The sequence below is a fragment of the Dipodomys ordii genome, unplaced genomic scaffold (assembly GCF_000151885.1).
Source record: "Dipodomys ordii isolate 6190 unplaced genomic scaffold, Dord_2.0 Scaffold109, whole genome shotgun sequence".
Taxonomy (NCBI): domain Eukaryota; kingdom Metazoa; phylum Chordata; class Mammalia; order Rodentia; family Heteromyidae; genus Dipodomys; species Dipodomys ordii.
Window position 1 is genome coordinate 7,363,746 of NW_012267325.1, and position 143,133 is coordinate 7,506,878.

General features: G+C 34.2%; 1 protein-coding gene across 3 annotated transcripts; it reads left to right on the forward strand.

Annotated features, from left to right (window-relative positions):
- Positions 1 to 41,765: 41,765 nt before the first annotated feature.
- Positions 41,766 to 121,147, forward strand: Pkia (protein kinase (cAMP-dependent, catalytic) inhibitor alpha). 3 transcript variants are annotated; one of them, XM_013028413.1, is made up of 4 exons: positions 41,766 to 41,902; positions 42,361 to 42,429; positions 114,058 to 114,235; positions 118,535 to 121,147. In XM_013028413.1, exons 3-4 carry the CDS (start codon positions 114,085 to 114,087, stop codon positions 118,612 to 118,614), a joined length of 231 nt encoding a protein of 76 aa, XP_012883867.1. In that variant the 5' UTR covers positions 41,766 to 41,902; positions 42,361 to 42,429; positions 114,058 to 114,084; the 3' UTR covers positions 118,615 to 121,147. The 3 variants fall into 3 exon arrangements, with proteins under 3 accessions (XP_012883867.1, XP_012883866.1, XP_012883868.1); XM_013028412.1 differs by lacking the exon at positions 42,361 to 42,429; XM_013028414.1 differs by lacking the exons at positions 41,766 to 41,902; positions 42,361 to 42,429 and adding an exon at positions 108,508 to 108,553.
- The last annotated feature ends 21,986 nt before the right edge of the window (positions 121,148 to 143,133 follow it).

Here is a 143,133-nt window from a genome sequence, read left to right on the forward strand (position 1 = left end):
CACTTTATTTGGGGACTTTTTATATGATGCATGTAATGTTTAAACAGTGAAAGTGTTCTATGATTTTGATGGTAATCTATCATAAAATATAAATTAAAAAAACAGAAACCTGACTTCTAGACTATAAATTCACTAAAATAGAATGCCCTATTTCCTTTTGTCTATCTAAATTGCTTCTTCACCTAAGAATAATGAAGAAAGCCATATGTGTGTTGTTCTGATGCTAATGAGGACAGTCAGCATTTTTTTACCAATAAGAAGCAAATTATATTCTATAACCTCAATATATAGCAACAAGGCAACTTTTTTAGTGATTATTATTTGCTTACTCTAAGCAGTATTTCATAGAACTCTTTCATTGTTACTGCTCAACATCTTTTTTTATTGCCCCAAATTTAGTAAAAATGTAAGCTTAAGTAAACCACTGGTTCCCCAGTCCTTAGAAAATAAAGTGTAATCTCATTAAAATAACCTACAATGTTCCTCACGATCTGGTCCTCTCTGTCTCATCTCTCACTGTTCCTCCTTTCCCACTTTTATTGCTACATTAAATAACACATGGTGCTTAAAATATAATGTGTTAATTATTTTGAACATGTTGTTCAAACACAAAGAAATAACTTTGAAAATAAACCCTCAAGTAATTAAATAAGAAAAACAAAACTCAGTGGAAACTTATCCAAATGACTAGATGAAGTATAAAAAAAGAGAAAACCAGGAACTGTGGATAAGGTAGGGGGTTATTTTCAGAGAAAACATATAAAAAATAAGCAATTAAGACCACAATTGAAGAACTTTAAGACATAATTAAGAATCTATTAGATAGCAGAGGAAGCTGAATAGAAAATAAAGACATGCATGCCTTTGTATGCATTCATGCAATAAAACTATAACAAATTTCTCAAATCTACAGAAATGTGCAGGCCTTCCAAATATAACTATAAATAGTTATAACCAGTAAATAATATTTTCATGCTACATTGTACCTTAAATGCCAACAGCACAAACAATACATAAGAATAATGAATATTGAATACAAGAGCTAACTACTTACAGAAGAAACTCATCACAATTACACCATACCTCTCACCAAAGACTTTACAAGCTAGGAATGTATATCATGATATATTTTATACATAAGAGTAAATAATTGTCAAACAAGATTGCTATAACCAATAATGTTATCTTTTTAAACCAGTAGTGAAATAAAGCTCTCCCAAGGCAAACTATAACAAATTATGACCACTAAATTCAGCATTATAGAAGATACTTAAAGAAATACCTACAACCGTCTGAGAAATAAAAATTGCACAAATCATGTAAAGATTACATGTAAATGATAAATTTCATGACAGGAATAAATAAAGGAGAATGAAAAACATGGAGCTTGGACAGTGACTTACTGGTACATGGCTTTCTTTGTATGCATGAGGCCCTGAGTTTGATTCCTCAGTACCACATAAGCAGAAAAAGCCGGAAGTAGCGCTGTGGCTCAAGTTGAATTCTAGCCTTGAGCTGTATAGGTCGAAGACAGCACCCAGGCCCAGAGTTCAGGCCCCACAACTGACAAAAAAAAAAAAAATATATATATATATATATATATATCAAATTTTCAACCTAGTAAACTAACTCCTAATATGCACATGAAATAAAACAGCAAACAATTAACCACAGAGTAAAGGAACAAAATAGAATACCACATATACTCAACTAGAACCTTAAATGTAAATAGTCTTAAATTAAGAGTTTTAAGATACAGACTAGCTGGTTTTATTAAAAATCAAGATCTAGCCGGGCACTGGCGGCTCACATCTGTAATCCTAGCTACTCAGGAGGCTGAGATCTGGGGATCACAATTCAAAGTCAGCCCAGGAGGAAAGTCTGTGAGACTCTTATCTCCAATAAACCACTAGAAAACCGGAGCTGGCACTGTGGCTCAAGTGGTAGAGTGCTAGCCTTGAGCTGAAGAGCTCAGGGACAGCACCCAGGCCCAGAGTTCAAGCCCCACAACTGACAAAAAAAAAATCAAGAAATAAAAATCCACGAGTTATCTATGATAAATATACCTTACTCACAAAGACAGGTAGAGAAAATAGAAAAATATGATGTACCACGCAAATGCAATCCAAAACCTAGATGCAATAGTTATTCCCAAATTTGATGAAGTAGAGTTCAACCCAAAATTTCAAGAGATAAAAAGAGCACTACACAATAATAAAGAAGTATCTATTAAAAACATATAGCAATTGTAAGTATATATGCACTAGATGACAGTAGAGCAAATATATATCCCCTCACAAAAAAAGGAGAAAAAAAAACCACACTACTGGAAATAAAAGAACAGATAGGTCCTGACACAAAAAATGCAATACAGAACTTGATGGTTTCAATGCCAACTATTATAAACAGACCATATAAATCAAAAATTAACAATGAAACCTTAACGTTACCTACACCACAATGAGTTATTATATACCTATAGAATATTCCATTCAACAATTTCAGCATGTCACATTTTATGTCATGCAAGCCTTAAAATGTAAAAATATTGAAATAATTTATTGTATCTTTTAGTTCGTGATAGAATAAAATTCAAAATCAAACAGCAAAAGAAACTATGGTAACTTATGCAAGTGTATAGAGATTGCTCAATCTACCTTTGAATGATCTATAAGTCATTGAAAAATTCAGAGATGAAATTAAATAACTTCCTAGAATCAAATGAAAACAATTACTATGAGGACTTATAACTGCCTCTATATTTTTAATTCAGAAACCATTAATTAAATAAACTGATGATGAACCTCAAGATATTAGAATAAAAGGAGTAAGCCAAATTTAAATTAATAGAAGTAAAGAAAGAATAATACTAAGTATTATTAGATGAAATGCTAACTAAAATTCCAATGACTATCACAAAACTAGAAGACTCAATCTTAAAATTCAAATGAAAACAAAGAAGGACACAAATACTCAAAGTAAATATTACAAAAATGCTAGAAACATCACGATGCCCAGTTCCAAACAATACTTTAGAGCCAGAGTGACAAAAATGGCACGGTACTAACATAGTACCAATTTAAAAAATTTTCCTTGTATGTTATTATAGATAAGTAGCATAGAATAAAATATCCATAAAATTGGTGCTGATCAAATACATTGGAACAAAACCAGCCTCTTTAACAATTAGTACTGAGAAAATTGTGCATCCACATGTGTAAGACTGGGACTAGATTCTCACAACAGTTATATCAAAATGAATCAAAGATTTATTATAGGAAATATGGGAAAACCCCTTCAAATATAGGAACACAAATTCAGTTTTAAAATAGTACTCCATTAAGTCAGAAAACAAAATTTTGATAAACTGGACTGGGTTAAATTCTAGAGCTTGTGTGCAGAAAATATAACTATTCACAAGTGAAAAAGCTTGTCGAATGGAAGAAAATTCTTGTCAGCTATTCATTTTACAGAGGATACTAGGATATAAAAACAACTCAAAAAGCTTAAGTACTTACAAATAGTTCATTCAATAAATGAAAAAGATGAACAGATACTTATTAAATGAAGACTTAGAAGTGGTCAACAAACACACAAAACAATATTTAACTCCTTGGCCCTCAGGAAAATGCAAATAAGAACAGTTTGATTCTATCTTACCCCATTCTAAAATACCATCAAGAAAATAAAAACAACAACAAATTCTAACAAAGATATGAGCACAAAGAAACCCTCATACACAGTTAGTAGAAATTCAAATTAGCCTATACACCATGGAAATCTGTATAAAAGATCCTCAAAACTTTAACAATAGAACTATTATATGATCCAGCTATTTATTATTTCTCAGTGGTTAGCCACAGACATCAAAGTCAGCTTACGATGGACAATTGCATATCCATGTTTACCCTACATTACTTTGAGTAAATCATGGTGGCTTTATAAGAAGAGTGAAATAACAGTGTTGGTGCCCATCAATGGATAAACAATGAAATATGAAATATATTTATACAATAGAGTTTTAATTAACCCATAAGGAATAATGAAATGATGTCATTTGCAGGATAATAGATGGAAATGAAGATCATCTTGTTAAATGAAAAAAGCAAATCTTACAAAGACATTTAGGTCAGGGAAGAGATCAGAAATATGAATGAAGAAAAAAGAGAGAAGAGAAATAAGATTAACAGAAGTCATGAATATTGTCAAAATAAATTATATACATGTATTAGAATATCTTAATCATTTTTTCTACAATTCATGTATGCTAATAAAATATACATATACACATATACAATTTTATTTTTCTCAAAATTTAAATATTTTGTTTTATTTTGTAAACAACATACCATTTTTTTAATTGGTTAAGGAACATTATCCCAGCTCTATGATATAATGTTGAGTAAAATGTTGAATACATTTATTATTTTCATCCTATTTGTATCTTTATATATACTTTATTTTGAGAAAACTGAAATTAAATCGCATTTTACATTATTATTTTTTGAAGATTATACTAAACATTAAATATACAATGTTCACTACTCAAATGATTAAAATCCTTAAATTTTCATATTCTTTAATGCATTCTGCACTTTATAGAGATGCAGCCAATTTTTAATTAAGCTCATAACAGTGGATATTTGCCTATATATATATATATATATACATATATACCTGTAAATTATATTGTTTAAAACAATGGTTATGCGTTTTTTTCAGATCTCTCATTCAATAGGTAATTTGAGCTTCATGAACAGCTCTGCAAATAATTTTGATAACCTGATAGTGAAACAAATGTGGAGTTGACTGGTGTATTCCAGCTTTGTTCCAAATATCTTTCATTTTTCCTCTAGAATCAGAGTGCTAATCTTTTAATATTCTTCCTGTGGACTTAGTTTATCTATGTGTCTACCTTAATCTTTTGTTCATTCATTCCTCTTCTCTTGCTTTTCCTCTACTGCTGTTCCTCTCCTGCTGTTGGCTCCCATTTTTCCTCTTCTTCCTTTTCTCTCTCCTTCTTATCCTTTCCCTCCTCTTCTTTTTTTCATTTTCATTTTTTACCTTTATTGTCTTTAAGTAGCTGTATGAAGGAGGTGCCATTTAACAAAGCAGTTTATAAATACAGTGCATCTTGATCAGTTTCACCCCTTTCAAGATTCTTACCATCCCTTACATCTTCACTTTTCTTAATTTTGTAGGACATGCGTTGAATTCTTGACTGCATTCTCCCCTTCTTCTCATCACTCATTTGCCCCTCTCTATATGACCCGCCCCACCCCTTTTTTACCCTGAAGTACTGTGATAGTCTCTGTATGCATATATAACGTTGATAACCACTAGAGGTCAGTAAGAAGCTTAAAGTAAATGGGACTTTTCCATCCCAAATTCTCAATTTAGGATTGAAAGAAGTTACCTATATCTAAACTGTGTATTTAAACTACCATCCATTTATTTACATGCTGTATAAAGTTTTATACAAGTTTCTAGAGTCTATGCTTTATCTAGTCTTTTCTTGATATAATGTAATTTTATTTGGTTACCTTGCCTTACTTAAGACAATACACACACAATCCTATAGGTACACATGCCCAGTATCTTTAATATTGTTCAGATAAATATTTACCAGATAATTTGGGCATGATTATATGTAAAAATTGTTTATAGTGAAGAAGAAATTGACATTGATATAACTATTTTAGAAAAGTAAAGCTAACCGCAATGGAAAGTAAATTAGGAAGAGGAATGGAAACAGCTTTTACTGGAAACAGCATAATCACTTTTATAAATAGATTCTTAACTGCTAATGGGACTCCATGAAGATAGAGATCAAATAGCTTCTTTTTTTTATTCTGGGAAAACAGGAACTCACAGATACAGCTTATAAAACGCAAAGCTAGACTTCACTTAAATGTAGCTTTCCATCCTTATTGTCACCAAATCACTATAAAAGCTTGTGACATAGTAGAGTAGATGAAAAGACTCACGACTATGACACTGGTAGCACAGTGTACAAGGAGTAATAGGGAATTAGAAAAGTACTTGATAAACTGGGCACCGGTGGCTCAGGCCTTTAATCCTAGCTGCTCAGGAGGCTGAGATCAGAGGATCGCGATTCTAAGTCAGTCCGGAGAGGAAAAGCCAAGAGACTCTTATCTCCCATAAACCACTCAGAAAACCGGAAGTGACACTGTGGCTCTAGAGGTAGAGCACTAGCCTTAAGCTGAAGAGCTGAGCGATAGCTCCCACCCCCAGAGTTCCAGCCCGAAAGAAAAGAAAGGAGAGAGAGAGAGAAGAAGAAGAAAAGAAGAGAGAGAAAGGCAGAGAGAAGAGAGAAAGAGATAGAAAGAAAAGTACTTGATAAATAGAATGTTGTCAGTGATAGAAAGATGACTTGATTTTAAATTCTATATTAACTCAGATTTTGATCTTAAAATTTGAACATCTATCATTATGTTTTATAAAGACTTAAATAAAAGGAGTAGGTTTGGAAAGGTGGAAATTAATCATTTGAGCTTTGTGTGGATTTTTATTATTTTGAGTTTCTATAAAAACATAGATTTAACAATTAGTTACTGAGTGATTACATGCCAGACATTCTAACACTTAACATGTATCATCTAACAAAAGCAGTAAAAGTAATCCATCTATCTAAAGCTTGCATTTTGTGTGTGGGGGGGGAGGTTGGTAGTGGGGCTTGAACTTTGGGCATGGGTGCTGTCCCTTAACTCTTCAGCTTAAGGCTAGAGTTCTACTACTTGAGCCACAGCGCCACTTCCAGTTTTCTTGTGGCTACCAGCACAATTATGTTCATTGCAGCATTATTTACTATAGGAAAGATATGGAACCAACTCAGATGCCCCTCAGTAGATGAATGGATCAAGAAAATGTGGTATATATACACAACGGAATTCTATGCCTCCATCAGAAAGAATGACACCGCCCCATTTGTTAGGAAATTGAAAGACTTGGAAAAAATTCTATGAAGTGAAGTAAGCCAGGCCCAAAGAAACAGGTCCCATGGGTTTCCCTTATTTGCAATAACTAGTATATGTCTGAGTCAAGCAGAAACAGTCAGATAAGTTGATGTTAGGTGAAATGAACCCCAAGATAAGGACTCAAATGGTTTTTCTTTCTTGCTACTGTTTCTAACATACTTATAAGACTTTTTTTCGTTGCTTTGTCCCTCCCCCACAGTATAGCCCCTGTTTTCACTGTATTTGATGTTGATATAATTTGTGAAGGGGAAGGGAAAAAACAAATTGTTTAAATAGGGATACAGGTGGAACCATTGCAACAACGAGATGTACAAGACTGTATGTTGAAAAAGAACTTTACAAGTTTTCAACTTTGGCAGGGGGGGGGCGAAGGAGGGGCAAGATGGGAAGGGATGGCAAGGGGAAACTAAGGGGAAACAAAGGAGGAGGCAACAATGCTTGATAAGAAATGTACTCATTACCTTGCTCATGTAATTGTAACCCCTCTGTATGGTGTTTTCACAATAAAAAAGAAAACTTTATTAATTAAAAAAAAAGTCTCACAAACTTTCCTGCTTGGGCTGGCTTTGAACTGTGATCCTCAGATCTCAGCCTCCTAAATAGCTAGGAATACAGTCGTGAGCACCCAGCTTATAGCTTGCATTTTCTAAAAAGACAGTATATCTGAAAATGGTCTTCATTCCTTATTACACTCATAGCTTTCATTTCCTCACAAAGCTCCAAGACACAGTAGCCTACCACTGTGGCCGTGTCTCTGAACTGATGAAAAGAGGTACCGGGGGACCCACCCAACAGACGCACAGTGATGTGACTCACTGCCAGGGAATTTTTAGACATATGGAGTGTGGGAGGGAAGATGCCTGGGCGTTTAATTCAGAATCCTACTTATGTGCATTACAATTTGAAGGACTATAATTTATATAAACTTGGTTGTTTATAGATGATATCCCAGGAGCTTCTTTACAGTCACTAACATGACAAATTAGTAAATATTGAACTGCCACTTTAAAAAGAAATTATATTGATAAATAACTAAATTTTATTTAATAGAAGGTAACAAAATTTTATATATCATCCTGCACCAGAATCAAATGCAAATGGATCAAAGACCTCAAACTAAAAGCAGACAACCTGAAAACATTACAGAAAGGAATAAGAGAAACTCTAGGGCTCCTTGGCACAAGCCAAAATTTTCTTTTTTGAACGAAAAACCTTTACTTCTGATCTATACATAAAATTCATATTTATATCATGGTTAAATGTAGTACAAACTATAAAAATGTTAACACTGAAGTTTTCAACAGAAATCTATTTAAGATCCCTTAGAAAAGTTATTTAAAGAAACACCACCAAATCATTTACTGCTGTGAGGTTAACACATAGAGAGAAAACATTCACACATTTTATTGAAATTTTCAGTAAATAATTTCAGCCATAATACTTATCACAAAATTAATACTTCCAACAGTGTGTGTGGCTCTCTAGCAGCCATAGTTCGCAATGAAAACACTCTGCCAGATCTGATGTATTCAGAATGCTCTTGAGTTTTAAAACAGGACTGGTCAAAAGAAAAAAGTCAATTGCCAATGCCACAAAGAACTGCATCTCAGCAGTAGGCAAAATGATGAAGTTCAAGCCCAACTGTGTAAACGTTGAAGAAGTCCTGCCACACTGGTTGTCTTGGCTGCCTCTACATGAAGATAAGGAAGAAGCTGTTCAGACTTGCAATTACCTGTGCGACTTGATTGAAAGCCACCACCCTATCGTTCTTGGCCCAAACAATTCCAATCTGCCCAAAATATTCAGCGTAATCGACGAAGTCGAGAAATGCACGAGGCCATTAAACACGAAGACCCTGTGCCAAACGTCTGGCCAATGTTGTTCGCCAAAATTTTCTTAATAACAACCCAGAAACACACCAAATCAAAGAAAGGTTGGAAAAATGGGATTGCATGAAACTATAGAGCTTCTGCGTGGCAAAGGACATAGCTAGCAAGATCAATAGAAAGCCCACAGATTGGGAGAAGATCTTCACTAGCCATGCAATGGAGAAGGATCTCATATCTAAAAATATATTTAGAACTCAAAAAATTAAATCCCCTAAAAACAAATCCTCAAAGAAACAACTGCCCAATAAATAAGTGGGCTAAAGACCTAAAGAGAGACTTGTCTGAAGAGGAAATAAGAATGGCCAATAGACACATAAAGAAATGTTCAACTTCTCTAGCCATAAAAGAAATGCAAACCAAAACAACATGAAGATTCCACCTTACCCCAGTTAGAATGGCTATAATCAAGAACTCTAATAACAACAGATGCTGGAGGACATGTGGCCAAAAGGGAACCTTTCTGCATTGTTGGTGGGAATGTAAACTTGTTCAACCACTTTGGAAAGCAGTACGGAGATTCCTCAAAAGAATAGACATATAAGTCCCCTATGACCCAGCAACCCCACTTTTGGGCATTTACACAAATGATCACAAACAAGGCTATATACTAAAGCTACCAGTGCAACTATGTTTATTTCAGCATTATTTACCATAGCTAAGATTTGGAGCCAACCCAAATGCCCCTCAGTAGATGAATGGATCAAGAAAATGTGATATATATGTGTATATATACATAAATATGTACATATATGAGCAAGGTAAGGAATGGAATTCTATGCCTCTATCAGAAAGAATGACATTGTCCCATTTGTTAGGAAATGGAAAGACTTGGAAAAATTATATTAAGTGAAGTTAGCCAGGTCCAAAGAAACATAGGTCCCATGGTTTTCCTTATTTGCAATAACTAGTATAAGTCTAGGACAAACAGAAAAGGTCAAAATCTATGTACATATAACCATGAAAGATGATGTTAAGTGAAATGAACCCAAGATGGGAACACAAGTGGTTTTTCTTTCTTGCTATTGTTTTTAATGTATTTAAAATGTACTGTTATCTTTTGTTCCTCTTGTATGTTCTTCCCCCACAATATAAACCCTGTTTTCATTGCATTTGATGTCGGTGCCCTGCGTCTTGTATATGCATTCTTCTAAGTTGGGGAGGGGAAGGGAAATAACAAAATGTTGAAAATGGATACAAGTGATCCATTGTAACAATGAGATGTACAAGACACTATGTTGAAAAGGAACTTTACAACTTGGGGAGGGGGGGCAGGAAAGAGTTGAGGGGATGGCAGAGAAGGGATGGTAGGGGAAAAACAAAGGAGGAGTTAACAATGTTGGATAGAAAATGTACTCATTACGTATGTAACTGTAACCTCTCTGTACAGCATTTTTACAATTAAAAAATATATAAAGGATATAGGATGGCCCATTATAACAATAAGATGTACAAGACACTATGCTGAAAACCAACTTTACAATTTTGGGGAGAGGGGCTGGGGGAAGGAACGAGTTGGGTAGGTGGGGAGGAAAGGGATGGTAGAGGAAAAGCAAAGGAGGGTATAACAATTCTCCAGAGGAAATGGACTCATTATCTTGCTCATGTAACTGTAACTCCTCTGTACAGTATCTTTACAACAAAAAATATGTTAAAAATGATAAAGCTAATCAATAAGTTTCAAATTATGCATTACACATATAATATATGAAATAGCATCTTCAGTACAAACAAGCAGCTTAAGTGGTAGAGCACTGGTCTTTAGCTGAAGAGCTGAGTGACAGCGCCCAGGTCCAGAGTTCAAGACTCACAACCAACCAAAAAAAATAATATACATATTGTGTTTTATTTAACTCAGTACAATAAAAATATCATCATTTCACTATGAAGCCAATACAAGAACATGTATTTGATATCTTTTCCTTTATCAAGTCTTTAAAACACAGTGAGCATTTTAAAATAGCTTTTCAAAGATTTCTCAGCTCTTACATCAGAAATATCCCAGCACTTATGCCTCCCTGAGACTTCTGACCACTTCTTCAAACTTGAATTTTGAATAAGTAGCCCCATGTAAGGTAGTCTTCTAACTACATTACCATCAGTATCAAATCCCTTGAGATACACAGTTCAATCCCTGTTCCTCTCATGAGTCCTTGAATTCCTTTGATGTTACAATTGAGATATGGAGAGTACCCCAAAGGTCCATGTGTTTGAGCCTACTCCCAAGCCCATGCCATCTTTAGGAGTTGGTGGAAATTTCATGAAGTGGAGCCTAGTACAGGAATTTGGTCACTGAGGTTATACCCACAGAAAGAATTATGAAGTTCCAGTTGTTTCCTCTGTTGGCTTCCCAGATGATGTGATGTAAGCAAGATCTTCTATCCTGATTTACTGCCTTACTACAAGCCCCAATACAATGGGACCAAGCTACTTTGGACTGAAATCTCCAAAATATACTTTATTTATAGTCACTCATGTGAAATTTAGACCTATAATAAATAATAATGAATGAATGATGATGATGATGATGATGATGATGATAGTGGACATAAGTATAAACAGGAAACTTGCCTGAGCTAGATGTTGTGACTCACACAACCATTGCTGGTTGAACATGGAAAGCATTCCTTCAGTGGTTACTGTGAAGTTTTGGGTATTGAAACAAGTGTTCTTTCTCTTCCACATGTTCCCACCATAAGGTATCATCCTCACCAGACACTCAGAGTTAAGGGAGCCATCTCATCTTGAACCAGAACTTCCAGGACTCCAGGACTCTGAGCAAAATAACTTTTTCCTGTTTATAAGGTGATTGCTTCAGGTATCTCATCATAGTAATGCAAAGCTAACTATGTAATCGGCAATTAATGGTAACTCAAGTTGTAACTACCTAAACAAGCAATAGCATTCAATGTTTGTTTGTTTGTTTTTCCTGAACATCTGGGAAAGTGTCATTTTGGATCTACTCATTTCCACACAAAAAAATTCTTTGAAAGTGGGAAGCAAAACAAAATTCCAATCTAGATTATCTTCTATCTGAACGGAATCAATTTCAGACCATAATCAATTTTAATTATCCTGGACCATTAATACAGATGGGTTACTACTCAAGTTACCATTTTTGGATTAATATGAAAATGGGACATTCCAGTGTTACTAGTGGACTGGATTTTCAAAAACATGCTACTAAAAGTTGCTTAAATAAAATATTTCACCAGTGAGCATATGGTTTTATTTACTACTACTCTTTCATCCCAAAATAATTATATTCCAATATTCATTTTTAAATTGGTATGAAGCCATGACAAAGAGGCCTAAGAATTTGGCAGTGTAAAGCCACACAATTTATCAATATTTGGTAAAGCAGAAACAAAATTTATAAAGACCAGATGGTCTTTGAGTGTTGAATTTTAAGTAATGGATAGTATTCATATATGAAATAGAATAAGAAATGAGATTATAAACAATTATTTAATTTTAAAAACAATTATTTAAAACTTTTTGTTTTGTTTTCCAATATATTCTGTTTAACAAAGACAGCAAACCATTGCTTGAAGTGTGCTACAAACATACTTTTAAAAATTAAAATTGTAGAAAATATTTTAGAAAGAAAAGAATATAGGAAAGGTATGGTTCTTTTATTCTGATCCTCAGTTAACATGAGATCCTAACTAATCTGCAGTTGTCTTTATAGAAATACCCAAAAATATATCACAAAAATTACTTCAAAGGAGTAAATAATAAGTTATAATAGGCATTGAGACTTTCTTTTTTATTTTATTGTAAAGATGCTGTAGAGAAGGGTTACAGTTACATGAGTAAGGTAATGAGTCCATTGCTTGTCACTGAGATTTTCTTAACTCCCAGGTTTACAGATTATGAAGTTTAGGTTCTGAAAATGTAAATGTCTGAAATACCCAATTGCAGGACTGTGAATTCTAAGACATTGTGCATCTTCTTCAGCTAGAATATCACAGGATAGAAAATTATTGATATTCACTAAGTAGTGACAATTGATTACATTTGAAGGACATATATACCACTGTCTATAACCATGGCTTAGAAGAAAATAAGGGAAAAAAATGAAGACATGGAAACAAAGAAATAAGTAAAATAGAAGAGTCTACCATTTGAACAGGAGAGAGGACATAAAAGGTGACAACAGAATAATGTCTTTTTTACTGAAGTCCATTACACTGATGGTCTGAAAACACACAAAGCTCTTAGAAGTAGATCTAATAAATTACCTGCCTAGAAGTCAGAGTTGAGGTTATTAATGGCAATAATCTAAACTTTTGACATGTGAACACACTAAAATATTTGGTATAATACCAATAAATATATGTCTTTACCTGAAATCACAAGATAACTTTTATCTAGGTTATGGAACATTAAGGCAACTTAGACAATTCTGAAAAAAAAGAAAATACTGAGCATAATTTATCTAAAGAATATTTATAATCTCATTTCTAAAAAAATATAAGACTTCTTTCAACCAGCAAAACAATTTTTAATTGTGAAAATACTGTACAGAGGAGTTACAATTACATGGGCAAGATAATGAGTACATTTCTTATCAAGCATTGTAGCCTCCTCCTTTGTTTACCCTTCCCTTCCCTTCCCATCCTCCCCCTGCCCCGGCACCCAATCCTCCTCATCCTCTCCCACCCCTGCATGAAAGTTGTAAAATTCGTTTTCGACATAACAACTTGTACATCTCATTGTTGCAATGGGTCCACCTGTATCCCTATTTAAACAATTTGTTTTTCCCCTTCCCTCCACAAATTGTAGCGACATCAAATACAGTGAAAGCAGGGATTATACTGTGGGGAGGGACATACAAAGCAACAAAGAAATAATCTTATAAATGTGTTAGAAACAATCGCATGAAAGAAAAAAACATTTGAATACATATCTTAGGGTTCATTTCCTAACATCACCTTATCTGACTTTTTCTGCTTGACTCATACATATACTAGATATTGCAAATAAGGGAAACCATGGGACCTATGTTTCTTTGGGCCTGGCTTACTTCACTTAATATAATTTTTTCCAAGCCTTTCCATTTCCTAACAAATGGGACAATGTCATTCTTTCTGATGGAGGCATAGAATTCCATTGTGTATATGTACCACATTTTCTTGATCTATTCATCTACTGAGGGGCATCTGGGTTGGTTCCATATCTTTCCTATAGTAAATAATGCTGCAATAAACATAGTTGTGCTGGTAGCTTTAGTGTGGTCTTGTTTGTAAACATTTGGGTAAATGCCCAAAAGTGGGATTGCTGGGTCATAGGGGAGCTCTATGTGGAGTCTTTTGAGGAACCTCCATACTACTTTCCAAAGTGGTTGAGCAAGTTTACACTCCCATCAACAATGCAGTAAGGTTCCCTTCTGTCCACATCCCCTCCAGCATCTGTTGTTATTAGATTTCCTGATTTTAGCCATTCTAACTGGGGTGAGGTGGTACCTCAATGTTGTTTTGATTTGTATTTCTTTTATGGCTAGGGAGGTTGAGCATTTCTTCATGTGTCTATTGGCCATCCTTCCTTTCTCTTCAGAGAAGTTTCTCTTTAAGTCTTTAGCCCACTTATTTATTGGTCAGTTGTTTCTTTGAGGATTTGTTGTTGGGGGATTTAATTTTTTGAGTTCCAAATATATTTTAGATATGAGACCCTTGTCCATTGTATGGCTAGTGAAGATCTTCTCCCAATCCATGGGCTTTCTATTGATCTTGCTAGCTATGTCCTTTGCCATGCAGAAGTTGAAAACTTTAGCAGAGAAACAGGGTATAAAATTAACCCTCAAAAATCAATGGCTTTTCTGTATGTCAACAATGAGAAAAGTGTGGCTGAAATTAGGAAAGCAGCTCCATTCATAATAGCCCCACAAAAATAAAATCCCTAGGAATTAACTTAACCAAAGAAGTGAAGGACCTCTATGATGAAAACTTTAAAAACTTGAAAAAGGAAATTAAAACAGAACTTAGAAAGTGGCAAAAACTCCCCTGCTCCTGGATTGGAAAAATCAACATCATGAAAATGGCAATACTTCCCAAGGCTATCTACAAATTCAATGAGATACCTATCAAAATTCCAACCTCATTCTTCAAGGAAATAGAAGAGGCAATACAAAAATTCATATGGAACAATAAAAGACCCCGAATAGCAAAAACGATCCTCAACAGAAAGAACACTGCTGGAGGAATATCAATACCAAATTTCAAACTCTACTATAAAGCCATAGTAATCAAAACAGCTTGGTACTGCCACAAGAACACACCTCAGGACAAATGGGATAGAATTGAAAACCCAGAAATGAACCTACAGACCTATAGCCATCTAATCTTTGATAAGGGAGCTAAAAATATAGAATAGAAGACAGTCTCTTCAGTAAATGATGCTGGCAAAATTGGTTAACTACTTGTAGACAACTAAAGCTAGAATCAACTCCAAATGGATCAAAGACCTCGGAGTCAAAGCAGACACTCTGAAAACATTAAAGGATGGAATAGGAGAAACCGTAGGTCTCCTTGGCGCAGGCCGAAATTTTCTTAATAGAGACCTGGAAACACAACAAATCAAAGAAAGGTTGGACAAATGGAATTGCATGAAGTATCAAAACAATTTTGACTTGAAGTCTTCAGAAAAAAATTTAAGCTTTACATAAACGTCTTAAAACATGACTGAATACAATACAAGGCAAAACTTTCATTGAAATCAGTAGTATCAGTGTGATACACAAATATTTATTCATTTGCATATCCAAAATCTAATGAAGATTAACTAACTCTAACTCTAAAGCTGAGGTATTGGTTAATACAATGATAGTAAAAATATAAAGTTCTTAGGTAAATCAGACTAAACACAAAGATAATATACTTCATATTGCCCCAGATAAATACACAAAAATATTTGTGTGCTCCCTCATTAATAAAATAATTATTGAAATATTGAGAGACCTCCACACAAAAATGTCTAAGAAAAGGTGATTTTATTAACTTGTTTCAACTAAAAGTAAAATAGATAGGAAATTTCTTTTTTATTTTTTATTTTTTTTTGGTCTGTTGAACTCTGGGCTTGGGCGCTATCCCTGCACTCTTCAGCTCAAGAGAGGGCTGTACCACTTGAACCACAGCACCATTTCCTGTTTTCTGGTTGTTAATTGGAGATAAGAGTCTCAGGGACTTTTCTGCCTTGGCTGGCATTGAACTGTGGTCCTCAGATCTCAGCCTCCTCAGTAGCTAGGATTACAGGCGTGAGCCACCAGCGCCTGGCTGGACAGGAAATTTCTTTTAGTAAATGAAATTAAAAGAAGAAATCTTGTACCATAACCAATAACAGCTGCGAAATACAGCTCATTCCAAATCAAGAAAGAAAGAAAAATGGCAAGAACTTATGCAAATGTCTACAGAATTTACTCAAAGGTCAGACTTGTCTGAAATTGAAAAATCACAGATGTAAAAGTACTACCTTTAATTACTTTAACCACCATTTGAACAGAAGATAATAGGGAAAGTGTCAGCTCAATTACTTTTTAAGTCTTTTGTACCCCAATTGGACACCTCTGGATATTACTTGAAACTATGATTTGTATTGACTTATAGAGGAAATTCTGGTGATATGAAAAACTGTTTTCTGAAATGTGTTTTGCAAAACCAAATGACAGAGCTAAGAGACATTGAAGGTAAGACAAGGAAGGAAAAAAGAGAAGGAAGGGAAAGCAGATGTGTCATCATGACAAGAAATCTAGAATCTTCAATAACTCAGGTCATCCATAGTTTATTCATGTCTGATGAATAGAAGAAAAACATAGATCATCTATTCCCAAAATATAGTGAATACAGAATAAAAGTAAATATGAAAGAAAAGCAAAATTGTCCTCTACAAGACAGAAAGGCAATGTATCTGAATGTCATTTATCATAGCCAAGTTATATAACTTTTCAAGCATTTTACTCATCTTTAACCAAATGAGTTCAATATATCAGAAATGATACAACTATATTAAAAACAAAGTAAGTTGATTCTCATGAATTCTTAGAAAATTAACATCAGAACTCTGAGGTAAGCATTAAGACCTCAGTTGGAGAGTATACTCTGATTTTCAGAGAATCAAAGAAGAGGTTTAACTGGTGCCTTATTTTAATACATAGGTCTAGAGGTAAAATGTTATAAACCTTCCAAATTCTTTGTTTAAAAGTTCCTTTTATTAGTTTTTCATCTGCATTTCTATATGTATCTGAGGATTGGATGATCAATTTCTAGAAATAAATGCCTACTGGGATTCTGATTCAAGTTGAGTTACATTTCTAGATTAATTGGGGTAGAACTAGCAAATGGACTATTTCATTTCTTCCTATCTATTACCCTAATATACCTATCCTTTATTTATTGCAACAATATTTTGTAGTTTTTCAATTGTTATTACATTGCCTTTATCACACATCATTTGTCAGATATATCCCCAATTTTTTAAATTTTATCATTCTATGCCAAGTGATATCATAGTTAAGAATTGTAATATTGATTTAGTCATTTCTCCATATTATTTTTTCTATTTTGAATCTGTACAAAACTCATTGTTCAACATTTTATTTTACAAGTTAAAGTCAATGTCCAAGTAGAACCTCTGAAGAAATGCAAAATGATTACCATGCATGCATTGTAACAGCCTGCCTGCTGTGTACTGACAATACATGGATTGCCAGAAAATTATTTTAAAAAATGGTTTCTTTCCAAAATCTTTTGTTAACAAAATACAAAGGGAAACATACTTTCCCAAGGGTACTGAAACTATGATGGAGTGAATCATATGAAGATTATGTTCAATGGCTCTTTCCAAACTATGATAGCTATTGATACTTTTCAAGAAACTTAACAAAATAACTTGTACATTGATTGGACACTACTAAGGTCTGATAGGCAAATTAGAATCAATATCAGGAATGACCACCTTGTAAAATCTACCTTCAATATTAATTTATTTAATTTCTTTGTGTCAATTAAAGATCAACGGTTGCAAATTTAGAGGAAAAGAAATGCAGGAAAGAGAACAGAGTTTAGAGGTAGACTGTCATTTCTCTACATTTATCTATATATAATCTATACTTGTATATTTTACATACATATGTGTACCTATATATTTAAAATAATACTAAAAGGAAAAAAGTTGGTCAGGGAAGGGTACAATACAGATAATCAGAGAGACATAAAAAATGGACAATGAAAGTTGAGCACGGACTAATTTAATTGTTTGGATTGAGAAGTTGAGCAAGATCAAAAGTTGGCAGAATATTTTACCTGAAGCAAAAACTGTCCTAGAATGATATACATAATATTTTACTTATTGTCTACTGAGTTTGGTTCAAAAGACAATCCTGCTTAATAAGAAGTTAATCTATCTTCCAATTATTTCTTAAGAACAAAATACAAAGTAATATTGTATTTGGGCTTTACTAGAAGACATTTATATATACATATATATGATGCAAATAGATGTAGAGATAGCTAGGTAAAATATATAAGTAAATATAGATAATATAGGAAAAGAACAGTGCAAAAGGGAAAAAGAACAGTAGGAAAAGGACAGTGCCTACCCCTAAATATGTAGTTGATAGAAAATAGAAGATAAATGTTCAAATCCAGCTTTGTCAGACACTTGTAACGCTGGAGTCTACCTGAGTGAGGATTTTCTTAAGTCTATAGTCTTTTGAGTCCCATCAAATATCTCTATAGTGAAGTCCTTGATGTTACCAGTTAGCTAGCCTTAAATGCCATCCTCACTTTAAGAAGAGTCTAAAGATCATAACAATATATACCACGACAATATAAAATTATTTCTTCTGACTGCCCTCCCCAGCAAAGAATTATCAGGAATCTATTTAATTTAATATGACTTCTTAAAAATATGTTTCAAAGAAACATTAATTTTCAATCTGATGCAAAATGTTACTAAATAAATGTCTGGTGCAATTATTATTTATATTTCTATATATTCATACAAATTTATTAGAAGAAATAAAGATAATTTCATATTCCTAAGGAAAATAGAGGTATCCAGCCATAAGGCTGGGATTAATTCATTAGATTAAGAGAAACAAGATAGATGGTGTAGAAATCACCTGTAATTGCAGCACTTCCAAGACTAAGGAATCAGGATGGTGAATTCCAGGTCAAACTTTGTTACATACAGACACCCTGTTGGGGGAGGGATGGCAGACATTTGATTTTGGTTTTGTTATTTTGGTTGTTTTGTTGTATTCTCAAAACTAAGTCCTCCATGTAGTAAGAATAAGCATGATTTCAAACACATTTCATCTGATATCATCACCCAGCCCCAGGCCTCTAAACACTGACTATTTGCAAAAATTTTGTTCACTATTCAAGCCTTCATTGGTTTACCCGATGAACTGCATAAGAAATGAAATGGAACAGGAAGTTTGTGGTGGGTGCTACTTTGGGGATGAATAGGACAATGAGCATGATAGAAGTAGTGGACTTGAACAAAAAGGAGGAGGCTGCAATGCTTGATAAGAAATGTACTCATTATCTTGTCCATGTAATTGTAACTAACCCCTCTGTATAGTATGTTCACAAAAAATTAAAATTAAAAAAAAAGAAGTAGTGGACTTGATTGGAGCACAATATGCAAGTATTTGTGGAGTTGTAACAATAAAATTCCCCTTTGTAAAGCTAACATGACTCATTTTTCTAAAAAGAAATGAAATGGAAGAGTAGTTTGGAATATTGTTGTTTTTGTTTATCTGGGCCACTGTCACAATATACAATTGACTGGATGGCTTACATAATATAAGTACATTTTCTAGAATCTAGAGACTGGAACTCTAAGATCCTGTGGCACACAAACTTTAGTCTCATTAATTATTGTTAGTGTTAATTATATTGATTATTAGTATTAGTACTGTTATGTAACTAGCAAAAGCAAAGACTTCAATTTAACTGAGCCTAAGTTTCCAATTCTGAAGATGTTGTTTTAGAGATCTGTGAATTGAGATGATTCACATTTATCTATTTTCTTATTTATGAGAAGAGGATGATAATACGAATGTCATCAAGACTAGCAAGAAGACTTTTGTAGTTTGCAAATGTTTATTGCACATTGACACTTTTCACAATATGTTTATAAGTATTATTTAATTCTCAGAAAACCCTTATAGATCCTATTACTCTACTTAAATATATTAGAACACTGAAACAGAAAGATAATAAATTACTTCACTTTTTCAATATAAATATTAAATAAATTTGTAAATGATCCAATATGTTCTATTTCCATAGGATGTGTCATGGAATTCAGAATACAAAAAAATTCTATCACCCTAGAAGTAAGTTATGACTGATTCACTTTCCCAAATCAAAGTACTATCCTCTAAATACCAAGTTGTCCTTAGTCTTAAACTGCATACATGAACTTACTGTACAACCTTATAAAACAGCAGTAAGAGAGACTTAAGGTTGTCTTTCATTTCATATGATCTTAAATTTAAAACCTCAAAATGTCAGTCCTTTTGACAGTATTTCTATTTAATGGTACTTGCCTACAGATATATTTGGTTTCAATATTAAAATATTCAGGTGTACATTTAAATTTCTTTTTATTATTCAGAAACCAAATACCCTTTGACTTCCAGTCTAAGAAATTTCTTATCTCAAATTCTTTTCTTTATTATTACAATATTTCCTTATATATTCAGGTAGGCTTCTTAAATGTGTTAGTAGGCTTTCCACTCCAAATTGAATTAGAAATTCTTAGTTATATTTGGGCATTAGGATTTCTGTAGAACTTTCAAAAACCCCCATATTAAAACTTTTGCTCTAAATAACTTGTCTGAGATGGAATCTGCATATAAGAATTTTATAAAAGTCTTTCAGATGATTTTTACATGCAGTGATATTTAAAATCAACAACACTCACAGCATTAACATTCATGAAAAAGCTTTGCTTGGAATATGCATACCCTTTATTTATAGTCTTAGCTTAAGTAATAGGTATCAAAAAATGTAGCTTCAACTGATTTTCTGTAATTAAATCAGAATCTTAATAGGAATATAGTATATCCAGAACATCTAATATGGTAAAAACTAGGTAAACTTGCCTGACAATCTTGAGTCTTAAATTCCCTTTAAATTCCTAGAATACTTTCCCACTTGCTAAAGGAAAACAGTCTCCTTCTCCCTAAACAATATGTCATGTCTTACTGAATTGCTTGTTTAAAAGCTTAAGTAAAAGCTTCAGCTCTCTTACCTTCAGATCTATCAGACAGTACTAAAGATTGGAGCATAGCCTCAGCTGAGAAAATTGCTCAGTTATACAAACACAGTCAACAAATGACTACTGTTTATGTGTTTATGCGTGTGTGTGTGAGTGAGAGAGAGAGACATGGTAAAACATGGAATGGTAGTAGTGGTGCAGGTAGGGGTGGGAGTGGGGGTGTTTATATGTGTGCATGCCTGACAAAAAAAGTTGAAGTAAAAAAAAATCATAGAACTGAATAGTGAAGAGTTCATACTTGTAGGTATACTATTAAATATCTGAGAATTTAACCCTCAATGAATCCCAATTAAGTGTGGAAAATTATTCTTGAAGCTTGAATACGATGGTAGTACATAGTGTATGGATTAATAATGAATTTTTTCACAGAGAACTGAGGAACGATGAAAGACTGAAGATGATGACTCTGATCGATATCCCAATGTTCATTCCCTTCGCTAAGATGAAAGTGGCAGGGAAGGGGGAGGAGGGCCACTAAAAATCCAAATGCAGGTTTTCGTTCCATGCTACAGTTGACTATATATGATGCTATCATATTGCTGTGTTCTTCACATGAATAAGGATAAAAGATATTTTAGTTTGGATGCACTATAGGAACAGTTAATCATGAAAGACAATATAGATATAACAAAAACCAAAGACAGAGGCCAAATGTTTGGTCCAAAAGTTTTTTAGGAAAATATTTTCTCCTAAGATATTCTTTAATCAATCCTCTAATCAACTATTGTGTTTATAGCAAACTATAATTTATTGTGATTTACATGAAAACTCAAATTAAGAATTGGCAAGTAAGAGATTGATGTTCTCCAAACAAAATATTAAAATCATTCATCCAGGTCTAATTGGAGTACATTCTCATATTCAGTGACTATCAGTTAAAGAAGAGACTAGATCATCTGAAGAAAGGATTCAAGGGAAATCAGGGATCATGGCTATACTTCATTCTCTGCTCTTGTTCAATTGAATTGTGGAAAGAATTTCAGGATGGAAACACAAGCTTAGGTAGCCACAGTTGGAAACAAAAGCACAAGGTATTCCAGGGTTGATTTAAAAGCAAAATAGCTCAGGGACAGTGACCTGAGTTCAAGCCCCACCATTGGCTAAAAACACTATGAATTATTCTCTGGAAAGAGAATATAATCATTGCAACCATTTATAATTAACAGATCCTTATTCCTAGGACCAAGGAAAGGTTTGAAAGTAAGCACATGACCTACTATCAACTAAACAAAAAGAAACTACTATCCATGATCAGAAGGGATTGTTAGCATTCAACACTCACTTCCATTCTGCCATTTAATGAAGAACCCCTAGAATCTATCGTTCTATACTACTTTGGTTAAGCTATTTAACTGCCTCCTTTCCTTTGAAAGAGGAAACCAATTTTCATCCACAAGAATGACCTTCTGTATGGTTAACGTAATAATGGCATTTAAATGTCTCACACTTTTAAATAGGCTGCTTTCTGAAACCTAGGACACAGACTATTTTCTGATACATAACCGATTATCTTTGTTTCCAACTATGTGCACTACTCTCTTCAGAAAACATGGATGACCACAAAAAAGCAGCTAAAATGTTTGTACCTTTTTATGTAGAAGCACTAATTATTCTGTTTCCTTTGCCTGTTCATTGGTTATCCTACGGAATCTATCGCCCACCTTGTAGCACTCATACAATCTCTTTCTCTTTATTCCTTAATTTTTTCTTCTTTTATAATGTATTCTAGACACAATTTTGGGGTACTCTCAGAATATGAAAAATGAACTTGAATTTCTACCATCAAGCCATAGCAAACAGAATGGGGGGGTGGAGAAAAAAATCTCCGCAGTTGTGTCTTATTTATTAAGTTGGTGGTTTGTATGGACTCTGAAAGGAATTAGCTCTATACATATACTATGAATAATACTGACTTGTAAGTTCACTAGCCACTATAGCTGACTCCAGATAAACTGAATGAAAGGTGAACATCTTATGTATTGGGTTTTCAATCTGTAGTCTGCCCACATTCTATTTTCAGTATCACTTGCAACCAAATATAGTGTTAGCTTTCTTTCGTATCCTCTTGATTCAAAAGGAGCCTTTCTATTTTCAAAATAGAAAAGTTTTGAGCCTTTCCCTCTGCTTTGTGTGTATCTTCCTAATGCTAGGACAATGACATACCACTTGCCAAATTACATGTAACATAGAAAATTGCTGGATGTGCTTCATTTAAGTCCTCATATAGAAATAACACAAACTTAGCAAATTAGATCTTTTAAATGAAGTTATTTAAGAGTTAGTGTGATGGTTTTCCAGATTATACTTAATCCCTTTAAAAAATTAATCATTCATTAAAATTAAAACACTAATCTCTTAGAAGGCTGTGATCTATGTAGAATTTGTGGTCAAGGATGATTATAGTAGATAGTGAGCAAAGAGAGGGGGTCTTAATATGAGAGTCTAAAGGCAAGTTTTACAATTTTGCCTATTTCTATTGTTGTGCCTAGGTCGCAGGACCCCCACCAAGAAGACCACCGAGAGTCAGACTTTACAGCTGTTTTAAGGTTTTATTTAGACGGGCTGCAGCTCGGGCCTCATCCTATACTCTGACACAGCGGAACCTAGGAGGAGAGCCCCGAGCTAAGGATTTGCAGGGGTTATAAAGGCACAAAATCAACCAGGTGTTTGGATTACCACCACATGTTGCTCTGCTAGAAACAAGCAACAAGAGGTCACTGCCTCAAAACTTTAACCCTTCATTCCCCCCTTGACTTATGGTCCTGAGACACAATCTTGTGGCTCCAGCGCAAAACTAAACTTCAACAGCACTCGATCTTGACTAGTTCCTCTCTGACCTTAGCCATGTTGTCTTTTGCTATTCCTGAATGGTCAACGTAAAAACAACACTCTTCTCCTGGGGTAGCACAAAGTTCCCCTTGTACTGAGCGGCTCCCAGGAGTTCTGCAAATGATCAACAATACCAATAACAATCAGTCCTTTTTCCTTTTTTTTTTTTTTGAGGCGTGTGCAGAGTGGTTGGGTAGGATGCTTGGAGACTTCCCATGTTTCCCCACGGTTGTCCAGGGCAAAGGGTCAGCTGGTCTGGCTAGGGAACAGTGGATCCAAGCAGCAATGCCGTCCACCTTAAGGGCAGTGGGTGTAGCCAGTAGCACTATGTAAGGTCCCTTCCACAGTGGTTCCAGAGATCTCAAGTTGTGCCTTCGAACAAACACCCAGTCCCCTGGTTTAAACAAATGGGTGGTAGGAATAGAAGCAGAATCATATAATGCTCTAAGCTGGGGCCACATACTCTTACATACCAGCTGTAAATAGTCAGCTTACACAGAAATTCAGTGTCATCCAAATCAGCAAGCAATTCAGTCTGAAGGCTAGGGATAATGGGTGGAGGGTGTCCATACATTATTTCAAAAAGAGTAAAGCCAAGCTGATAGGGTGAATTTCTTACTCTAAACAGGGCAAAAGGAAGGAGCGATACCCAGTCTGCACCAGTCTCCAAGGTCAATTTAGTTAAGGTCTCTTTTAGAATCCTATTCATTCTTTCTACCTGCCCTGAACTCTGGGGACTATAAGCACAGTTCAATTTCCAATCTGTCCCCAGTGCCGCGGCTATTCCCTGACTTACTTCGGAGATGAAAGCTGGTCCATTGTACAACCTGATAGTGGATGGGAAGCCAACCTGGGTAGGATTTCTTCCAGGATCTTCTTAGCCACGATGTTCGCGGTCTCATGCTTTGTTGGGTAGGCTTCAACCCATCCTGAAAAAGTGTCTACAAAAACTAGCAAATATTTATATCCAAATTTTCCAGTTTTAATTTCTGTGAAGTCTACTTCCCAATACACACCTGGCATATCTCCATGGAGGCGAGCTCCTTTTGTAACTGGTTGATTGGAGGCATTGGTGAGCTGAAAGGCTTTACAATTTTTAACAAACTCAATGAGTTGATTTCCTTGCCTAATTTTTACTTCTGAGTGTCAGAGCAAGTCCTGCATTCTTCAGGTTCCCATGTGAGAGGCCTGATGGATTCTCTTAAGAATCCCCTTGCCCAATCTTTGTGGCAAGATAAGTTTCCCCTCACCAGTTTTCCACCAGTCTTTGTTTCCTTCTCTGTCCGAGGGTTTATAGGCCATGGGAATTTTCTTTATCCACTCCAAGTCTTGGGAGTACATAATATATTAGTGGGGGCTCGACAGGGATCCCCTCCAAAGACTCCTGAGACCTCAGACTCCAAAGGTAAAACTGAAAGACCCCAGACTCCTGGGATACTTTCGTCAACTGGAGGGCGCCCCAGAAACTCAGACTCCAGGCCGGGAGATGCAATAAGCAAGAGGAGTTTATTTGACGTTTGCGCAAACAGACTCTCTGCCCCAGTCAGTCAGAGAGCCCCGAGCAGCAGTTACAAGCCCTTTTTAAAAGGCAAAAACCACAAGATTAATGCATAACACAAAGCATCCCATGATTGGTCCATTTAAAGGTCACCATATACACCAACAATCACTTTGCCACGCAGGAAATTTTGTAACACTCTTTGTAAAATGATTGGCATGGGGGACTCAAGGGGGGTGGTTACTTTGGACAATAAGGGTTAGGGGAGTTCACATAGTTACAGACTTGTGATTGGTTGACATTTGGCTTATCTTGTGGTCTTGCCAGGTGGTGGTTATCTCAAGGTCCTGTCTGGGGAATTTCTAAATGGGAACTGAGGAACACGTACTTTTTTGTTTTTTTTTTTTTTATTTACGACCACTGACCTTGTCCTGGGGCCGGCATCTGGTCCCTGAAACTTCTTAACTCATTTCTGGGAAGGGAAGGGTCAATGCTAGCGTAAGCAAGTTTACAGAAACAGAATCAGCAGTTAGCAAATTGTAAAATGGATGCAGCCCTAATTTTTCTAATTCTTCAAAACAGCACTGTCTTTGTTAATTTGTCTTGTCCTGTCGTTTGTCTGTTTTACTTTTGTTTTCCCTTGTGAGGATGGCCGCTCTGATTCCTAAAGGGTTGTCATAGCGGATGCGCTTGCACAACAACCCTGGAGGAACTGGGAGACGTCCCAGATCCTCTTGTGGGGTGGGGGTAACCCTGACATGTGGAGCGGGGGTCCTTGGAACCTCACTGTGTGGAGCTGGGGGGAGTTCCTTGGAGCCCCGCCGTACGAATTGTGGGGCAGGGGTCAGTTCGGTGTTGGGCCGGAACTGACCAAGAGGGCCTCCTAACTGAGGCCCAACTCGCCCACTGTGGTTCTGCTCCTTCTGCTGTGGGGCTTGGGTGTGGAACTCCACCATGACAGGAGTCAACGGACTGTCAGGCCTGCGTGTATTTTGTTTGTGCTGTTTATGGTTGTTTGGACTGTATGACTGATGGGACTGGAAACCATGGGCACCACTCCATCTGGCCCCTAGACTTACAAAAAGAAACTGAGAAAGAGGAAAAGAAATTGTACCCCCCCCCCCGGTTTTTCAGGGAGATAACTTGGAAGAAGAAATGTTTCCTCCCCCATACTCCCCTTCCCAGGTTCCTTTTGCAGAACCTGAGAATGATCAAGAGGAGGAGGGAGCTATAGAACCCTCGGCACCTGCCCTTAAAGTTTCTGAGGGGCCAGTCACTCCACGAGCCGTGGGATCACCCCCCCTTCTAGTGCAGATGTTTTTTCCTTACCGCCGTAGGTTCTGTGAATGCATTTGGTTGACAGCAATTGGCCATTTTCTACCAGTGATCTATCTATACAATTGGCGTACCCAAAATGCCCCCTTTTCTGAGAAACCCCAGGATTTAATTCATTTGCTTGAAACTATTCTCTTTACTCATCAGCCCACTTGGGATGATTGCAGTCAGCTTTTAGGTCCTTTTTACCACCGAAGAGAGAGACCGTATCGGAGAGGCAGCCCGGAAACATATCCCTGGCCCCACAGGAGCCCCCATCATGGATCCTGCCCTGATCACTGCCTATTTTCCTGAGATCCAACCAACATGTGACTACAATATGGTTGAAGGCAGGGAGCAACTCCTCGTCTACTGCCAGGTTCTGTTGGCAGGTCTCAAGGCGGCGGCTCACCGACCTACTAATATGGCCAAGGTTTATGATGTAAGACAGGTAGGAAGTGAAAGCCCGGCAGCATATCTTGAGCGGCTCATGGAAGCTTTTAGTCAATATACCCCATATGATCTTGAGACCCAGGAGTCGGCTCAGATGATTATGTTTGCCTATATAAATCAAGCTGCACCAGACATAAAGTGAAAGTTGCAGGCTCTAGACAGACTTGGTGAAACGTCTATTAGGGATCTAGTAGCCGTGGCAGAAAAGGTTTACAATAAAAGAGAGATGGAGGAACAAAGACAGGAAAGGAAGGACAGAGAATGTGAAATTGAGCTTGAAAAGAGAGACTGGGCCAAGGAAAAGAGTTTGTCTAGAATTCTAGAGCAACAACAAGTATGATATAAGAAGGACCTCAGGGAAATCTTGACTTTCATGCAAACCAGAAGGTTTAATCGGTCTTCCTCTCCAAATAAGGAACAGAAACCTAGACTCCGATCGCAAGTGGGGAAAAGTCAGTGTGTCTATTGCAGAGAGGAGGGATATTGGGTCAAGAATTATTGCCCAAAGGTAGCCAAGAAAGAAGAGAGAGAACTAAAGGCAAGATCAAGAGTGTTGTCAGCCTTAGAATTGGCTGAGGACAGTGACTGAGGGAGTCGGGGCTCAAACCCCCTCTCTAGGGTAACTTTGAAAGTGGAGGGGAATCCAATCACATTCATGGTAGACACCGGAGCAGAAAATTCAGTATTACTAGCCCTGAGAGGGCCGATGTCCACTAACACAACATGGGTGCAAGATGCAACTGGCATCAATCCAAATAAATAGACTACCCGAAGAAGAGTGGACTTGGGAATGGGCCAGGTAACTCACTCATTTTTAGTAATCCTGGACGAGCCCCCACTAATATGTTGTGCCTAGGTTGCAGGACCCCCACCAAGAAGACCACCGAGAGTCAGACTTTACAGCTGTTTTAAGGTTTTATTCAGATGGGCTGCAGCTTGGGCCTCATCCTACACTCCGACACAGCGGAGCGTAGGAGGAAAGCCCTGAGCTAAGGATTTGCAGGGGTTATAAAAGCACACAATCAACCAGGTGTTTGGATTACCACCATGTATTGCTCTGATAATATACCCATTTTTCATCAGCCAATTAGCTATTCTAAAATATTTACTAATTCATTCCTATATGGTAGAAAGAGGCTCTGGTAATTAAACTGTAAACAAGACAGATATGGCCCCACCCTCACCAAACTTACTTTTTAAAGTATTAAACAAATTATTTCAGTGGAAGGGATAAACAAAATTTTATAGTTCTCTATGCACATATATAATTATAAAGTTTTATATTTAGATTAATAGACAGTCTAAGTTGAAGAAGTTCATGACTAAAAAAATTAATAACTATTTTCCAAACAAAAAGAGAACTGCCAGTTCATAGGAAAAAATGCTCATAAAATTATAAAAACATCTTCATTGGAGACTCATAATTGGCCATTTTATGGAAAGCAATTGCTATGTGACTGTCCATGATACTTATGAACATTTGTGGAAAAATGAGCAATATAATGATCATCACCTCTGAGGTTATTATATATAAAGTAGTAAAAAACAAAACAAAACAGATAAGCTAGATTATTCAAATTCCTAATTCAAAGACTACACAAAAGGAACTTCTGTATGTGACCAAAAGGGTAGCCAAATCTTTTGTAGCCATGGGGTAAATATTGCTAAAAAATCAAAAATATTGCTAAAAAATCAAATGCAGACAGATCCTCTTGGAAGTATTACAACAAAAGTCAAGATTGCAGCTTTATGGAATGTGTACTGTTGAAATGAATGGAAAATATTGTGAACATGTAAATTGGATGGGAATTTGCAAAAAGGTCCTTATGAAGGCAGAGACATAGCACAGCCTGGTGACTTTAATTAATGATGATGTATTACATTATTGAAAAATGCTAGAGCTGATTTTAAATGATTTCACCTCAAGTGATAACTATGAGGTGATACATTTGTTGGTTACAATTAATTGTTCCTTGATGTACATATACTTCAAAATATTGTGTCCTACCTGATAAAAACCCACAAATTCATATGTCAACTTTGAAAAAAAGTTTTTTTTCCTCTCAAAGAATATCCATAAATGCCATGGAAACTCTGTGAAGTTTCTGTGAACTGGGAGTTGAGGATTTATCTCAAAGGAAGGGCACTTGCCTGGCAAGGGAGAAACCCTGAGTTCAGTCCTCAGTTCGGGAAAAAAATAAAATAAAAGTGTGTGTGTGTGTGTGTGTGTGTGTGTGTGTGTGTGTGTGTGTGTGTGAAAGACAGACAGACAGACAGAAAAAGAGACAGAGAGAGAGAGAAAGAGAGTAGCTGGATATTGGTGGCTCAAGCTTATAATCCTAGCTACTCTGAAGCACTGCTTTCAAAACCGGTTTGTACAACTACTTAAAGACAATGTATTTTTTCTTAAGTAACTATCACTACTCCGTGTTTGTAAAGGGAAGAAACATGTAACTGTCACAGGAAACTTAATAAAATAACTGTGGATATGATTTCCTTTGAAATTATATGCACATATAGCTATCAAATATAGGTATATAATTTCAGGTATAATAAAAATTATGACATTCAATGGGACTTTCCAATGAGTTTGACTTAGGCTCTTAGAAAATCATCACTATTGCATGTAAGCAATGCATTTGATCACTTTACTCCTTTTATGTATAGGACAAACTCATTTTCCTAATGGGAGTTCTTATACTTTTTAGATATGGGCTGTTCATTAAAATTGATTTCATTGAACACCACACAAAAAAGTTTTGTTCAAAGCTATTTTCCTTCTTTCTCTAGATGATAATTTGGGTTCATTTTTCAAGTGGAAGATATACTCTGGATATTTAAATGTAGAGTATATCTTCCTTCCACATCTCAGAAAGACAGATATGCTTCATTTTCTATATGGAAACTCTGCAATCTTGCCTGCCTTGAAAAAGAAACAAATCTTTTTTTTTTCATCACCAAAAGTAGTTTGTCTTGTTCTAAAGCATAAAAAATTTATCCTTTAGGAAATAAATGGAAAACATTAATCTTTAATAACAAAAATAAAGTAACCATTGTATTAGTTCTCAAATAATATGAAATGTTGACCATTTGCTACATCATAAAACCTTAGCACTGAAGGTTGAAAGAAAAGTCATAATGTTTTGGTGACTTAGTTGGCAGATTTTCTAAAAGTTTTTATATATGACAGTGACTGTACATACTTATGCTAGGAAATTTAAAATAAATTATATTCCAACATATTATTAGTTGCATTGATAACGTTAGGCAATTTAAAACTTATCCATGAGATACTTTTACTCTATATCATTAGAAAACAAGAGAAATAAAATGTGCCTATGTTTGGACAAAATGTAATTATAGTCTCAACTACTGTTTATTGGTCACTTTCTTAAATGTCTGATACAATACTAAATATCTATAGGAAGTTTGTTCATTAGCCTTGATATTGTACTTTAAACATATCCATTTCATAAAAAAGAAATTGATACAAAGGTACATAAAGAGCCTGCCTGATATCAAAATGCTTATATAAAGCATTATATAAAATCAATTTAGACCTCTCTTTTAAACCCTTAGCAAATCTGACCAAAAACAAGAACAACAAAAAGAACAGGAATAAAATCAGAGATGGCAATGGGAACATTATGACAGAAATAAACAAGTGTCAGAGCATAATAAGGGAATGCTTTGCAAACCTTTATGCTAACAAATTTGAGAATCTGGGAAAAATGGAAGAATTTCTAGCAAGTATCAATAAACCCAAATGAAACCAAGAAGATTTAAACCAACGAAATAGACCTATATTAAGTATTGAAATAGAAATGGCAATAAAAGACCTCCCATCAACGAAAAACCCAGGACCAGACAAATTCACACCCAAATCCAATACTCCTCAAACTCTTCATTTGTAATTGAAATTGAAAGACCATTAACAAACTCATTCTCTGAGGTCAGCAAAACCCTCATCCCCAAACCAGATAGGGAATCCAACCAAGAAAGAAAACTATAGACCTATTTCTTTAATGAACATTGATGCAAAACTTCTCAATAAAACTTTCCCCAACTGACTTCAACAACTAACCAAAAAGTTCATACACTATGACCAACAGGATTCATTCCAGGGATGCAAATCTAATTTGCATACCTTCAGGCGGTATGTCATATTGCAGATGCTTATAGATAGAAATTGAATTTAAACGCTTAGATTTCAACATCCAATGACATCTCTGTGGCTTCATGTCCAAGGGAAAAACATCTGTTCTATACCATTATTTAGAATAATATGACTTTTAAAAAGGTTCTAGCGGGAGGGAATAATATTCACATTTATTTTGAAGAGGCATAGTTTAGTTTGAGTATATTTGCTAAGTTTCTAATGCTGGATAGGAAGGGAAACAGAAAATGAATAGGCCATCCCAGAAAAAGACAATTGTCAAGATGCTATGTCAATAGCATGGAGAGAGAGAGAGAGAGAGAGAGAGAGAGAGAGAGAGGGAGGGAGGGAGGGAGGGAGAGAGGGAGGGAGGGAGGGAGAGGAGAAAAGAGAGAGGAGAGAGGAGAGACAGAGAGACAATGAGTTCTACAGTTATGCCCCTATCATCCAAGTATGGGAAGTATGAAATAGAATGATCAATACCCAAGTTGATCTACTCAAAAAATGAGTCACAGTCTCAAAAATAGCCAGAGTAGCCAGGCTATTACAGGTTCATACCTGTAATCCTAGCTACTCAAGAAGCTGAGATCTGAGGATCGTGGTTCAAAGCCAGCCCTGGCAGGAAAGTCCGTGAGATTCTTATCTCTAGTTAACTACCAGAAAAACAGAAGTAGGACTGTGGTTCAAGTTGTAGAGCACTGGCCTGGGACAGAGCCTAGGTCCAGAGTTCATGACAGACCAAAAAAAAGCCAGAGAATAAAAGGCTAGAGGTATGGCTTTCACCTAGCAGGCATGAAGTAGTGACTTGAAATTACAGGACAAACACAACATTTTTTTAAGATTTTTATTCTCAGAATCTAAAGACAGTGACAAACACAAACAAGAGCTCAATAGACTTAACATAAAATAAATGAACCAGTGGATAAAAGAATGAATTGTTAATATTGATCCAATGAAGAACTACATCTTAAGCTAAACCTTATTTCCATGGTATACAAAACTGAAATGTCAATGATCTGTGTAGTCTTAGGAATATACTTTCTCAAGAATTTTATAATTCTACATATAACTCTAAGAAGTGAAAACCGGTCAATAGTAGATTTCTCTTTATTTATATTATATAATCTCAAACTATTTTTTATTTTATTGTGAAAATACCGTACAGAAGGGTTACAATTACATGGGCAAAATAAGTACATTTCTTATCAAGCATTGTTGCCTCCTCCTTTAAAAACCACTGGATCTTTCTCAGTCAAGTTGCAAATATTAGAAAGTTTCTAATATACATAATGGTGAAACTAGCTCCCTTAGAAATTGTGCTTTGTCTGAATACCACAGGGCTGATGAGGTTACTCTGTGTAAGAGAATTTATTGAGTCTATTTGAAGCCCTGCATTCTATTGCCAAAAATCACTATGCAAGACAAATAAATACAATTTAAAAATTTAAAATAACCATTTTGAGTTATCATTTCCCAAATTCAGTTACTGTGGTTCTTAAAATAGTCTCAAATTCATAAACTAATAGAAGGTAATATAAACTTCTTTTGTCAGTTTCAATATGTCTTTAAATCTAATTCTATTGACTGAACCATTTACACTTTCAACCTTTTCCTTTACCTCCTAAAAACAAGAATAAAATTGCTACTGACAGTTCTAGAATCAACCACAAGGGGGCAAACACGTCATTTGCACAATAGAGGAAAGATTAGTAAGAATAAACTAAGGCAGTTGGAAAAAATGCAAGTGGAATCAGTAAGGACAGCAAGCCTCTATAAGAAAAAAAATGCCAATTTGGCTCCTCAATGAGAAGATATCTGTTTAAATTTTACTTTTTGTATCTATTTTTTGGTGTTAGAGGAAAAGTACTTAAAAGTTAGAGTCAAATGTAATAAAGTCATGCATACCCGTTTCTACTATAAATGCAAATATAGCTTTGCATGTTATATACATTTAGGAAGTATAGTATAATATTGCAATGCAGAGCTATAATGTATAATGATCATACACTATATTTATTCTTATCAGAGCTTTATAAATGTACTCTTAAAGACTTTATCAAAAATACTTTTTAGTCAGGAGTAACAATATACACCTCTAATCAGGGCACCTGAGAGGCTAAGACAGGAAGATCAGGAGTTTGAAGCCACCATTGGCTACAGAGTGAAGCTTTATCTCAACAACCACACACACACACACACACACACACACACACACAGTGTTCCTCATCTAAAATAATGGTGAAAGAAGGATGTGAAACTCCTGTACAACAGCATGAACTATATGGATTCACATTGCTGCCTTTTAGCTTACTGTTAGATGTCAGTCTTCAGGCCTTGTGAACAAACATACAGTTAAAATCCAATGTAAGAGAAATGTCATAGTTATACAATCTTATCACTTGGCTTACTCAGAATTCCCACTCCATTCTGGAAACTCTGTTATAACATGAACACCCAATGTCCTTGGCCTTTACCCTCAATTTACTGCACTTGCAAAGAATCAAACTTGATGAAACAGATTTTTATGCTATCATATTACTTGTGTCAAACAGCTAAACAAGACTGCTGAAACCCCAGAAACCTTGCTGACTAGTCTCATTTAAATTCACAGACGCTAACTCCAAATGAACTCTTAGCAGAAAACTGAGTTCTACTCAATTCTCGTTCCTTCTGTCCTACACAAGTACTTAAGAATGTCCCTATACTCACATCCCCCCCATATTTCCACTCTCCAAATTCTCAGCTGCTACTTTTTTCACTGGGAATTCATGGAGGACGAGAAAAAATTTCCAAGAGCATCAAACAACATTTCTACCAGTTTTATAAGGAACTACAGGATGCCCCATGTTCCACATGCCTTCGTCTTTCAGGAAGAAATGCTTGTCTTCTTATCCAAGGGCAACTATTTTATGCTACAGTGTATTCTTCCTCTTTTGTCCACTTTACCCTCTCTATGTGTCTTCTGCCTGACATCCTCAGTCATTTACTTTGCATTAGATCTATCCACTCATATGAAAGTGATTATCACAAAGACAAAAAATCAATTTTCATAACTCCATTTTCTGCTCCTTTCCAGAGCAAAATTTCTCAAAAGATGCTTGCTTTCATATTTCTACTTCTCTTCCTCCCATTAATTTTACTTTGTGCTTTCCAGGCTCAGAAATTATTCTTATCAAATACATTAGTTATCGCTATGTTGCCACATCCTATACTAAATTATCTGTTCTTTTCTTATTGAATCTGTTAGAGATGTAGAAGCTGTAATTAGTCCCTCTTCCTTCTAACATATTGTCTCTTGGTTTCTGGGGCAAAAATTCTACCTGTCCCCAGACATATAGGCTTTTGTTTGATCATCTCTACATGTTCCTCTAGCCTACACCTCCTTCCAAAGTGATTGCAGCTAGTCTAAATGCCTTTAAAAATCTATAGTCATAATATCTACCCTCTGATTTTATACTAGTATATCCATCTGTCTGCTTCACATGTCCACTAAGAGCTCATCAGGATCGTAAATTTCACAAGTCCAAAATCAAACACCTAATTCCCCCCAAATTCATGACCTAAACAGCCCTAACTGATGCTTCACTTACCTAAGTCTAATCTTAACCCTTAATTCCTCTGATAATTGCACTACATGCTAACTCAGCAGTTTGGGAACACATAAAGTAGGTGCTGACCTTCTTGTAGATGTTTAACATTTAATGTGCTTAATATACCTTACTGTCATGTTTTTCAAAGCTCTGCTCAATTGTCTTTACCTACCTTATATAACTCCTCCCATGCCTCCTCTCTTACCCTTCTCCCTCATGGGCCATTTCCACCAACTAAAATGTCTTTTTTATCAGTCACCTCTTTCTCTAGAATACCAGAGCATGAAGAGATTCATTTATTCACTCCACTATCTTCAGTAAACAGAGTAACAGTACTACTTGCAAAGTGCTGCATAAATACCTGCTGAATGAATCAGTATCAACCCATCTCATGGCCAAACATGGTTCAATAATTCTTACTTTTAGTCAAGCTTACTTTACTTTTTAGTATCCTAAATTTGATTTAATGAAGAAGTATTTTTATGTATTCATGAAGAAATGAGGAATGATAAAGTCCTTTATAGACATAATTTAATGCTCCATTCATTGTATTGGAAAAGTCTTATTAAGGTGTACTTTACCCGAGAGGATGTTTTTGTTGATTTTTTAGAAATTATATTCTTAAAAATATAGAGCAGAAAAGTATAAAGAGTATTGTTTTATCTCATGACTTTGTAAAGTTGATAAAACAAGCTTGAGATTTACCTGTACCATACTGCAGAATAATATCATTTCTAAATATTTCACTTAAACAAACATATCAAATTAAATAATGAGTTTCAATTACAAAATAGTAGCTATATCGTACACATGTAGTATTACACATCAACTCCTGACTAGTAAAACAACCTGAATCCTTAGTAATGTCTATAGATACATCTCTGTTACAATTGTAGTCACTTTCCTTTTCTTTTTTAAAAAAAATATTTCTTTTTATTGTAAAGGTGCCTTACAGAGGGGTTACAATTACATAAGTGAGGTAATGAGCACATTTCCCTATGAACAATGTCACCTCTTCCCTGGTTATCTTAGGTTTTCCCTCCTGGCCCTCTCCCCCAAAAGCTGTAGAGCTCATTTTCAACAGTGTGTAGTGAATATCACTGCTGCTTTTGTTCACCCTTTGTCCTACCCTTTCTGTGTTACCCTTATACTTCCCAAAACAGATAACTTACATACAAGACAAAAGGTACAGAATTTTTTTTTTTCTGTCAGTAGTGGGACCTGAACTCTGGGCCTGAACTCTGTCCCTCAGCTCTTCAGCTCAAGGCTAGCGCTCTACCACTTGAGCCACAGTGCCACTTCCATTTTTTTCTGCTTACAAGGAATTAAACCAAGGCCTCATGAATACAAGGTAAGCACTCTACCACTGAGCCACCTTCCTAGCCTCAGAATTTTTTTTAAGTGGCAAAGGAAAGAAGGAAAAAACAAAACAAAACAAAAAAGCAGAAACCCTCTTATTTTCATTTCTTGGGGTTCATTTCAATAAACAGCATTCTAAGTGATCATATGCACATAGCTATTGAGCCTTTGTGATCCTTTCCTGAGACTATCTCCTTTGGTCTCACTTGTGTGAATGTTTAGAGACCTGTTTAATTTATCATGTTTAGTCACTTTCCTTTTCATTAAACTCTTCTTATATCTGCCAGTATTTTCCAATAGCTAATACTAATCTTCATATAAGGAGTTTTCCTGTTACCCAGTATCATTGTTCTTATATTAATATAAAAATACTTAACCTTTCTATAATTATGTGAATAAAACAGTTTTATCACTAGTTTTTATTATCTTTTTAGATGATTTTCATTAACTTCAGTAAGTGGATGCTTTTTCATGAAATTGTGAGATTTCTGTAGATTAATGAACTCAAGTATATTAGCCACCTCACATATAATAATAAAAAAAAGAAGCAGCACTACTGTTACAAAAACTCTCCACTTACTTTTCTTTTAACTCAGAATCCTAGTATTGATTGTCATAAGCAAAATACTCAACTGTTTTCTAGTCAACCAAGTTCAGATTTAGGCAAACCCCTATGGAGACAGGAGAGCAAGAGACCTGGCTGACAATGGAATGGCAGATGTTGGGGCCAAATCACCCTGACAACTCCTCTCAATAATAAATCTGAGAAGCTAATCTCTGCTAAATTGTTAATGGCTGTTAATGAGATACTCAGTTACCCTTTCTGATAGCATATTTGCATATAAATGAGCACCTTCTGGAAGGGCTCCCTTAACCCAAACAAGAGGTTCTGAATGCTGACTGGGTTTCTGGCTTTGGTTTCACATTGTTCCTTGCTGAGACTCATGACATCAGTAAACCATTTGATCTCTAATTTGAGAGCACCAAAAAGGATGTATCACCAGACTCAAAGTCAAGATCTGAAGTTAATTTTTTAAAAGATTATGCAATGAAAAAAAAGAGGAGGAGGAGGAGAAAAACAAATCACTTCCACCCTATCCTACACATTAAATTAAATTAATCTATATTCTAGAATGAATATCCCATAGGTTGACATCAAATATTTCCTATTTATTGTTCCTTTTCCTCCCATTTTCCTCATGTCACTTCCCATGCTATAATCTCAGAAGCATTTACATCTTGTCATTTAATGCTTAACTTTTGTCTTTTCCTAAGCACCATCAGCACACTGATTCCCTTCTACTTCATAGGGGAAAGAATCTATGTAATCGTGAGAAACTGTCTATTCCTCCAGTAACTCTGCTTCACACAATGAAATCTATACCAAGGAACAAGGGGAAAACATATGGAGCTGTTCCAAATCATTACTCTTAGATGCCACTTCCTTGAATAAAATGAATGAAAAGACAAAACATTTTTTACTCTTTGGGAAAACCTGTGCAACATTATTATTCATCTTCCTTTCAAATACAGGCAAAATCAGGTTATGTGTGTAAGAATCCAAGGCCAGGGCTGTTTAACTGTAAGAGCTCTAATGTTCAGAATTATGTCTCTGTAGCTCCCCTTGCTTAATTATTCTCTTACTTATTAGGTCTTTAATCTCCATCATTTCATAGCTAACAAATCTTTCACCTATATTATAAATTGTTAGGGGCTGAACATTTTCTGTTTTCCAAGGGGTTTAGAAGTATGATAGAAACCCACCCAAGAGGTAAAAAAGCATATTTGTTGTGTGTGATTGCCTTTTAAGTTCTGTAGCAAGGCAATTTTCTATCACCTAATCCCTGTGTTGTTCAAATAATCCTATTTTACTATTCTATTGTTTTTGTCTTTCTTTGTGAACCACTGACAATATTAGACAACTCAAAATAATGTATGTAGTAAATAAAATGTGGCATGAAAATTGCAAACATTACAAATTTTAAAATGTAGTAATCAAGGTATTTACAAAACAAATTCACAATGTAGAAATAAGGAACTTTAAACTCATTAACATATAGCAGTGGTTGTGTTTGTCAATATATTTTAAAATTGTAACATCTAGGGCCAGATGCTGGTAGCTAACATCTGTAATTTTCCCTACTCAGAAAACTCAGATCTGAGAATCCTGGTTCAAAATCAGCCTGGGCAGAAAAGTCCATGAGACTCTTAATACCAAAAAGCCAGAAGTAGAGCTGTGATTCATAGCAGAGTACTTGCCTTGAGCAATAAATAAATAAAGCTACAATACCTAGGCTATGAGGTCAAGTCCTAATACCAGCACACATACACAAAAATAACATCTGGGGAATTATTAATAAGATTGAATATTTATGCTGCTATAACTATAGACTAGAATTAAATGATTGAGTAAATTAAGAATGGATAGTAAGAATCACATATCTCACTGTTGGATTGGGGATTTACAGAAAAACCTAGAAAAGTAGAATGTATTTGTTGGAGGCATCATTGTGCACTCATAATTAATTTCAGATTAAGATACAGATGGATACATGAAGACACATTTGTAGATATGCATATAGACATGATTAATATTTGTTTTACTGGACAAGAAAACTTATTCAAAGCAACACCCTGTTACCAATAAATGAATACATCTGGAGCCCAGGTCTTGAGTTCTGGTATCATTTCCCAATAAATAGACCCAAGGATCATTTTAGGATAGAGCAGGAAACATACAAAATGAGCCTGGAAAACCTTGTAATTGTTGTGCACATAGGCATACATACACAATATTAAGTAATTGTTAACTATGCACGCACATCAAAGGAGTAGGACAAAGGAATGTAGACTCTAACTAAAAGAGGCCCCAATGGCCAAAGCTAGAGTAATTTGAGCAATTAAAAAACATTAAATTATTACTTAAAGTATTAATGTACATCCATGAATGCCATACTAATAAAAATAATTGAATAAAATGATATTTGAGGGAGAGTACACAATATACCATACAGAAGAATTCCACACATTTTTATACACTTTTTCTTCTTAGAGTTTGAGTAAAAGTCCTTAATCCTTAAATTTGAGCTTCACGTAGTGACTTGTGATCGCAGAGGATAGCCATTAACTTTATATTGGCAAAATCTGGCAAGCACTGTCTCAGCAAGTGAAAAAGATAAACATCAACTGTCATAAATCACATTGATAGCATTTAATCTTGCTTTGCTGGATGAAAGGGCACTTTACCTCTGTGGATATCTGCTCAATATCCCTCAACCCTGCTCTTTCACAAGAATAACAAGAGACACAGGGCAATAATAGCATGACATCCTATAAAATGCTTGACTGCTACTCATCAAAGCTGCCAATGTAAGGGAAAGATAGTGGGTAGAGGAGAGAGAGAGGAAAAAGAGGGAAGGGAGGAGGGAGGGGGGAGAGAGAGAGCAAGAAATGAAACTATCAGCCAAGAGAAATCTAAGAGGTTATGACAAATAAGTATAATGTAGTATCCTAATTATAGTATATATACTATATATGTATTATATACTACATATGATATGTATTATATTATTTTGAGATAGCTATATAAACTGTAACAAGGAATTAATTTCTACTGGTAACAAAAGTTACAAATGTATTTCATGTTTTGTGTTTTGTTTCCAGTATGTATATTTAAAGAGCATTTTTAATTTTTAATTTCAACAAGAGATCAGTAAAAGTAAAGACGCAATTGTCTCATCTATAGTCTGCAATACTAAAGTATATTCATGCATACTAGTTATTGATTTAGATTAAGAATCCCCAATCCCATGATAATATTTATGGTTAAATTTTATGAAACCGAGTATCAGAGAGATGAGCTACGTGTTCTAGCTCAGAACAGAGAAATTCTGAGTTTTGTTGGACCTCTCTTGGTTATTTCTTAATTTGGGAAATAATAAAGACTAATAGGAATTTTCCTTTAGTAAACTTTCTTCCTTGACCTTCTGCAATTGCACTCTACCCTGCTGAACAAATTCTTCTGGACCTAGTGTTATGTAGTTCCAACATCAAGAAAAATTAAATGAGGAAACTCTACCTTCATACAACCCTAGTGTCAAGGAGAATCCCTGCTTGGAAATAACTCTGGTGGGAAAGACCTGTGGGTCAACTGCAATGAATAATGCTAGGGCTTTCCCCCCTAAAACACTCAAATTCCAAACTATTGATATGATCGATAATTTGGATGAAGAAGCAAAGAGGCAACAAGAAGGGAGAGAGAACAACCTTGTTAATAGCTGGTACCAATTTAAAGATAGGTGGGAGGGGATTATATGCAAATATCACATTCCCAAAGCAAATTCTGCTAAATCCATTTGGGAAGAAAGTCACTGCAATCTGTATGTGTGCGTTCAATGTTTGGTTTCCAAATGTTATACCTGTCAGCAGTGCAATCTGCCTGTGAAGATGGGAGGAAGGGAAGAGAGTGGAGGAGAAGACAGAGTAGAGTAAGGTGGTAGAGGGAACATCTGTGCACCACAGCAAAAGATTAAAAAACAATAAGAATAAAAATGTAAAAAAAAAGGGGGGGCTGGGAAGGTGGCTCAGTGGTAGAGCACATGCCTTGCATTCCAGAGGCCTTGGGTTCGATTCCTCAGCACCACATAAGAAAAAAGAAAAAAACCGGAAGTGGCGCTGTGGCTCAAGTGGTAGAGCGCTAGCCTTGAGCTGAAGAACTGAGGGACAATGCCCAGGCTCAGAGTTCAGGCCCCATGACCGGACCCCCCAAAAAAATGTAAAAAAAAATCCTGGTGTTTCTTGAGTCCTTGCTCTGGTCATACCATTTCACCGTTCCTTTAGGACATTCCCATTCTATCAATTAGCAGAGAGATGCCAGCTTTCATGATTGCTAGCTTAGCTCTGTGTGTGTGTGTGTGTGTGTGTGTGTGTGTGTGTGTGTGTGTGTGTGTGTCTGAGGTGGAGTTTGTTCAAGAGGGGTTTAGACAGTTAATTCAAAATATTTTCAGAGTGTTTGTATGCATCAATCTCAAAAGAAAACCTTAGCTCTCCGTTTCAGCGAAATGAACAATACTGATAAGATGCAGAAGAGGGGAAACCCACAGTCAGATGGAGCTGTCCACGCAGCCAGACTGACAGGGGAGCGCTGCGAAGAAGGACGTTCTGCAGATCAAGTGTCCCGGCCTCTTCTCCTTTAGACCACAATCCATTGACGCTGCATTTGCAAAAACAGTTAATAGAAACTAAATCTACAATGCGCCGGGGAAGCGCGTTTCTGGCTGTCTTTTCCCCCAGGCCGGCAGAAGTGCGTCTCCCCCCGCGGGCCGCGCGGAATGTGGTGATCCGACGGGGGGGATGACTTCATACGGCCGGAGCTGGGCGGCGGGAGCGGCAGCTGCAGCTGGCAGGTGGGGTGGGGGCCCGGCAGGATCTGACCGAGCGCGCGGTGCGGGGCGGTGCGGCCGGGCGCGGTGGGACTGCAGCCTCGGGCAGCGGGAGCCCGGGACCAGCGCTGACTCGATCCTGGGAAGGTAAGCAGCTTGGCTATAATTAGCATTGGCCGAGGTGCTCGGTGCTTTCCACCCGGGGGGCGAAGGGGAGGGGGCGGGAATGGGGTTTGCAGCAGCGCGGGGAAGGAGAGGGACAGCCCTGCTGCATTCTGCACGGGGAATGGGAGTAATAACTGGGATTGAAATGTTAATCAGCCAAGTGCTCGAGATTGGAGGAGCTGTGTTACTGGGCAAACAAAGGCGCCTTTCAGGCATGTCTACTCTTCTTAAAGATGATAACCATTTCAATGCTGGATTTGCTTAGACTCTGAAGTGGATTGGAAATGTGAACATAATTTGAGTGCCTCTTTCATCTTTCTGCTTTCAATTGATTATTCGCTGGGTTTGGAGCCGCAGGTCGTTGGCTACAAGCTGGGGAAGTAATCAGAAATCTTGGTGCTCTTCATACCATCCTGAGTCCTCTCTCTTCTCATTTTCAGGCTGGGTCTATGTTCATCTCAATGTCGCAGCACCTACTTCAATTCTGAGCCTTTCCAAAGAGTCTCTTGGTAAGGGAGAAACTTCTTACATATTGTGGAGTTCAGCTTGGCTAGGGCAGCATTTGACATCTCCTTTCTTTCATTTTCAGTCGATTTTGTCAGTCCTTGCACTGATCTTTTGGGGGGAGGATGCCCAGTGTCCATTCCCAAGCCAACTCTTGTCAGCTCTTACCTAGACTCAGTGCCATGGACGACTGTCAAGGACCCAGACAGGAATCCCTGCTGGGCATTCTCTCTCTCTCTCTCTCTCTCTCTCTCTCTCTCTCTCAGTCTCTCTCTCTCTCATTAATTGCCAGTGTCTTTTTCCCAAATACATAGGAAGCAGCAGCCTGTTTTCACTTACATGCTAAGATGTTTTTCCATAACTTTCTTAATTGTTGTCACTATGGTTGGCTACTAGAAGGTTTGAGAGAACAAACAGAATGTAATGGCTTTGCAGACTGCATCCTAGATATAAATCTAAGTGGAAGTAAACTGAATGCTAAGCTCTCCAGTTTTTCTTGCACTGTTGATAGTTTCAAGACAAATAGCTGATAGAGTTTAGGGCAAATCCAAACAGTAGTGAATTTGCCATTGCCTTTCTAGGTAACCAAGAATGAATTTCCAAAGGTCATTTCCCCATAGGCAATGAGAAAGCTATGGAGCTGCCCAGTATAAGCCTCATTCTATTTTAGTATCCTTAGATTTCTCTGTCCATTTGCAGGTTCTCCCCACTTGTCCTAGGATGTCTTCTGTAGGCCCCTTGCTACTGAGCTCAATTCCTTATGCTTATTGCCATTTGAATAATTTGCTGTGAAATAGCTAAGATGGCTGTGAGGGGGGATTGCAAATGTGCTACTTCATCAATAGGACAGTTGCAATATGACAGATCTTGGTGTGTCTATGTGACAATATTGTATTTAGAAAGCGATCTATTACCTTTAAACTTGAAATTAGAGAGTCAATTTGGCTCAACAGCAATTCAAGTTTATTTTAGTAAATTAAAATAGATTATTGAAGAGAGTTTCTAGCTAAAAGTGCACCTTTGCTCACCTTCTTTTCCCAATACTGATGTTTATTTAGATAGATACTTGTTCTGAAATGTCATGGTAATTCTAGTATATATTAGTGTAATATATATATATATATATATATATATATATATATATATATATATATACTTCCTTCAGAAAGATTTGAATTTGTTTATTTGTCTCCAGGTTCAGGGAGTACAGGTGCCCAATAGAAATTAGCCTACCTCATGAACTGTCCTCTAGGATCTAAAAGATTTCAGGGCTATTTGTTTGTTTGTTTATCATTATTGTAATTACTATGTATTGAGCATTTTTCTTTGGATTTGAAAAACTATGCTTGTGAGAATGTTGAACCAGGTGTACCAACTAGAAGAGGTAACAAAGAAAAAGATCAAAATAAAAACTTTCTATTTTTATCACCATTCACTCCTACTTCTAAAATACTTAACTAATTAAAACATTGTTCTCAAGAATAACTAATGGCAAAAATAATTATTTTTAATAATTAGCTCAAAATATACTCAACATAAACTATTCAGTGATCTGCAGTGCTAAGATTATATTTTTTTTTCTGAGAGAAGACCATTGATTAAGAATATCTTAATAATGGTTAGGAGTTGAAAGTATCTATGATGGGGTTCCTGAATAAATTGAAATCTGTGGGTTGAAATAAGGCGAGTACCAAGGAATTGGTGCATCTCAAGTTGCCAGAATACCTGCCAGTGTATCACAGGTGAGACTTACAGGTGAGATTACTCCACTAAAGTTGGAGAAACCTCATTGAAAAATAAATAAAGCTATTAAATTCAATGGTCACGTTAGATAAACTGAGAAAGATAATTAAATTTAAGGGATGAATGAATTTAGAACTAGGTCTGTCTGAATAATATGGAGAAATGTCTCAAAATTTAAGTCTCTGTGCAGAAACGTCTGTATGATTTTGTGATTAGAATTGAATCGTGACATTTTTTCCTACCTTAATGTCTTTGAGAAAGGAAAGCTTAATTGGCTAGTGTTCAGAAAGGAAAGAAGAATGGAAAATGGGATGATATATGTATGATTAGATGCTAAATGGACTGTAGACATTTTGGTGGATTTGACAAGATACAATCAAAATCAATCAATCACTTCCCAGTTACACTGACAAACAACACATTTAGTCTGGAAGGCACTATTATCAGCAGCTTTTAGTACAAATTGAGAAGTCAAGTTGACTTCTTATAACAAAAAAATCACTTTCCATATTACTATGGAACTATAGTATTGTATTATTGACATTAGCTACAATTGAAATAGCCTTATCTTGAGATTTTGAAGAATGGAAAAGAATAAGGGCAGGACTAGGACTGAACAGAAAAACTATTCTATTTACTTAGTGCCTCCACTGAGAATGAGTGCAAATTAGTGCTCTTTTGAAGGATGCCAATGAGCATTTCATTGACAGAGATCTGTAATATTTCCTCTTGTTTAGTATGAGTAACACATAATATGTACCAGATGCTGTGTTTCACTTGATCCAGTTTCTTGGTAATCCTCTTAAAGTACCTCATGTCCAGCTTGAACCATGTGGTCTTTATTTCGAATGTGGGACTCCCAATACCATGCCTATATATATCCACCCTTTCTCTTAGGCGATTCTTCTAGGCAGGAAAGGTTTTCACTTCTGACACTGCACTTCCATGAATACTTCCCTCTCCCTACCTTCCTTCCCCCAATCTGCTGAGAATACTTTTCCCTTGTCTATATTCCTATCAAATTTCTATAGGAAATTTTGGTTTTTCTTTCATGTGAACATGATTTTTGTGCTTATCTAACATACCCTTAGTTAACAGGGACAAGAACTGAACTAAAACTCATGCTACAGTGCCTAGTTGGGAATATGTGTAGTCGGGGTTCAACAAATTTGAGTTTAATAAAAAATAAGTTATTCATATAAAGTTAAATATCTACCCATCTATTCTCCAGAACTACTAAGTTACAATAAAAAATCTTTATACAATAGCAAATACTAATAGCATCATGAAGAAGATATGTACCTGATCTTTGTGTGCTTGCTCTGAGTAGGGCCAGGTGCCTTCTACTATATAAGCACTTACCTTGTTTTGAGGCATTTTCATAAGTATTATATGATAATTTCACATTGAGAAAAATGTGGCCGGCCGAGGGATGTCACCTAAATGGCACAAATTCTTTCTTTGTTACCAGGCTGCTCTTTCAAGTGTAATGCAGTGAAAAGAAAGCATTTTAAAAACATAAGGTCAGAGCCTTCAGAGTAATTTTAAATTGTTTCCTGATTCATCTTTCTAGTGTTCCTTAAATGTGTGGGTGTTACCATCCCTTTAACAATTCAATGACTGATATGCATTCTTCCCACAAGTAAACACACACACACACACACACACACACACACACACACACACACACACTGTCCCTCCCCCCAGGCTTTTGATTTCACATACAGTTATACGCTTTTATGAGTCCAGTAAAGCCCTCTATGAAGGGTTAAAGACTGTCTACTTTGAGCTTAGTGACAAAATGTGCTTCTTTTGTTAGCTCAGACCTTTCCCACACTTACTGTGATTTCTCCTTCCTCTGTTCTTTCTGCCTTAGAAACTGGAATGAGAGTCCTCACACTAGTATTGCCATAGGCAGCTGAGATGTCTAGGAAGCAAATGCCAGTGATAAGAGTGATTCAGAAAATCTTGATTCATGGAAAAAGGCATCCTAGAAGGAGCTCTGAGTGTTGCACATTGCAGATGATTTATTTAGGGTTTTCCAATCAAAACCATTTTTACATGAAAGAGCCAGTTTTCTCAGATTAGAGTACTACACTGCCAAATATGTAGAAGAACATTGCCAGCAGTTGACTGGTATAGTCTACTTTGAAATATATTCACTTCACTTCAGATGGATTTATATCTGCCTCACAAACTATTTATTCCTGCCTTCAGTAATATATTTGCTTTTTCCAAATTAAGGAAAGAACAAGTTATGCTTGGCTCTCCTAAATCCTAAAACGACTGTCACCCTAAACAGCTGCAATCACCTTAGGTAAACAAAACTGCCTACATTCTTAGCTGATATTTAAAGGAGTTGAAAATAGCTAACAAATTCCAGTTGAATTTAGAACACAAAAAGATAGAGAAAGTATAACATTAATCTAGGGAAAAAGAAGAAGGACAGATGAAAGCACTCAAAAGAACTTTTGTGAATCCAAAATATGATAGTAATTGTACAAACTCATAAACGATATTAAAATATCACTTACATAACCTGCCAAGTATGAGGTAACTTTATGCCTTAATTTTATAGTATATTTTAATGTTTTAATTTTTTGCTGTGGTAGAATATACACCCATTAGGGGAATTAATTGCATGTAGATGGACACCAGTGGCTCACATCCGTAACTCTGGCTACTCAGGAGGCTGAGATCTGAGAATAATGACTCAAAGCCAGCCCAAGCAGGAAAGTACAAGAGACTCTTACCTCCCATTAGCCACCAAAAATCTAGAAAAAGAGCAGTAGTTCAAGTGGCAGAGCACTAGCCTTGAGTAAAGAAATCTCAGGGACAGTCCCCACGCCCTGAGTTCAAGCCCCAATGTAGACACACACACACACACACACTCAAATGTTTGTATACTTTAAATATAAATTGTATATGATAAGTTTTATATCACTAAAATTAATGGTAAATATATTTAAATTAATATATAAAATCTAACCATTTTAACTTTTCAGTATACAGTTCACTAGTAGTAAAATCATTTTCTACTAGTGATGGTTGTATATGTAAATATTGGACAATCATAACACTACCTACTTTCAGAAGTTTGTTGCCATTTCCAACTAAACTGTTAAATAATAACCTGTTATTATTTAGTCCTTAAGTGTCTTTAGCCCCAAAGCAACTCCATTCTGCTTTGTGTGCTTATGAATTTACCTATTTTAGGTATCACATAAAAATGGAGCCAACAAAATTTGTCTTATTGTATCTGCTTTACACCCTTAGCATATTTTCAAAGTTCATCTATATTGTGTCATAAATAAGAATTTACCCCACTTTATTTTACTATCTCATTTTGTATATGCCAGATTCTGTCATTTTTATTTTATAATTTATATTTTCAAAACACTTTATATTGCCTTAAAGATGCTTAGCATATAACACTCTCTAATTATTGCTATCAGAATGCTTTAATCAAAACATATTGATAAATATTTACTAAATTCAAAGTTATTTTGTGATTTTAAGATATGTGGTCATGCACAAAGTGGTATATATTTCTTTTTATGTTGATGCTTTTCACTTTTGATGGAAGAACTTCGGGAGTGCTGCACAATTGTATGGCATTATTGTGTTACAGATTATGCCCAGACATTTATAGTTGGATAAACATTTAAGCTATAAAAATGTTTTATCTGTTATTATACAAATAATACTTTATATGTTCTAGAATGATGTTAACTATCTTAGGATGAAAGCAAGCATTATAATGGAATCCATTTATCATAATATGAACAAGGAAATATTCTCATTTTTGTCATTTCCAGTTCATGGAGGAAAAATATTTTAAATAATTATTTCATATCTCTGCAACACATTCATCATTTATGAATATTGCAGAATATATAACAGAAGTCAATCACATATTATAAGAACAATTTATAATGGTAGAACTATTAATAGTTATTGTCTTTTGTGTTACTCTCTAGCAATGAGTCACTTTTTTCTAATCCTAATCTAACCTTTGCCCCATTTAAAAAATTATGTATGATAAGTTTTTGTTTTTTTCTTCTGTTCTCCCTCTGTATCCTTTTAAAATTTATCTTGAAACAGAATAAAACCCCAATGAGAATGTCTTACTTAAGTTGTATTACACAGTATTTGGAATCTGTGATGTATCAACATAATTAGCCAGATTTAACTACTCTCCTCATATACTTGTATTGAATGAATTGGGCAGGAGAGAAGAAACAGAAGTGTACTGGAGATAGCATCATGTTTTATTTGTCTTAGACCATGCTAAAAGAGCAAGTATGAAGCCATATGACTAATAGTGGATTTTTTGTATATATTTTTCATTGTAAAGATACTGTACAGAGGGGTTACAGTTACATGAGGAAGGTACTTAGTACATTTCCTATCAAGCATTGTTATCCCCTCTGTTGTTTTCCCCCTACCATCCCTTTTCACCCCACTTTTCCAGCTCCTCCTCCCCCACCCCCAAGTTGTAAAGTTCATTTTCAACATAGTGTCGTGTACATCTCCTTGTTACAAAGGGTCAACCTGTATCTTTATTTCAGCATTTTGTTCTTTCCCTTTCCCTCCCCAAATTAGAAAAAAACATATATACAAGATGCAGGGCACTGGAATCAAATGCAGTGAAAACAGGGGTTATACCATGGGGGAAGAACATACAAGAGAAACAAAAAAAATCACATAGTACATTATATATACATTAAAAACAACAGCAAGAAAGATAATACCCCTTGTGTCCCTATCTTGGGGTTCATTTCACTTAGTATCATCTTATATGGTCACATGTACATAGCTTTTGACCTTTTCTGCTTTTCCTAGACATACAATAGTTATTGCTAATAAGGGATTGTTATATTTAAGAAATATTTAGATCAAAGAAATTATAAAACTGTTTATAAATAGGTAAACATGTTGTGCAATGTACTGACTCTAGAAACATCAGAACAGTATAGTACACTTTTTCTTTAGTTGATAGAGTAGAGAGACTTATTGTTAAGCATTTCTCTCTTTTTTTGTATTTTATTATGATTTGGTTGGCCCTCTTTGAAAAGCAGAGTTAAATAAGCGTTGCAATCTCTGTCTGAAAAAGTAGCAACAAGGCTACACCTTAAACAATGCACTGCAATGCCCAAGAGACAAAAGAGCACAGCACTCATTTTGTGCCTATTGTAATAATAGTGCAGCACAATCTGCTGATTTCTTTCTGTTACACAATGCAGAATCTGATTTAAATCCAAGACTCAGTATGATTTTCAATGCTGTTTCTTATGCTATACTTTTATCCATGATCCTCCAGTAACTGAATTATATAGTAGAAAATAGCCAGATTTCAATATATTTATCCATTTACAAAAGTTAATGGTGCTAGGACTTGCAAAACACTGCCCAAGGTGAGCTGGTGAATATCTAGTGGAATCATCGAGAGAAATCTTTCCTTCTTACCCAATTCTAACTTCAGATTTAAAAACTGGCCGACCGTTAGAGAAGGAAGATTGATGTATGGTTTCCTAATTAAATAGTCTATTCACTAGAGATTAACACATTTTCAAGAAGGATTTATTCTGAAAAAAATTTGTTAGCAATATTCTGGAAAATAAATTGTGATAAGCCATTGTCATCTAAGCTAATCTCTCATCTTTCTTCCAAGAAAATGAGCTCCTGCTGCAACAACTGCCTTCATCAAATCCGTATTTTCCAATAACATGATGAAACCCAATGGTACAATCAATATAGACTCAATAACAAAAAATCAGGTGGGATTCAAGTGTATACAAATGTACTAATTGAAATGTTGCAGATTCAAGGGAAAACTAAAATAATGTAATCTTTTACAAAGGCAAAATCCATGTTCAACAAAATAAACACCAGGAAACAGGTACTTTAAAGGGGTGGGATGGGGTCATGAGGAAAAGAGTAGAAGTAAATGAATGAAGTGGAGAAGGGGGTGTGGATGGGTAGAAGGCAGTCAAAAATTCAGTGTATATACTACAAAATTAATTTTAAAAAGTGAGAGAAGTGGGGGTAGGGAGGGGTGGATAAGGATTTGTTGAAAGGGGTGATATAAATCATTATGCATTGTTTTTATAAACTGTTCCTTAATAGCAACCATTTTTTACAACTACTTAATTTTTTTTTAATGAGGAAAAAAAAAGAATGATAGGAAAAGCCAAGTGCCCATGGCTCATGCCTGTAATCCTAGCTACTCAGAAGGCTGAGATCTGAGGATCACAATTCTAAACCAACCTAGGAAAGAAAGTCTATAAGACTCTTATCTCAGAAAAAGCCAAAAAGAACACTGTGGTTCAAGTGGTAGAGCACTAGTCTTGAGCACAAAGAGGATCAGGTTCAGTGTCCAGGTCCTGAGTTCAAGCTACCAGACCAGGAAAACAAGAGTGATAAGAAAGCAGAACAAGCTCTACTGGGGGACAATTGGGACACATTTAAGAGGAAGGGGGAAGGAGACTTGAGAAGGTGAATGAGGCTGAATATCTTAAATATCTTCCTATACTTTATATGTGTGTGTGAAAGTAGAACTATAAAACTTGTTGAAATTGTTTTAAGAGGAACAAGGAATGATAGAGGTGGTATGTTTGACTGAGGTACCTTTTAAGCATATATGGAAATGTCCAAATGAAACAAACCCTCTTCTTGTACAACTAATGTGATAATTTAAAGTCTTAATTTTTAAAATGTGCTTTTCTAACTGAGATATACAGTGGAGCTAAAGTTCTTATTTTAATCACGTAGGAATACTTGTGTAATTGCCTAGTGATCAGTACTGAAAGGCGATGAGAAATTAAAAGGACACATTGAGAACCTCCATCAATAAAAGTTGGATAAGACATAGGTGGCAATCCTATAGTAGAGAAATATAAATGGCATTCTTTCATTTCTCCAGATTAGACAGCAACAGGATTACAAAGCAAGGCATGAAATAGAAGTGTTTGATATATTTTATAAATGTTACACTTTCTAGGTAGTTCATCAGTGTAAGGACTCTATAAATATAACTCATTATTTTTTATAATAGTAAACCATTAACAGCATAAAATTTTCTTTAGCTCATTGGTTATTCTGGCTTTTGTAAAGACATTCTTAAAATATTGGTGGAACTGGGTGAATAACATTTAATTTTTAAAATCCATTTTGAAATAAATTATTGGTACCCCATATAAAAGCATCATAATTTTTGTAAATGGAGTCACCAACTATGGATAAGAATACCTTCCCATTGTTTCTTTTCAAATCTATGCTTCTTTCTAAATTCATAAGATAGGAATTAAGGATAACATATATTAACATTTGAAATATATCTAGTGGGCAGTTCAAAATCACAGAAAACCTACAAGAGAGAACAAAGGACATTCATTCCCCTTGTTTCTTCAAGGAAAGCAGGTGTAGACTCAGAAAATTGCAAATTGAAGGTATTCTTTTTTATGTTAAAATATTTGCAGTTCATTTATTCTGTGTGTTTTTCAATCTCACTTATCTTGCAGTTTAAAATCATAGAGGAAGTGAATCACACTCGGTTGAAAATGTATCTCACTTGCATGAAAGTATGACCTAGTGGAGCTATAACCTCTTCATTGGCATTGTGAGATTACTATTTCAGCACAGCAATTAAATCTGATACTAGATGACCTGTTTGGTTATTTTTAAGATCCAACAACAAGTGCCGACAATGTCTTTAAAGTACAGTGATCTCTGACTGATTCTCTTTCTGTGTTTTTTCCTTCTTTCTTTCTTCCCTACTTCCTACTTCCTTTGTTGTTTCTGGAGCTTGAACTCTGAGGTGGGGTAATATCCCTGAGCTCTTCAGCTAAGGCGAACACTCAACCACTTGAGCCACAGTGCCACTTCTGGTTTCCTGATGGTTAATTGGAGATAAAAATCTCATGGACTTTCCTGCCCGGGCTGGCTTTGAACCATGATCCTCAGATCTCAGTCTCCTGAGTAGCTAGCATTACAGGTGTGAGCCATCAGTGCCAGGCTTCTTCCTTTCTTTCTTATAAAGGTGATGTAAAGAGGGTTACCCTTACATAAGTAATGCAATGAGTACATTTCTTGTCAAACATTGTTACCCCCTCCCTCACATTCTCCCACTTTCCCTCCCCCAGACTCCCCTCCCACATGTTGTATAGTTCATTTCAAACATAGTGTCTAGTGGATATCACTGTTAAATCGGTTCACCCTTTGTCCCACCATTTCTGTGACTCCCCTTCCCTTCCCAAATCAGATAAACTTATATATAAGACAAAAGGTACAAAAATAAAAAAGTGACAACAAGGAATAAACCAAAGGAGGGGGGTAGAACAGCAAACAGTACAATAAAAGAACTTATTGTTTCCATTTATTGGAGTTCATGTCAATAAGCATCATTTTATATGGTCATCTGCATATAGCTATTGAGTCATTGTGGTCTTTTCCTAAGAATATTCTCCTTTGTCCTCACTGTGAGATGCTTAGAGTGCTATTTAATTAATCATGTCCAAGTATAATTATTTGTCTTTTACTATCCATTGGATTAACTTGTAGATTTATAGACATAATCTAGTTATTACAAATGATGGAAAACATGTAGCCTATGTTACTTTGGTCTGGCTTAGTTTGCTTAATAAGTATAATGGTTAGCACTCTGGACTCTGTTTATTTTCATTGATAGAGTCCTGGTGACTACCTTTGTCCAGATATAGTCTTTTAGGAATTGGTTTTGTGCTTTGAATCTACTGTCTAGCTGGGTGACTTACAATAAGTTACTTATCCTCTGTGATTTGTTTCCTAATATTTAAAATGGAGAAACCCAAGGGTGGTTGTGAGATTTAAAGGTGACTTAATAAGCAAAGTATGGTGATGCATGCCTATATTCCCAGCCAGACCTTCTACCTAACAATAACCAAAATGATCATATGACATAGAAGAGAATTTACTGCAATTTCTAAAATAATTCATTGTAAGAGTAAACATTTTCACTCTTTGTAATTTTTCATTCTCATATACAATAACAAACTCATTATCACATATTTTTCCAAGTGTTTATGAACTTTATTCTATCTCTTTCCAATGTATCTTGTTTGGTATGTGTGAAGTACTGGAGTTTGGGCTTGAATTTAGAGTTTCATGCTCTCTGCCTAACTTTGTTGATTTTAGCTGAGCCAGTCGCTAGACTGGCATTTTGCTGCTTAACTGGAAATGGAGCCTCACCAACTTTTCTGCATAGGCTGGCTTCAGACTCTCTAGGACTCAGCTTGCTGAGTAGCTAGAATTACAAGTATTTGCCCGTAACTAATCTTTGAAATGACTATGACTCTCACTGGAAGTTTTAGTACAGATAAGTGCCAATGTCAGCAGAGGCTTTGAACAACATAAGGCCAGGTGAACAGGCCTGATTCTATAGTGGCTGTGGGAATTTGACTTCGATTTTACTTTTGGCTTTTCAAGTAGTTGATTAAATGATCTGCAAAAAGTCACTTGGCTAGTAAATCTGCATGTTATTGTCTTTCTGAGTCATTCCATATGTCTATTCACTCTTTTCACTGACTCATTAACAGAAATGACAGTCAGGAGGCTAAATAAGATTGTAGGTTTCAGAACTGATGTGCCACAGAAAATGGGAGTGATTCCTTACTGAAGAGCAAAACTTGGTATTCTCTTGTCAGTTTTATGGCCAGGAGGCTAAGGAAAGACAATCAGATTTATAGAACACTGTCAACATTCACATCTTCCTTTAGAAAGAAAGCTTTAGGAAAGTCTGCTGATTGAATTATAGTGACATAGTTTTAAAAAATGTGTATCCATTGGTGCAATTTTATAATTAATAAAGATAGTATAGAATTGTTCTAATGTGCAAACTAATGTGTAACTTCATGGCATATTATATAGAGAGAGCTCTTTAGAGTCAGTGACCTATTTCTATTATTTGAAACCCCCACCAAATATAGAAAGAACAGAAGGAAGATGAGTATTTAGGTATAATTCAGTGCTATTTGATTAATAGATATACCTCTAATCTGAAAAAAAATTAGATCCTAACAATATGTAAACTTTACTGCTGGAAACATGCTCCTATAAAGGCTTCACATTTTGTACACATAAAAACATTCATAGGATGGATGTTTGGAGAGAGGTTTTGAAAACACAAGGTTTTATGTTGTTTTTTTATTTTATTGTCAAAATGATGTATAGTTACATAAGTTAAAGTAGTGATTACATTTATTATCCAACTTGTTACCCCTAATGGTTTTGTTTTTTCTTATATGGATTACCATTATTGATGGAGGTCATTTGAGCTAAAGAGAACATGAACAAAAACTGCTTAGGTTATTTTTGTAAATTACTGTTCTCAAGTGAGAAGTGTGTGTTGATAAACAGCTCCAGCTACATTTGCAATCATTTATTGTGATTAGCAGCCTCTTTGTGTTTTCTGAAAATAATTTCAGACTTTCTACTAAAAAATACCACAAGTAACTAACATACATATGTTTTTCTTAATTTCCAAGACAATATTATTAATACACTTTATTCATTCAGTATTCATGAGAGACTTGAGGGTAGATTTGGGCATAGTCTCTTTATACAATGAGATATCATAAACAAAAAACCCCACCTGTTTTAACATATATGTGCTTATATACAAGTATAAACATCCATTTCATAGATATGTATTTTGTGCATTATAAACTAATTTTATTTATATGTGTAAATACAAATTTATACATATATATCATTATATATATTCATCACTACTTTCTTTCTACTTAAAATATTTGATTATATCAACATTGGATACATTTATAATTAAACATTTGAGTACTTGGAGAAATATTTGAAAAATTTGTTTTCACAAATTTTACAAAAAAATATTTTCAATGACAGTTTTTCATACTTCTAAGAATATTTTAAATATTTTGGTCATTGTTTGATGCATGAGTATAAATATGCAATTTTCTGTTAAACTTGATCTTGTTTACAACTACTGTCCAAATATGTGAGAAGGGTAACTTGAATATTGGCCTTTCAGATTGAAAGTGCACTTGTTTCCTTTGTTGTTGTTGTTTTTCATCCATTATACTTAATGGATGAAATATTCAGCCTCCCACTGGGTTTTCAACATTGAGTAATATATTGGCTAATAAATAAGAAATCCTCTTTGGAATCTGTGATTCATATCACAATTTTCCAATGTCTCCTAAAATCCTAATTTAGGAGGTTACTCTTTGGATCAAGTATTTTGTAATACAGGCTGTCCATTATGAATCTGTTTCATAGAGATCTCTCCCCATTTTATATTGGAGAATATATAGAGCAAGAAGGGAAGAAAACTGTTTGCACCATGGGCATTTCCAATTATTTCCCTACAGTCATAGAAGATCTTGAACTTGAGAATGGAAATTCCACAGCTCTAAGCTAAGCCTTAAGCTAAGACATAGAACAAATGTATTATTAGTTTTCAAGCAAAGTAAAACAATAACAAAAAAACAAATCTTGGGCTGTGAAGGTGGCTCAGTGGTAGAGTGCTTGCCTTGCATGCATGAGGCCCTGGGTTCGATTCCTCAGCACCAGATAAGCAGAAAAAAGCCAGAAGTGGTGCTGTGGCTCAAGTGGTAGAGTGCTAGTCTTGAGCTGAAGAGCTGAGGGACAGCACCCAGGCCCAGAGTTCAAGGCCCATGACTGGCCAAAAAAAAAACCAAACAAATCGTGTCTTAATTTTATTTCAATCATCCTCACCATCCATCCCAACTCAAAGAATATACTGTTAAATAGCTTTTTCAAAAATAACTGTTTGTGGGACTGGGAAGGTGGCTCAGTGGTAGAGCGTTTGCCTTGCCTGCATGAGGTTCTGGGTTCGATTCCTCAGCACCACATAAGCAGAAAGAAAAAAGCCAGAAGTGGGGCTGTGGCTCAAGTGGTAGAGTGCTAGCCTTGAGCTGAAGAGCTGAGGGACAGCGCCCAGGCCCAGAGTTCAGGCCCCATGACCGGGCTCCCCCCCACCAAATAACTACTTGTTATTTTAATGAACTTATTATGGGTTCTATTTCACAGTACTTTTATGTAGAGGCTACTTAGCATATACCATGAGTTGGATTCTTTGGCTTCCTTTTGCTTTATATAAGTCTTTACAATTTAAAGGCCAGATATGTCCATTGGAAGTTTTACAAGCACAATACAAATGTTTTAAAATTTTACTCCGAAATACATTTCTCTTGATGTTAAACATATATACTCTTAAGAGACACATGTGTATTTGAATGCTTTATAAAGAAATCACAGTCATGTACAATATTTAATCAATGAAAAACTGCCTTTGAGACAGTAGTCTCATAATATTGTATCATCTAGTGATGGTACCATCCCTGAAATATAAGTACACTCTGTGATATTTGAACAATAACTGAATCACCTATTAATGCATTTCCTAGAATGTACTCCCATTGTTTAATAATATATAACTATAATTTATTTAATTATGTATTAATTATTGCTACTAGAAATTCCTTCTAGGCCATTGTTAGAACACAAATATGTATAACATTTATTTACTGTTTTCATTCATATACTGAAGAGTTATATATAGAGATCTTTGACTTAAGAAATTCAACTTACGGTTTTTAAATTTCATAATGCTATAAAAGCAACTTTTTAGAAACCATAGTTTAATAGCACATTAATCATAAGTGCTGATACAAATATCAGGTACTCAGCATTTTATTACAAAATAGATTTGGGATGATTTTGTCCAATTGTAGGCATGGGACCCTGAATTTAAGCCCCAGTACACACACACGTACACACACACACACACACACACACACACACCAAAATGAAGAGCATTTGTGTGATCTCATTTTGTGTTACCAAATTCATTCAATATGTATACATTACTTTTAGAAATAACAAGCTTATATTTGGAGGTGTTTTTTAACATCCAAATATTACTAAAACTGTGGTTAGGCTGCCAAAACATGAATGTTTTAATACATTTTGAAAATACTGACTTTACTAGGAAAAGTCAAGATTTTTCTTAACCTGGAATAATAACAATTGTATTTCAAAAGTGTTATATAATTTGTAAAGCAATGCTACATCCATCCATTCTCTTAATTGGAGCATGCTGACTCTAAAGCTGATGGTACAAGAATTATCCTCATTTTATAGATGAATAGGGAAATAGAAGCCCATGAAGGTTAGTAATTTGCTCACTTTGTGTATACAATTTTACTAAGCAGCAGGGCCAGATTCAACCCCATCTAATGTCATGGCCAATCGAGTTCCTTTATCTCAGTTACAGGAACTAGACATATTTAAGAGTTAAGTGCAAGAAATGGAAATAGGCCTGATTATGCTATTGGTTTGATAATCCCCTACATACTTCAAAAAGACTCTGGATGACCTATTTTCATCTACCTAAAAATATGTGCAACTTTTTATTAAACTTTCTCCCCTCTTTACTATGTGCCACTTTATTTGCCTTTGTATATCAACTGCTTCTCTGTAATGTACCATGCATCTTACTTGCAGGTTGTGTTGCTTAATAAACATAATGTACTTCAGTTAAATAAGTTGTCAATCTAAGTTACACTACATAATGCTGGCATTCAGGACATTATATCAATTTGTTGATGCTCACACATTTATTAAATTTAAGTTGCATAATTTTCCATCCTAGAACATAATTTATATAACTTGCAACCCAACTGTGACATACAACTGCATAATCTATCACATTAAAAATATATAATCTGCCAGACGCTGGTGGCTCACGCCTGTAATCCTAACTACTCAGGAGGCTGAGATCCGAGGCACGGTTCAAAGCCAGCCTGGGCAGGAAGGCAGTGAGATTTTTAGCTCCAATAAACCAGAAAACCAGAAGTGGTGCTGTGGCTCAAGTAGTAGAGCCCTAGCCTTGAGCTGAAGAGCTTAGGGAAAGTGCCAGGCCGAGTTTAAGCCCCACGACAAATAATAATAATAATAATAAATCTGTATAATCTATAATCTACACAGTTTTAAAAACTGTATAAATCTATAGTTTTAAATTGCATTTTAAATTTAATCTATCATTACATTATACAACTATACAATATATCATTTAAAAGATACTGAAAATTACAGAGAATTCTCCCCTGTGTCACTGGATATTTTTAATGCATTTCTATTAACTTCTGTTAAGTACAGAATTATTTTAAAAGAACTCATTTATGAAATATGAGGATTTTTATGCTTCTGAAATACCACCACTATAACCTGTTTTTTAAAATAGTCTGACACCTACCTAGTAGTCTTTCACCTCCTACAAGAAAGCAAGAAAAGAAAGCATTTGTATTTTTAATGTTAGTGAAGTCTTTTTGACTTAAGAATTAGTCATTTGCCATTTTTTGAATTCCAAATATGCTCCAAGTACTTGAAGGCATTATTTCTCTATGGATTTTCTACAATTTTCACAAATATTATTAGTAACTTCATTTTTCACCAAGGCAAAAAATTTGATTCTACTATTTTTAATGCCTTCATTACAGTGTTCAGAACCTGCTATAAATCAGTGTTGTAATTTAGACTATTTATTAATAACATAATATCAATTGGTGATCCTAGCTGTTTAAAAATGAAATATGTATACTAAATGTTTTACATATTCAGAGAAGTAATAATAATAATACTTCCTATGGTTGTTTGGTGTTAAGTGCTGTTCCCAAACCAAATATATTTGGTGTTTTTTTTGTTTGTTTGTTTGTTTTATGTCGGTCGTGGGGCTTGAACTCTAAGCCTGAGTGCTGTCCCTCAGTTCTTCAGCTCAAAGCTAGCCTCTACCACTTGAGCCACAGCATCACTTCCTCAAACCAAATATATTTCCCCTTACAACAATCCTAAAAGATAGGTATTATTATTACTCACAGATGTTCCAAAGGAAGCATAGAGAAACTGAGTTAATTATCCATGGTCACAGAGTAAATAAAGTACTGACAAAGAATCTAAAATCAAGTAGTTTATTACTTCTAGAGCCTACATTCTCAATCCCTATAATTAATACTACATAAGAATTTGTGTCTACTGCTATTTGCTCTACTCTGTAGAAAAAGATGGAAGGACACAGAAGAGTTGTCAAAATCTAGCTGACGTAGATATTGCATATTATAATGAAGTTCAACTTCAACTTAACAGCTATTGAAAATTTTAATAATTATATTTTTAATCTTTTTCATTAATTTTAGTCAGTATTACAAATTGGACTCAGGGTTGCACAACAGGCAAGAACTGTCCTATTTCAGCCATGTTCCCAGTCATTTTACCTTTAGCTTTACTTTCTTCTTTCTTTTTACTTTTTTTAAGATAAGAGTCTTTCTTTAGACTTTGATCCTACTTTTGCCTCGTGAGTAGCTGGGATTATTGGCATGTAGCACCATGCCCATTATTTTAAAAAACTCAGTATAAGTTGTTTAAAGGGATTAGATTGTGATATTTATAACATACATATAGTATACTTTGATCAAATTCTTACCCTGTGTATTAGTCTTTCATAACACCTCCTCTATATCCCCATGGTGGATTTCACATGCTGTGTTTATATGATGTAGTCTTTTAATATTTAACCCATCACATTCCCCAATTCCTTTGTTCCCATTCAGTGGTTTCTCCTGTAAACATTTCCTATTTTACTATGGTAAGCTATTGATATGAAATCGCTGGTAAAATTATGACTTGGAGACATCAGCGAATTTCATCTCATAATAATCATAATTAAAATTCAAGAGTAGTCTGATATTTGGGACAAAAACATGTATAGTAAATTTCACACCAACCATTCCACCTTTCTTTAAATTATAACTTTCACCTTCAACTCTATTTAATTTTGTTCACCTATTTTTTTAAAAAGCTCATAAGCTGGGTACTAGTGGCTCATGCCTGTAATTCTAATTACACAGGAAGCTGAGATCTGAGGATCTTGTTTCAGAGCCAGTCCAGGCAGGAAAGTCCGTGAGACTTTTATCGCTAATTAAGTACCAAAAATTGTGGGAGTGAGCTGTGGCTCAAGCAGTAGAGCACTAATGTTGAGCAACAATGCTTGGGAACAGTACACAGGCCATGAGTTCAAGCCCTAGGACCAGCAGCAAAAAAAAAAAATGTTCACACATTTATTAAACTTACTTATGTTGCAGTTTGAGCTAGGGTCTGCCCATACAGCTCAAACTGGCCTCAAGCTTTTTATTTAGGCTAGATTGGACTCAAACTCTCAAGGGACTGTAGGCGTGCACCAGCATATCCCACTGTTTCATAAGATACAAAATTAGACTTAAACCACTAGGAAATTAAAGAAAAGTTAAACGTTCTTATTATGAGGGATGTAGTCTTGACCTACTCAAATCTACATCTTTCTGTTTCTCTCGACTACTCTACCAAGAAAGAATTATTCTGATAGAACATTCATTGAGTTGTGTTTCAGTATTACATAAAGTTGCTGTATGTTTAAAAGTACATACATACCCAGCAGAACAATGGAATCTTTCTTGTCTTTCACCTGCTGTTTCTATGTAGATGTGTCAAGGTGTATTTGGAGTGTAACAGATCTTCCATTTACTCTCTTCAATATCTCCCTTTTTATTTTACTCAGAAAATCACAGCATGCTCTATGTAAATCTTTACCATAGTTCTGAACTCAAAGTTATAAAATGTAATTCCAAATCACAGATATTTTTCATTTATTTGTCAACAGAAAATTGTACTTATGTGAACATTTACACTGGATTGGTCCCTTATTCTTTGCAATTTGAACCTATTTTTCTTCATAAGCTTAACAGTAGGAAGGTTTTCATTTTAATCAAGATAATTTAAGATTTAGCATGTGGTTATTATGTACCATACATTCATTCATCACAGTAAACTCCGAATAGAAGGTTAAACACAGTTCACATTATAATTTTCAAATAAGAAAATCAAGAGACTATGCTTAATATTAAAAGTCAAACAGGAAAAGGGTTCAGAAATCATATGCAAGAGAAATTTTAGTTTAATATGCATGTTTGGTATTTTTGAAGCAGAAGAAAAATATAACATAGGAAGCACACAACATTAATGATGCATGATCATGTCAGTTGAACTTTCTTGTATTTAAAACAAGGAACTTTTTATTTTTTTAAAAAAACTAAGCCCCAAACCCTCTGACAGTAATTATCCATATTTATACTCTCTTAGATGGATTTTTTAATATTACAAGGTGATAACATTAATGATTTGACAAATTAATCCAGTAATTTAGAAGCTGAGGTTTCTCACTGATATTATCTCCAATAAATTGTCTATCACTCTTATTTTATGATATACAAGTTAGTTGAAAACTTTCTGATATTAATTGAAAATTTGGGGTATTGTCTATTGTCTCTAGAGTTCCAAGTTTTATCATAAGGAAAGGTAGGTAAGAAGAATCCTTAGGACAAAAACATATCCAAATCTGAATTTTTATTCTGAAATGATTTTTCTGTTGGCTAGTAGATGTGTAGTAGCATATAATCTGCATTGACAGAGGAAATTGTAAAGTTTTTAATCAACATTCTTCAGGCCAGAAAACTTTGATAACTTTTTTTTAGCTTTGAAGTTACCTTTTATCCTCTAGCTCCATGAGAGATTGCCTCCAGCTCTAGAAGTGATACATCATGATATCAAGTAATGGTAATATATTATTCCAGGTAAGGTGTCAATAAGGAAGGATTCAAAGATGACTAAATCATTGACTTGATCCTCAGATAACTTCTAATATAGTGAGCTTTTGCTTCTGATATCACTCCTATGTAACCAGAAACAATAGGGAATTAAGCAATATCAGGCAAGCATAATTAAATATACATGGGGCCAGAAGATTTTTTAGAAAAAAAATCATATTGTATTAAAAAATGTAGTCATTGGTATTTTCTTTGATGAACATCATTAACTATCCATGAGATACAAAAATAAAAGTCGGTGAGTAGTTCATTAAATATAGTCCTATAGGAACCAAAATAAATGATATTTTTCTCCTCCAGTCATTGATTTTCTACATAGCAGTATTAACATAGCAGTTAAATTTTCTCTGCCAAGATATAACCAGTAAAAAGCAGCATGATATATGTGAGCTATTTACTGCCATGGGTTGAAAAAAACCTAGTGGTGACTTTTTGACTGACAAGCATTTTGACACTTTGGGCCAGAAAGTCTATTTAGATATAGAGAACATTTTGTTTTGATTTTCTATATTAATCATCCTCATGAGGAAATGAATTATTGTATAAAAGACCAGAGTATAGGAGAACTGCCATGATATGATTGATTTTGGCTAAAGAGACCTTGAAATCACCATGTGTTTCAATTTGTGGTTGTGTCCAGACAAACTGCTCATGGTAAATACCAAATAGAAAAAAACTTATCTGAATTTCCCTATCCACATACTCTCTTGATTATTTTCTTTTCCTTTTTTCTCACCTGCTTTCCTAAACCTGAAAGAGCAGAGGTTGAACTCCAGCTTTAGGATCAGTTAGAACTACCTTCAGAGCTTGTCAGAACAGGGACTCTGGGGTTCCAGTAACGAGTGACTGATGTTCTGGGGAGACCTTCAGACTTTCTTTCTAATAAATTTCCAGGAAATGTTTCATGCTGCCAAGCTGTGGCATGTATTTGGTTAACTGGGAGGATGCAAGAGTTAAAGAGAACTTATGCCAGTACTGATCTTGCTCATCTACCTGTCTAGTTGTGTTCTTTTTGTAACATAATCTCTGATGACTGGTGATGGAAAGTGAATGCTCCTCCCTTGGATGAGAGATCTTCTCAATAACAAGCCAGTCATTAACAATAACTTTCCAACCCTTAAATTCATATACAAAATTAAATTAGCCTCACTTCTGTCTAAACCTCAAAAAAGTAACGAACAGATTTCTGCTGTTATTTAAAAAAGCAAAACAAAGTAAAAACAAAAGCATACAAGCCAAACTTCATAGGGAATATTTTAATACCCAGCAAAACACACACTACATGCACACACACATGCACACACACACACACACACACAGAAAAAATTACACACATTAGCATTACATGTATTTACCCACAAATGTGTAGTGTATTATGCTACTGCAATAGAATTACAAATATATTACAAATTGATTTCTGAGAGAAAAATATGACTTTATTTAGTCTATAACTTATCTGAGTAGCTAGATCACACATAGAAATACAGACGTAATCCGTTCCAATCCTGATATTTTATATAAATACTAAATCTAATTGGTTATTTCAAATAATAGTTCAGGGCTTCTCATTTTACTTTCTTTTGCAATACATTTTCTAGACATATCAGGAGAGATTTTTAGACAGATCTTGAAAGAATTCAGGTTCTTGAAAATCTGTCATGCAAGAACAGGGAGACCACTTCCTTTTTAGGCTGACTTCCAGGCCAAATCTTCACAAATTTCACAAAATAGGCAGATTAAGTTTCTCACACATAGCCTCTGTATTTCATGGCATATAATAATGACATTTTTCTCTATGTAGGAAAAATTTTAGGCTAATCTATTTCTTACTCCTGTGTATTACATAAAAAAAAAAACAAAAACATTTGGCAAAATCTCTCTATGAAGCTTTTAAACTTTGAAGCTTCACTGTTTGGTTAGGATTATCAAGTGTTATGTTCTCTACTGGTGGGAGGCTAAACAATTTCCTAGCCCTATGAGTAGGGCAATCACAAGGGAATAAATGATTCCTTATAAAGAAGGTTCAAAAAGTCCTATCTTTTGTCTGTCTCCACTGTACCCGCTAGCATTCTGATATCATCCATTTCTACTGTTCTGCTCCCATAGCGAGAACACCAGCCTCATCACTGTTCTTTCAACATAGTCCGGGCTGTTTCTTTTCCCAAGACCTTGCAATTACAGTCACTTCTGTTGGGAATGTTCAAGAAAAGAAATCCACATGTACACAATAAATAGAATATTAAACAATACAGACTGCATTTTAATAAGTAGACAAACACTGCCTTTAGAACTCCAGTCAAATTTCACCTTATCAGTAAACCCCTGATCATACTGCAAAAATAAATTACTTCATTATATGCACTATCCCTTTCCTCCATCCTCAATATGTTATTCTCCATACATTTGCTCATATCTTAAAAATAAGATGGTTTCATAGTAATTTATTTTTTATTTCCTTTGTAAAAAAATATAAATTTTGTTAAGGCAGGATCTTAGTTTCTTGTTAATTTTTTTATTGCCAAGACCACCTCAAAAGAACCATTAGCATAAAGGAGTCACTCAAATACTGTTAGAATGAAAGAAAGGAAGGAAATGTTCTTACTAGATCAGACAGTATAGATTTTTGTTGGTACCTATTATGCCTCTTTTGTATTCTCAAAAGAGTATCCCAGGTTCCAATGTATTTTAAACTGCAATCACACTTCCATATTACCAGTTCTTTCAGACTTCTATTGCTTTTCAATGCCTTCTTTTGCTTTAAATCATGCTGTTGCTTCTGCCCAGGAAAATTTACTTCTGAAGCTTTCTGATGTCTTTCACAATCCTAAATTTTCTTCAAAACATGAATCCGAGGCCCCATTCTTCTTTAGCACTTCAATACAAACTTACTTCTTGTCCTTGTGTCTTGTGCATCCACGTAACCCATTCTTCATACTATTTCATCTAGTTGGTTGATATCCCCAGTTTTACTGTGGACTTGAAGGTAGGGAATATTTCTATTTCTATTATCAAAGCTTAATGCCTAAATGTGTTACACATGACAAGTGTTCATAAATACTGAATAAATGAACACCAATCCACCATAATGAGCTATTTGCTACTACTTTAAACTTCTAAAATTACTTTGGGAGATAAAGTAATGAGTGTTCCTGGAAGTCAAGAGTATGAACCCTTACGACAACATCTAACATAAAGAATAAACAAATCCAAAGTTTCAGAACTAACAATGATTCTCAGCTAAGAAAGAAGAGAGAAACATTTAAGTTTATTGTATTATACTAAAAGTGATTCTTATATCTCTGCTGCCATAAGGAAAAACATTGCTATATTAAACTTCTCTTACCAATGAAATGTCAGATTACTTCAGGAATATATGCTATTAGATCACTATGAAACTTTTTACAAAATTTCTTTCTGCATATCACCACCTTTGGCATCGCAGTTGTAATATTGAGATATTAAGTTTCCCCTGGAAGAGAAAGACTGTTAAAGGTCATACCTTACTCTGACCCTTATAGCTTCAGAGACAGAATTTGTAGATTTTTGTATAATACATATGGCTTACTTTGGCACATGTTCAACATAGCATTCCTAAATACAACTGAGCATCCAGATTGAGAGTGATTGACTGGCAGAAAGTCAGTAGGTCTGTTTCTCCCATATATCGGAGTGCATTATGCATGCTTTTATAGGAAAACACTTAAATATGAACTTCAAGAAAAAAATTTCCCAAAAAGTGACAATTCTAACAAAATCAAAATTTCTAAACATTGAATAAAAAGGCTATGGTATGCTTATGTATAAAATACCAAGATAATGCTTTTGCTCATGATCTCTTTTGGATTTCCACTTTATTTTTTATTGTTTTCTTCTGGTTTTGGCCAGTACTTGGTTTTGAACTCAGGGTCTCACTTACGTTCAACTTGCTTTTTTCCATCTATTAAAATCTTATTGAAGATGCACACTTTTGGGCTATCCAGTCGGGGATAGTCATATGTTGTCTTTCCTGGATCTCAGTAAACTTTCATCCTCAGTGATGGGGTCTCTGGTCCAGAAATTGAGTGAAGATATAACATAGAATTCAAATAAGGCAATGTTATAAACAATATTTTTCTTTTTTGGAAAAAATCTACACATACATAGCCATTTATACAAAAAATTCAATATGATTTTGGAGGAGTCCTCAAAAACATATGAATCTTGAACAGTGTGATAAGAACTGTTGTTCCAGATTTTCTAAAATTTACTCTTGAAAAATACAGCCTAGGGAACTGTGTACATGAGTCAAATTGTTGAGACAATATTGTTCCTTCTGGATTGCCCCATCTTTTGCCTTTGTTTCATATTAACAGAGACTTGTAAAAGTTTATATTAGCAGAGATTATTGACTTCCCTTTGTAAATGATGTATCTTTGATATACAGCCTTAGTAGTGCACACAGTATTCTAGTTATTGTTTCACAGGGCAAACAGACACTTAAGAGTCCCACCTAGTGATCCAGAAACTCCTGGCTAGCAATGTTCTACAAATAACAAGCTAGTCTTTTTTTAAAAAAAATAAGTTTTTTATTGTGAAAATACTGTACAGAGGGGTTACAATCACATGTGCAAGGTTAATGAGTACATTTCTTATCAAGTTAGTCTTTATAACTAGATAATATGTAAAGTTTCAACATACTAGTCACAACATTTTCTAGTCTTCCTTGTTTTATAAGTTATTTGGATATTTTGACTGATCATCTGTACTGAAGTGAAAACAAAACATATTTGTTTTTTCTACACCTAGACTCAGATGTTAGTGTGGGTGCCTACAGGCTGAAATGGTGGCATGTGAGAGAATCAAAATGAGAGAATGTCTAAAAGGCTGTGTTTCCCCTACCATCTAACTGGAAATGTTTGCAAGTGCTTAAGCTAATATATTCTGAATATTGTTTTCTGTTTAACATAATTAATGTTCTCGTGCATTATGTATTTGGTTCTGTTAAAAATTACTGTAAAAGCCCATTGATTGTGGAGTTATTTCTACTGTTGGTAGAGCTGCTCTTCTGCTATCATAGGCCTGTGTTAGCATCAAATGGTCAAGTTCCTGGGAAGATTTCTGTGCTACTGACTTCCAGAAGCTGGATTTTCTCAGCTAGAATGAGTATTAGACCACTTTGCTATTATATACTTTTACAGCTAACAAATTAGATAAAATATACCTATGATTCTATGAAGTGCATACATAAGGATTCTATTCACCTTTACAGGGAGAAGACTCTAAATCTTCATAATTAAAATTTCTTGAGTGCACTTGTACTTAAGCTTCCAAAGCCACTGTATATGGTGCTTTCTTTGTAGTTCTCTCCTTCTTCCATACTCCAGAGGAGGGAGTCTGCCACTTCTTACATATGTAAGGTTGGAGATAGCTGGTTTGATAGATAGATAGATAGATAGATAGATAGATAGATAGATAGATAGATAGATAGATAGAGCACATAAAATATAGAAAGCACTCAAATGAAGGATGCTGATGCAACTACTTTGGAAGTTTTACATGGTAATATTTATTGGAATTTTATCTTAAAGAGTAACTTTGACCTGGAATTAACTCCCAATCCTGGAGTCAAAAGCTCAAATGTTTTCAGGGGACAGGTAGGCAAGATAAATGTTAAGTGTAGCATAAGAAAAGGCAAGTAGAAGACAACTTATTACATGTTTATCACCTAAACAATCTTACATCTTTATAAATACTGCCTAAAGCAAGCAAACCATGTTTCATTCTTATTAAAACATTCTTACAAAATAATTCATTAAAAGCAAAGATACATTAAATTTTACTTGTGAATGTATCTATAATAAGAAAAAATAAATTCAAATTAAATATTAGCAAGGACCTGATTAAAGTAAATCATACCCACCATGTCATATATTCCTTAATAGCAAATAATCTTCCAAAGTGCAATATGTAAAGAATACTTTCAATATTTGTAAAAGTAGGGGAAAAAACAACTTGTTTGCTACAATGTAGCAGTGAAAAAGCATGCATCCTTATCTTAAAAAGGATAAGATTATGGCCAGGAACTGGTGGCTCACACCTATAATCTGAGCTACTCAGAAGTCTGAGATCTAATGATCTCAGTTCAAAGCCAGTCTATGAGAAAAGTCCGTGAGACTATTACCTCCAATGAAGCACCAAAAAAGCTGGGAGTGGAGGAGCTGTGGCTCAAATGTTAGAGCACTAGCCTTGAGTCAAAAGAGCTCAGGGACAACACTAATACCTGAATTCAAGTCCTGGAGAGCAGTACACCCACACATGCAAACACACTCACACACACACACACACACACACACAAAGATAAGGTTCTGTAAGATGAAAATAGCAATATTAGGATACTCACAATAAAAATTATTTTTCTCATTCAATATTTAGTTATGAATGGTATTGTTTTTATAATCTCAATTTTCAAAGAAAATGTTAGAAAAATCTTTTGTGATCTTAGAAGATGACACATACTAAGCAGAGTCAGGTTACTCTGGGTAAGAGCTTAGGAATAAGAATTGTGGGCTGATACAGAAATATCATTGTCATAGCAACCACCAAAGATTTCATAGAAGCAATAGCTTTTTTTTTAATGGAGATGACTAACACAATTCCTTCTGAAATATCTGATACAGTGTGGGATAATATACAATAAGTTTGATAAATGGTTAATATATCGCAAGATCAATTAACTGTTAACTAGAGAATTGAAAGAAAAAAAACCCTCTCATAACCCATAGATTAGAAGTCAGAATCCTGAGTGTGGCACATTCTAAGTACTACTTCGCTTTTTTGACATAATACTGACCTGATACCAGGCTGTTTTACCTGTACATAAAATTATATATTTAAAATTAATATTCAAATTCTGTAGCAATTGTTGTCACTGTCAACAGAGTTAACCTTGCCAAGATAGATTTCACATAGTTTCTCATTCTTTCTGAAGAATGCATTTTTAATACTACATATAAACTACTGGAAACAAAAGCTGTGGAAATTCTGATAACATCTAGAGAAATAACTAATTTATTTCTCTTTGTTAAGCTGAATTTCCATCTTAAGTAACAAATATTTTCAGTGCCCAAACTTCCCACAAAAGATGTATGTGTTTAGTCCCATTCTGTTTGATTTTTAGAGGAAGAATGTACACTATTTCATGAGCCCAGATTTGCTTCAGTTTACAAAATCTGTCCCAGCCCACAAACTTTTCTTTATACAATGAAGGTTTTCTGAATACAGTAAATAAAAATCCATTCCTTTGCCAGATTCACCAACTAATGTACCAAAACTATAAATTTCATGATTGTACTGAAACCACAACTGATTTCTTTGAAAACTACTTGTGAAATTACTCCTATCCTGGAAGATCTGCTTCTTTGACAGTATATTTTAAAAGTGACATTATTATATTTGCTCAAACTAACTGCCTAGAGACAGTACCATATAATTAAGGAAAAAAGAGAATATTGGAAACTATATTTAACATGAAATTGTAGTGTTTTTATCTTGAGATAAACATGTAAATCTGGACTTATAAATTAATTAAGTCAAATATCAGATTTTTCATACTATGTGCAGATTTTCAATGTAGCAAAAGAGAAATGTAATACCATACTACCACAAAATAAGAGGTGATATACCAATGTCTGGTAGTGCTGGTATAAAGTGCACCAGAATTAAATAAAATAGAGAATCAAGCTTGAAATCTAAGCAATGTAGTTCTAATCACTAACCTGTAATTGTTACAAGTAATTTCTTCACTCATTTCTAAAGATGGTTAAACATACACTAAATATATACACACACCTCTTTGTCTATTATATAAGGTACAGACGACAGTCATGTTATGAACCAAATGTAAGTATTGTTTCCTATTCTCAGTTTTTAAACATTTGATCACAAAATTAACCTAAGATATTTAAAGAATGTGAAAGTTGCAATAAATGAATTGGATTTACCCTTTCAATTATTTAGCACTTACTTGCTGGTGTGTTTCTATTTCATAAAAAAGACTGTCCTAATGGGTAGAAAAAACATTTGAGGAGCCACTCCTTAGTTAGACATACAACTAATCATCACTCATAGTGATGTTCTGAACCAGAAAAGAAAGAATATAATTAACTTATATTTTTAATCTTTTGTGCACAAATAGCCATAGAAAATCCAAGAAGGGAAGATACTTGCTCTTGAAAAATATAACTTTTCTATAATAAAATATATCTTGTCCATAAAGGTTTTAACTGCTGAAAATATTACTGTACAAAAATCATACTGTAAAAATCTCTTCTACTTTGAGTCATATGAAAACTTGTTGCTAATTTGAGGCTTTCTAAATTTAAAATTCTTACTTGGACAATTAATAACCTTGAAGTTTAATTAGGAAAGTAACTGAGGGGAACTAGCCAAGACAATGCTTGCACCAATTTGATTTATATAACCCTGCTTTCTTCACCCTTCTAAAAATCAGCCAAACAGTACAATTTTACAGCTTACCTTTTGATGACAGTTTTCCTGATTAATTTGAGTACAGATAAAATGTGATAAAAGACTCTAGGTCTTCTTAATTCTCTTAACCTATATAAACAACACAGCCTGGCAGCGGTGGCTCATGCCTGTAATCCTAACTACTCAGGAGGCTAAGATCTGAGGATCACAGTTCAAAGCCAGCCGGGGAAGGAAACTCCATGAGACTCTTATCTCCAATAAACCACTAGAAAACCAAAAGTGGTGTTGTGGGCTCAAGTGGTAGAGCACTCACTTTGAGCTGAAGAAAACAGGGACAGTGCCCACGCCCAGAATTCAAGCCCCACAACTGACAAAAAAAATACACACTATCCAAATTTACTTAACTTTTGAATTTTTTGTGTGCATCATTTGAATCAGGAAGAGAATACTTATATAGGTCTGTTTATTTTCCAAAATTCTCAGACTAAATATCAGTAAATATCTTCATAGTTATCTCTCAAAACTATTATTTCCAAAAAATGTCAAAAGAAGAATTAAACTACTCATGTATAAAGCTTATGTTATTTCCCAGAAAATAAAAGTTTACTACCAGAAATATGTAAAATATTAATAACCAAGTTATGGAGTTGAGATACTCTTTGAGCTGAACAGTCAGGAATATGTTAAATGTTTTTTTAAATTTAATTTTATTTTATTTGTGAACATACTGTACAGAGGGGTTACAATTGCATGGGCAGGATAATGCGTACATTTCTTACCAAGCATGTTAAATGTTTTTTGACTGACTATACTCCTATTGTAGTTATCATACTGTAATTAGATTTAAGTGTGCTATTAACCATTTGTCAAAGAAAGCATAATGACTGAATCTGAGTTTATTGAATGATATAGACTTAACCAAAGCTTATTGAAATCTACAGTGTTAGAGATTTTTGCACTCCAACTTTGGAACTAGTTTGCTTTACATTCTGGACAAATTACTTCATCCTTTGGTTAGGTGAAACTTTTAAGAAATATATATATGTATATGCATATACATATATATATATATGTATATATAAAACAACCTTATATGAAGCAAATAGCTATATGTTAACCTTGTATTTTGTGGGAACCAAGTATTAAAGGGAGAAACAAGTTGAATTTCTTAAGTTGTATTATAGTATGTATGTAAATATTGGGCAGTTACTGAAGCAAACTTGCTAATAAAGGTCCAATCTGTGCAATTTCTTTTATTATGAAAGCCTATCTCATATTGTTAATATTTAAGCCATGGTTTGGTATATCTTTGAAGATAACTACATAAAATTAGCACATTGCCTTTGGTTATTACCTATTTATACCAATACAAGCTTGTTGTCCTAAAATAAAATTGAATGTATATGAGTATGTATATGTATACAGGTGAAGTTTGTGTAATATGTTAAAAAAAATCCAAGGAGTACTGGAGATGTATATGTGACTCAAGTGATAGAGCACCAACTCTGAGCAAAGAGGCCAACCAAATCCATAAGACACTGAACTTAAGACCCAAAACTGGAACACACACAAAAAATAAAATCTATCCAAGGAATTCTGTCAAACAATGTGGATCTTATATTAGGAGAGTTATTTCCCATATTAGATGGAGATTAGTGAAGCTCTTATACTTACAACATTGTCTATGATTTTCCAAGAATGAAATATATATGATGCTTTAATATTATTAATAATAAAGATTGTTTAAGGGAAAAAATCTATGATTTTTTAGATATACACTAAGAATGCTGCAGGGCACTGGTGGCTCACACCTGTAATCCTAATATTCAGGAGGCTGAGATTTGAGGATTGCTCTTCAAAGCCTGCCCTACCAAGAAAGCCCATGAGATGCTAATCTCCAATAAACTACTCAGGAAAAGCTGGAAGTGGTGGTGTGGCTCAAGTGGTGGAGTGCTAACTTTGAGCAAAAGCAGCTCCCAAATCCTAAGTTTAAGCTCCAAAAAGAATGCTATTTGCTTACTCCTTTTATTGCTGAAGTTTGTTTGTCCCCATGTATATACCGATATATGATTCCAGAAAGTGCTAAGGATGCAGATGTCTGCCTCAAAGAATAAAGATGTTTGAAGGACAGTATTTCTGAACGCATATAGATGGCTGAGACAAGGACCAGAAGAGTAGTTTGAAAGCCCATCAAATACAAACAACAATGTAGGATTGATAAAGACTTTACTAATTTTTAAATTATTTTTTCAAGTTATGTTTAAATTATATTTATATACTTAATTATATAATATATAGCTATATTTACGTATACAAAGGAGGTGCCATATAACAATGCATCTTCATCAGTGTCCCCTCTTCATCATTTTCACCTACCCTTCAACCCAACCCTTCCCTTACTTTTATTAGTTTTGTGGTACATACAATAAATTCTTGACTGTATTCTCTCCCCTTCTCCCTTGCATTCATCTTCCCTGCCTCCCTTGACCCTAACCCCATCTCAGAAGACATTTTTCATCATGAGAAATGACCATATTTTCTAACAAATTTTGAGTGAGAAGAAAAATAATGTGAATAAATGAATAAAATGATAATTGAATAAATATTATGTGAATAATGAATAAAAAGAATGCCTGTTTTTCTTATATTTCCTTGAAATTCTGGACAGATCATGTGATTGGTTTTAGTTCCTTCCTGAAAAAAGAAACAAAACTTTATAAAAACATAGTGGGAGGACCTAAGTTTTAGAGCTTTTCCAATGCACTGTTGACATTCTTCCAATTCTTCTGGGAAGTACCATTCTACCATTGATGTCCCTATAGAAATGAGTTGAAATGAAGAATTTTGCACAATTTCTTATGGAAAAAAATCAAGATTTTTAAAGGGACCATATTCAAACAGGCATATTAAAAAAAACTTATTGGTTCATCATTATGTCTCAACAAGACTGCAAGGTTGCTTGGCAACAGAATCAGACATCTTCACAAGTAAATGCATGGAAAGTGGTGAAAAATAATTGAAACCTTGAAAAGCAAATTCTTTGAACTAAATCCAAGCAAAAAGAAAATACTCCCTGGGAAATTACTACAACATAGATATAACATTTTTATTTTTAGTCTTTACATAATTGAGGGAACTTAAGAAAGATTATTTACCAATATTAGTACTCTTTAATTATCTTTAAAATTCTAGATATATATACATAGAAGAAGATTCTTACAAAAGTGAAATATTACAAATATTCAATTAACTACAAAGGCTTTATTTTGATCTCAACTTATTAAACTAGATAATGAAAAATTCAAACAGTTCTAATTTTCAATTTGAATAATATCTACTTATTTGCATACAAGCACCTGTTCAAATGTATATCTTTTAACTCCCATTTCCAAAAATATAAAGGAAAAGACCACTGTCTTTATGGAAATTTTAGAAGTAGCAAGTAAAATTTACAATATCTAAGAATCAGGAAGACTTTTTTTCATTATTAGCTTTCTGGCTTACATTGTGTGTCTGATTATATGTTACAGAGATGAATTTTTAGTCCCTGAAAGATAAAAACATTCTGGGGCAAATGTGGTATGTTGGAGCTCTTTACACAAAGCCATTATGCTTTTGAAACAACTATATTCTTTTTTAATAGTTTTTTAAAGGGTTAAATGAACACAGCTGCTTTCCTTTTCTTGAGAAATTTTACAGCACCACCAAAAGCCTGTTCAAAAGATAACCAAAAGGTCATATTTAAACAAGCAGACAAGATAAACAACCAAATCTCAGAGAATATCCAATAAGCAACAAACAGATCTGGAGAACTATTTATAAATATTTTAAATAGCGTTATAACTCAGGATGGCGAGGGGGTAGGAAGCAAAATACTTTATAGACATAGCAAAGACATAGCTTTTGGAGATATCCCATGACACTGGACCACTGAGAACTGTCAGTAGAAATATCAAGAACATAGCATTTGGTAAAAGGTGTATGAAAGATGTTGGATGAAACAATTCTAAGATCATGAATCAGAGAAGCAGAATCATAAGTCACCCCCACACAGGCATCTCATTTTTATTCTTATACAAAGAAAAAATGGTGAAAATATTTTAATGCAAGAAGGTGAAAAAAGTACTTTTTCACTCTACTAATTGATGCCAGTCTAGCTAACCCAGGATGTTGCCCTGAAACCTTTCCAGTTAAATAAACTCTTCCTTCTCCCCCAAACAACGCTTCTCCTACCTAGAATTCTAAACAAAAAGAAAGCCTTAAAAGATTACACATTAGAGGAATATCATAGGTACTTAAATTTAGGAACTCAGAATTAATAGACAAATTATTAAGAAGCAGGTAAGTTTAGCTTACAAAAATAATTGGTAAAAGTTTTCCACTTTCAGAGGAAAAATTTAAATTTGTGAATAATAATAGAGAACTTGATGTAGCTTGTATTCTGTCTATGATTTAAGGAAGCAGCCTATTTAAAGATAGCCAGGATGGAAAGTAACCTACAGGAGAATGTAGAGGTTACTAATACCAAAACTATGATGTAAATCAGACTTACTTTTCATAGGAAAACCTTTCAGAGAGAACTATATGATTGTCATCAGAATCATATTGCAGCTATACCTAATATAAATAATTGATTATGGAAATACATAATGGTATATTAGAAGAAAGAAGTTGCATATAATTTACCTACAATAGTAAAGAATGCATTCTTTTCAATGAATGATTTTTCACTTTTATTGTCTTTTAATAGCCTAGTTTCAAATAACAGTTTCCAATGTAAGGAATTAGAAGTTTCAAAAAAAAATGAACAAGATTTTAACTATCCAATTTACTCAGAAGGGGCAAGTTACAAAATGATACATGAGTGAGATCTAGGAAAATCTACATTCCTGCACAATTTGAATCATACTGAATTCTTTATTCTCAGACAGATTTTTATGCAGGAATAGCAGCCTTGTTAATAAACAAAGACCTTAGTCAAAACTGTGATATTTTGCTTAAGTTTCATGAAGTTCCAATTTCTAAGTTTCTTTCTTCTTTGAATTTTGTCTGTTACCTAATACTCCCAGCAGAAGGCAATGCCCTAAAAGTTCTCTTCCCTCCTCCACATTATCAAACCTTGCTTTTGGATCAATCAGTCTGAGATAAAAATGACTAAGGTCTGAAAGTACAGACATTTGAATTTCAATGAGAAAGAAAGATTCAAGCTAAAAGAATGATGTTCTCAGATAAGCTATGAGATCCTACAAAACATCAGTTAATATGTAGCAAGACATTTTTAGGTATCAGAATTCTCCTCTGCTCTATTTAATTACAAGACTATAAACCATGTAGTTGGACAGGATTATGCAAAAGCTTCAAAATTTCAGAAAAAAAGCAAAGAAAAATATTTTTTTTTTTTTTTGTCGGTCGTGGGGCTTGAACTCTGGGCCTGGGCGCTGTCCCTCAGCTCTTCAGCTCAAGGCGAGCGCTCTACCACTTGAGCTACAGCGCCACTTCCAAGAAAAATATTTTTGAGAAATGAAAATGTCTCCCTGTTTTGTGAACCCAATTAACCCAGCAAGGAAAAAGTGTTAGATAAAAAAGGTTTAGGATTAGTGAATGGAAGACAAAGTTGTTTTTAACAGAATTAGAAACAAGATTTTCTGCTAGTAACACAGACTCTTCTTTAGTACTTACTGATCATTTTACAAAGTAAAAGAGTCAATTTATAACATCTATTCTTTTAAAGTAGTTCTTTGGTCTACTCTTTTGAATTATTTTGTAAGTGCATTTTATTCTTCTTATTGAATGTCCTGTTCTTTATTCCTTGAGGGGGAAAAACACATTTACTAATTCCAAGCAAGTCATCTCCTTGATTTTTCTGGTGATTATGAAAATGAATCCAGTCTTTCCAGTACAGAACCTATCTTTTTAAAAAATTATTGTCAAGGTGATGTACAGAGGGGTTAGTTACATACACAAGGTAGTGAACACATTTCTTGTCAAATTTGTTATCCCTCCCTCATTTTTTCCACTTTCCCTCCCTCTCAATCCCCTCTAACAAGTTGTACAGTTCATTTCTAAGATATTATGAGTATCGCTGCTGCCTTGATTTGCCCTTTGTCCTTTCTCTCTCCATTTTTGTCTTCTTCCCGTCCCTAATTCAGATAAATGTATATACAATACTCAGTGTACCAAAATTGAATACATTGGCAAAAGGGGATAAAACATTTTGGGGGGCAGAAAACACAAAACACAAAGGAAATCACCTAGTTCATTGAGAACAATAACAACAAAGAAAAACCTCTTGTGCCATGTCTTGGAGTTCATTTTGCTTAGCATCATCTTATATGATCATATGTACATAGCTATTGAGCTGTTCTACTCATCTGCTAAGATTATGCTAATGTATAATAATTATTACAAATAAGAGAGACCATGGGACCTATGGTTCTTTGGGTCTGGTTTACTTCACTTAATATGGTATTTCTGAGTCCTTCCATTTCCTTACAAATGGGGTGGTGCCTTCTTTCTGATGGAAACTATATATTTATATATATGCATACATACATACATATATATATATATATATATATATCACATTTTCTTGACCCATTCATCTAATGAGGGGCATCTGGGTTGGTTCCATATCTTAGCTATGGTAAATAATGCTATGATAGACATAGTTGGGCTGGGAGCTTTAGTGTGGCCTTGTTTGTGGTCATTTGGGTAAATGCCAAAAAGTGGGATTGCTGGGTTATAGGGGAGCTCTATGTGGAGTCTTTTGAGGAACCTCCATGATGCTTTCCAGAGTGGTTGACCAAGTTTACACTCCCACCAACAGTGTAGTAGTGTTTCATTTTGGCCACATCCCCTCCAACATCTGTTGTTACTCAGTTTCTTGATAATGGCCATTCTAATGGGGAGTCTCAATGTTGTTTTGATTTGCATTTCTTTTATGGCTTGGGATATTGAGCATTTCTTTGGCTGTCTGTTAGCCATTATTTCCTCTTCTGAGAAGTCTTTAGCCTGCTTATTAATGGGGCAGTGGTTTCATTGAGGATTTTTCTTTAGGGGATTTAATTTTTTGGGTTCTAAGTACATTTTAGATATGAGGCCCTTTTCTGTTGTATGTCTAGTGAAGATCTTCTCCCAGTCTGTGGACTTTCTATTTATTTTGCTAGCTATGCCCTTTGCAGGTAGAAGCAGTTTAATGTAATTCCATTTGTCCATCCTTTCTTTGATTTGTTGCATTTCTAGGTCTTTATTAAGAAAATTTCAACATAGGCCAAGGAGCCCTAGTGTTTCTCCTATTCCTTCCTGTAATGTTTTCAGGGTGTCTGCTTTTACCTCAAAGTCTTTGACCCATTTGAAAATGATTCTGGTGCAGGGTGCTATGTAAGGATCTAACTGTAGTATTCTACAGGTGTTTAACCAATTTTGTTGGCACCATTTATTGAAGAGGCTGTCTTTCTTCCATCCTACAGTTTTAGCTTCCTATTGAAGATTAGGTGGTTATAGGATTGCAGCTTAATTTCTGGGTCTTCAGTTCTATTCCATTGGTCCTCAGGCCCATTCTTGTGCCAGTACTAAGCTGTTTTTATTACTCTAGCTTTGTAATAGAGTTTGAAGTTTGGTATTGATATTACTCCAGCACTGTTCTTTCTGCTAAGGATTTTTTTGCTATTCAGGGTCTTTTATTATTCCATACAAAATTTTTGATTACTTCCTCTATTTCATTAAAGAATGATGCTAGGATATTGATAGGTATTGCACTGAATTTGTAGATAGCCTTTAGTAGTATTGCCATTTTCACTATGTTAATCCTCCCAATCCAGGAGCATGGGAGGTTTATCCACTTCCTTAGTTCTGCTTTAATTTCCTTTTTCAGGTTTTTAACCTTTTTAATCAGAGGTCCTTCGCTTCTTTGTTTATTTCCCAGGCATTTTTTTGGGGGGAGGCTATACAAAAGGGTTGCTTTCCTTATTTCAGCCTTGCTCTTCTTATCATTGGCATACAGAAAAGCCATTGATTTTTGGGGGGGTTAATTTTATACCCTGATACTTTGCCAAAGTTTTGGATCACCTCAAGTAACTTTAGAGTGGAGTCGATGGGGTTCTTTCAATAGAGGATTATATAATCTGCCAAGAGGGAGAGTTTTACTCCCTCTTTCCCTATTTGGATCCCCTTTATGTTTGCATCTTGCCCATTTCTAGGAATTACTAGGAATTCTGCTCTAATGAAGAGGAGTGGAAAGTGCAAATATTCTTGTCTCATTCCTGAATTTAGAGGAAATGGCTTTAGCTTTTCACCATTAAATAGGTAGCTGTAGGTTTGTAATATACAGCCTTTATTATATTGAAGAATGTTCCATGGATTCCTAGTTTCTCCAGAGCTTTCATCATAAAGGGGTGTTGAATCTTGTCAAATGTTTTTTTCTGCAGCTATTGAGATGATCATGTGGTTCTTGTCCTTGCTCGTGTTGATGTGATGAATTACATTATTTGACTTGCATATATTAAACCAGCTTTGCATCCCTGGAATGAAACCTGTTTGATCATCATGTATAATTTTTTTTCATGAGTTGTTGAAGTCAATTGGCCAGAATTTTGTTGGAAAGTTTTCAGGTTCATCAAAGAAATGGATATATATTTCTCTTTCTTTGATTAGTTCCTGACTGGTTTTAGGATAAGAGTTATGCTGGCTTCATAGAATAAGTTTGGTAGTGAACTTTGCCTTACAATTTCATCGAAGATTTTGAGAAGTAATGGTGTGAATTCTGCTTTGAAGGCCTTAGAGAATTCAACTGTGAATCCATGTGGTCCTGAGCTTTTCTTGGATGGGAGGGCCCTTATTGCCGTTTCTATTTCATTATTTGATATAGGTCTGTGTAGTTGATTTACATTTTCTTGGTTTAGTTTAGGCATATCAATATTTGCTAAAAATACTTACATTTCTTCCAGATTCTCAAACTTGTTAGCATAAAGTTTTGAAAAGTATTCCCTTATGATGTTCTGAACTTTGGTTGTTTCTGTCATGATGTTTCCATTCACATCTGTGATTTTGTTTATCTGGGTGTAAAATAACAAATCTAACATATTTTTCAGACAAATGAAAATATAACAAGAGATAGCCAGAAATCCTTTTTAATTTTTCAGGTTAAAATAGTATTGCAAAGCCAGGTGCCGGTGGCTCACGCCTGTAATCGTAGCTACTCAGGAGGCTGAGATCTGAGGATCGTGGTTCAAAGCCAGCCTGGTCAGGAAAGTCCATGAGACTCTTATCTCCAATAAACCACTAGAAAACCTGAAGTGGCTCTGTGGCTCAAGCAGTAGAGTGCTCACCTTGAGCTGAATAGCGCAGGGAGAGCACCCAAGCCCAGAGTTCAAGCCTCACAACCAACCAAAAAAAACCAAAGAACAAAAATAGTATTGCATGTTGCATGAATTTTATATTTATCCTTGACAATATTTATATTGAAATTTATGATGCTGTAAAGCTATATTTATGATGAACTTAAAATAAGGTTCGTATTTCCATATTGTATAGATATAACATTAAAATTTAAACATTAAATTTTATTATCACATAAATAATGAAAACAAAAGACATTGACAAACAGTATCATCACTTTCTATTGTTTATGACTTAATTACTCTAGTTGTTCCATTAATGGCAACATGATAGATTTTTCTCTGAGTACTAATTAATTGATTCTAATTTCACTAGTTTTTACTGCCAAAAGCTTCTACTAATTTTATATGTGAATATTGCGTCCTACCCATCATTTTTCCTTCCAAATATTTCTTAGGTTCAGAAATCCCTTTTTACTAACTTTAGAGCTAGATACTATTTTGTTATTATGAGAACAAAGAAGCTGAAATATAAGACCATTTGGAATAATTAATATGCTACTAATTGGAAGCTATGTTGTGAGGATATTAATACAGAGAAAGAGTAGAATAATAATATAATATGTAATACATACTCAATTTGCACCTGTACATAAAAGCAACTGGTGATAAAGAGGGATCAGATAGTTACATATTTGGACAAATCAGGTTGTCCACACAAGGAAATAATGACATGGTCTGCACAATAAATGATTATTCTTTGTTTATTACGTTAGATTATCCAAGTAAAAGCCTTGCTGGAACTTCCATATTGTGGGGTATTATGCTGAAGAGAACTCAAGGCAGGGAAATTAGTTAAAGAAAGAAGGAAAAAGAGGGAAGAAAAGGTACTAGTATTGTTGATGTCTTCTTTTTTTTTACAGATAACAAACTTTTTCTTTTCTTTTTTTTCTATTTTTTTAAATTGTGAAAATACTGTACAGAGGGGTTACAATTACATGGGCAAGATAATGAGTACATTTCTTATCAACCATTGTAGTCTCCTCCTTTGTTTCCCCTTCCCATCCCATCTTTCCCCCCCTCCTTCCCCCAAACCCTCCTCTCCCCCCACCAACAAAGTTGTAAAGATGGTTGATGTCTTCTTTATAATGGTTTTATTGGAAAGATATTCACAAGCCCTGTGATTGTAACTGTGGCTCTGCAGGTTATACAGTCAAGTCAGGAATTTGAATCTCAGTGAAAATGAAATTTGGGAAGCACAGAGTTTTGGAATAAATGTTGACCAAATAAGATGGTGCTTATCTTTTTTCCAGAATAATGGTCTGTTTTACAATAAGAACTGGGATTCATTTGCTCACTAAAATTTTTTCTAAGGGCTAAACACTTATGGTTTATTCTTATTAACCTAGGAGAGTGAAATCTGAGAACAATCAGTCTCTATGTTGGATATGAACCTTACAATTTGGGGGAAGCAGAGTAGGGAGGTTTAAGTGGGAGAAAATGAGGGATGGGGTAACAGTGATTTGTACTCATTAGCTTACTTATGTAACTGTAACCACACTGCTCATCATTTTTTCAATATTTTTTTAAAAAAAGAACTCAAGGATATTTACAAATGAGATGAAGAAGTACATTTTCTTTAAAAAAAAAAGTTACTGTGAAAATACCGAACAGAGGGGTTACAATTACATGGGCAAGGTAATGAGTAGAATTCTTTTTTTGGGGGGTGGGGGTCCCGTCATGGGCTTGAACTCGGGGCCTGGGCCCTGTCCCTCAGCTCTTGGCCACATTGCCACTTCTGGCTTTTTTTTTCTGCTTATGTGGTGCTGAGGAATTGAACCAAGGGCCTCATGCATGCAAGGAAAGCGCTCTACCACTGAGCCACCTTCCCAGCCCTAATGAGTATATTTCTTATCAAGCATTGTTGCCCCCTCCTTTGTTTCCCCTTCACATCCCTTCCAATCTCCCCTCCTTCCCCTCCACTCTCCCACCCCCCACCCCCACCCCAGCCGAAGTTGTAAAGTTCGTTTTTCGACATAATGACTTATCCATCTCATTGTTGCAAAGGGTCCACCTGTATCCCTATTTAAACGGTTTGTTTTTGCCCTTTCCCTCCACAAATTATACCAACATTAAATACAATGAAAGCAGGGGTTATACCATGGGGGAGGGACATACAAAACAATAAGAAATCATCTTATAAATATGTAAGAAACAATTGCAAGAAAGAAAAAAACATTTGAATATTTATCTTGGGGTTCATTTCACCTAACATCAATTTATCTGACCTTTTCTGCTTGTCTCCGACATATACTAGTTATTGAAAATAAGGGAAATGATGGGACCTATGTTTCCTTGGCACAGGCCAAAATTTTCTTAATAGAGTCTCAGAAACACAACAAATCAAAGAAACGTTGGACAAATGGGATTGCATGAAATTGCAGAGCTTCTGCATGGCAAAGGACATAGCTAGCAAGATCAATAGAAAGCCCACATATTGGGAGAAGATCTTTACTAGCCATATAATGGACAAGGGTCTCATATCTAAAATATACCTGGAACTCAAAAAATTAAATCCCCTAACAACAAATCCTCAAAGAAACAACTGCCCAATGAATAAGTGGGCTAAAGACTTAAAGAGAAACTTCTCTGAAGAGGAAAGAAGGATGGCCAATAGACAATAGACATATGAAGAAATGCTCAGCCTCCCTAGCCATAAAAGAAATGCAACTCAAAACAACATTGAGATACCACCTCACCCCAGTTAGAATGGCCATAATCAAGAAATCTAACAACAAATGCTGGAGGGGTTGTGGACAGAAGGGAACCTTACTGCATTTTTGGTGGAAGTGTAAACTTGTTCAACCACTTTGGAAAGTAGTATGGAGGTTCCTCAAGAGACTCCACATAGAGCTCCCCTATGACCCAATAATCCCACTTTTGGGCATTTACCCAAATGATCACAAACAAGACCATACTTAAGCTACCAGCACAACTATGTTTATTGCAGCATTATTTACCATAGCTAAGAAACATTTATTTACCATATGGAACCAACCCAGATGCCCTCAGTAGATGAATGGATCAAGAAAATGTAGTATATATATATACACAATCTAATTCTATGCCCCCATCAGAAAGAATGACATTGCCCCATTTGTTAGGAAATGGAAAGACTTGGAAAAAATTATATTAAGTGAAGTAAGCCAAGCCCAAAGAAGTACATTTTCATTTGAATTAAATGTTCTTAAAAATTTTCAAAAACAGTCTATTGTTTTTGCAAGCAGTTCACACACATTTGACATTATTGTTAAATTCACTGCTTAGTTTGTTTGCAACCTTTTTGCTTCCACAGCTGATACACGAATCCTTTCCTAATTGCTACATTTGAAACCATGATTTTCATTTTAAGTTATTTGCAATTAAAGTACAGCAGTGTCTGTGAGCTTGCTGACAATAGTCTTCCTACTGTCATTGTCATTTAGAAGACAATTGTACATCAGAATTACTATTTAAGGAAAACTCATCTGTTTATTATTGTAAAGTATGTGACTCTTTAAAACTAACTATAAATATAAATTACACAATTATAAGCTTATCTTTCTACCTTAACAGTGGCATTAACATTGTGTGCATAAAAAAAGGTTTTCTTATTCACATCTCAAAAGCATTGCTCTTCTCTCTGAACTCCAATGAAGATGTGTTGAAATCTTTGAAAAATAATTTTAGTTTTGCAACTTGGTATTCCTTTAGTATTGATTCATCTCACATTGAAATATTTTAAACATATGAATTGTAACAGCTTAGCTCATATACTTTACTAAGATCGAGACTTGATTTGTTAATGAGAGTACATTGGGAAACCAGATGAACTGTAAACGAATAAGAAAATTTTTTAAATAACTGTCCTTGCTATTTGGTTAAGAAAAACATGGAAACATGAGAACAACTTTCATTGCTTTCAAGAGAGCACAGTGTCTGCACATCAATTCACATTTACTAGATGTACTAGTAAATATACTACAATCTAGAAAGATGTATAGGATTTTATACATAATTTAAGCATATTCTTTTTTGACAGTGTTGTTTCTAAAGAAAAATGTAAATTCATGTTATTCCAGAACATAGTTCTAAATTATTATTGTATATATAACTTTGAGAATTGATAAGGACCTATGAGCCTCCTTTTAGAATGATGAAAAATAAAGATAGAATAATATGTATGCCAGAATAAATTTCACTAAATTTTGATAATGTTTCAATTTGCTTCCACAGGATGATCATTTACAAACTTGCCTTCTTCTTTATGCATTTAAAATATTTTCTCTGAAGATAATCCATATGTGCATGTGTATAAACTATTTAGCTTTAAAACTAAAAGAAACTTATTAGAAACATATTTAAACATCTAAGTTATAGTGTTACACTATATACCTGCATATGCTAGGACTCTATCTAAATTGTGCCCAGAAACTGTCCATATACTATTTACAAGCCAAAAAAAAGTAACATTACTTCTTGCTCCTCAGCATCTGCTATTATGTTAGCCTGCCTAACTGTTCTAGACTACTTACTCCTTGCTTTTATCTACCAACAGTACAGAACATAGTTTTTAAATTAACTTCACAATCTTCTCCACTACAAGTGCATCTCACATAAACCCAAGCCTTCTCATGCACTCAGTTGGTAACAGACCGTCTTGTTGTCAGTTGTACCCATGATGTGTTTAATTTTTGACATCTCAAGTAGCTTTCTTGCAGATCTTTTAAGGACAATCTACATCAATGATTTGCTGTGAAACACTGACGAAATCTCCTCATATTTCTCATATGGAAAATGCAGTACCAGATGTCCCACATAAGGTTACTGTGTAAATTAATATAGAATGAGATGTTGCATTCATGCCATTGGCACAGTTCCAACCCTTTGTTAGTATCAGATGCTCTCATTATTATCTCCTGTGTGTTCTACTCTTCCTCAGTGAAGTACATATTCACTACATTGAGTTCCTTCTAAAGGTTAAGCAAAATAATTCCATGATGACAGTTATTCTTCTACTCATTACTTATTTTGTACAATACGAGTCATATAACAGATTCCCATTTCTTAGACTAAATTGTCCATGCCTCAGTTATAAAATAATCTTACTGAACCCTAGACAGGCTTTGCGTAACAATAGCTTGCCAAAAAGTTGGCTTCCCTACTTGAATATACAACCAGAATCCCAGAGTAACTATCCTTATATTGAGTTTAGTGTGGAATACTAGTGACAATTAGTGAATCCATTACTTTCAGCTTAGGAGGATTTACAAATTTATTATCATTCAACTACATTTCATATAGGCATGGCTATCTTGTTTTTTGTTCTGAAGGAGACTATAGTCAAACTAACTCCAAAAAAGCACAAATCATTGGCCTGTTTAAAATCTCAAAAAAAATATTTATCAAGACTTAGCAATCACCATCTGCCATGATCATAAGTGAGTTTCTCAGATATTAACCTGGCTCAAGGCACATTTGTTTTCTTTAACCATCATATACAGCAATTCCAGAACTGAGCTTTTACATCCCATTGTAAAGGGTAAGGCTGCTGCAATGGTACTATGTTGGCGAGAGAAAACTTATCTCCTCAGGCCTTTCTTTTGTTGCCCATTTTTCTTTCATTAAATGAATATTTGTTTTCATGTTTACTGTACCTCCCCCCTCCACTCCTGCTCCTCACATCTCTCTTAGACATCTGTTTTAAGAGCAAAGACAGTTTGCCACTGAATCATCAAATAAATCATTATGGGTCTTCAGGAACATGTGTGGAATAAATGAGTGAGTTTAGCAAGAGGGAAACAAAATGATATCAGTGCAGCAGGAATATTTCTCCTTTGAAGGAAGGGAGTAATAAAAAAATATGTTCACCCAATAGCAATCGATCATAAAGAGTTGCTATCATTTGACTCAGTGCCTTATATTCATTCCAAACCTTTTCATTGCTTTTTAATGTTTTATAGTAACTAATTAAATTTTACTCACTTTAAGGACAACTTGTTAGACTTTATTTAACCTGCCTTCTCTGAAATCACAGCATTGGGCTATCACCAATTGCTGGTCATGTGAATTTAGGTAAGTTGTGCATAATCCTAGTTTTCTCATTTGTAGTATGAAATTTTTTAAAAACATACATTTATAATGTATTTATGTATATTAATATACATAAATCTCCTAGAATAGTTTCTGGTAGAGAGAAAGCATTAAGAAATGCTGGTCACTGCTGCTCATATTACTATTATGAAAAGCAAATGTTGGGAACAATCTTTCATACAATTCCATATTCCATCAAAGGTAAATGAAACTAGTAGAATATTTAGATCAGATAAAAATGATCCAGTAAACTTAGGTTATGAAGGTTATAAAAGCATAAAAGGATAGAAGTATGAAACCTTTCTGTTTTGTTATTTTTTTAAGAAGGAAAGGACTTGGCAATGAGAGGAAAAGATCTTTGTAAATTATCCATGATGGTGTGGAGATATCTAAGGCTCTGCATCAGTGAAGTTTCAGAGTAGTGAGCAAAGGGGTTGGAGTAAGAAAACGAGATGAGGAATTGTAAAGAATAAGTGATATGTGAAGCAAAAACAATATATAAACAAAATAATTTTAATAAGTTCAGCTATAAGCTGGGCATTGCTGGCTCATACCTATAATCCTAGTTGCTCAGGAGGCTAAGATCTGAGAATCCCTGTTCAAAGCCAGCCCTGGCAGGAAAGTCCATGAGACTCTTACCTCAAAGTAACAACCAGAAAACCAGAAGTGGAGCTGGCTCAAAGTGGTAGAGCACTGCCTTGAACAAAAGAGCTCAGGGACAGTTCCCAAGCCCTGAGTTCAAGCCCTGTGATGGACCCCAAAAAATAGAAAAAAAAGTTCACCTGTGGGTTGAATAAATAAGATATATGACATGAAGAGAAGCTCTCAAGTTTCATGCATACTTTACAATATTTTAAGAGCTGCTAGTCTGGAATAAATGTGGATGGGAATAGTTCATAAGGAGTAGGAGAGCTGTAAAAGAGGCAGAGCTGTGAAGTCCTTGATGAGAGAAAATAGAAAATCTGCTAAGTGCAGTGCAATAAGCCTTGAAATTTGACTCTTATAATAAAAAGGAACTTAAAGATGAATGCTGATAAATTAATGGATTTGACAGGAGTTCATTTACTGGTTTCTGTTTTCTTAATGAGATCTGAGGAAACTCATTATCTGAGACTGGAAAGTAGAGAGGACAGAGGAAAATTTGAGGAGATTGAGAAAGGTTTACTCATTAATTTTAATTCTAAAAATTATCCTAGTAAATAATTTAAATTTATAAAGTTATTCTATAAACAGTAATTTCACTGTCATTTATAATAATAAAATATGTGAAATATTAACTGTCAGTGGTAGGAAAATGATTTATTAAAGTACACAGTTCTTACAATTATAATAACCAGACTGAAGCAATAATGCTTGAAGATAGTTCACTTCAAATTTGTCTAATTTGTAGCAACTACACAAAAATGAGCATTTATTTTAACATAAAATAAATTAAGTATTAAAGCTCTTTAACAGTATTGGAAATTCTTTTCTGCTTCTAAGTATTATTTGAGTCCTTGTATAGTTTTAATTTCTAAGAGCAGTGTTACAGTTTTTCCACCTCTTGTTACAAAACTTTATGATTGCTATTATCAAATGATATTAGATACTTTCAAATGTCAACAAGTTTGTTATCATATATTAGAGTTATTCAAGTTCATTTGATAGAAAAATGCTATATGTTCTTGTGTTAAAATATACTTCCAAGATATATGTGTGTATATAAATATATATAATGTAAACAATTAAGAAAACAAATTAAAATTTTTCTCGTTTTTAACTTATTCTTCATCTCTCAGAATATGGTAGCAAATAAGTCTGTAGGTACATCTGCCCATTTCTTTCTTTCTTTCTTTTGTCACTCGTGGGGCTTGAACTTGGTCTGAGCGCTTCAGCTCAAGGCTAGTGCTCTACTACTTGAACTACAGCGCCACTTCTGGTTTTCTGGTGCTTTATAGGAGATAAGAGTCTAGCATGGAGAAATCCAGTATGTTATGAACTCTTCAGTTATTGACTTGTACTTTGTATTTTTATTATAAGGATTTTATGTAAGTGCAAAATTTAGACTTAAGTTTTGGAAAGGAGCCTTTCGATTTCGGAATCTAAAAGTGAGATATCCTTAATATTAGCCATAAAATGAACAATTATATCCCTCATTAAGAGTGGCCAATATTTGATTAATGGATATGAATTTGATTCATGGTCCATGAAACCAAAGTATCTATCAAAGTTCCCCCCTCTCTCTGTGTGTGTGTCTCTCTCTCTACACACGCACACACACACACACACCACTTACTTTAATTAAGGGAATAGACTTCACCACTTTAAAATCTATGGTTCTAACTAACTGACAGTTCTTTGGATTCTGGGCCATGTTACTTTAGGCTAGTAACTAAAAATCTCGTAGCCTTGTTATTTTCTGTAAAGTGGAGTATAATCAGTAGATCTGCTTTGATATACTTTGAATAAAGTTTTTCTTATTGAGCCAGGTGTAGACAACATATGGTTTGTGATTTTATGACACTGTTAGCTGATTCTTAGTTGTTTCTGAAATTGTGGGTCCTTATAAATAAGTATAATTTATTAAAAGTTGAGTAACACCTGCTATCCACTACATTCCTTATTTTGCAAGGCATCTCCAAATACTATTCTGTTTTTGTATTTGCTTTATTGGACATTCAGTGAGAATATACTATTCTGTTTTTGTATTTGCTTTATTGGACATTCAGTGAGGATATACCTAATAAATAATGACATGAATAAATGATGAAAATATTACTTTTCATAAGATAGAACAGATAAGATATAGTAGAAATGAGAATAAACAGTCCAGAGAAAGAAGTGAGCTACCTATATACACAGGAAGACCCTAGGAAGAAATACTGTCTTTTGACAAACACATGAAATCCTATGATGACTTTTACATTTATACTAATAAAATATAGAATTAACATTAGTAAATATAGATGGTTTATCAAGCAATACATAGCCATGTTGTGGAATATTTGAGTTGGCTAATGAATCGTAAGTGTTAGGTGACCTTTGAATGAGAGAGAGACAGAGACAGGGAGAGACAGAGACAAAAAGAAAGACAGGGAGAGAGAATGAGAGAGAGACAGAGAGAGAAATGGCATATATATTTGCTAAATCTAGCTGCAAAACTGACTGTCATCTGGCCATCAACCACTTACCATGTCAAAAATTTCTCCTGTGAATATCAGATTTTCCAGAGAAGCAATTTGTAAATGTAACATACTTGCCAGTGTCTATCATTGGCAACAAGTGCCAACAAAGTGAGCCTTCAACTTGAGGTTATGATTACTGTTCTATACTAACATTTCCTTATGAGAACTTTTGGAATAAGATGGGTAGAAATTGTATAACGTGAAGCCTTTATAGACTGAATTAGCAATATATCATTCAAAAACATAAAAATTTGCTGAGGTTATTACAGGATCTTGCATTCACATTTCACCATCATCTTTTAGACATTAGTCAATGATTCTGATAATCACTGCTATCCAAACTGGAATCATGTTTGTGATCATTTAAAAGATGAAACTGAACAAAAATTTGATATTTAAAGACAGGTTACTTGGATTTATTCAAAGATTCTTCAAAAAAAATTACACCAGCTAGGTTTCAGTGGCTTATGCATGTAATCTTACTTACTGAGAAAGCTAAAATCCATATAAAAGTCCATATAAAAAAGTATCTCAAATAACCAGAAAAAAGCAGGGCTGGAGATATAACTCAAGTGGAAGAGTGTCATCTGAGCAAGCAAGCCAAATACCCAAGAAGCCCTGAGTTCAAGCTGCTAAAATAAATTACAAAATATTATTTCTTATTGAGTTATGAGTTACTAACTCTTCCTTCTCATATTAATGAGTTAAAATATTTTTCATTAGGAATTATAGAAATAACTACAAAAAAACTTGAGGGTTTTTTTGTTTAGTTTGTTTTGTTTTTGCTGATCTTGGGTCTTAAACTCAGGGCCTGCGCACTATCCCTGACCCTCTTCACACTCAAGGCTAGCACCTGAGTAGTTTATCGAAGATAAGAGTCTCAAAGACTTTACTGCCTGGTTTGGTTTTAAATCATGATCATCAGGTCTCAGCCTCCTGAGTAGCTAGAACCCTGTACAGGCATGAGCCACTAGTGCCGGGCAAAACACTTGAGATTTTAGTAGAACTTTCAGAAGAATTATAAGTTTACAAATGCAATGAGAATACATTGTTTAGATTTTTATATGTGCACCATGGCCATTTTTCTTTACCCACAAATTATGCACAAATATTGATACTATCATTAACTAAAGTCAATATTTCAGCCAGACCTTATTTGGTTTTACTTAATTTGTGTGTGTTTCATGATTAAATTACATTACATTAAATTAATTACATTTTCTCGACACTTTCCTAATATTTTAAAGAAAGACCTTTACACTTCTGAAAAATGATGATTTTGCAGGCTGTCCACAACCAGATTTTGTCTGATTTTTTCTTATGATAAAATAAGACTATATATTAAGGGGCCAACTGCTAAGATAAAAGGCCATCTTTTTGAATAATACCAAGGGCATTATCAACATGTCATGACTCATCCTGTCAATCCTGATCATTCAGTTGAGATCAGTGGCTGTCAGATTTCCCCATAGGAAAGTTTCTCTATTTTCACATTTTCCATGTTATTGTTTTTGGCAAGAAATCCCTGAACTTGGCCCACAAAATACTTGGGCCACTCTAATGAAGCAGGTTTGTCTGTTCCCCCATATGGGTTGTCCTTTATAAATCAATTATTCATATAATTCAGTATGTATTTATACTTTGATCTATCACCTAATTTCTTGGTCCAGCTTTGACATTGCAAGCTTTTTCAGATAACTTCTGATATGTTTTGACAAAACTCAATCCATGTGGACCTTTTTTTCACTTTGATAATTTCTTACCTTACAAAATTTTAGGTAATATTTTATATTTCCTGACATTGTTTCAGAATCAGTCATTTCTCCAAGAAGTTCTGATTTCTCTCACTGGAGAAGTAAATTAGACACTGAGAGTTGGGTCCTAAGTACGTTCATCATCAATGAGGTGTTATTGTTTCTAGATCTGATTCTTCTTACTGAAGAAGGAAATTAACACTGTCACTGAGGTAAGACTGGTTTAGATGTTCTCAGATCACTGAACAAAGAGATAGCACTACCACAAAGATCATTCTAGCTTTATCCCTTGGTTACCATTTCACCTCCAACAGAATATTGGACTATTTAAATGTGGAAAGATCAAATAGGGATTTTTTTGTTTTTCATTTGATATTTTTATTATCTTTAAGTAGATGTACAAAGGAGTTGGTATTTAACAAAGCAGTTTATGAATACAATGCATTCTGATCATTGTCATCCCTTTCAACATTCTCACCCACCCCTCCTGACCCAACCCTTTTTTTTTTACTTTCTTTAAATTTTGTAGTATATACATTGAATTCTTGACTGCATTCCTCCCATTCTTCCTCATTTATTTACCCCTCTCCCCTAGTCTCTACCTCCACTCCATTTTGTTGGGTTTATGCCTATAATCCTAGCTAGTCAGGAGGCTGAGATATGAAGGTCGAGGTTCAAAGCTAGCAAGGGTAGGAAAGTCCATGAGATTCTCATCTCCAGTTAACCACAGAAAATGCCAGAAATGGAGCTGTGGCTCAAGTGGTAGAGCACTAGCTTTGAGCAAAAGAACTCAGGGACAGCACACAAGCCCAGATTTCAAGCAAAGAAAGGAAGGAAGGAAGAAAAGGAAGGAAGGAAGGAAGGAGGGAAGGAAGGAAGGAGGGAAGGAAGGAAGGAAGAAAGGGAAGGAAGGAGGGAGGGAGGGGGGAAGGGAGATAGGGAGGGAAGGAGGGAAGGGAGGGAGGGAGGGAGAGAGGAAGGGAGGAAAGAAGGAAGGAAAGAAGGAAGGAAGAAAGGAAGGAAGGAAGGAAGGAAAGAAGGAAGGAGAAAGAAAAGAAAGAAAGAGAAAAAGAGAAAAGAGAGGGAGGGAAGAAAAAGAAAGGAAAGGAAGAGGAGGAGAAGGGAGGGAAGGGAAGGAAAGAGAAGATCCTGTCAGTTTCTATGGACTTGAGAAATGATGTGGCAATGCAGTTCTTTTGTTGTTGGTTTATTTTCCTGCCTCTCATTTATCTCAGAAAGGGCAAAAGAGGATCCTCCAATTCATAACCATCAACATATTCAGACAAAGAAAGTGTCAAAAAAAAAACCTGTTCTACTTAGTCAAAATTTTAGAAAAGGTGTTGCTTACTGAAGCAATTTTGGCACTGCACACAACTCCACCCAAACCCTAATGCCACAATTTCACCATTCACTGTGCCTTTGATTTATGTGACATCAAGTAAAGAATTTGTTTTCTACAGTATATAATCCCTGTCCTCCAAAACAGGCAGCACTCTCAGTCCCAGGAGGGTTATTTATTTGTTTGTTTATTGGTTTTTTATTTTAGGATAAGAAAATCTTTTTTTAGGGCTGGGAAGGTGGCTCCATGGTAGAGTGTTTGCCTTGCATGCCTGAGGCCCTGGGTTCAATTCTCAGCACCACATAAGCAAAAAGAAAAAAGCTGGAAGTGGCACTGTGGCTCAAGTGGTAGAGCGCTAGCCTTGAGCTGAAGAGCTGAGGGACAGCGCCCAGGCCCAGAGTTCAGGCCCCAGACCGGACCCTCCTCCCCAAAAAAAGAAAATCTTTTTTTACTTGTCGAGGTGTTGTACAGAGGAGTTACAGTTACCTAAGTAAGGTAATATGTACATTTTTTTGTCAAACCTGTTACCCCTTCCCTTATTTTTCTGGTTATTTTAGTATGCAAGATTGATGAGCTAAGCCTCTACCTCTACTTCTTTAAGAACATTTAGTATCAGACATGACTAGTTAACATTGGATCCCCTATGCACAGTCATGGCATCCAATGAGAAGCTCAGCCCCAAATTCAATGTCACATCAACAAGATATTCCAAGTTGGACATAATGGTTACGTGTAGTAACCTGGTGTCATTGGTAGCCATTGATAGACTTGAGCCTTCAGCCATATGTACCATCAACAAGATGGAGTGAGGTGATGCAAAAAAAATAGTTGATGTTTCTTTTCTCCCTATTCTTGTAGAGTATAAGAGACCCTATGAAGACCAGAATTGCCTTCTCCAGGAAGATTCGTTAATATGCCCTACATAACTACTGGCTTTTAGTAAACTGATGAATTCTAGTTCTATGTTGTCTTCTCATAGCACTCATTAATAAATGCTAATTATGAATTTACTTATCTGGGTGCCCCCAACTGACTGAATTATAAATAGTAATTTTAATAGTGGTGTCTAGCCTAATCCCTGACACATATTAGAGGTAAGCAAATGTATATGAATGAATGAATGGAGTAAATGTTTACCTTGAAATATTGATTCTATTTTTTCATAAGGACTGTATCAAACATACTGACCATTTCCCAGATTAGGGAATTAGGATTCTACACGTGATTTAATACAGCAAATTCTTGTTGATACAAAAGTGCTTAAATACCTGAAAACAAAAACATTAACTCAAATTTATGGTTCCCTATGTAGATTTTTATAATAGTCACTAATATTCCAGTACCACTGTATCAGTGCAATAAATGTTCAAGCCATATCTCCTAGAACTAATCATTTCAGTAGGTATAGGCAGGGTCATAACAATATCTGAAATTATCTTCTTTGAGGTGAGTGCTCATTAATTAATGTAGCTGGCTGTAGCTTGCAACCAATTACAAAGGTGATTTGGATTCTGTTGCTTTCACATGCATTGCTGGAATAACTCTGGCGTACTTTCTACAGTCACAAAATTTTTCTGAAATATGAACAGTTACTCACAGGAGTAACCTGTTCAGTAACATGGCTGAGCTGACTTCCTTCCATGCCTCCATTCTCAATTTCTCAGTCTACCCCTGAATTTCCTGTGACTATCTCCTATAGTAACCTTGTATATTCTATTTCTTACTTCAGGTTCTACTTCCAGGGAAACTCAAGCTAATATTATATCAATACAATTAAGTACTTTATATCAGTGTTATTGGTAACAAGGAAGAACTGTGTATATGTTGCTCTATGTATATGCTAATGATTTCTAACATTAAAAAATTGCCTGGCATTCAAAAGAGAAATAATTTTTATGAGCATAGCCTATGAGTGGCAAAAAGGAAGACAGTGCCTCTTGTTTTCCATTAATGATGGTTAAAATTTATGGACAGATGGTCAGTAACAGGTGTGATGACAATTTGAGAAGCTTCCCCATTAGTCATTCATGAGCCTGCTATTATTATTTTGGAATCATGACCTCGACTTTATTGCCTCATTCACTTTTTTAAAAACTCTAATATCCATCTTTCTAAATAACTAAGTCAATAGATTTATTCTCTCCCAAGAACTCATCACAAAAAATCCACATACACCAACTTTTGTGTATGAAAATGCTCCAAAAGACATTAAAGGTGTCTTGAGCTATCATTTAACAAGTTCCTTGCTAAATTATAACTAATTAAGTTCAGTCAAATTTGTTTTCTAGAGATCTAAGTCAAGAAAAATGAAAGAAAATTTAAGTGAAGACTAAATAGGAAGTGAATTTTGGAGAACGTTTTTAAGGAAAACTTGACTCTCTGGCCTACATTTTATTAACCAATAATCTGCCTTATCAGGAAGTCATTATTTGTCTTGAAGTTCCAAAATGCAACCTATACTCTTATCATAATGTTTTTTTTGTTTTGTGAGTATTCAAAGTTAAATGTCATGAATTAGTTTATTTGTACGTTTTTTATTGTAAAAATACTGTACAGAGGGGTTACAGTTACATGAGCAAGGTAATGAGTACATCTCCTATCAAGCATGTTGCCTCCTCCTTTTTAAGTTATGTACTATTCCATTTAAAAGATGTATGTCTGGACATTTACCTAAACCTATAAAAGAAGAAGCAAAAAGTGAAGTCTATATATTCAGATAATTTCCCTTTCACTTGCTTTTCATCCTGAATTTCTGAGACCTATTTTCCCCAAAGAAGCAAATTTCTGATAGAAGTCTGAAGGATATTTGAAGAAAGAGAGAGAGAGAAAAGAAAGAAAGAAAGAAAGAAAGAAAGAAAGAAAGAAAGAAAGAAAGAAAGAAAGAAAGAAAGAAAGAAAGAAAGAAAGAAAGAAAGAAAGGAGGAAGGAAGGAAGGAAGGAAGGAAGGAAGGAAGGAAGGAAGGAAGGAAGGAAGGAAGGGAAAGCAAGCAAGAAAGAAAGAAAGAAAGAAAGAGAAAAGGAGGGGAGAGGAAGGAAGGAAGGAAGGTCAAGCAAGAAAAGAAAGAAAGAAAGAAAAAAAGTGTAAAAGAGAAAAAAGAAAAGATCAATGAATTAAGAACAAGAAGGTTTTCAATTAGGTAGGAAAACTGGATCTCACACATCTATCTTAAGCAGACTGATGACTAGATAGCTTTTTGAGAAAAGGCAGATATCCAATTTACCCTACTTGGAAGTTGCTCACAATTCCCTTGGAGTGGTGGTGTTTATCAGAGCATATCCTTAGAGGGAAATGAATACAATAACAGCATGATGCATTTTTCCATTTTTAGCTGATTGTTACTAAGTACACTTAGTGATCCCTGCACCTGTGGTTTAACCCCCAGAGCCCTGGCATATGGAGCTACATGATCCCATTTGGCATGGTCTCTTAAGACAAATTATTTTCATGGGCTATCTTCCATACCTTTTAATTGGTTATCAAAATTAAAGACCATGATGAGATCGTCTTCCAAATGAGGAACTGCCCCAGTCCATAATATGAGGAAATTAGCTAGTCCTGATGAGACTCATACAGTCTTTGTTTTGGCTTGAAATGAGTACACCTAGGTAGTTAGAAGGAAGGAAAATAAAAGCAAGTGAAAGAGGAGCTGTGCTTTCATTTAGATATGGAAGTTTTAGTCACAGTGACAATTTCCTTTTTCATTTGCAGTTTAAGGTCAAATTTAGAGCCAAAGGCTCTAATCAAAACCAATGGCTACTTTTCTCATTAGTACCTATATAGTACTCAATATTTATTGCAGTACTTGATCTCTATGCAGCACTCAAAGACATATGTTGAATGAAAGATGGATTAATATATGAAAAATAGTAAACATGTAGAAAAGATATCTGTCCTTATATTGCCTTATTTGTTGATTTCTGAGAACTCAATACCAGAACTGTCACTGGCAGATGAAATATAAGCAAGAAATGTAACATTAGACATAATGGAATTACCATCACAAATCCAAAACACAAATGGTCTAGAATTGCACCCTAGAATTCATCTCAAAGTAAGGGGAAATATTTCACTGTTTTATTTTCTTGTTAACATGATATCCAGATGTACTTTCAACTAACAAGTCTGGATTGCTGGATGTACATTAGCTATGTTGCATTTTTGTCTTTGTATGGAGTTATCAACAATCTGAGATGGCTCCCACACTCCTTTTCCTGTATTCTCTTGGGAACAGGAGATGTATTTTTCAGTTGTTATTAAATTTCTGAACATTTAAGAGTAGTATTATGTTTTTGCTTTTAATTTTTGATGTTTACAAAAGGTTTTCAATTCAACATGTCAGTTTAGGAGTACAGTGTACTTTATCCTAATCAACATCACCCCTTCCATCATTCTCCCAACATCTGTCCCAACTCCAAACATCCTCTCAGGTTACCTGGTTCCATTTTCATATATGTATCTTGAATATTATGACTGTAAAGAGCAGTCTCACTTTAAATGAAAATTGAAAATTGTCCCAAAGTAATAATCTTCATTGTGGAGTATACATTTTCATCTGAAGTTTAATGGCTGAAAAAAATCTCTTGAATACAAAATGCTTGAGTAAAAAATGCATATTATATATTATATATACATATATATGGTAGGAAAGGGGAAATATTTAACTCTGTAATTAATGTATAAAATTTAAGAGCTGAATCTAAAGGATGAAGATTTTTTAAATATTATTTTATAGTTGATGCATATAAAATGGCATGTATTACCCAATAATAAAATAAACTTTTTCAAAGCTAAGAACTAGAATCAAAACTGTTAAGTTTTCTTTTATCCTCTACCCTGTTCCTTCCTTTCTGACACCACCAAAGAAGAAATTTTTCTTTCAGTCTTATAATTGACATCCATTTGATTCTTAATATGAATGGGAGTTTACTTTTATTTTGGTTTTATGTTTGCATTGTCTTTTGTGTTTGCATTCTTTCACTCAGTACTATGTTTCTGGTCATTTTTATTTTTTCTGGTTGTGGGGCTTGAACTCTGGGCCTGGGCACTGTCCCTGAGCTTGTCAACTCAAGGCAAGTACTCTACCACTTAAGCCACAGCACCACTTCCAATTTTCAGATGGTTAATTGGAGATAAGAGTCTCACAAACTTTCCTGCCCAGGCTGGCTTTGATCCTCAGATCTCAGCCTCCCGAGGAGCTAAGGTTACAGGAGTGAGCCACTGGCGCCCGACTTGTTTCTGGGCTTTTTACAAGTTGTTTTAAACTAGTATTCATTGTTTTTCACCACCAGATAATATGACATTGTGTAAATATAAAAATGTATTTGTTATCTTGTTGATATTTGGGTTTAGGTTTATTAGAAACAAATATCAGGGACTTATTTAATGGTTCAATAGGAATTTACATGTTCAACTTTAAAAGATAACCAAAAAGTTTTTCAAAATTATTAAATTAATTTGCTATTCTTTTGTTCTACAGCCTCACCAGGTATTGGCCAATCAAGTGGAACGCAATATTAGCTTGCTTAGGCCTCCTTAACAAATATCAGAGAATGTGGATTTAATAAAGTTATTTTTGCATACATCTACAGGCAAAAATATTCAAGAAGGTATTGGCAGGATTTATTTTTTCTTAAGGCCTGTCTAAGGTTTGCAGATGTCTGCCATCCGGCTGTGTTCTGCAAATGGCCTTTTCACTGTATAGGTTCATCACTCTCATAAGTATGCAAGTATTATTGGATTAGTGTTCCACCTTATGACTTCACTTAACCTAAATTACCTCTTTAAAGGACTGCTGTCCCTTAAAGGCACATTGGAAGAGGGAGTTTGAGTTGGGAGAGGGAGCATATGAAGTTGAGGTAAAGACAAATCAGCCTATAACATCTTACTTTGAAATCTATTCTAGCTTAATAGTTATATGTGATTTTCAATTTTTTTCTCATCTTTCCTATTTTTTATATCTTATTCTTCTTTAAGTAAAAGTTTATTAATACTCCTTTACCAATGACAATGTATGATAATACAAATAACTTCTCCCAGGCTATGCTTTTTCATTTTAAAAATATGAGAAAATAAAATTTAAAAAATGTTACGGGATAAACAACATCTCCTAAGGATTTTAGTTAATTTTAATCAAATCAAATTTTCTTTTGGGTTTGTGCCTTTTTGTTATGTTTACAATGTTCTTTCCTAGTTTAATATCACATAGCTATAATTAAAATTTTTCTTGTAGAAGATTTAGTGTACAAACACACAGTGAGAATATAGGAGGATATTCTAAGGAGAGAATCACAAGGACTCAGTAGCTATGTGCATAAGATCATATAAGTTGATGCTTATTGAAATGAACTCCAAGAAATAGAAGTAAGAAGTTTTTATTATACTGCTTGTAGTTATTTTTTTTCTTCTTTTGGTTTCTCTTGGGTTTATTCCCTTTTGTCATTTTTTTCGAATTCTGTACCCTTTGTCTTGAATATGCTTATTTTATTTGGGGAGGGGAGGAGGAAGCAAGAAATGGTGGGATAAAGGACAATTCAGCAATGAAACCCACTAGACACTATGGTAGAAATGAGCTATACAACTATGCGGGGGGAGAGGGAATTGGGGAGGGGAAAAATTGGGAGAGAATGAGGGATGCTGTGACATTGTCCAAAAGGAAATGTATTCATTACCTGAATGATGTAACTGTAACTCCTCTTTACATCAACTTTATAATAAAAATTTTTAAAGGATCTAGTGTAATTTTAAATTTTATATTCCAGTCACTAATCCATCTAAAAGTGATGTGTATGTGTGATCTAATTTTGTGAATAATTAGATTTTCCAGAACTACTTATTAAGTAGTCCATCAATATCTGAATAATCTTCAGTGACTACTCTGTGATATATCAGGTTTCTAAATATATAATGGTCAATTTCTGGGCTACTTATTGTGTTCCATGAGTCTATTTGACAACTGTAGATGTAGAACACTAGCATAGCATCTTCTTTAATACAAGTTTGTAATGAAGATATTTTATGTCTGAGGCAAATCAATATTTTTTAATTAGTGTTTGGGAAATTCTTGCGTATTTGGCAATTTATCTAAATTTTCAGAGTTGCCAGTTCTGTAAAACCTCTAGCAAGTATTCTGATTGAAATGTGGTGAATGCATAAAGTTGAGATGTGATATAATATCACATCTTGGTGATATTTACTGCCTCTATAGACATGTCAAAATAAAACACTCATATACAAATTGTTGATGAAAAATTTTAAACATGGAGTAAAAATTATGAATACAAAAAAGGAAGACTTCTACAAATTGATTCATTACATATTTTTTTAACTGTGTTACATACATTATTGCTACATAATTGTATGGAGATGTTATGAGAGATATAGCTGTGCAAAAATTGTGATCATTCTGTTCTTGAGCTGACACTTCCTAGTGTCTTTGCCACTTCCTAAATAAAGAACCCCTTCAACTATTCTATATAGAAAAATATAACTGTTTTTCATTCTTAAGTACCTTTCCTCTTCATCTTTGTTTCTTTCCTTCTTGAGAATGTTATTTCAAAAAATATTAAATGAGGCCACATCAGCCTTTGTCAGCATGGGGAAAATAGGCAGACCAAGGAACATATAACTTACCTTTGACACAGAGCCAAAGGAAAAGGAGAAGTTCGGCAGTGAGATACTAAAGTTTTATTGAGGAGACAAGAGCCATCTTCTTGGACAGTCCATTACTCAATACAGATGCTTAGGCAGTGGCTACATAGGAATCATGTTATATAGGATGGGAGGAAGGCAATGACGAAAATCTGCTTAAATATTTATGATTTAATAATTATGAATATTGACAATTGTGGTAGCCATTGTTTTTCATTGTTTAAGGATGGAATTAAAGTGTGAAATAGACAAAAGCAGAATCAATTTTATGGTATTGGATAAGATTATATGGTATTGTATATGTTGGTAAGAGATAAACATAAATATAAACTGCATGTGTATGAATGTGCAAATGTATTTTCATATACATTTCCTATGTGTATATATATGTGTATGTATATATGCATGCATGCAAATTCCCTAGCTTTGCTCCTGAGGGGGCCTAAGGCAGTTGTTCCCCAATAGCAATGAGCAAACCTAGTGTCTGAATATTAGTTTCTAAATCTAGTTCACTAGTTAGAACAACTCTTTCAGAAAATGACTTCTTTACGAAATCTCTGCATTCACAGCCAGGAAAAGGTAAGTGTAACATTACCTTAGGCCATACTATTACTCTTAGGAACATCAAGGATTCCAAAGGAATTGACAAAAGACACATATACTTCACATTTAAAGAATTGCCACATGATGAATTGTGAACCATCTAGCCTCAAAACCAATAATGATAAAACAGATTATAGTCCACTAAGTAGGAATCTGCACTGGTGAAAACGGTAGTTAATTATCAGTTTGATATTAGCATAATTACAATGTGCCTAATCAAAAACTTATTATAATGGAGAAACAACTTTACAGTAGAAAAGACAGATGACACTCTTAGTGAACTGAATTGAAGTTATATTAATAGAATTAATATGCAAATAAAGTACATATTGCTGCCTATTTGGTAGGATCCAATTATAAAACAAGAGCATTACAGTTTAAAATATTCAAAATTTAATCAAGTGAAAATTACAAACAACTAAATTCTACAAAATTAACTGATCTGTAACCTTTAAAAGCTTCAAGGCCATGAAATCCTGAACTTCAAGAAAATTTTCCAGACTAAAATAATTAACCAGACAGTACATGAAAATACAACACAAGTTTCTAGACCCATGCTTTTTATATAAAAGATGTTACTGGGATACCTGACAAAACTTTGAAAAGGATCTGACTTCTGATTTTTTTTTATAGGGAATACATATGTATTTGGGGTTGACAGCTTACTCTCAAATATTTGAGGAAACAAGTCCTTTCTACTACCATTTCAGTTTTTCTGTTGGTTTGATATTGTTGATAAAATTGTGATAAAAATCCATGAACCCTGAGCCAAGTAATCATTCTCCTGAGAACTAGTATAATTAAAGGCTATTTATACTAGTAGTAGTCTTCTGGTCTACCTGATGTTCATCTCTTTCATTAATATTTCATAAGATAGGGTGTTTTGTTTTTCCTTATGGTATTTTACATTTCTTTTGAGTGTTTATCAAAATGCTAAACTCTTCTTCATTAAAATAATACCTATAAACTTCATAAAAATAAATTCTCAAAGACTTTATACATTTTTATTTTCATTAAAAATGGAGTAAATTGGTATAACATTGAATATAAACAAATTATAAAGAATACTAACATTTAGGAACATAAAAGCATGGAGTATGTTTGACTGATAAACCAGCAGTGTGAAAGTGTATATCCAGACAAAAATCCAATCTTTGGAATCATGTTCATGACAAGTAACTGGGTAATCAACAGCTAATTTTTTTTTAATTTTCTTCCAATAATCCCTCAAATCAGCACTTAAATAATGAAAACGTTTATAATTTCAGAAATAATTAGTAGTTACACCAAACCATTGTATGGACCTATACCTACTTTTAAATAGCAGTAAGACACGAGAAAACGTGAGAAAGATGGACTTTCCAAATATAGCTTATCTCCAAAACCTTGGGGAAGAATGTATATTTTGTGATAACTTGGCCTTTCTAAAAGACACGTAGATTCTAAAGTCAGAGACTGTTAGTGCTAGAAAATATTTGAAATATTTCATCTGAAAACCCTCAATTTGGAGACATGAAAACTGAAATCCAAAGTATTAGCAATGGCACTCAAACCTTTGTGACTAAACTATTCTATGCATCACAGAATATGTTGAAGTAGCTGTTCAATTCCATCACCCTCAATACCCACGTTCTTTCTGTACCTCCTCACTCTTGCCTCTTAGAAGGATGCTAACATTATTTGCCTACATTAACTGTAACTATTTGTTAATTTGTCTTATAACTTACTTCTGAATTGCTAATTCTGAATTAATATTTGTGAGAATAGCTTCCTTCCCTTTTTTTCTTTAAATGACTGCCTATATTTGTCATATTATTCTTTTAGATTACCATATAATAATTAACACAAAAGCATAGTAGAGTAAAGGAGGTAAGAGTTGGGGGTAATAAGGTAAGGTGCACATATGTAATACCTTATCAGAGATGGGGACAGAAGGAAAAAATAAAAATTCAGTTTTTTTAAAGAATTAATGGCAAGTCAGAAAATGTTTTGATAATTTTAGTACAGTACAAATACAACCCTCCTTCATTTAAATCATAGGGAAACTGATGTATGCTATTGGCGTTGCCACAGACGAGGCAGTAAACAGAGCAGCTAGATTTTTGTGTTTTATAATTTCTTTTCCCAGAGATATCTTTTCAATAAATAAAAAAAACAAAATCTTGCCTTTAACTTTTTCCTTACTTGTTTGTACTTTAATAAATTGGTAAGTGTTATTTCATCTACCATGATTTTTTTTAAAGCAATAGGGCTATGTGTGTTTGTGTATACACATTTGTTCACAATTTTCACCAACTATTGTGATTGATGCCTATCTAAACAGTGACCTACAGGTCTCAATCAAAAATGTGTTATCGTGTGGACAAAAAACAGATTTGATAGATTTGATAGGGAAGTCAACTATTGGTAAGTTTTAAAATCATATTAATCATTTATAAATGTAAACCAGGTTTAATACATATTCATTCAGCTCTTATATGACAGTATAACTTTGTAATATTCTGAGTCACTTGAAAAGACTTTATCCTATTCATTATAGAATCTTTGGTTGTGTTACAATAATATTAAAAGTTGGTGTGAATTAGAGAATTGTCTTTATTTCACATGTAGAAATGAAAACCTAGAAGATAGGGTATATACCAGGCCTTGTGCTTGACAGGGAGCATTATAATGATTAGAGACAAGCATTACTAACTCATGACCTTTAATTTAAAATCTTCTAGTCATGTAACTATCAAAGAAATTCTAATTTCAAAGCAAGGTGAGTTAATTAAAGAACATCTCATTCATTAACTGTTTATACCTGCCTGTTTCCCCTATTTTGAGACCTTTTGCCATCTCAACCATTAACTTCCTCAAATTACAATTTACTTGTTAAAAAATCAATGTTTAAAATTTAAAACAGTTTCTTCTGGGTGGGAGGCAATCTTGGGGTTTGAACTCAGTTTCTGGGTGCTGTCCTTGTGCAGGATAGTGTTATACCACAGCTCCACTTCTGGCCTTTTAATCGTTAATTGGAGAGTCACACAGACTTTCCTACTCAGGCTGGTTTTGAATCTTGAATATCAGATTTTAGGCTCCTGAGTAGCTATAATTATAAGAGTGAGCCACCAGCACCCAGCTAAAATTTACAATAGTTTCTATAATGTCCATAATAATGTACTTGAATCATAACTAATTTCTCATCTCAGAAACATCTAAAAATATACTAGGTATGGATAGTTAAGTGAATTTGATAATCCATAAATTATAAAGATTTTTGAGACAAAAATCCTTGAAGCAATATATCACTATGGCAGAGTCTGAAAAATTACCAAACATTTTACAAGCAGTTAGTAAATAGAAGGTTAACAACATTCTAATATTCAAATATATAGTAAAGTTGAGAAATTTTCTTTACAATAGTGAGCAATGACATTTTCTGAAGTGAAAGAAGATAAACATTATTTATGAAACTAGCACCTGCAAAGCAGGTCAGTTGGCAACAAATATACATATTTTAAAATATGCTGGAATGCAGTCATAGAATCGTTTTGGCTGAAGAGAGTAATACTGGAGTAGATAAGTGACATTTTAATTAAAATAGATATGAAGATATCATGCAGAAAATGCTTGCAAATATTAGCATGTGTGTGAAATGTTTTTAATGTATTTCACTCATTCAGAGAAGAAAAGATGGTTGAATTAAATTTAAATAAAGCATTGTAATGTCTTAAAAGTGCCATTTTGGGGCTGGGAAGGTGGCTCAGTGGTAGAGCGCTTGCCTTGCATGCCTGAGGCCCTGGGTTCGATTCCTCAGCACCATATAAGCAAAAAGAAAAAAGCTGGAAGTGGCGCAGTGGCTCAAAGTGGTAGAGTAATAGCCTTGAGCTGAAGAGCTGAGGGACAGCACCTAGGCCCAGAGTTCAGGCCCCACGACCGGACCAAAAAAAAAAAAAATGCCATTTTGAGAATCCTCATATTGCTGCTCTTTTGCATTCACCAAATAATACTGCTCTCTCATTTATCCAAGTTGATAATCTGGAAGTAATTTATAATTCTCATTAGAGTCCTCTACCTTCATTCCTCACCCTTATTAAGTCATTAATTCCTGGGTCTCTCATGCAAAAGGCTCTTTGTAATGTATCCTGCCTATTATCTGTCTTTCAATCACCCAATCAAAGTCTCAGTTGTAGACAATCACTGTTTTGGAAGTGCCACACTACATCTTTATTACAATATGCCCAAATTACATAGTTAATATAACTCATAAGCAAATCCATGAGAGTTGACTGGCATTCAATCTGATGAGTTGTATTAATATTAATGCTGAAAGTTTTAATTAAGCAAGTTTTTAGCTCCATATAGAGGGTTTTGTCTTATTTTCTGAGATGTTAAATTTTCTTAAGTGTTAAATAGTTGTATAAGTATTTCTCAAATTCATAGACTGTAGGAAGTATATTGCTACTATCCTAAGGTTGAACAAATTTTACAAGAGAGATGTGAATATAAAGAACATCAAAGATGTGTAGAAACTGCAATCAGAGGTGTTGATAGAATAAAAAAATGAAGTGAAAGGAGTTAATAATGTTAATATCTGTGTATCAGATGATAATATTAAAAATCCAGGTTCTATAGAGGTTTCAACAGACTATCACTTTACATTGCAAAGGAATAAAAAGGATTTCTTGCTTACATTTAAAACAAATATTGATAGCAAACCATCAGTGAAAGTGAAGTAAGTTTAAAGTACCCTTAAATGAATATTGGAAAAAAGTAACTCATGAAAGTGATTAGATTACTAGTGTCAGAACTTGCAGTGTCCGAATTAATGTTATTTCATTTTTAAAACTGAAATAATGGATGAGAATATATTGAGGGAGTCGTTAAGAAATTTATATTGTACCATTTTCATGTATTCTTTCATGTATTGGCACATAGTTTAATTTTTTGTTATTTTTCATAAAATACCAACAAACAATAGCTTTTCATTATTCTTATGGCCATTGTTATATTTTACAACAGTGTAGAAAATCTGAGCTTGATTAGACCCTTCATGATGAATTCAAAGATGGAAAAATTAAGTCGGGCACTGGTGGTTCTTGCCTGTAATCCTAGCTACTCAAGAGGCTGAGATCTGAGGATCGCAGTTCAAAGCCAGTCGGAGACTATCTCCAATAAAAACCACTAGAAAAACTGGAAGTGGTCCCACTGTGGCTCAAGTGGAGGAGCGCTAGCCTTAAGTTGAAGAGCTGAGGGACAGCGCCCAGGCCCAGAGTTCAAGCCCCACACCGGAAAAAAAAAAAAAGGAAAAATTAATGGTGAGTTACTCTGAAAAGAAATGTTTCCGTGTCTTAATAGTCTCCTAAAAGTTAAATAGTTATTTGATATAGGGAAACAAAACTTAGTTTAATTAGAATGTTTTACAAGTATCTGTCCTCTTTGCACTCATACAGAACCAGGGAAAGACAAGATGTTGTCTAAGAAAGATTACTGCTGCTCCCAGGTTCTTAAAGCTTTTAAGAATTTAATGTGGATAAACTCAATCCTCCTTCTGATATTAGTGCTGTCACTGACTGTGTAAGACATGGTCAAGTCAATTAACTTCTTTCTGCTTTAGTTTATTCATTTGAAATGTACAAGTAATATTACTCATCACTCTCCAACCAGCAGTGCTTTGACAGCTAATTGAATAAGTCAGCAGGGATATTGCGAAAATTAACTAAATGATTTCTAAACTCTTTGAAATGTTCAATAAGTAATGCAAAAAGACTTAACATGAGATTAGAATAAATTATTCCATGCACTAGTTTCTAACCTGAGATGTAATTTTTATTTTGAAAAACTTAAGACACAAGCTGGGAGGTAAGACACAAGCTGGGAGGTGGTGGCTCGCACCTGTAATACTAACTACCCATGAGGCTGAGTTTTGAAGATTATGGTTCAAAGCCAGTCTGGGCAGGAAAGTCTATAAGATTCTTATATCTCCTATTACTTATCAAAATCAGCCGGGAGTAGAGCTGTGGCTCAAGTAATAGAGCACTAGCCTTTAATAAAAGAAGCTTTGGGATAGTGCCTATGTCCTGAGTTCAAGCCTCTGGAGAGACCAAAAATACATGCAAACATACATACATACTTGCATACATACATACAAACATACATATGTAAATACGTGCATAAATAACCAAAAACTTAGAGACATCTCTGAATAAAGTGAAATTAGGATAGACTTATTAGGAACTTCAGAATGCTTTATATTGCAGGGGTTATTTCTTCTTCTACTATAATATTCCCATCCTAGTATGAGAAAAGAAAGTATAAATTAAACTATGAAACTATTTCCTGAAGAAAGATAATGCTTCTGGCATTAGTATCAGTTGCAGGCTAGGATATCTCATTTTAGAATTTTCATGGATTAAACATTATAGTGACAAATAAAGTAATTAGATATAAGCCTAAAATGGTTTCTGACAAAAAATAAATATATAATTAACCAACTTCTATATTTACAAAAACAATATAAAAATGTGCTTCTGTAAGGAAAAAAAAGTTGACATTTATACTCATAGTGAAATGGTACAATTGGGTAAAAATAAAAAACTACTGGTAAATTTGCACTAATCAAACTGGTGGTATTGAACTTTATTAGCAACCCAGGTACTCTTCACTATCACACAAACACAGTTAATAGCTTTTAAATGCCAGATTTATCCAAGGAGACAATTGACAGTGCAGTGTGAATTGCTAATCTCCAACTTCAAGTGCACATCCAGTTAATGTCTCATAAAGCTACATGAACCAAACACATAGCTGCTAGTGAATCCCTACTATGACGGAGAAGAGAGAAAAAACAGTCTCTTTGAAAGTGGATTGCTATTTCACTACAAAAAAACAATTACCATTCAAAGTTGGACACTTGTTAAAGTTTCATTAAAAAAATTAATGGAAGAAGTTTGTCACTGTCATGGAAACAAAGTCCAACAGTGTCTGTTGCCAAAATCTGAGCTCTCAAAAAAAACTTGAAATTGTAGACAATTTATAATATAGATCAATGAACTTTTCAGTTTCTCAACTTCTGAAGACTTTAACAATTGACATTACTTGGGAGGGGGAAGGAGTGGAGAGGTGGGGGGAGGGGGAGAGGATAAAATTAAAGTTAAAAAAACAATTGACAATACTAATAAACGAGTTACTGTATAACTTGATGCCACATAACCCAATGAACCAATATTTTCTACAATATTGATGCCTGCTACCATTTGTGCATACTCTTAGATACACAAATATGCATTCATAAGGACAAAAGATTTCATTCACAATACAAGAAAAACAATGATGATTTCAATAAAAATTAATTAATATATAGAAAGTATATTGCTATGATTTTTAGATTGCACATTAAAAAATATCTCAATGACTATTAAAATTGTCCTCACTTTTCCCACAGGGAAAAATATCTGTATATGGGCAGATTGTCCTTATATACTTTAACTAAAACAACATATTGAAATAGATTGACTACAGACTCAAATTTAAGAAACCAGACGTCTCTTATTAAGCCAGACATTTGAAAAATATGCCAGTTACAAATGTAAAACTATACAGAACATTTGTCACTATTTTTAGATTTGGCAAATGCATTTCACTGTCATTAAAAATATTTATGTAAAGGGCTTAATAGTACGTATAGCTGAATTAATAAACAAAAATTATTTTCAGTTTTTCATATGGTTGGTGTTAGTTTATTTAATGACACAGATGAAAGCTCACTCTTTCTTTATAATCTTTTGAACTGTGTATATCTAAACACAAACCAGGTTTGAAACAGTAATGTTGAATTTTTTTAAGTAAGCGTGTAGTTAACTCTGCAAAGGCTTTTAACATATTTCATATGTTTCATGAAGTGAAAGAAGTTAACCACATTTATAATAGTAGAATAGGAAGAATTTTCTTTCTCTTTCTTTTGCTCATTTCAAACTTTTAAAGAAATCATTCTGTTCATGTTAGAGAGAAATCTTCGGTGCATGCTGATGACATTCTCTCCATTCTTTCTTCCAAGTCTGTGAGTCTCATTTCATGTGTCCCATTTACAGGAGTAAAATTAGCATGTTCTCCAGTCGCCATTTGGCTCATGACTCAGTGTCACTATAAAAATCATCTTAGCAGCTTCATAGGCCCAGCTTCTTCTAGGATACATCGATGTGGAACATTTCAACTTGTCCAATACAGGAGACGTAAGTACATACTTTCTTAGGTCCTTGAAATCTATCTAAACCTCTAAGTTCTACTTGAGTAGGACCTTCTGTTTATTCTCTCAAATAATTTACAAATATAGTATTAGCTAAATACATAAACAATCATATATCCCTGTTCAGAAATGAGTCATACAATGGAAGAGTTTTTCAAAGCAGTATTATATTGTTTATGTTATTCATAGTGAGAAATTGAGGCTTTTAAACAAGGCCAAAAAGAGCAAGCTCATTTCTTTTTCATAACTTTTGATTAAATTTTTAGGTATTTATATTTTAAGTTTTAATCAAAGTTTGAAAAGTTCAATACCCAAATATTAAAATGCAGTTTTCCATTCCCATAAAACTTTAAATATATATATAACTAGTTATTTTATATAAGTGTTTATTTAATGTAATTAGTACTGTAAAAATCAACTATATTTCCTTATCTATATGCAATTGTATTATTTATTCATGTGTAGAAAATCTCAATTAAACAATGTAGGAGGAATACTCTAATGAAGATTCCCAGTCTAGATTGTGTAACTTTTCCAAGGCCTGTGATTACTTTAGGCTTTTGACATTTCTGACATTAAAAAGATATTTTGGACTTTGCTTGCTTTCTTATTTGCTTTTGCTTGCTTGCTTTTGCTTTCTTCCTTCCTTCCTTCCTTCCTTCCTTCCTTCCTTTCTTTCTTTCTTTCTTTCTTTCTTTCTTTCTTTCTTTCTTTCTTTCTTTCTTTCTTTCTCTCTACTTGCTAATCATAATTTTTGGTCAAAATTCTTCAGAATTTCAAAAGAAAAGCCCAGGTCATCTGTACAGAGACACAATGTAAAATATATTTCTGTATCTTTGGTAGTGGTAACACCAAATATAACTTTGTCTAAATACATAACTAAAGAGACAGAGAAGTAACTATACTAAGAACTTAATAGGATTTCATTAAAAGAACAGTGATCATGGAAAAAAAAATATCAGGTATGCTACATCTTTATTTGTTGATAAAAGCTACGGTTATTGTATTTCATTAACATATGCAGTTTGTTTTGTCAGCTATTGTTCTTTTATCACAAAAAAATCTATTGACTAAAGAAAATAAAAATAAAACTTTTTTTTCTTTTTTTTGGGGGGAGGGGGTCCTGTCGTGGGGCCTGAACTCTGGGCCTGGGTGCTGTCCCTCAGCCCTTCAGCTCAAGGCTAGCACTCTACCACTTGAGCCACAGTGCCACTTCTGGCTTTTTTCTTTTTGCTAATGTGGTGCTGAGGAATCAAACCCAGGGCCTCATGCATGCAAGGCAAGCGCTCTACCACTAAGCCACCTTCCCAGCCCCCAAATAAGACATTTTTATATCAGCTGTTTTTATAAAAAAATTACTGGTTGTAAATAAATGACTAGTACTTAGTTTCTATGTCAGTATAAGGGAGAATTGTATTGCACATCTCGCTAACAAATATATTTAAGAAATGCTGCAGAGAGAGGAAGTTTATAGGAATAAGATATCACCATTGTGTATATTTTCTTTCACTGAGTCCAAATGAAATCACTATGAAATCACTGACATTTATGTTACAGTATATATTTGTCATTTAAGAATGTACTAACTGAAAGGTCAAAGTGAGTTGTTAGTTCCCCTCAAATAAGTAAAAATATTGACAGATTATTTAACATCCCCAAATATACAGATCCAAAATTTTTAATATTTTAATTCATATACACTTATGGAAATGTTACCATTTTTCTCTGTTTCATTCTTGATACTTCAAATGTCCTTAAAAATCATATGAGCATAGTACAGTGGACATAAGTCATATTTCTGTGTATAATTTAGTAGTCACTTAAAAATTAGTATTTTTAAATTTGTCTCATTATTATCAGATAAACAAAAGCAATTACACTGTCATGTTTTGAAGAAAACATATATTTTGAAAAAAGCCACAAAATGAGAAAGTGAATATTATAGATTGAAGCAGATAACTTTTACGGTTTGGTAATTTTGTATAATCAGAAAGCAGGGTAATTCCGTTACTAATGAAAGGTAATTAGTATATTTCTTAGTTGCCATTTCTGTTCAACATACTTTTATTTTGCACAGACTATGTACAAAGAACTCAAATAGAAGTTGATGTGATTAAAATACTTTTTAAAATGCAATTCCTGTCTTACCAGAGCCTCTGATGTATCTGAAAAGAGCAATAACTGCAATGTTGACTAGAATGTAAATGGCCTACCTGGGGAAAACACGGGCCTATTAAATGTTAAAAAGTCACATAAAGAGTGGTAAATGAGAAAACGTTTTGCTGGGTGAATGTCAATGGGTAGATTTCAACAGTCAACTTTATTAGGGAAGAGCATTCTAGATGGAGTAATAAAGTTGAGCGTATGTTTACAAAAATGTTTACACAAAACCTCTTAAAATGTACATTATTCTATAATATATAAAGCATAAGAACAAGTTAAAAATAGTAAAAACGGGACCTATCTAGATCATGGAAATAGGAAATTCATAAATACATTCTGTGGACTATGAGTTAAACTTTGGAGGTATTTGTTGTGAAAAGCATAAAAATAACTAGCACTTTGTCTGAACAGAACTTTGGATTAAATGGAGCAAGAAGAAGTTTAGGAAATGGAAGAAGGAAGTAATAGTCCTACAGAAAGAATTTACTATGATTGACAGTGGATAAATATGAATGTCATAAAATCAAAACCAACAATATTAACAAGTGATTAGAGAAGGAAGACAGATACATAAAAATCTGTTTCAAAATGATTTGTCCTTAATGTGAAGTCACCAATGGCATTAGAAATGGGAGGAAAATCAATAACATATCTTTTGGGGGGTTTTTTGTGTTTTTTGTGGGTCCTGGGGCTTGAACTCTGGGCCTTGGTGCTGTCCCTGCGCTCTTTAGCTCATGGGGAGTGCTCTACCACTTGAGCCACAGTGCCACTTCCAGTTTTCTAGTGGTTTATTGGAGATAAGAGTCTAATGGACTTTCCTGCTTGGGCTGGCTTTGAACCATGATCCTCAGATCTCTGCCTCCTGAGTAGCTAGGATTATGAGGGTGAGCCACCGACGCCCGGCAGTAGCATAGCTTTAAAAGAAAGAGGCAAGAAAAGGATAAATAAGAAAAGTAAAACTACAATGAAATGTTTGGAAAGGAAAGACATTAGGAGAACTTACAGTAGAGGTCCTATATTCTCTAAAAAGGAAGATAGAGTGTCATTTCAAGGAAGGAATTATCTAGTGTGTGGGTTAGAAAAGTTTATCTGGAGGACTAGTCAGTCCTTTTAGTTGTAGGGACATAGGGTCTGGGAATCTTACCAACAGGAGAAAAAAATTGTGAGAATAAATCAACTAGAGGTGAATAAAGAATGTCTATGAAACTTAGAGTTCATACTAATAATAGACAGACATATCCAATTCAGCCAACTAACACAATTCTGTGACTTTTTTTCCAGTAGCATTCATCCATTTAGTAGTAGGGTCAAAGAAAATGTACTATGGAGTATTTCCCAATGGTAAGGAACCAGATAGGAAAGAATAGATCAAAGGAGCTTTTTAATGCAACATAGAGGCTACATGATTCACAAAGCAGTGGACCTAGAAGAGCCTAAGATAAAAAGGGTTAAAGGAATAAAGACAGTAAGTATCATTGTGAACAACTGATACTAGGAATAAGGAAAAGAGGAATGAGTTAAAGTGGTAATGGCCAGAGAAGAGAATTTCCACATTTACAGTATAAGAAATAAAGTCACTTTGTCAATTTTATTCCTTCACTTTAAGTGAAACTAATGATCACATTATCCAATTCCTTTACTAATAATGTAAAATGAACATATATTTCACTTAACCAATTCTCTCCTTAAGGTATCAACAGAGTAAGCAACAGAGACTAAGTTCTAGGCACTTCATTGGGACAAAAAGCCTAAAGAAATAAACTTATAAGGAGAAAAGATTTCTTTTAGCTCATGGCTTTAGACGTTTCAGCCCATGCTTAGTTGGGCCTTGAAGAGGAAGTACATTATCGTGGAAATACATGACAGAAGATGGAATTAACTAATTTCCAACTACCTCCCAAATTTTTAACTACCTCCCAATAATGCCAAGGGCCAAGGACCAAGCTATTAGCTATTAACAAATAGACCTGAAAGGCATTCAGTACATAACTATACAGTTTGTTTGGGAAACCTCACTTTCATTGACTATAAATTTAGAGATTTTCTTTCAGAGTCAGTCGTTAACACATTGTTATTCCTTTCAAGCAATAACCCAAGGGAGATTTTATTACTGGCAGTATTTGGAATTGCTGGCAATAATAAAAAGTAAACTGGATTTTGGTCAATTTCTTTAATATCCTTACAATACCTATAGTGTATTTGCTTCCCACTTACCCCTAGTTTGTACTATTGACACTTTCAACTCATCTTCTGATCTCAAGTATATAGCTACAGTGGTTTTAGAGAAAGAGGATTATATTATCTAAAGCAAGTGTCAATAAACTAAAGTGTACAGACTAAATCTGATCTACCTATTTTTGTAAATAAAGATTGTTAATCACATATGTTCATTTTGTTTTCTGTGGTTGCTTTTCTTTTAATAATTTTTATTGAGATTAAGTGATTACATAAATTTCACAAATTTCACAGCATTGAGGGATAGTGATACTTAAAGTCACAAACACATTTTAGCCTTCACAAGGCCAATTGTCATTATCATGTTCTATAACGTTTGTGAGTTCTCTGAGCTTTGACAATGAAAGTATTTCTTCTGTATTGGGTGATATGTACTTTTCTTTCCTTTGGTTTAGTGTAAGCTGTTCCCTCTTTCCCTCTCATTCCCCCCTCTCATCACTGCCCTTGAGTTGCTTAGTTCATTTTCATCCATGTCCAGTGCAGCTGGTGGTCCCCTCTGTTGTATATTTTTCCCTTGTTTCCCTCTGATTCTGTGCCCTCCTCCTAGCTTTTCTCAGATGTGTGTGTATATATATATATATATATATATATATTATACATATATATATATATTATACATATATATAATATATGTGGTCAAAAACATGGAATCCTTTAGAAATGATATGACAAATTGAGTGGAGGTCCTTTGTTTCTTGAGTCCCGTTTACTTTGTCATATCTCCTTGCATTTTGGATTTAACATCCACATATCAGGGAGACCATGTGCCATTTGTCTTTGCTCTTGGCTTACATCACTCAAAATGATTTGATCTAATTCCATTCTGTGGTTGGTTTTATGCTTGAAGGACAATCAGATAGCAGACTAGCAATCACATGATCCTCGAAATCTAGATATTTTCTATTAGACTCTGAATGAAAAAGTTCTCTCATTTTTTATATAAATGCTTAGGTAAGAAAAGAATCCAACTAACTCCTTCTAAAGAAGATATTGCTTTCTTATTCATATTGTAGGACAAAATTTAGTGACTATTAAATGTCTAACACTGACTAACATTATATTTACCTTTTCATTCTCTTCTCTCTATTTTAGTCCCTGCTATGTGGATATTTGTTAGCAATGACTGATGTGGAAACTACATATGCAGATTTTATTGCCTCTGGAAGAACAGGTAGAAGAAATGCAATACATGATATCCTGGTTTCCTCTGCAAGTGGCAACAGCAATGAATTAGCCTTGAAATTAGCAGGTCTTGATATCAACAAGACCGGTGAGTCATTTGATACATATCTAACTGTAACTGTGGAGTGAAATGCAGCATTTCATCTAGTAGAATTAAGGGGTGAAAAGCTACCTTGAAAAGTAACCTAAGAGTATAGACAAGATGGAAGTCTACAACTAGCCTTTTAATCTCTCACATTTTTTAATGACTTATTTTGAAAGATTCTCTCTTCACATGGAGAGTCCTTAATCTAGTTTAACTAATGAAATCAATAAAACCCATAGCACTTCTGTAATCCTTTGAAATCCGAGAAATTGCTCTGGTAAAATATGAAACATGGAGTTCCTTTCCACATTTAGAAGGTAGTCAATTTTATTAGTTTTAATAAATGTTATTAAAATTTTAATGACAAAATTTATACGTGCAACTGATGAACCTCAAGTAAAAGAACAATTTCAAAAGAAAAGGTTCTCCAAGACCTACTTTACTGCAAAATAGAATAGCTATTGACATAACTCTGATGTTAAAAAGGCCTTTTCGTTTTCTTTCCATGACTGACTTGGTTTGTCTTATTACTTATCATGGTAATCTGGTTTTACTGCTAATATAAAAGGAAAAGAAGTTTAATACATTAGTACTCAATGGCCTTATTGCTGAGTATTACAGGAAATCTATTCATTAACAATTCCTCTACTCAAATATATTGGAAAAATATCAAAGCTTAAAAGTGTTTACTTGAGAAAATTTCTGTAAAAATAACCTTTAAACCTTTTTTCTATCTCCATTAGGACATCCTACAGAAGATATTATGGGTTTCCAATTCCACTTATAATATTCAATATATTTCCTTTATTACTATGTTTATGACAAAGCATTATGTGATTATGAAGCTGAGTCAAATTATGTATGTTAATAGAACAAATCATTGACATTTCTCTAAAATACAAAAAGGCATTTTTTAATTCAATGGGTAAAAATTAGTAGGTCACAGATTAATTCTTTTTCAATTTTAGCCTAATAAAACATTAACATTACCACTTTGAAGTGTATAAGCAAAAGCCTATGTCTATTTTTGAATATATTTATTATCATAAGAAGTTGTAAAATAAGTTGTCTTTTAACATAGTTCATGAATACAGTACTTGTTGATCAATGACACACTTTCAACATTCTCACCCATCCCTTGCAGCCCACTCCTTGCCTTAACTTGTTAGACTATGTACTGAGTATTTTTTTTTGCCATTAAACTAAGCAGTTTATGTACACAATGAATCTTGACCTGTGTCATCCCTTCAAAATTCTCATCCTCTCTTTGACTCACCACTTCCCTTATTTTTGTTAATTTTGTTGTACATACAACAAATTCTCAGTTGCATTCTCCACACACGTCCCCCTTCATTCATCTACCCATCTCTCCTTGCCCCCATCTTCAAGTACCTATTTCCTGGTATTTACTTTGTTGGGTTTGACTTAGTCTCTCTAAAGAATTATACTATTTTAGCTCTCCATAGAGTCTATTATATTTAAGTTAGTTCATGTGTAACTGCTTGCATACCACCCAGTGTGTTTACTTATAGATTTACAGGCACATTCTATCACAAATGAAGGAAACTTTGTTCCTCTAGGTCTGACAAACATTTATTTTTTAAGTTTATTTTTCCTCTAACGTTATTACCACTTCTAAAAAAGATTATAGGAAATTATTTCATTTTCATTGTCATTGAGAATTTAACTCTTTTATATATTGTATTTACATATTTTTTCTTGTTGATTTAAGAAAAAGAAAAGGAAAAGTGGTAGAGAGTGGAATGAGTGTTTCTGAACACTGTTCATAGTAGGAAAATATGGATATGCCAGGCATTAGTGAGTGGCTCGTGACTACAATCCAAGCTGCACAAGAGGTTAAGATCTGACGATTGAGGTTCAAAGCTAGTGACAGCAAATCTGGGAGAACTTTACCTTTAATTAACTAGGAAAGAGCTGAAAGTGAAGATGTAGCTCAAGTGGTAGAGCACAGGCCTTCAGTGGAAAAAGCCAAATGAAAGCACAAGGCATGGAATAGAAGGTGGCTCAGTGGTAGAGTACTTGCCTTGCATGCATGAGGCCCTGGATTCGATTCCTCAGCACCACATAAACAGAAAAAGCTGAAAGTGGTGTTGTGGCTCAAATGGTAGAGCACTGGCCTTGAACTGAAGTGCTGAGGGACAGTGCCCAGATCCAGAGTTCAGGCCCAAAAACCGACCAAAAAAAAAAAAGGAACAAAGCACTAAGTTCTCAAATCCTAGTACCAAAACACTACACACAAAGAAAATATGGATGTGTCAAAATAAAACTCTTATGTAACTAGTAGATACTAGTAAAATGTTTTAAACCACAGAAAAAATACATTTCTGCTTTTATTTGAATATTGTACTTCAAATCATCTGCAGTAATTTTAACCAACTTAAATAATAGATCATTTTTGCACATGATTTAATTTCTTCCTTTTCTGTTTACCCTAATATTGAAAACTTTTAGCCAAAGGCCTTTTATATGCAAAATAAAACTTAATAAACGTAATAAACATAATTTGAATGCATTTTCATATTAATAAATACATCAAATGAAAAAAATAATATTTTATATTCAATATATAACAATTATATAATTTGAAATTATTAAAATCTTTTCATGCTTCCAAATATCTTCTTTTCTACCATTCTTACATGTCAATTACAATTCTGTATGCCCTTGCAAGATTTTCTGTTTTTCTTCTAATCATAATAGATTAAATTTTATGGAGCATTGACTTCATTATTCTTAGTACAAAGAACTAAAAATGATAATAAATGAATAAATATAAAAACTGACAAATACATAATAGTAAATTTATCATTACTGAATTTTGAGCAACTTCCTTTCTACTTTATTCATTTATAAACAATAGTATTGCTGCCTGATAATTTTTAAAATCATCTATTTAGTCACATCTCTCTTTGAAGCATAATGCTAAGTTTGGACAAGTGTGTCTAGACAACAGAAAGTCCAAAGCCCCATGAGAGTCAAGTTCATTATCTTGTATTTATACAGCCACTTTTACCCTTAAGTATTCTATTATCTTACCTTTGCCACATTTATCTTCATTCTTTTGGCTACCAACAGCTCCTTCTCTTTACGTAGTTCTTGTTGAATGCTGTTCAGACCATCAGCCTATCCCTAGATGCAAACAATGAGACCAATAGGTCAAAATAAAACATGAATTTGATATCTGATAAATGATGTAAAATGCCCAGGTACTACCCTAGATAGTGCTTTAGAATAAGATATGCTTCTTATGTTGAAAAACTACTTTTAGTTTCTATAAAGACATAAATAATTGGAGTATGGAAATACAGTATACTTTTACATTTTGCAAAGAAAGTACAGCTGTCTATACTGAAGAGTTGAAAGAATGGGCAAGTCCACTTATTCTCAATCTATTGAATTATGGTAACAAATTTAGAAAATATTAAAATATTTTGTGTAGTTGCAATACTCTCTAAACTTTAAACTATTTGGTGTCCAGTAAATTTCATGACATATACAAATATTTAAAGAATTGCCATCAGCTTGCAATCATAAAAGGGAAATATGGAACTAAAGTATTGTTTGGTTTCAGCGGTATCTATGTCATTAGCTACAATTGCTGCTGTGGGTACAGTTATAAGGGTGCTTTTATTAAACTGGAATATATTTTCTACATATAGGCAAGAATCCACTATAACTCTTGAAAAAAAACTGAACAAGTAACATAAAATTATGTTATCTTTTGCTATTATTTTCAGTTTAAACCCAGAGGACTTCTGAAGAATTAGAAATTAGCTGGGTTGACCTCAAGTGCTATCTGACTTAAAAATATTTTGTTCAAATCAGAGACTGAACAGAGACTCCCACCTCTGATTTCTATGTTAAAAGATACAACTGATTTCTACAGCTTTTAAAACTATACTTAAATGTTTGACCTGCTCCTGAGATTTCTTAGGTTTATATCAAGCCTAATCTCTAGCCCCTCTGAAAATTCAAACATATTTTATTTTTGAGTCATGCTGTCCTAACTTCACAGAAGCCACACTTTGAAAACATGACTACAATCTGATGATAGTGAACTAATTCCCAAGAAAATAAATTTGTCTCTGGGAAGATTTCAGGTATCATGAATATGTCTGTCATTTCCATCCAACATTGGAAGCTCTATATATATATCACTATATATATATATATCATTATATATATATATATCACTATATATATATGTCACAATATATAATACTCTGTCAGTAAATACTAGCCTTTATCTTGCCTTTATCCTCCTTTCATTCTCTCTTACAGAAGGTGAAGATGATGCACAGCGAAATTCAACAGAACAAAGTGGGGAAGCCCAGGGAGAAGCAGCGAAATCTGAAAGCTAACACTCTACTTTGACCTGCAACACCTGACAATGTTGCAAATCTCCAGGCCTTGCTGGAATGCATTTGTTTCCATGAGTGGAAAGGGGAAAAAGAAAATGGCTGTGCTGCATTGCAGAAAGCTGCCCGTTATCATGTCAAAAATGGGAGCCCAGGCTGTGGTTGCAGACAGACCTTTCTCTACCTCTGTCATGAGCAATGGTTGAAATGATGTGGCTTGTGTTTGGATGTCATTTTTGTGTGGATCCTTTCACTTGACCATATGATGAAATGCTTGTAGAGAGTAGCACTGATCTAGATGGTGATTCCTGTAGCATTTGGCCCCTCACACTGTCAGAGGATTTAATTGTGTCTATTTGCAAAGGGTTGGTTGAACCCCAGAGATTAAATATCTCTGGCTGAAGTATTCACCTAGTAAAAGAACCATCCAGAAAGCACCGTTTTTAGCATTTTTAGCATTATATATGTGTGTGTTACTGCTGTGTATTTACATACACACTGTTTTGTATTGTACAATAGAGCTACTCAGCACTGCCCCCTTCTTTGATTGCTTATCAAAAACAAAATGATGTACATTAACTGTGAATTTTTATACCACTCATTTTTAAAGGGCTGCCTTTGTTGTTGTTTTTTTAATTTTCCATAGTGTGGTGGTGTGCACAGAACACACTTTTTAAAAACATAATCTTTACTCTTGGTAATTGTATGTTAATGAACTGATAAAATCTACAGATTGATCAAAGCTTTTTGCTTTATTATACAGGCATTTAAAAATATTCATTCATATGAATATTACTTGGATTCAATCTGTTTTGTGTGTGCTCAGAGCAGAATTCAATCTGTCAATTGGTTTTATTCCTAAAATAAGGAACCTTTCCCAACTAACATTTTTATATTAGTTATAAAAATTTTGAAGAATTGGAAAAGTAGAAAAGAGGATAATATTCAGAAATATTTGGAAGTACATTGCTTTATAGCAAAGAATCCATTTTCTCACAATGTTGTATACTACTATTTCAATCTGAAGTACAATATTTCTCCATCAGGGTGAAAAGGATGGAGAATGTGATTTCCTTACAATCTTGTGGACACCAATCACAAAATTTAAGACCTCCTGTTATGTTTTTCATGTCTTTTTTTCTCAGCCCTACCAGATCCAAATATTATAATGCACTTTTTAATGTTTGTAAACTTTTACTAACAATTAGTGTGAATTGCATTCTGATATAATAATTATCACCATTAGAAGCTAGTGGAATTTTCACTGATACTGTTGATGGCCTATGCTGTATTTTGACATCATAGTTCTTAATAGAGAGTTTCTGTGAACTGTGTAAAGCCTCTGGCAGTATTATGAAATCATTCATCAGTGGTAATAAATAAGGAACCAGAATTTGCAAATGGTTCATGAATTACTGGGAAAACAACAAGAAGTCTCCTTATAATAAAGAACCCACTTAACTGTCTTTGAGGTTAGGTACAGTTCCAGGCGAAATAGGCACAAGAGCATTTTTGACAGGTAATCTATGTGGTTATGCCAGGAATTCAACCTTTTGTCTATGTTCACAGAGAGGATGAAAGGTAAATTTTCTCACATCCCCTTTTTCACTGGCTGGATTGAGGGCCCGAGTCTCAGTCTTTCTTCAATCAGATGATTACCAGAATGCAAATGTAGCAATGTGAGTCCTTCTGCAGACAAAAAGATGATGGATTACAATTTAGGGTACTTTCTTCTATGTAGTTCATCAGGGATCAAAATAGACAGTTAAATTTAAACAAAGCCACCCTCTTTTAAACTGACAAGTATGAACAGAAGTTCTTGGGTCTATTTTAGACAATCTCTGGTAATCTATTTAAAATACCCCGCTCATGTACTCAGTTTTCAGTGCTGTCATTTACTATCCTAATAGCTTTCTTGTGAATCTAAAACTCCTTTCCCTCCTTAAAATTGTGGAATTTCAAGCTGATTTTATGTGATTTTTGTAAAGTTAAAACTAGTGCTGAGTATATGTGGACGATTTATTATCCCATGTGATGTACTATTACTAATGCATGTGATGTCATGCTTGATTTTAAATATATAGTGTTAAATTGCAAAGTCATATGGAGCTTTTGATTTAATTTGATCTACTGCTACTTGGTCCACTGTATTCAAACCTAAAGGAATTCTCAAGCTGGAAAGATTTTTTTAAAAAGTTTCTACAACATCTACATCCTATGAATTTTGCTTGGAAAAAGTCCACACTACTTTCCAAATTTCATCTAACACCTTATATTAGGATCTGAATTCTTAAAGACAGAAGGAAAGGTAGGAAACCAAGAAATTATTTGGTAGCAGGTGTAAGAAGTCTACCAACCAACTATTCCTATTCTAATCACTTCACAGCAAATATTCTTCTGTTTACTGTTCAAACAATTTATTTAGAGGAGTATTATTATTCCAAATCACATATTTGGAAATCAGCACTCAAGAAGGCATAATTTTTCCAAGTTTAGAAAAACAAAGGTAAAAATAGCTAATAAGTGATCTTAAAAATATTAAGATTTGAATTATCTGTCTTCAGGAAGTTTTCTATTCGATGTGCCATAAAATTAAATACAATTACCAAACAAGTTTATCTGTAATGAAAAATTTTAAGTAGAATTGCTTCCCTTCTAATTTCAGGAAAGAAAAATCGCAGAAAGAGAACTTAACTTTCTTGGGATTACCCACATCAGTAATGACATAGATATGACTAGATTCTAGAAAGTTTTTTTTGTTACTTTTTCTTTCCTTTTTTTTTTTTTTACAAATAAGCAATTCAATTATTGCTTATTTATAGGGTATACTTCCAAGAGATGTTTTTCTGGGATGTAATCTATAAACTTGGCATGAATCATATTTTTATGTTCAATTCTATCTATTGTTTAATGCTCTACAAACCATGAAGATGTCAGGAACTTTTTTATTCATTTGTAACAAGAGTGAACTTGTCAAATTTACCTTTTATCACCTGCATGTATTTTATGCTAATATATGTCCATTTTAAGTACACAGAAAAGGGTTTTCAGTTGAAAACAGAAATTGCAGCCTCTAGTTTTTAGGCACTACTCTCACAGTAGAACATTAGAAATGCCCTACACCTGCGTCAAATTAAAAGATGAATGATATTGTTCTTTCTGCTCAAAAGAGTAACAAGTGTAAGGGTATGTAACTGCTGGACAGCAAGGATTCTGAATGAAACCTATGTAGGATTAGGAATAAAATATATAGTTCTCAAGTGAAAACAGGAAAGAATCCATCATTTATGATGTTATGTTCTTAATTAAAAGTGGCAGTCTCTGAAGTAGTCTATGAGCTTACATGATTTTTGTATTTAGTAATGTTGCATGCTCACATACTTGATATTAAAAGTGACACATTTTATTCTGAAATGCACACAGTCTTTTAAGAGTATTTATTGACACCACACTTTATACATGGTGCTAGAAATGTTCAGCACAACATAAAAGAGAAACCAAAGTTTCAACTATCATTTTGTGAGATGTATGCAGCCTTCCAGCTTCACTTCACAAGTCTTTATTCCAAATAGTGTCACCTCCATTCCATTCTAATAGCCCATGTCATGGACTTTGTCATCTACCAAGGCCATCACCCCTCCTACATCTTAAACCTCAGCACCATAACTGTACTTCTTACCTGCTATCTACAGGGAAGTGATCAATAATCAGGGTAGAGATGTGCTTATCAGATTCCCTTGATTACTTTCCTAACATCCACCATTATCTCACACACATATACATGTATATTATGCATACACAAATACTCCCTTTTCTTTACGATAACTCTGTGCATGTCTTTAATGACTTTTGTCTCTTTCACTCACTCCACTACCACTTGAATATCTCTGATCTGTAAGACCATGTACCCCTCTCAAACCCTTTGAAACAAGTTTTCCACAAAATGCAGTCCTAAGATACCCATGATTTCACTGGATTGAGAATGGTATTTTGTGGCTGAGGAACAGGGAGTGTGACTATTTTTATTTTAATGTTCTCTTTTCATCATTTTATTTTAATCATATATTTACAACAAAGAACAAACTCAGACTAACAGGAGGCATGGGAGAAACTAGGTATCAAACAACATTCAGCCTGAGTCCAGGCAGGGTTTTAAACCAGTGGAACTCAGTCCACAAGGCCCATGAAAAAAACTATTGATTCACTGGTGTCTCCTCTGCTTGTATATCTTACGCTTGTTTTGCTTAGTGTATAAGAATTTAAGATCCTATTTTTGATTGAAAAGTCAAATGAAATAATCTAACCATAACCTACTCATTTCTAATTTGTACCAAATCTCTTTTCTTAGTATATCAAAATGATTGTTTCTTCAACATCCTTCCTCTTAGTCAAGAATGCATTAATTTTTCTCATCAATGCTCCGTTCTTTACTTTCTTGGATTTCTGCCATTGTTGCTCAATTACCACAAAAGTATTACCTATTGTCTTATTCACTATTTAGGTAAGTCTAAAAAATCCATAACAATGTTTACTCACTGGCCCCAACCTAAGTTAGACACATGTGCTGAGCAATTCTCTTCTTCTGTCCCTGGGGAAGAAGTATGTCATATCACAGCTAAGATTTATTCCTTGATCTGATTTTTTAAGGAATTTTCCTCCTTATGCATTTTTTGTTACTGTAAATGTGATGTACAGAGAGGTTACAGTTACATAAGTCAGATAAAGAGTACACTTCCCTCTGAACATTATCAATCTTTCCCTCATGCTCCCTAGTGTTCTCCTGTCCCTACCCACAAATTGTATAGTTCATCTTCAATATAGTGGCTAGTGAGTACCACAGATGTATTTTTTCACCTTTCATCCCACCATTTCTTTGACCCTCCCTTACTTTGCCAAAGACAGATAAATGAACAAACAAGACAAAAGGAAAATAAAACAAAAACAGCAACAAAGAAAAGAAACATTTGCTTCCATTTCCTAGAGTTCATTTCAATAAATATTATTTTATATGATCATATGAACATAGGTATTATATTTTTGTGTTCCTTGCCTGAGAATATACTTCTTTGTTTCATTGTGTATAAATGCCTAGAGACCTCTGCAAGGCAGAATGGAGGTTCCTCAAAAAAACTAAACATAGAGTTTCCCTATAACCCAGCAATTCTACTCCTGGGCATTTATCTAATAGAATACAAACAAAGCCACACTGAAACTAAAAGCACAACTGTGTTCATCACAGCATTGCTTACCACAGCCAAGATTGTTTTTTAGTTCACCAAATCTACATATTCACTACTTCTTAAAGATACTGCTTCTTCTATCTACTCTTCAATTTTTGTCAAACACAAAATAGTGAGCTCACTAGGACCTGTGTGATCCAGAATTCTTTCCATTCATCTTTTAACACATATAATTATTTTACTCTCCTAATTTAAAGCGTTATTTAGTTTAACCTGTCAAACTTTATGACAGTAGAACTACATTTTATTTGTATATAATATGTTGGTCAGTTAACCTTATTCTAACTCTTAAAAGTCTTCTTGATTGTTGGAAAATTCTATTATTTCCTTCACACTACTCAATGCATCCTCTTTTAATGATAATTTAGTTAAATCTCCATTCTTTTTTTTTCTGGTTGTGGGGCTTGAACTCTGGGCCTGGGTGCTGTCCCTCAGCTCTTCAGCTCAAGGCAGGCACTCTACCACTTGAGCCACAGTGCCACTTCTGGTTTTCTGAGTGGTATACTGGACATAAGAGTTCCACGGATTTTCCTTCCTGGGCTGGCTTTGAACTGTAATCCTCCAATCTCAGCCTCCTGAGTAGCTAGGATTATAGGCGTGAGCCACCAGCGCCTGGCCTGAATCTCCATTCTTAATACCTGTTTCAGAAATTAGCTGGTCCTTATTCTATCTTCTCTAACATGTTATCTACAAACAGATTTTAGTAGATCATAGATATTTGTCTACATGTACTTCTCCAATTGTTGAGAACACCAAGTGCAGCAGCCTTCTTTATTTATATTTATATCCTCATTACCTATTAGATACTCAATAAATGTTTGTAAATGAATAATGTCTGCCTTCCTGATGCATGAGAATTTATATATAGATAAACAAGCAAAAAGTGTAATTCAGAAACAAAGTTTATGGACAAAAATAGTGAGGACTATAAAATGGTTCATTTGTAGAACACAAACACTTGATTCCTATCACCTTTTTTCTTGTATGCAGTATGTTAGCTATTTTTAAATTTGCACCTCAAATTTTATTTTGCACATACATACACATATACAGATTTAATGTGGTATACAAAGATGATGGCAAAAGCAAATAAAATTATCAAGTGCAAGGAAGCCATCCATCTAACTAATGATGCTGGTAATAATATTTCTTGGAATTCAAGTTTGCTCATAATAAGATGAGCCAAAACAAAGAGGCTCTGTCATACTCTCTTGCCTAGACAGCAAATCTACTAAAGATCTCCAAGAAGTGTTTTGAAACCTTGGCTAAGCAGACTACTTGTAGTTTCTACGAATATACTTTACTAAAATTCTCTCTTAGTAGCCTAAAGTAATGAGAAGTTTTGATAAAATATGATAAATATGAGGAATAGTAATTGAAGCAAAAAGAAAGATAATAGAAAAGGAATAATGAATACATATGCTCCAAATAAAGCAGATAGATAAGATATAGAAAGTAGATGGTATGTAGATGACAAATAAACACATTCATAGCAATTTAAAGTCTCTTTCCTAAATATTGTTATTTTTCAGAAAACACAAAATGGAATTAATATTTGAAAACTGAATTAACATTAAAAATCTAACACAACTAAAGAATTAATGTATACCTTTTGACTGAAATAAAGAATTCGAATAGACAATGTAATGATGTAGATAATTCCTAACAGAACATAACTCTACATCTTTTTAAATAAGTTTTTTATTGTGAAAATATGGTATAGAGGGGTCACAGTTGCATGAGCAAGGTAATGAGCACATTTTTTATCAAACCTTGTTGCCTCCTCCTTTGTAACTCTACATCTTGACTGATGTGATTTGTTTTATATGTCACTTGAGGAAGATGGTGTAACTATTATGACTATCCTACTCAACTTCAGTTTTCTCTTTTCACATATATATTTTAGAATTCACAAAATTATAAGTTTTAAGAATTAATATTATGTAAAAATAGCTACCATGGTGGAACAAAGGGTGAATAATTTAAGCAGTGATACTCACTAGGCACTATGTTAGAAATGTTCACTATGTTCACCTGGAGTGAAAGGAGGGTCCAGAGAGGAAAAACTGGGAGAAAAAGAGGGAGTGGGTGACACTGCTCAAAAAGAAATGTACTCATTACCTGACTTATATAACTATAACCCGCTGTACAACATATTTACAGTATATTTTTTTAAAAAATAGCTATCAGTAAGGAGGTAGAGATTTAACAGAACCTGCATTCTCTAATATTCCTAAATAAATTCCAGTAATCATCAAACAAGGAAAAAAGAATTGAGGTTTTATTCAGCTGTAAATGAAGTAAAAAATAAAGTTAGGAAATAACCACAAATATCCATCACTATTTCATGTAAGGACTTTTTCTCTGATTCCACACTCTTTGGAATTTGTTTTTGTTCATTCTTAGGCCTCTGAAACATAGAACCAAAAGAATAAATACTCAGGTTAGAATGATAAGAGGAAAAAGAAGATTTATATGCAAAGAATCAATATAGAATTATTCTGTGCTAGGAATAAGCCAGTAAAGTGTTCAAGCATACAAAAAGTATGTTAATTAAGATATTAAGTCAACATGCCTAATAGAGAGCTAAGAATTAGAAGATTGCAAAAGAAATGAAACAAAACTGCAGTTTCTAAAAAATCTGGGGGACCGACAAAAGTATTCAATGAACAAAGGAAATACATAAAACTGCTAAAATAGAGAAAGGAGAATTTCATAAGGCTCTAAACCAAACTTTTAATGATCTTGAAGAGATATAAATATTAGTAATTCCTTTATTTTTTCTGTATTTTAGATAAGATACTTTTATAAGTCTGCATACCAAAAACAATGCCACATGAGAACCAAAGGTTTATAAAAATATAAACATACTAATTTAATTTAAAATGTACTAATTTAATAGAAATGGTCACAAAATACATAAATATATACAGTGAGCAATTATCCTGCACAACAAAACATAAATACAAAATATGAAATATATATAGTTTCTGGAGGAGAAATATCATTCAACAGAAAATAGCATTGAGAAGTATATACTGGAGTTATTTCTTGAAATACTGATTTCATTGAAGAAGTAAACATTAGGCATCCTATATTAAAAAATGACCTAACTTAGACTGACAAGAAGCTTCGTGTAGAGTCATTTATTTGTTTAAATCATGCAAATTAACTAGAACGCTAGGTTGGAGTTAACTCCTAAAATCTTTTGTACAACAGTCACAAAAATCCAAAAGCTAAAAAACGTCACTGAGGACTTGATGCTGTTCCTGACAAAGTTCAGCAACAGCTGCCAGGCCAACTCCAAGAGATCAGCCATCAGAAACAGCTATGGTCCATGTTAAGAAGCCTAACATAGTGAGTGAAAGAATTTTGAAACTAAATGTTGAGTGTTTGAAGATATGCTAAAGGTCACAAGCTGAAAGTAGATAAAGGACCTATTTTTCCTCAATATTAATAATTTGGCAGCTGATAAAGCCAGAGATGTCAGAAGAAAAATGAGATGCAGCAAAGGGTCTTTCTGGCAAAGCAGTTGCTATATAAATTTGTCCATATTTTCTATCCATGCACTGATAACTTTTTCAGTTTTTAGAGGAACCATGTTTCTTGTGTAGTTCAAGGGAAAAATGACTTCTGGATAGGCAAGAATACACCATTTTTCTTAAGATAATGACAACTATTATGTTCTGAATATACATTAGATGCTTGATAAATTAATTTCTCATAATTACTCTGAAATAAATAAATATTTATCTGCTAACAAATAAACAAGCTGGGACTTAGAAAACTTAAGTGACTATCCAAAACTTAACTGTCAAAAGTCATGCAATGTGAGGGTTTCAAATCTAGGAGTGAAAATTATATTTTCTCTGATGACAATTCCTATGTTTTCCAAATGGACAAGGATTGTCCAATAGAATAATAATATAAGCCAAACATAATTTCACAATTTCTACTATCTACATTAAGAATACAAGGAAAGCACTAAAATAACCTAATATATTTTAAATAGTCATTTACTAAAATTATTGATTCATTTTACTTATTATATATTCTTTGTTAGAACTGCTGCAGAAACTTTTAAAATATATTAATAATTGAACTTAACCCCTACAATTTTTAATTCATTGTAGGGCAAAGCCCAGGCAACAGGATTTTTTCTAAACTTTGCGTTGAAGCACAAGAAATATTTTGAAGTGCACATATATACATAATTTTATTCATGGTTATAAAATGAATACATTCAGGTAACCAGAATGCAGATCAAGGATGTGAATATTACAGCTCTCTGGAAGCTTATCATATTCCTTTCTAATCACCACTGTCTAGAAAACCCATCTAAAAGACAAATGCATTAATGGTCACCTAAAGCATTAATACTCATTGCAGATGTCTCTTCCATACAGCCTTACTATCATGTTTTTCAGAAACCAGAACTTTCTCAGCACCAGAAATTTAGCTATGTACCTATTCATACATGTTCCAGAGGAGCAGTACTCCAAAAAAGTACAAATCTTTTGAAACACACTCTCACTTGATTCATGAAGATCCCAGCTCCATTCAGTCCGAGAATATCAATGTTCTCCGTCTCTATTCTGCTTTTCTTAACTGCATGATCCCTGGGATTTGGTCCTTTCCTCTCCTTCCTTAAACTATCTACCCATTTTCTTATCTAATTATCAACGGATCACATCAGTCACTTCATTTGAAGCCAGCTACATGGTTTCCCATTTTCTGCTGAACAGGCTTTAATGTCTCAGTTTACTCCCTTTTCCTTAGTATATAGTTCCTCAAATTATCCTCCAATTTTCATTACCAGTGTAACTTATAGATTTATTCTCTCCCACTCTGTCAACATTTATTCTTCTTACCTCTGGTTATCTTGATGGCTGTCATCTTTCTTAGATTCATGTGCATTAACATAAATTTATCAAGTAAATTAAAATGTAATGGTATTAATAGTTGATTACGTGTTGACATAATTAAAAATAATAAAACATATCTGAATGTCAGTTGACTTGAAAAACAAAGGTGGATTGAATTATTAAGTCTTAGGGTATAAAAATCCTGACTAAACAATTTTTATATGTATGATTTATCCAGCAAAGTTTGACCTGCCATTTGCTACAATAAAAGTTGCTTTACACCACTGTTTTAATTCTCTGCTCTTAGAACAGTGCATTGTACATCCAGACCATACAAGAATATTTTTAGTGAATCTGACTTTGCAAAGAAAACACTTACAATTGAGAAAAGAAAACAAAACCATCTGTTCAGCCATTCATGGTTCCATCTGACAACATTCTAACGCAGCTGTCTCTCCTTGGTTTGTCTTCCTCCTTCCCAGCCCACTTGCCTTGTTCTCCGCTTTCATTGAATCTCTCTGCATTCCTCTCCTCCTACTCATGAATCATTATTTCTCCTTATATGATCTCTTCTTCGTCATTCTTACAGTCCTCAAGAATACTAAGTTACTTGCCATCTCCTTCTTCCCAATCTCTGCTTCCTCAATCTTTCTGCTAGCGCTTTATTTTTATTCTTAGACAATACATAAAATTAGAATGAAAAGTGAAAGGAGATACATAGCTAAGGTTTAGAAAAACAGTTCAAATCTAAAGTTTATTAAATTGTGGGAATAATCCTCATGTACATACTAAGAGAGGAACTGAGGTTTACGGCAGAGTGGGTGTTAATAAATCTATAAGCTACACTGGTAGCAAGAGAAATCTTCACCTCTATTATTATAACTTTTCACTGGGTCATTCATCAAGTATAAAAGAGATGGTAGATACCACCTACTATCTTACCAGGACCACAGTTCAGAACTTACCTAAGTTCCCCAAATATCAGGGACATACCTTGATTTCTCATTTTGTCCATTTAGTGAAACTCCACTGATAATTTTAGTAAATACATGAAAAATTTGTCAATTATTTACTCAATACTTAAATTATAACAACAGTAAAATGAAAAGTATTCTTCTAAGCCAGTTCTATACACCTGACATTTAGTTAATCAAATTTACTATAATTGTCTTTGAATAAATGTTTTCAGTGAGGCACATTTCTCAATCAGATGAGAAAAGTAAGTTATTTTACAATATTTGAACTAGTTCTTATACATATTAAGTGAAACAATTAAAATAAACCTTTGTTTTTGTTTCCATATTTCTATTTTCTAATGTGTATTTTTATAGATATTAATGAAGAAAAATAATAGATATCTGCCTCCTAGTGGCCATGTGCACTTTCTAAAAAAATACTGTTTCTTAAAACATAATGGAAGTATTTTGTTCTCAAAAACTGCTGCTCACTTTGAAAAGCAATGGAAGTTTAACTTGGTATCAATGAGGGGAAAAGTCAACAATGCAGCCAACATGTCTGTTTTCCAAGGACGTCATGAAACATACCTGGTTCCTTTTTTACTCAACTGATCTGTAAGTCATAAATATACATACAATTGTCCTACAAAGTTCGCAGGAAAATTACTTGGAAAGGAATTAAATGTTACAAATCTTGTCCTTTAAATGCAAAGTACTGTCTATAATATAATTTACTCTCATACCCTTAGTTAAAGGGAATATGCTTCATATATTTTTCTCTTTGTCTAAGGTTTCTTTGATAAAGTTGGCTAAAGAAATATATGCTTCTTTGGCTCGGCTAAGTGTTTCACTTGTTGATAGAATAAATCTCTTGTAGCCGGGTGCCAGTGGCTCACTCCTGTAATCCCAGCTACTCAGGAGGCCAACCCGGGCAGGAAAGTCTGTGAGACTCTTATCTCCAATAAACCACTAGAAAACGGTAACTGGCGCTGTGGCCCAAGTGGTAGGGCGCTAGCCTTGAGCTGAAGAGCTGAGGGACAGCGTCCAGGCCCAGAGTTCAAGCCCCATGACCCACAAAAAAAAAAGAATAAATCTCTTGGAAAGTACCAGACATGCCTTCACAGGAATGTAGCACCACTTATAAAAATCTGTTAGAAATGCTGAAGGCCAAAATAACTTATAGAATATTATCAAAAATTTAATCAATCTTCTGGTACTCCGAGTGTTGTATATATGTTTATCTGATTTGGGAAAGAGAAGGGGAATAACAAAATGGTGAAACAAGGACAAAGGATAATCCAGAGCAACAATATTACTCACAACACAAGACTCTATGTTGGAAATGAACTTTACAAATTCAGGGGTGGAGGTAGGGAAAATGTAATGGGGGAAGGGATAATGGGAGAAAAATGAAGGAGTATATAACAATGTTCTACAAGAAATGTACTCATTATCTTGTTTATGTGACTATATAACAGCACCTTTACAATAGAATAAAAATATTAGTCAATTTTGAAATATTGTTCCAGTAGAAAAAAAATCTTATAGTTCATGTAATTAATATTTAAGTACTTAGTAGCATTATGGTACAGACTAAAAGAAGCATACATTGGTAAAGGGATATAGAAAGTATTTATATCACATGCAAATATCTTACCATTTTTCCTAATTAGTGCTAGTTGACAGATAAGAAAGGGTTAACTGGATGATATGTGTGTGTGTGTGTGTGTGCCCTCAGCAACCACAGCTGGTTGATGTATCACTTGATCCGTGCTATGAGTCTGGCATTTTGCTGGTTAACTATGGATAGAGACTTACAGACTTTTGTGCACAGGCTGGTCTCTTGAGTAAGAAGGATTATAGGCATGAGCCAAGAGTGCCTAGTTTGACTAGATATTATTTCAATATAGATAATAAACATAACTAACAAGTTAATAAAATCAAAACCACCAAATTTTTCTAAATACAAGATACTTTGTTGATCTCTTTTTAGCTATCATTATGAAGACAGCAAGATTATATTATTATGGAAGAATTCTTGTTTTAACAATTGAGTAATAAAATCACCCAAAGAAAACACTACTTGATTATCAAGGATAAATATTAATTCCCTCCTGACATGTTTCTAATATGAATTATAATTTAAATTTTATTAGGAAATTTTAGACAAACATGTCAAACTCTATGTAGTAAATTCCCATGTGGCCATTGTCCGGCTCCAGCATTACCCACTAAAACATTCCTGATGAATGTTTCATAATTCTAAAACTAACACAATTATTTTGCGGTGAGCCCGGACATAACATCAAATGTATAGCAAATACTTTTCCTGAGATCTCAAAAATATGAAAACTATTCATACATAATCATAGTGTATCATTAGTGCAATCAAATAGTGATACCTGTAAAATAGTAAAATAGTTATGTTTACCATGGTCACACAAAGAACTCTAGTCATTTGTCTTGAACCTGGGCTCCTTAGTAAATTCATAATTATTGATTATTTTCATTAATTATTGACAAATATCTGACATTTTATTGCTATATAAGTAATATACAGAGGGGTTGCAGTTTCATAAGTCAGGTAATGAGTAGCATTGCTCTATGGACAATGTCACCCCATTTCTTTTCTCTCTCCCAGTTTCTCCCTCCCATGGCCGCCCAAAAGCTGTATAACATAGTGTTTAGTGAGTACCACTGCTCAATTGTTTACCATTTGTCCCTCAATTTCTGTGGCCCTCCATATTCCCCTCCAAGACAGATAAATGAATAAATGAGGCAAAAGAAAACAAAACCAAAACCTCTTATTTCCATTACCTGGAGTTCAGTTCAATAAATATTTGTTTAATGATCAGAGACACAGAGGCATTGTGCTTTGTTTTCCTCCCCTATGAGTATCCTCCTTGGTCTCACTGTGAGTGAATGCCTAGAGTACTGCATAATTATCATTTCCTGGTGAATATCTTACAGCTTTTAAAAATGATTGTCTATATAGTGTTAGGTTTGCAGAGGAACTGAAACAGATATTACAACATTCTAATATACACTTTCTCCTATTCCTTTTATATTACTATATTAAATTTATTAGAACTGAATAGTTATAAATTATTGTTAAATAAAGTCCATACATATTTAGACTTTATTTGTATCTAATGTCCTGTCTTTGAATTCAGATCAGTAGATACGACTAAGATTTTTAGTGTATAAATTTTTTTCAAGGCTAAACCCATGGTTATTTTACAGATGTCCCTAGTTTTAAGGACTTCATGGTTTTAAGGACTTCATAGTTTTCTATGAATATTTATCAGATAGTCTGTAGAATGTCTCCCAGTTGAAATTTTTCTGTTTTCTCCTGGATAAACCAAAGTTACAGGCTTGGGGGAAAAAGGTACTTAGCCATTCCCATCATATCAAAAAATACATATTACAATAAATAGCACTACTTACATTGACTTGATCATCTGAGAAGGCTCAGTTTTATTGTTCTCCACAAAAGTTATTCCTTTTGTTTCTTCCTTTCTATAAAGTACTCTAGAAAGGAGACACAGCTACATACACTGAATATTGAGTTATAGGGAGTTGTATAACCCTTCCTTTGGGATAGGGTTTCTACATAATTAATTTGGAATTATTCTGCATGGAAGATTTGCCTCTTCACTTTTATTTATTTATAGCTCTTAGATACTTCTTTGGGTTATATTCAAACACTATTTGTATTTTGCTACTAAGTTGTTTTAGCCTTAAAATACAAAAATATTTCAGTTGGTCCCTATGTGATATATATATATATATATATATATATGTACATATATTCCAAACCAGTGTAGTTTTTTTATGCTTTCTTGCTTTCTGGAACTAGAAGGCCTTTTTAAAATTTATTGGTTAAAAAATTCTGCCCAGAATCACCCATTTCTACCAAGACTGCTGATTCTTTAACTGGTGAATGGTATTAGAAATCAAGAATTGCATACTACAACTTTCTCTGCAGTTTACTTTGTTTATTTTTGTTTCTTGAGATAGTCTTGTTATGCTGACTGGGGTTGGCCTACTTTAGCCTGCTGAGTGCTGGGAATATAGGTGTGTGCTACCATGTCAGGCAAAGCGCTACTTCCTTTACTCCTCAACAAACATAACCAAAGAGAAAAATATTCACTTGTACTGAGCTTTGTTCAATATACATCTATAAGTATTTCTAGGCTTTCTATATCTGAATTATATCAAATTTAAGTTTATATTATTCTTCAAATCCAATTCAACATGGATCATTCTAATCTCTACTGCTAAAATCCCTTGGTTTCCACCACCCAAATCCACCATGTAATTGTTCCAGTTCCACTTACATGTATAAATATATCAGAATTGTTAACCCATACCTAAGTAGATCCTTTTTGCCTTTAATCTTACAGTTATGAAGGGCAACATTATTTTTTCACCACCTTTGTGAGTTGGCTGTATATCTACATTCATTTTGATAATCATACTACAATCTGCATCTTTCCTGGGAAACTTCTACTTCCTAAATGAAATTTTTGAGTTTGTATATATGAACTCTCACTAATGGGGCCATACAATCTTATATGAGTTTTGAAAATGTATAATGTTGGCATAATCTCAATTTAATACAAAATAGATTCATCAACCTATAATAATCACTTTTAACCTATTTATCAAGTATCCTCACCCCAAATCCAACCAACTACTGATTTTTCAACAGTCTATGGTTTTGTCTTTTCCAGAATGACAGAATTAGAATCATACAATGTGTAGCCATCTAATACTTCTTCCATTTAGCCATTTTTAAAATTTTCTAATATATAGAGGGATTTATTAATGCCTCCTCTGAATCTTTTGTTATTTCAGTTTTTACATTAATATGCCTGAAACAGTTCAAGTTTATGAGTACAAGTCAAAATTCACCTTCAATGGAGACCTGAAAATTTATCCTGGGCCTGAGAAAGATTCCAAGATCCAAACTTGCTCCTGAGGATCTTGTTTAAAGACTATAAATGCCATTTTCAACTCTAAAGGATATTTGTATTTATATTTCATTTTGTGAAATATAATTAAGAGTAACAATGATTCATAAAAGTATTTCATAAAAGCTTTCTTTAACAGTAAGTTAAATGAGAAGTACAACTCATGGCCTCACTAAAATAGTCTGCTCACTGTAGTGACCTAAAAGCTTTGGCTGGTCATGAAATATGCAACACACTTGAAACACATTATTCAATCTCCTATTTAGAAACATGGTTTCACAGAGTTAAAATGATCATTCAACTCTCAATACTGAGAAAAGATCAATGGAAGAAATCATTCACTATAAAGTGTTCTATATTTTATCTAAAATTGTAATGGAAAGCAATGAACAAGATTCCTTACATATGTTTCTATAGAATAAGGTCCCATTCTTAATGATTAGAAAAAATGCATTTTTGAATATAATTACAGCATTCCCTTGAAAATCAAATCCGACAGATAGGCGAGACATAAATTTTTCATAAAACAAAAGCATCAGGAACAAAATAGCAAGCTAAGCAGAACAAAGAGAATCATGGGACTCAAAGGACCTCTGACTGTTAATATCCCTTTGCCTCCAATGCCAGAAAACTGCTTTCCCTAGTAGGATTATAAAGTACACAGTTCTACTTATGACTTCCTTTTTTTTCTGTTTATGTGGTAATGAGGAATTGAACCCAGGGCTTCATGCATGCTAGGCAAGCACTCTACCATTGAGCCACATTCCCAGCCTACTGACCTACCATTAACCCTGAAAGTAAACTGCTGGCACTTCCTTGGCATCAAATAAATTTTTATTTTTAACTGCTAATTACAACTCCATGCTGAACTTGGTTTTTCACTGGACAGCATTTGCATTTCTGACAAGCAACATATAAACAAGTGTCCAAACTATTTCCAAAACCATAGACTTGGAAATGTTCAAATTATGGAGAACTCATGACATAGGTGAAGGATGAGGGATTTTTTTTTTTTTTTTGTCAGTCTTGGGGCCTGCACTCTGGGCCTGGGCTCTACCCCTCAGCTCTTCAGCTCAAGGCTAGCACTATTATCACTTGAGCCATAACACCACTTCTGGCTTTTTTCTGCTTATGTGGTGCTGAGGAATCGAACCCAGGGCCTCATGCATGCAAGGCAAGCACTCTTACACTGAGCCACCTTCCCAGCACAGATGAGGGATTTTTAACGTAAGCTTCTCAAATTGTCTCCATTCTAGATTTGTAAAGCAAAGAGTCAGAACTCTTCATTGATCTCCTCTATTATTTCTGTCAAATTTAAGAAGTGCAACAGGTAACTGGGATTTTTCTTCTCTTTATCTGCCATACTGTATTTATATCACCATGAAAAGGCACAGAACCAGCAAGTCTATATTCTGGTACATTATCTTAACCCTTTCGGCTAACTTGAACATGAACACTGCTGTACTATTGAAAATCTTACTTCTTCGCAAGTATCAGGGTAATTTCTGATGGATTCAAATAAAATCTAAAATTTCAAGCAGTGTATGTGTCAACATTCCAATCAAGAACCAAGCCCAGAAAGGAGCTGTTTCCATCCACTCAAAAAATCCAGACATGAGAAAACTTGTCTTGTATGCTTAAGGAAACCACAAGTATTCCTACACTGCTGAGAATCAAAATAGTTCTTACATTCTTAACAGAACTTAAATTAGTCTCCTGGCAGCCCTGCAGTTGTCTTTGTCTGTTAAGCAAGACCTCTGTTAAGCAAGACACCAAGTGGACACTTTTCATTCCGATTTGACTATCAAGACAGTCCATTTGCTTTTGGAACCAAAACTTAATTGAAAAAATAACAGAATCACTCCTCTTCCCAAACTCTGGTTGAGAATGACCACGTTTATTTCATAAAATAACAAAAAATATGACCAAAAATAATATAAAGTTAGTAATGAAGCTTTAGTTGCAAATGCCAGAGTAAAATATTACCCTCTAGAAAATACAATTGTGTTTTTAGTTACCTTAGAGATTTAGTATCTTGAGGACTTGAGATAAAATAATATTAAAGCTCTTGGGAAATTATGTTGGTTTTACTTGTGATTGAATATAGCCTGTCACATTGCTCTGAATTTGTCTAAGTATTTAACAATGTTTAGGGACTATAAAATTTGGCTATAAGAAGAATCATTCTTGAAGTGTCAGCACAAACTTTGGTATATGTTCTGTTTAGCCCTTAAATTATAGATTAAATTATACTAAATTCAAAGATAAAGGGCAATTTTAAGAGAAAAAATGTGCTACAAATGGATAATTTAGAAAGTAAGGACAGAGGAAAAGGGTCAATATGTATTAAAGATCTTCTCTTCCTGGTTTTCACATCAGCTTGAACATTGCATGCTTCCATCCCTTTTCACACATACACTGATAATGTAAAAATTTAGTTCATTTTCCTCCCAAAGCTACCAACTGTGAACAATCATTTTACTCTGTTATACAGATTTTTTTATGTAATCCACAAAAAGGAATTAAATGGTTCCCACAACCCTCCATTGCTGAGTTTGAGACTTCTATTTTAATAGCAATGTTTACCTTCCCAGTGTGGCTCCACAACCCGCTCAGCATACAAGGTGGAATTCCCCTTCCCCCTCCTGTTTTTTAAGTACTGGGAATTGAATTAGGTCAAGAACTATTTTTATTTTAGTCTGTTTTCAGATAGGGTCCCCTACTATTTTGTTTTTAGTCTGTTTTCACACAGGGTCTCATACTAACTTTCCTAAGTCTGCCCTCAGTCCTTGGTATATTTTTTTTAATAAGTTTTTTATTGTGAGAATACAGAGGAGGGGTTACAGTTAAATGAGCAAGGTAATGAGTACATTTCTTATCAAGCATTGTTGTCTCCTCCTGTGTTTTGTATCTTACTTTCACTTCCCCAGCAGCAAGAATCACACCCTGCTTGTTTGGGGAGAAAGGGTCTGGCTAACTTTTTGTTTAGGCTGGCCTTGTTTCAATCTTCCTGCCTTTGCCTCCCAAGTGCCTGTGACTATAGCTATGTTCTGACATGCCTAGCTTCCACAGAAGACTCTTAAACTTATGTCTAATCAAAGGATGGATTTGGCAGTAGGTGAATCTTATGATGCTTAACTCATGAACCTTTAATTTAGGAAGAATTCAAATATTTGAAGTACATATATTTTGCTTTGGTCCATCTAAACATATTGCCAGTTCTGCTTTCCACTGTTACCTGTATTGATTTTTTTGTGTATCTGTGTGTCTGTCTTCTAATTATTAAGTTGCTTTGAAGTAGCTAGTATAAAACAATCTTGTGACATAGTTTAGTGCATATATGTAAATGTATTTTAATGCACACTTTTCATTATTTTGTAAAATAAAACTATGAAAGTTGACCTCTTGTGAAAAAACTAATAGGGGTTAATTATTTCAGTTTCTATTATTACAACAGTTCTGACTGATGTTCAGTTTTGTGTGTGTGTGTGTGTGTGTGTGTGTGTGTGTGTGTGTGCGCGCGCGCGCCAGTCCTGGGACTTGAATTCAAGGCCTGGGCATTATCCTTGAACTTTTCTGCTCAAGTGGAGTCATGAATCTACTTCTGGCTTGGTTTTTTTTTTATTTTGTTTTTTTTTTGGTTTTGGGGGGTTTTTTGGTAGTTAATTAGATAAGACTTTCATGGCTTTCCCACTCCTGCTGGTTTCAAACCACAATCTTCAGATCTGAGTCTCTTGAGTAACTAGGATTACAGGTGTGAGCCACAGGTGGCCTGGCTGATGTTCAACTTTAAAAAAATTTAGTCTTTTATTAACTAGAATTACTTTTAACTTATAAACATAAAATATATACTTTAATATGTACTATATGATGCTTCAGAATGTATACACATTTTGTAATGCTTGTCATGTTAAATATATGTGTCCTAGAAATTATTTCATTATGGTGAAAACATTCACAATCCTTTCTTCTAGCTTTTTATAATGCACAGCCTCTAATAACTGCAATTCTAATTTCATCTTGTGTGAGATTAACTGTTTTTATCTTACATATATATCACCTATTATTTTTCATTCTGATCCTGGTTTATTATACTTATCTCCAATTCAATCCTTATTGTCACAAATGACAAGATTTCTTCTTTTACATGTCTGAGGAATATTCTACTGTGTATGTCTCACATTTTCATTATCCCATTATTTGATAGACACAGGTTGATTTCATATCTTGGCTAGTTTGAATGCTCTGCAATGAGCATTGGCATGTAGATGTCTCCTCACATAAATTCATTTCTTTTATATATACACTCTAGTGAGAATACTAGATCATATGTAGTACTGTTTTTATGAGCTTCCTGTTTTTCATAATGGCTGTATTAATTTGCATTTCCACTAACAGTGTATGTTTTGCTTTTTGAAAATAGTCATTCTACCTAGAGTGTGGTTTGGATTTGCATTTTCTTGATGAATGGTGACACCGAATGTTTTTTTTTCATATAGCTGTTGGTTATTTATGTTTTGTTTTGAAAAATGCCAATATTGGTCTATTAGATACTTTTTCATTGATTATTGGGGGTTTTGCTATGAAGTTGAATTTCTTATACATTCTCTAATCACATATATAATTTAAAAATACTATCACTCACTCTATATGGAATTTCTGTTCTCTTTTGGTTGTTTCCTTCACTGAACAGATGCTGTTGAATATGATGTAATCTTACTAGTCAATTTTCATTTTGTTGTCTGACCTTCTGGATGCTATCAAAATCATTTCCCATTGCAATGTCCTGGAGAATTTGCCTATGTTTGGTCCCAGTGGTTTCATTTTCTCATGTCTTTTGTTTTTAATCCTCTTTTTGTTGTTGTTGTTGTTGTCGGGGCAGGCCTGGGCACTGTCCCTGAGCTCTTTAGCTCAAAGCAAATGCTCTACCACTTGAGCTACAGCTCCACTTCCAGTTTTCTGAGCGGTTTTCGGGCTGGTTTTGAACCTCAGTCCTCAGATCTCAGCCTCCTGAGTAGCTAGGATTACAGGACAGAGCCACAGACGCTCAGCGATTGTTTTTAATCCATTTTGATTAACATTTTATTCATTTTCCTGTAAACATGCAATTTTCTCACCAACTTTAATTGGAAACACTAGTCTTTCTTCAATGTGTATTATTAACATTATTGTCAAATACCAATTGACTGTAGATGCATGGATTTACTTCTAGGTATTATTTTTAAGATCGTACTATCTAAAATATATTTGCAGTATAAAGCTTCCTCCTTTTTTTCTTTTTTTTTTAATTCCTTTATTTCTTTCCATTAAAGATCACTGTCTATTTGGGTTTATTTTCTTGTTGTTTTGTGGAAACCCTCGGACAATTTTTCCATCTTTTCAAGAAAAATGTCCTTAGTATTTTGATAGGAATTGCAGTGAATCTGAAGATTTCTTTCAGAAGTACAAACAGTTTAATTTGAATTAATTTTTGACCAAACCTTTAAGTTATTATTTCCACTGTGATTTTACTTATATGCTAGATTATGGTGTTGCTTTATAGCTCTGGCAATTGTAGCTACTATAATAAAAAAAATTTTCATGAAAAAACTTACAAAAATTTTTCTGTAGTTCTCATGATAGCAAATTAATATTGAAAAACCACTAAAGAATGATTGAGCATACGTCCTTGGTTGCTAATATTATTCACATTATACTAACAATGTTTATATATTTTAATATAAATTAATTCATTGGTATTCTTGTGAGCTCCTCACTAGAATTATTTTTTAAAAGAATGACTGAAACACAAATTTCTCACAAAACTATTCAGAAATTTCTCATTTGATCTAAAAGCATTTGAATAAATAAAATTAATTAAATATCTGCAATCCTTTAAAATTAGAGTAAAAGTCAAATGAGAAGTATGAATTACTTTATTACTTTATACTCTAACTATGTTAGAGTTTGCTACATAACTAAAGGTTATGTGTTTCAGAAGACATTTATTACAAAGAATTGGCTCGTGTAATTACTGAAACTGAAAATTTCGCAATCTGCTATCTCTAGTGATCCAAGAATGAATGCTGGCTGTGTAATTCAGTTAGACAACAGACACATGATAAAATAGATGTCTCAGCTAAGTAATCCAATAAGAACGAAAGGAGGAGTGTTCCTTTGTCTGTTCCCTCCTCACCCCCCTCCTTCCCCCACCACCACTTCCACAGTTTTGGTGATGGTTGCTCTATTTGGATCTAAAGATGGATCTACTACATTGGAATAATGTAGTAAAAAAAAATGATTAAAACTTGACACCCTTGATATGGTCAAATTGAAGCCAAACTATCACAAAACCAAAATTTTTAGCCCATCTGAGATTCTATTTGACAGAAATTAGCCATCTCTTTTAAGACAACATCCAAGTGTGAAAAAAGTATATTTTATCATTCCTCAATATTTGAAAAATGGTGTGCTAACTCAAAATAATTACATATTAAATAAAAGTCAGTAGTTCTACTTTTGAGAAAAATGTTTGGCACATGGTTAAATTTTATAATATTCAAATTTTTCCTAACAGTTATTCTGAGAGATCTTAATAATAGTAACAATCAAAAGTAAAACGTTACAGTTGCACAGTTTTGTGGAATAATTATAGTAAGGATTGTTTTAGCTTTCAGAATTCTGGTATTCTATGACATTTTAGAAAATATAAATCATCACTTGGCATTTTCAAAACAACAAGACATTGTAGAACTAAGTTTTATTTACAAAAATGACATAAATTTTATTATTTAAATCAGCAAAAAAGAAACTATCAAAAAACAAAAAAAACCTAATTTAACAGTTCTTCAATCTCCCTGTAAATCTCCCCATATATACATGTAAGTATATATGCAAACATGCATGTATAGGTGCAGACATGTACACAATGAATATTTGTGTACATATTTACACATGTGCATATATGTATAAACACATATGTACATATACATAAGGGGGACTGAGTGTGTTTGCATGCGTGTGTGTTGTTTTGTTTTTGGTAGCACTATATATATATATATATTAAGATAGATACATATACATAGATGTAAATTTTAGAGACAGGCAAGCAGACAGAGACAGACAGACAGAAAATTCTAAATTAAGGTCTCTAGACGGGCACTGGATCACTTGAGCCAGACATCCAATCCTTTCTAATTTAGTTTTTTTGTTTTAATAGGGTCTTGTAGGGTTTATTTCAGGAGATATCATTGGTTGATTTTGGATCTTTTTTGTTGTTCTTTCTTTCTGGGGCTGGCTTAGCCCACACCTCCTATTTATGCTTCCCACATAGCTAGGAGTGTGACTAACACCCAGGTTATTGATTGAGATAGGACTTGCTGACTTTTTGTGTGGAAGCCTTAAATCCTCTTAATTTCCATCCTCTCTGTAGCTGAAAGCCTATGTTGTTTTTTTTTTTAATTTCTATGGTAAAGATGCTGTACAGAGAAGTTACATTATGCGTAAGGTAATGAGTACATTTCTGGTCGAACATGAACATCCTTACCCACCCCCTTGTTTTTCTCCCACTATCCCTTCCCTCTCCTACTACTTCCCCCACTTGAAGTTGTAAAGCTCATTTCTGACATAGTCTCTTGTGAGTATCATTGTTGTAATAGGTAATCATTGGTCCTTGTTTCAGCATTTTGTTATTCCTCTTCCCTTCTCCACGTTAGATACATGTACATACAAGACACAGGACACTAAAACCAAAGACAATGATTGCCAGGGATAAACCAATGGAAAAAAAAAGAATTAAATTAAATTAAAAGAAAGAACTAGATACAGTACACTGGAAACAACAAGGTCAACAACCAAAAACCAACCTGTTGTTTCCATGTCTTGGAGTTCATTTCAATTAGCAGCATTTTGTATGCCCATATGCGTATAGCTATTGAGCTGTTATGATTCTCTGCCAGGACTATCTTAGACATATACTAATTATTACAAATGAGGGACACCATAGAGCCTATGGATTTATTTTGTTTTTTGTTTTTTATGGTCTGGCTTACTTCACTTAATATGATTTTTTCCAAGTCCTTCCATTTCCTTATGAAAGGGGCAATGATAGGGTTGGGAAGGTGGCTCAGTAGTAGAGCGCTTGCCTTGCATGCCTGAGGACCTGGGTTCAATTCCTCAGCATCAAATAAGCAAAAAGAAAAAAGCCGGAAGTGGCACTGTAGCTCAAATGGTAGAGCACTAGCCTTGAGTTGAAGAGCTGAAGGACAGCACCCAGGCCCAGAGTTCAGGCCCCACGACTGGACCCCACGCCAAAAAAAAAAGAAAAAAAAGAAAGGGGCAATGATAGTAATATAAAATTCCATTGTGTTTATATACCAAATTTTCTTTTTTTTGGATAAATATAATTTTTTTATTTTATTTGTGAACATACTGTACAGAGGGGTTACAATTACATGGGCAGGATAATGCGTACATTTCTTACCAAGCATTGCAGCCTCCTCCTTTT

What these genes read in the sequence shown, in the direction of transcription:
- Pkia (XM_013028413.1), top strand. Translation starts at nt 114,085, where the DNA reads ATGACTGATGTGGAAACTACATATGCAGATTTTATTGCCTCTGGAAGA. An exon ending in TCTTGATATCAACAAGACCG is followed by an intron (nt 114,236 to 118,534) that starts GTGAGTCATTTG and finishes TCTCTCTTACAG; the next exon opens with AAGGTGAAGATGATGCACAG.